Here is a 144,179-nt window from a genome sequence, read left to right as displayed (position 1 = left end):
TTTCTTTCTATCTCTCTCTGACTCTCTCCCCTCCCCTCTCTGTTTCTTTCTCTCTCTCTGTTTCTTTCTCCCTCTGTTTCTTTCTATCTCTCTCTCCTCCTCCCTCTCCCTCCCTCTGTTTCTTTCTATCTCTCTCTGACTCTCTCTCCTCCCCTCTCCCTCCCTCTGTTTCTTTCTATCTCTCTCTGACTCTCTCTCCTCCCTCTCCCTCCCTCTGTTTCTTTCTATCTCTCTCTGTCTCTCTCTCTCCCCTCTCCCTCCGTCTGTTTCTTTCTATCTCTCTCTGACTCTCTCTCCTCCCTCTCCCTCCGTCTGTTTCTTTCTATCTCTCTCTGTCTCTCTCTCCTCTCCCTCTCTCCCCCCTCCCTCTGTTTCTTTCTATCTTTCTGATCTCTCTCTGTCTCTCTCTCTCCCTCTCCCTCCCTCTGTTTCTTTCTATCTCTCTCTGACTCTCTCTCCTCCCCTCTCCCTCCCTCTGTTTCTTTCTATCTCTCTCTGACTCTCTCTCCCTCCCTCTGTTTCTTTCTCTATCTCTCTCCTCTCTCCCCTCCCTCTGTTTCTTTCTATCTCTCTCTGTCTCTCTCCTCCCCTCTCCCTCCGTCTGTTTCTTTCTATCTCTGTCTGTCTCTCTCTCCCCTCTCCCTCTGTTTCTTTCTATCTCTCTCTCTCTCTCTCCTCCCCTCTCCCTCCCTCTGTTTCTTTCTATCTCTCTCTGACTCTCTCTTCTCCCCTCTCCCTCCGTCTGTTTCTTTCTATCTCTCTCTGTTTCTCTCTCTCCTCCCCTCTCCCTCCCTATCTCTTTCTGACTCTCTCTCCTCCCTCTCCCTCCGTCTGTTTCTTTCTATCTCTCTCTGACTCTCTCTCCTCCCTTCTCCCTCCCTCTGTTTCTTTCTATCTCTCTCTGTCTGACTCTCTCTCCTCCCCTCTCCCTCCCTCTGTTTCTTTCTATCTCTCTCTGACTCTCTCTCCTCCCCTCTCCCTCCCTCTGTTTCTTTCGATCTCTCCCTGTCTCTCTCTCCTCCCCTCTCCCTCCCTCTGTTTCTTTCTATCTCTCTCTGTCTCTCTCTCTCCCTCCTCCCTCCCTCTCTTTCTTTCTATCTCTCTCTGACTCTCTCTCATCTCCCTCTCCCTCCCTCTGTTTCTTTCTATCTCTCTCTGACTCTCTCTCCCCCCTCTCCCTCCCTCTGTTTCTTTCTATCTCTCTCTGACTCTCTCCCCTCCCTCTGTTTCTTTCTATCTCTCTCTGACTCTCTCCCCTCCCTCTGTTTCTTTCTATCTCTCTCTGTCTCTCTCCTCCCCTCTCCCTCCCGTCTGTTTCTTTCTATCTCTCTCTGACTCTCTCTCCTCCCCTCTCCCTCCGTCTGTTTCTTTCTATCTCTCTCTGACTCTCTCTCTGTTTCTCCTCCTCCCTCCCTCCCCCTCTGTTTCTTTCTATCTCTCTCTGACTCTCTCTCTCCTCCCCTCTCCCTCCCTCTGTTTCTTTCTATCTCTCTCTGTCTCTCTCTCCCCTCTCCCTCCCTCTGTTTCTTTCTATCTCTCTCTGACTCTCTCTCCTCCCCTCTCCCTCCTCTGTTTCTTTCTATCTCTCCTGTCTCTCTCTCCTCCCTCTCCCTCCTCTGTTTCTTTCTATCTCTCTCTGTCTCTCTCCTCCCCTCTCCCTCCCTCTGTTTCTTTCTATCTCTCTCTGACTCTCTCTCCTCCCCTCTCCCTCCCTCTGTTTCTTTCTCTCTGTTTCTCTCTCTCTCTCCTCCTCTCCCTCCCTCTGTTTCTTTCTATCTCTCTCTGTCTCTCTCTCCTCCCCTCTCCCTCCCTCTGTTTCTTTCAATCTCTCTCTGACTCTCTCTCCTCCCCTCTCCCTCCCTCTGTTTCTTTCTATCTCTCTCTGACTCTCTCTCCTCCCCTCTCCCTCCCTCTGTTTCTTTCTATCTCTCTGACTCTCTCTCCCCTCCCCTCTCCCTCCGTCTGTTTCTTTCTATCTCTCTCTGACTCTCTCTCCTCCCCTCTCCCTGTCTGTTTCTTTCTATCTCTCTCTGACTCTCTCTCCTCCCCTCTCCCTCCCTCTGTTTCTTTCTATCTCTCTCTGTCTCTCTCTCCTCCCCTCTTCTCCCTCTGTTTTTCTTCTCTATCTCTCTCTCTCTCTCCTCCCTCTCCCTCCCTCTGTTTCTTTCTATCTCTCTCTGACTCTCTCTCCTCCCCTCTCCCTCCCTCTGTTTCTTTCTATCTCTCTCTCTCTCTCTCTCCTCCCCTCTCCCTCCCTCTGTTTCTTTCTATCTCTCTCTGTCTCTCTCCTCCCCTCTCCCTCCCTCTGTTTCTTTCTATCTCTCTCTGACTCTCTCTCCTCCCCTCTCCCTCCCTCTGTTTCTTTCTTCTCTCTCTCTCTCTCTGACTCTCTCTCCCTCTCCCTCTGTTTTTCTTTCTATCTCTCTCTGTCTCTCTCTCTCCTCCCTCCCTCTGTTTCTTTCAATCTCTCTCTGTCTTTCTCCTCCCCTCTCCCCTCCCTCTGTTTCTTTCTATCTCTCTCTGACTCTCTCTCCTCCCCTCTCCTCCCTCTGTTTCTTTTCTCTCTCTCTGACTCTCTCTCCTCCCTCTCCCTCCGTCTGTTTCTTTCTATCTCTCTCTCTCTCTCTCTCCCTCCCCCTCTGTCCCTTTCTATCTCTCTCTGACTCTCTCTCCTCCCTCTCCCTCCGTCTGTTCTTTCTATCTCTCTCTGACTCTCTCTCCTCCCCTCTCCCTCCCTCTGTTTCTTTCTATCTCTCTCTGTCTCTCTCCCCTCCCCTCTCCCTCCCTCTGTTTCTTTCTATCTCTCTCTGACTCTCTCTCCTCCCCTCTCCCTCCCTCTGTTTCTTTCGATCTCTCCCTGTCTCTCTCTCCTCCCCTCTCCCTCCCCCTGTTTCTTTCTATCTCTCTCTGTCTCTCTCCCCTCCCTTCTCCCTCCCTCTGTTTCTTTCTATCTCTCTCTGACTCTCTCTCCTCCCCTCTCCCTCCCTCTGTTTCTTTCTATCTCTCTCTGACTCTCTCTCCTCCCCTCTCCCTCCCTCTGTTTCTTTCTATCTCTCTCTGACTCTCTCTCCCCTCCTTCCTATTCTCTCTCTCTGATCTCTCTCTCTCCCCTCCTCCCTCTGTTTCTTTCTATCTCTCTCTGTCTCTCTCCTCCCCTCTCCCTGTTTCTGTTTCTTTCTATCTCTCTCTCCTCTCTCCCTCTCCTTCTGTTTCTTTCTATCTCTCTCTGACTCTCTCCCCTCCCTCTGTTTCTTTCTATCTCTCTCTGTCTCTCTCCTCCCCTCTCCCACCGTCTGTTTCTTTCTATCTCTCTCTGACTCTCTCTCCTCCCCTCTCCCTCCGTCTGTTTCTTTCTATCTCTCTCTGACTCTCTCTCCTCCCCTCTCCCTCCCTCTGTTTCTTTCTATCTCTCTCCTGTCTCTCTCTCCTCCCCTCTCCCTCCCTCTGTTTCTTTCTATCTCTCTCTGTCTCTCTCCCCCTCCCTCTCCCTCCCTCTGTTTCTTTCTATCTCTCTCTGACTCTCTCTCCTCCCCTCTCCCTCCCTCTGTTTCTTTCTATCTCTCCCTGTCTCTCTCTCCTCCCCTCTCCCTCCCTCTGTTTCTTTCTATCTCTCTCTGTCTCTCTCCTCCCCTCTCCCTCCCTCTGTTTCTTTCTATCTCTCTCTGACTCTCTCTCCTCCCCTCTCCCTCCCTCTGTTTCTTTCTATCTCTCTCCTGTCTCTCTCTCCTCCCCTCTCCCTCCCTCTGTTTCTTTCTATCTCTCTCTGTCTCTCTCTCCTCCCCTCTCCCTCCCTCTGTTTCTTTCTATCTCTCTCTGACTCTCTCTCCTCCCCTCTCCCTCCCTCTGTTTCTTTCTCTCTCCCTGTCTCTCTCTCCTCCCCTCTCCCTCCGTCTGTTTCTTTCTATCTCTCTCTGTCTCTCTCTCCTCCCCTCTCCCTCCCTCTGTTTCTTTCAATCTCTCTCTGTCTCTCTCTCCCCTCTCCCTCCCTCTGTTTCTTTCTATCTCCCTCTCTGACTCTCTCTCTCCCCTCTCCCTCCCTCTGTTTCTCTCTCTCTGACTCTCTCTCCTCCCCTCTCCCTCCGTCTGTTTCTTTCTATCTCTCTCTGTCTCTCTCTCCTCCCCTCTCCCTCCCTATCTCTCTCTGACTCTCTCTCCTCCCCTCTCCCTCCGTCTGTTGCTTTCTATCTCTCTCTGACTCTCTCTCCTCCCTTCTCCCTCCCTCTGTTTCTTTCTATCTCTCTCTCTCTCTCTCCCTCCCTCTCCCTCCCTCTGTTTCTTTCTATCTCTCTCTGACTCTCTCTCCTCCCCTCTCCCTCCCTCTGTTTCTTTCTATCTCTCCTGTCTCTCTCTCCTCCCTCTCCCTCCCCCTGTTTCTTTCTATCTCTCTCTGACTCTCTCCCTCCCCCTCTCCCTCCCTCTGTTTCTTTCTATCTCTCTCTGACTCTCTCCTCCCCTCTCCCTCCTCTGTTTCTTTCTATCTCTCTCTGACTCTCTCTCCTCCCCTCTCCCTCCCTCTGTTTCTTTCTATCTCTCTCTGACTCTCTCCCCTCCTTCTGTTTCTTTCTATCTCTCTCTCCTCTCTCCCTCCCTCTGTTTCTTTCTATCTCTCTCTGTCTCTCTCCTCCCCTCTCCCTCCCCTCTGTTTCTTTCTATCTCTCTCTGACTCTCTCTCCTCCCCTCTCCCTCCGTCTGTTTCTTTCTATCTCTCTCTGACTCTCTCTCCTCCCCTCTCCCTCCCTCTGTTTCTTTCTATCTCTCCCTGTCTCTCTCTCCTCCCCTCTCCCTCCCTCTGTTTCTTTCTATCTCTCTCTGTCTCTCTCCTCCCCTCTCCCTCCCTCTGTTTCTTTCTATCTCTCTCTGACTCTCTCTCCTCCCCTCTCCCTCCCTCTGTTTCTTTCTATCTCCCTCTCTCTCTCTCTATCTCCCTCTCCCTCCCTCTCCCTCCTCTGTTTCTTTCTATCTCTCTCTGTCTCTCTCCTCCCCTCTCCCTCCCTCTGTTTCTTTCTATCTCTCTCTGACTCTCTCTCCTCCCTCTCCCTCCCTCTGTTTCTTTCTCTCTCTCTGTCTCTCTCCTCCCCTCTCCCTCCGTCTGTTTCTTTCTATCTCTCTCTGTCTCTCTCCCTCCCCTCTCCCTCCGTCTGTTTCTTTCTATCTCTCTCTGTCTCTCTCCCCTCCCCTCTCCCTCCCTCTTTTTCTTTCTATCTCTCTCTGACTCTCTCTCCTCCCCTCTCCCTCCCTCTGTTTCTTTCTATCTCTCCTGACTCTCTCTCCTCCCCTCTCCCTCCATCTGTTTCTTTCTATCTCTCTCTGACTCTCTCTCTCATCCCCTCTCCCTCCCTCTGTTTCTTTCTATCTCTCTCTCTCTCTCTCCTCCCCTCTTCCCCCCTCTGTTTCTTTCTATCTCTCTCTGACTCTCTCTCCTCCCCTCTCCCTCCGTCTGTTTCTTTCTATCTCTCTCTGTCTCTCTCTCCTCCCCTCTCCCTCCCTCTGTTTCTTTCTATCTCTCTCTGACTCTCTCTCCTCCCCTCTCCCTCCGTCTGTTTCTTTCTATCTCTCTCTTTCTCTCTCCCCTCCCCTCTCCCTCCCTCTGTTTCTTTCTATCTCTCTCTGACTCTCTCTCCTCCCCTCTCCCTCCCTCTGTTTCTTTCGATCTCTCCCTGTCTCTCTCTCCTCCCCTCTCCCTCCCCCTGTTTCTTTCTATCTCTCTCTGACTCTCTCTCCTCCCCTCTCCCTCCCTCTGTTTCTTTCGATCTCTCCCTGTCTCTCTCTCCTCCCCTCTCCCTCCCCCTGTTTCTTTCTATCTCTCTCTGTCTCTCTCCCCTCCCTTCTCCCTCCCTCTGTTTCTCTCTATCTCTCTCTGACTCTCTCCCCTCCCCTCTCCCTCCCTCTGTTTATTTCTATCTCTCTCTGACTCTCTCTCCTCCCCTCTCCCTCCGTCTGTTTCTTTCTATCTCTCTCTGACTCGCTCTCCTCCCCTCTCCCTCCCTGTTTCTTTCTATCTCTCTCCTCCCCTCTCCCTCCCTCTGTTTCTTTCTATCTCTCTCTGACTCTCTCTACTCCCCTCTCCCTCCGTCTGTTTCTTTCTATCTCTCTCTGACTCTCCTCCCCTCCCCCCTCTGTTTCTTTCTATCTCTCTCTGACTCTCTCTCATCCCCTCTCCCTCCCTCTGTTTCTTTCTATCTCTCTCTGACTCTCTCCCCTCCCTCTGTTTCTTTCTATCTCTCTCTGACTCTCTCCCCTCCCTCTGTTTCTTTCTATCTCTCTCTGTCTCTCTCCTCCCCTCTCCCTCCGTCTGTTTCTTTCTATCTCTCTCTGAATCGCTCTCCTCCCCTCTCCCTCCCTGTTTCTTTCTATCTCTCTCCTCCCCTCTCCCTCCCTCTGTTTCTTTCTATCTCTCTCTGACTCTCTCTACTCCCCTCTCCCTCCGTCTGTTTCTTTCTATCTCTCTCTGACTCTCCTCCCCTCCCCCCTCTGTTTCTTTCTATCTCTCTCTGACTCTCTCTCATCCCCTCTCCCTCCCTCTGTTTCTTTCTATCTCTCTCTGACTCTCTCCCCTCCCTCTGTTTCTTTCTATCTCTCTCTGACTCTCTCCCCTCCCTCTGTTTCTTTCTATCTCTCTCTGACTCTCTCTACTCCCCTCTCCCTCCGTCTGTTTCTTTCTATCTCTCTCTGACTCTCCTCCCCTCCCCCCTCTGTTTCTTTCTATCTCTCTCTGACTCTCTCTCATCCCCTCTCCCTCCCTCTGTTTCTTTCTATCTCTCTCCTCCCCTCTCCCTCCCTCTGTTTCTTTCTTTCTATCTCTCTCTGACTCTCTCTCCTCCCCTCTCCCTCCCTCTGTTTCTTTCTTTCTATCTCTCTCTGACTCTCTCCCCTCCCTTCTCCCTCCCTCTGTTTCTTTCTATCTCTCTCTGACTCTCTCCCATCCCTTCTCCCTCACTCTGTTTCTTTCTATCTCTCTGACTCTCTCTCCTCCCCTCTCCCTCCCTCTGTTTCTTTCTATCTCTCCCTGACTCTCTCTCCTCCCCTCTCCCTCCGTCTGTTGCTTTCTATCTCTCTCTGACTCTCTCTCCTCCCCTCTCCCTCCCTCTGTTTCTTTCTATCTCTCTCTCTCTCTCCTCCCCTCTCCCCCCCTCTGTTTCTTTCTATCTCTCTCTGACTCTCTCTCCTCCCCTCTCCCTCCGTCTGTTTCTTTCTATCTCTCTCTGTCTCTCTCTCCTCCCTCTCCCTCTCTCTGTTTCTTTCTATCTCTCTCTGACTCTCTCTCCTCCCCTCTCCCTCCGTCTGTTCTCTTTCTATCTCTCTCTCTCTCCTCCCCTCTCCCCCTCTGTTTCTTTCTATCTCTCTCTGACTCTCTCTCCTCCCCTCTCCCTCCGTCTGTTTCTTTCTATCTCTCTCTGTCTCTCTCTCCTCCCCTCCCTCTCTTTCTATCTCTCTCTGACTCTCTCTCCTCCCTTCTCCCTCCCTCTGTTTCTTTCTATCTCTCTCTGTCTCTCTCTCCTCCCTCTCCCTCCCTCTGTTTCTTTCTATCTCTCTCTGACTCTCTCTCCTCCCCTCTCCCTCCCTCTGTTTCTTTCGATCTCTCCCTGTCTCTCTCTCCCCTCTCCCTCCCCTGTTTCTTTCTATCTCTCTCTGTCTCTCTCCCTCCCTTCTCCCTCCCTCTGTTTCTTTCTATCTCTCTCTGACTCTCTCTGTCCTCTCCCCTCTCCCTCCCTCTGTTTCTTTCTATCTCTCTCTGACTCTCTCTCCTCCCTCTCCCCCCTCTGTTTCTTTCTATCTCTCTCTGACTCCCTCTCCCTCCCTCTGTTTCTTTCTATCTCTCTGTCTCTCTCCTCCCCTCTCCCTCCCCGTTTCTGTTTCTTTCTATCTCTCTCTGACTCTCTCTCCTCCCCTCTCCCTCCTCTGACTCTCTCTCCTCCCCTCTCCCTCCGTCTGTTTCTTTCTATCTCTCTCTGACTCTCTCTCCTCCCTCTCCCTCCGTCTGTTCTTTCTATCTCTCTCTGACTCTCTCTCCTCCCTTCTCCCTCCCTCTGTTTCTTTCTATCTCTCTCTGTCTCTCTCCCCTCCCTCTCCCTCCCTCTGTTTCTTTCTATCTCTCTCTGACTCTCTCTCCTCCCCTCTCCCTCCCTCTGTTTCTTTCTATCTCTCCCTGTCTCTCTCTCTCTCCCCCTCCCTCCCCCCTGTTTCTTTCTATCTCTCTCTGACTCTCTCTCCTCCCCTCTCCCTCCCTCTGTTTCTTTCTATCTCTCTCTGACTCTCTCTCCTCCCCTCTCCCTCCCTCTGTTTCTTTCTATCTCTCTCTGACTCTCTCCCCTCCTTCTGTTTCTTTCTATCTCTCTCTGACTCTCTCCCCTCCCTCTGTTTCTTTCTATCTCTCTCTGTCTCTCTCCTCCCCTCTCCCTCCGTCTGTTTCTTTCTATCTCTCTCTGTCTCTCTCTCCTCCCCTCTCCCTCCGTCTGTTTCTTTCTATCTCTCTCTGACTCTCTCTCCTCCCCTCTCCCTCCCTCTGTTTCTTTCGATCTCTCCCTGTCTCTCTCTCCTCCCCTCTCCCTCCCCCTGTTTCTTTCTATCTCTCTCTGACTCTCTCTCCTCCCCTCTCCCTCCCTCTGTTTCTTTCGATCTCTCTCTGACTCTCTCTCCTCCCCTCTCCCTCCCTCTGTTTCTTTCTATCTCTCTCTGACTCTCTCCCCTCCTTCTGTTTCTTTCTATCTCTCTCTGACTCTCTCCCCTCCCTCTGTTTCTTTCTATCTCTCTCTGTCTCTCTCTCCCCTCTCCCTCCGTCTGTTTCTTTCTATCTCTCTCTGACTCTCTCTCCTCCCTCTCTCCCTCCGTCTGTTTCTTTCTATCTCTCTCTGACTCTCTCTCCTCCCCTCTCCCTCTCCTATCTGTTTCTTTCTATCTCTCCTCTGTCTCTCTCTCCTCCCCTCTCCCTCCCTCTGTTTCTTTCTATCTCTCTCTGTCTCTCTCCTCCCCTCTCCCTCCCTCTGTTTCTTTCTATCTCTCTCTGACTCTCTCTCCTCCCCTCTCCCTCCCTCTGTTTCTTTCTATCTCTCCCTGTCTCTCTCTCCTCCCCTCTCCCTCCCTCTGTTTCTTTCTATCTCTCTCTGTCTCTCTCCTCCCCTCTCCCTCCCTCTGTTTCTTTCTATCTCTCTCTGACTCTCTCTCCTCCCCTCTCCCTCCCTCTGTTTCTTTCTCTCTCCCTGTCTCTCTCTCCTCCCCTCTCCCTCCGTCTGTTTCTTTCTATCTCTCTCTGTCTCTCTCCTCCCCCTCCCCCTCTCCCTCCTCTGTTTCTTTCTATCTCTCCTCTGTCTCTCTCTCCTCCTCTCTCCCTCCCTCTTTTTCTTTCTATCTCTCTCTGACTCTCTCTCCTCCCCTCTCCCTCCCTCTGTTTCTTTCTATCTCTCCCTGACTCTCTCTCATCCCCTCTCCCTCCCTCTGTTTCTTTCTATCTCTCTCTCTCTCTCCTCCCCTCTTCCCCCTCTGTTTCTTTCTATCTCTCTCTGACTCTCTCTCCTCCCCTCTCCCTCCGTCTGTTTCTTTCTATCTCTCTCTGTCTCTCTCTCCTCCCCTCTCCCTCCCTCTGTTTCTTTCTATCTCTCTCTGACTCTCTCTCCTCCCCTCTCCCTCCGTCTGTTGCTTTCTATCTCTCTCTGACTCTCTCTCCTCCCTTCTCCCTCCCTCTGTTTCTTTCTATCTCTCTCTTTCTCTCTCCCCTCCCCTCTCCCTCCCTCTGTTTCTTTCTATCTCTCTCTGACTCTCTCTCCTCCCCTCTCCCTCCCTCTGTTTCTTTCGATCTCTCCCTGTCTCTCTCTCCTCCCCTCTCCCTCCCCCTGTTTCTTTCTATCTCTCTCTGACTCTCTCTCCTCCCCTCTCCCTCCCTCTGTTTCTTTCGATCTCTCCCTGTCTCTCTCTCCTCCCCTCTCCCTCCCCCTGTTTCTTTCTATCTCTCTCTGTCTCTCCCTCTCCCTCCCTTCTCTATCCTCCCTCTGTTTCTCTCTCTATCTCTCTCTGACTCTCTCCCCTTCCCTCTCCCTCCCTCTGTTTATTTCTATCTCTCTCTGACTCTCTCTCCTCCCCTCTCCCTCCGTCTGTTTCTTTCTATCTCTCTCTGACTCGCTCTCCTCCCCTCTCCCTCCCTGTTTCTTTCTATCTCTCTCCTCCCCTCTCCCTCCCTCTGTTTCTTTCTATCTCTCTCTGACTCTCTCTATCTCTCCCCTCTCCCCTCCGTCTGTTTCTTTCTATCTCTCTCACTCTCCTCCCCTCCCCCTCTGTTTCTTTCTATCTCTCTCTGACTCTCTCTCATCCCCTCTCCCTCCCTCTGTTTCTTTCTATCTCTCTCTGACTCTCTCCCCTCCCTCTGTTTCTTTCTATCTCTCTCTGACTCTCTCCCCTCCCTCTGTTTCTTTCTATCTCTCTCTGTCTCTCTCCTCCCCTCTCCCCCCTCTGTTTCTTTCTATCTCTCTCTGACTCTCTCTCCTCCCCTCTCCCTCCCTCTGTTTCTTTTATCTCTGTCTTCTCCTCCCCTCTCCCCTCCGTCTGTTTCTTTCTACTCTCTCTCTCCCTCTCCCTCTCTCTGACTCTGCTCTCCTCCCCTCTCCCTCCCTGTTTCTTTCTATCTCTCTCCCCTCTCCCTCCCTCTGTTTCTTTCTATCTCTCTCTGACTCTCTCTCCTCCCCTCTCCCTCCGTCTGTTTCTTTCTATCTCTCTCTGACTCTCTCCCCCCTCTGTTTCTTTCTATCTCTCTCTCTCTCCCTCCCCTCCCTCCTCTGTTTCTTTCTCTCTCTCTCCCCTCTCCCTCCCTCTGTTTCTTTCTATCTCTCTCTGACTCTCTCCCCTCCCTCTGTTTCTTTCTATCTCTCTCCTCTCTCCCCTCCCTCTGTTTCTTTCTATCTCTCTCTGACTCTCTCCTCCCCTCTCCCTCCGTCTGTTTCTTTCTATCTCTCTCTGACTCTCTCCCCCTCCCCCTCTGTTTCTTTCTATCTCTCTCTGACTCTCTCTCCTCCCCTCTCCCTCCTCTGTTTCTTTCTATCTCTCTCCTCCCCTCTCTCCTCTGTTTCTTTCTTTCTATCTCTCTCTGACTCTCTCTCTCTCTCCCTCCCTCTGTTTCTTTCTTTCTATCTCTCTCTGACTCTCTCCCCTCCCTTCTCCCTCCCTCTGTTTCTTTCTATCTCTCTCTGACTCTCTCCCATCCCTTCTCCCTCACTCTGTTTCTTTCTATCTCTCTCTGACTCTCTCTCCTCCCCTCTCCCTCCCTCTGTTTCTTTCTATCTCTCCCTGACTCTCTCTCCTCCCTCTCTCCTCTCCGTCTGTTGCTTTCTATCTCTCTCTGATCTCTCTCTCCTCCCCTCTCCCTCCCTCTGTTTCTTTCTATCTCTCTCTGACTCTCTCTCCTCCCCTCTCCCTCCCTCTGTTTCTTTCTATCTCTCTCTGACTCCCCTCTCCCTCTCTCTCCTCCCCTCTCCCTCCGTCTGTTTCTTTCTATCTCTCTCTGTCTCTCTCTCCTCCCTCTCCCTCCCTCTGTTTCTTTCTATCTCTCCTCTGTCTCTCTCTCCTCCCCTCTCCCTCCTCTGTTTCTTTCTATCTCTCTCTGACTCTCTCTCCTCCCCTCTCCCTCCCTCTGTTTCTTTCGATCTCTCCCTGTCTCTCTCTCCTCCCCTCTCCCTCCCCCTTTCTATTTCTTTCTATCTCTCTCTCTCTCTCTCCTCCCTCTCCCTCCCTCTGTTTCTTTCTATCTCTCTCTGACTCTCTCTCCCTCCCCTCTCCCTCCCTCTGTTTCTTTCTATCTCTCTCTGACTCCTCTCTCTCCTCTATCCTCTCCTCTCTCTCCTCTGTTTCTTTCTATCTCTCTCTGACTCTCTCTCCTCCCCTCTCCCTCCCTCTGTTTCTTTCTATCTCTCTCCTCTCCCCTCTCCCTCCCTCTGTTTCTTTCTATCTCTCTCTGACTCTCTCTCCCCTCTCCCTCCGTCTGTTTCTTTCTATCTCTCTCTGACTCTCCTCTCCCCTCTCCCCTCTGTTTCTTTCTATCTCTCTCTGACTCTCTCTCATCCCCTCTCCCTCCCTCTGTTTCTTTCTATCTCTCTCTCTCTCCCCCTCCCTCTGTTTCTTTCTATCTCTCTCTGACTCCTCCCTCCCTCTGTTTCTTTCTATCTCTCTCTCTCTCTCCTCCCCTCTCCCTCTGTTTCTTTCTATCTCTCTCTGTCTCTCTCCTCCCCTCTCCCCCCTCTGTTTCTTTCTATCTCTCTCTGACTCTCTCTCCTCCCCTCTCCCTCCCTCTGTTTCTTTCTATCTCTCTCTGTCTCTCTCTCCTCCCTCTCTGTTTCTTTCTATCTCTCCTCCTCTCCTCCCCTCTCCCTCCCTCTGTTTCTTTCTATCTCTCTCTGACTCTCTCTCCTCCCCTCTCCCTCCCTCTGTTTCTTTATCTCTCTCTGACTCTCTCTCCCTCTGTTTCTTTCTATCTCTCTCTGACTCTCTCCCCTCCCTCTGTTTCTTTCTATCTCTCTCTGTCTCTCTCCTCCCCTCTCCCCCGTCTGTTTCTTTCTATCTCTCTCTGACTCTCTCTCCTCCCCTCCCTCTCCCTCTCTGTTTCTTTCTATCTCTCTCTGACTCTCTCTCCTCCCCTCTCCCTCCCTCTGTTTCTTTCTATCTCTCTCTGTCTCTCTCTCCCCTCCCCTCTCCCTCCCTCTGTTTCTTTCTATCTCTCTCTGTCTCTCTCCTCCCCTCTCCCTCCCTCTGTTTCTTTCTATCTCTCTCTGACTCTCTCTCCTCCCCTCTCCCTCCCTCTGTTTCTTTCTATCTCTCCCTGTCTCTCTCTCTCTCCCTCTCCCTCCCTCTGTTTCTTTCTATCTCTCTCTGTCTCTCTCCTCCCCTCTCCCTCCCTCTGTTTCTTTCTATCTCTCTCTGACTCTCTCTCCTCCCCTCTCCCTCCCTCTGTTTCTTTCTATCTCTCTCTGTCTCTCTCTCCTCCCCTCTCCCTCCCTCTGTTTCTTTCTATCTCTCTCTGTCTCTCTCTCCTCTCCCTCTCCCTCCGTCTGTTTCTTTCTATCTCTCTCTGTCTCTCTCTCCTCCCCTCTCCCTCCCTCTGTTTCTTTCTATCTCTCTCTGACTCTCTCTCCTCCCCTCTCCCTCCCTCTGTTTCTTTCTATCTCTCTCTGACTCTCTCTCTCTCCCCTCTCTTTCTATCTCCCTCTGTTTCTTTCCTATCTGTTTCTTTCTATCTCTCTCTCTCTCCTCCCCTCTCCCTCCCTCTGTTTCTTTCTATCTCTCTCCTCTCTCTCTCCTCCCCTCTCCTCTCCGTCTGTTTCTTTCTATCTCTCTCTGACTCTCTCTCCTCCCCTCCCTCTGTTTCTTTCTCTCTCCCTCTCCCTCCCTCTGTTTCTTTCTATCTCTCTCTGACTCTCTCTCCTCCCTCTCCCTCCGTCTGTTTCTTTCTATCTCTCTCTGACTCTCTCTCCTCCCTTCTCCCTCCCTCTGTTTCTTTCTATCTCTCTCTCTCTCCCCTCCCCTCTCCCTCCCTCTGTTTCTTTCTATCTCTCTCTGACTCTCTCTCCTCCCCTCTCCCTCCCTCTGTTTCTTTCTATCTCTCCCTGTCTCTCTCTCCTCCTCCCCTCTCCCTCCCTCTGTTTCTTTCTATCTCTCTCTGACTCTCTCTCCTCCCCTCTCCCTCCCTCTGTTTCTTTCTATCTCTCCTGTCTCTCTCTCCTCCCCTCTCCCTCCCCCTGTTTCTTTCTATCTCTCTCTGTCTCTCTCTCCTCCCTTCTCCCTCCCTCTGTTTCTTTCTATCTCTCTCTGACTCTCTCTCTCCTCCCCTCTCCCTCCCTCTGTTTCTTTCTATCTCTCTCTGACTCTCTCTCCTCCCCTCTCCCTCCTCTGTTTCTTTCTATCTCTCTCTCTCCCTCTCTCTCTCCCCTCTCCCTCTGTTTCTTTCTATCTCTCTCTGTCTCTCTCTCCTCCCTCCCTCCGTCTGTTTCTTTCTATCTCTCTCTGTCTCTCTCCTCCCCTCTCCCTCCGTCTGTTTCTTTCTATCTCTCTCTGTCTCTCTCTCCTCCCCTCTCCCCCCTCTGTTTCTTTCTATCTCTCTCTGACTCTCTCTCCTCCCCTCTCCCTCCCTCTGTTTCTTTCTTTATCTCTCTCTGACTCTCTCTCTCCTCCCTCTCTCTCCTCCCTCCTCCCTCTGTTTCTTTCTATCTCTCTCTGTCTCTCTCCTCCCCCTCTCCCTCCCTCTGTTTCTTTCTATCTCTCTCTGACTCTCTCTCCTCCCCTCTCCCTCTCTGTTTCTTTCTATCTCTCTCTGTCTCTCTCTCTCCCTCCTCCTTTCCTCTCTCCCTCTGTTTCTTTCTATCTCTCTCTGTCTCTCTCTCCTCCCCTCTCCCTCCCTCTGTTTCTTTCTATCTCTCTCTGACTCTCTCTCCTCCCCCTCTCCCTCCTGTCTATCTCTTTCTTTCTATCTCTCTCTGTTTCTTTCTCTCTCTCTGTCTCCTCCCCCTCCTCTGTTTCTTTCTATCTCTCTCTGACTCTCTCTCTCCCCTCTCCCTCCCTCTGTTTCTTTCTATCTCTCTCTGACTCTCTCCCCTCCCTCTGTTTCTTTCTATCTCTCTCCCTCTGTTTCTTTCTATCTCTCTCTCCCTCCCTCTGTTTCTTTCTATCTCTCTCTGTCTCTCTCCCTCCCCTCTCCCTCCGTCTGTTTCTTTCTATCTTTCTGACTCTCTCCTCTCTCCCTCCCTCTGTTTCTTTCTATCTCTCTCTCTCTCTCCTCCCCTCTCCCTCCCTCTGTTTCTTTCTATCTCTCTCTGACTCTCTCTCCCTCTCCCTCCCTCTGTTTCTTTCTATCTCTCCCTGTCTCTCTCTCCTCTCTCCCTCCCTCTGTTTCTTTCTATCTCTCCTCTCTCCTCCCCTCTCCCTCTCTGTTTCTTTCTATCTCTCTCTGACTCTCTCCTCCTCCTCTCTCTCCTCCCTCTGTTTCTTTCTATCTCTCTCTGACTCTCTCCCTCCCCTCTCCCTCCCTCTGTTTCTTTCTATCTCTCTCTCTGTCTCTCTCCTCCCCTCTCCCTCCTCTGTTTCTTTCTATCTCTCTCTGACTCTCTCTCCCCCTCTCCCTCCCTCTGTTTCTTTCTATCTCTCTCTGACTCTCTCTCCTCCCCTCTCCCTCCCTCTGTTTCTTTCTATCTCTCTCTCTCTCTCTCCTCCCCTCCTCCCTCTGTTTCTTTCTATCTCTCTCTGACTCTCTCTCCTCCCCTCTCCCTCCCTCTGTTTCTTTCTATCTCTCTCTGTCTCTCTCTCCTCCCCTCTCCCTCCCTCTGTTTCTTTCTATCTCTCCTGTCTCTCTCTCCTCCCCTCTCCCTCCCCCCTGTTTCTTTCTATCTCTCTCTGACTCTCTCTCCTCCCCTCCCTCCCCTCTGTTTCTTTCTATCTCTCTCTGTTTCTTTCTATCTCTCTCTTCTCTCCTCCCCTCTCCCTCCCTCTGTTTCTTTCTATCTCTCTCTGTCTCTCTCCCTCCCTCTCCCTCCCTCTGTTTCTTTCTATCTCTCTCTGACTCTCTCTCCCCTCCCCTCTCCCTCCCTCTGTTTCTTTCTATCTCTCTCTGACTCTCTCTCCTCCCCTCTCCCTCCTCTGTTTCTTTCTATCTCTCTCTGACTCTCTCCTCCCCTCTCCCTCCCTCTGTTTCTTTCTATCTCTCTCTCTCCTCCCCTCTCCCTCCCTCTGTTTCTTTCTATCTCTCTCTGACTCTCTCTCCTCCCTCTCCCTCCCTCTGTTTCTTTCTATCTCTCTGTCTCTCTCTCCTCCCCTCTCCCTCCCTCTGTTTCTTTCTATCTCTCTCTGACTCTCTCTCCTCCCCTCTCCCTCCCTCTGTTTCTTTCTATCTCTCTCTGTCTCTCTCTCTCCCTCTGTTTCTTTCTCTCTCTCTGACTCTCTCCTCCCTCCCTCCCTCTGTTTCTTTCTATCTCTCTCTGACTCTCTCTCTCCTCCCCTCTCCCTCCCTGTCTGTTTCTTTCTATCTCTCTCTGTTTCTTTCTATCTCTCTCTCTCTCTCCTCCCCTCTCCCTCCGTCTGTTTCTTTCTATCTCTCTCTGACTCTCTTTCTCCTCCCCTCTCCCTCCCTCTGTTTCTTTCTATCTCTCTCTGACTCTCTCTCCTCCCCTCTCCCTCCGTCTGTTTCTTTCTATCTCTCTCTGACTCTGTCATCTCCTCCCCTCTCCCTCCTCTGTTTCTTTCTATCTCTCTCTGTCTCTCTCTCCCCCCTCCCTCCCTCTGTTTCTTTCTATCTCTCTCTGACTCTCTCTCTCCCCTCTCCCTCCCTCTGTTTCTTTCTATCTCTCTCTCTCTCTCTCCTCCCTCTCCCTCCTCTGTTTCTTTCTATCTCTCTCTGACTCTCTCTCCCCTCTCCCTCCCTCTGTTTCTTTCTATCTCTCTCTGACTCTCCTCCCTCTCCCTCTGTTTCTTTCTATCTCTCTCTCTCTCCCTCTCCCTCCCTGTTTCTGTTTCTTTCTATCTCTCTCTGTCTCTCTCCTCCCCTCTCCCTCCGTCTGTTTCTTTCTATCTCTCTCTGACTCTCTCTCCTCCCCTCTCCCTCCCTCTGTTTCTTTCTATCTCTCTCTGACTCTCTCTCCTCCCCTCTCCCTCCGTCTGTTTCTTTCTATCTCTCTCTGACTCTCTCTCTCCCTCCCTGTTTCTTTCTATCTCTCTCCCTCTCTCCCTCCCTCTGTTTCTTTCTATCTCTCTCTGACTCTCTCTCCTCCCCTCTCCCTCCCTCTGTTTCTTTCTATCTCTCTCTGTCTCTCTCTCCTCCCCTCTCCCTCCCTCTGTTTCTTTCTATCTCTCTCTGACTCTCTCTCCTCCCCTCTCCCTCCCTCTGTTTCTTTCTATCTCTCTCTGTTTCTTTCTATCTCTCTCCTCCTCCCCTCTCCCTCCTCTGTTTCTTTCTATCTCTCTCTGACTCTCTCCTCCCTCTCCCCCTCTGTTTCTTTCTATCTCTCTCTGACTCTCTCTCCTCCCCTCTCCCTCCTGTTTCTGTTTCTTTCTATCTCTCTCTGTCTCTCTCTCTCCCCTCCTCCCTCCCTCTGTTTCTTTCTATCTCTCTCTGACTCTCTCTCCTCCCCTCTCCCTCCCTCTGTTTCTTTCTATCTCTCTCTCTCTCCTCTCCTCTCCCCCCTCTGTTTCTTTCTATCTCTCTCTGTCTCTCTCTCCTCCCCTCTCCCTCCCTCTGTTTCTTTCTATCTCTCTCTGACTCTCTCTCCTCCCTCTCCCTCCCTCTGTTTCTTTCTATCTCTCTCCCTCTCTCCCCTCCCTCTGTTTCTTTCTATCTCTCTCTGTCTCTCTCTCCCCCTCTCCTCCTCTGTTTCTTTCTATCTCTCTCTGTCTCTCTCCCCTCCCTCTCCCTCCCTCTGTTTCTTTCTATCTCTCTCTGACTCTCTCTCCTCCCCTCTCCCTCCCTCTGTTTCTTTCTATCTCTCTCTGACTCTCTCTCCTCCCCTCTCCCTCCCTCTGTTTCTTTCTATCTCTCTCTGACTCTCTCTCCTCCCCTCTCCCTCCCTCTGTTTCTTTCTATCTCTCTCTCTCCCTCTCCCTCCTCTGTTTCTTTCTATCTCTCTCTGACTCTCTCTCCTCTCCCTCCCTCTGTTTCTCTATCTCTCCTCTGTTTCTTTCTATCTCTCTCTCTTTCTATCTTTCTCTCTCTCTCCCTCCCTCTCCCTCCCTCTGTTTCTTTCTATCTCTCTCTCTCTCTCTCCTCCCCTCTCCCTCCCTCTGTTTCTTTCTATCTCTCTCTGACTCTCTCCCCTCCCCTCTCCCTCCCTCTGTTTCTTTCTATCTCTCTCTGTCTCTCTCTCCTCCCCTCTCCCTCCCTCTGTTTCTTTCTATCTCTCCTCTGATCTCTCTCTCTCCTCCCCTCTCCCTCCCTCTGTTTCTTTCTATCTCTCTCTGACTCTCTCTCCTCCCCTCTCCCTCCCTCTGTTTCTTTCTATCTCTCTCTGTCTCTCTCCTCCCCTCTCCCTCCCTCTGTTTCTTTCTATCTCTCTCTCTGTTTCTTTCTCTCTCTCTCTCTCTCTCTCCCCCCTCCCTCCCTCTGTTTCTTTCTATCTCTCTCTGACTCTCTCTCCTCCCCTCTCCCTTCTGTTTCTTTCTATCTCTCTCTCTCTCTCCCCCCCTCTCCCTCCCTCTGTTTCTTTCTATCTCTCTCTGACTCTCTCTCCTCCCTCTCCCTCCCTCTGTTTCTTTCTATCTCTCTCTGACTCTCTCTCCTCCCCTCTCCCTCCCTCTGTTTCTTTCTATCTCTCTCTGACTCTCTCCTCCCCTCTCCCTCCTCTGTTTCTTTTCTATCTCTCTCTCTCTCTCCCTCCCCTCTCCCTCCCTCTGTTTCTTTCTATCTCTCTCTGTCTCTCTCTCCTCCCCTCTCCCTCCTCTGTTTCTTTCTATCTCTCTCTGTTTCTCTCTCTCTCTCTCTCTCCTCTCTCCCTCCCTCTGTTTCTTTCTATCTCTCTCTGACTCGCTCTCCTCCCCTCTCCCTCCCTGTTTCTTTCTATCTCTCTCTCTCTCCCCCTCTCCCTCCCTCTGTTTCTTTCTATCTCTCTCTGTCTCTCTCTCCTCCCCTCTCCTCCCTCTGTTTCTTTCTATCTCTCTCTGACTCTCTCTCCTCCCCTCTCCCTCCCTCTGTTTCTTTCTATCTCTCTCTGTCTCTCTCTCCTCCCCTCTCCCTCCCTCTGTTTCTTTCTATCTCTCTCTGTCTCTCTCTCCTCCCCTCTCCCCCCTCTGTTTCTTTCTATCTCTCTCTGTCTCTCTCCTCCCCTCTCCCTCCTCTGTTTCTTTCTATCTCTCTCTGTCTCTCTCTCCTCCCCTCTCCCTCCCTCTGTTTCTTTCTATCTCTCTCTGTCTCTCTCTCCTCCTCCCTCTCCCTCCCTCTGTTTCTTTCTATCTCTCTCTGACTCTCTCTCTCCCCTCTGTTTCTCTATCTCTCTGTTTCTTTCTCCCTCCCTCTGTTTCTTTCTATCTCTCTCTCTCTCTCCTCCCCTCTCCCTCCCTCTGTTTCTTTCTATCTCTCTCTGACTCTCTCTCCTCCCCTCTCCCTCCCCCTCTGTTTCTTTCTATCTCTCTCTGACTCTCTCTCCTCCCCTCTCCCTCCCTCTGTTTCTTTCTATCTCTCTCTGTCTCTCTCTCCTCCCCTCTCCCTCCCTCTGTTTCTTTCTATCTCTCTCTCTCTCTCCTCCCTCTCCCTCCCTCTGTTTCTTTCTATCTCTCTCTGTCTCTCTCTCTCCCCTCTCTCCCCTCCTCTGTTTCTTTCTATCTCTCTCTGTCTCTCTCTCCTCCCCTCTCCCTCCCTCTGTTTCTTTCTATCTCTCTCTGACTCTCTCTCCTCCCTCTCCCTCCCTCCTTTCTATCCTCTCCCTCTGTTTCTTCTGTTTCTTTCTGCTATCTCTCTCTGACTCTCTCTCCCTCCCCTCTCCCTCCCTCTGTTTCTTTCTATCTCTCTCTGTCTCTCTCTCCTCCCCCTCCCTCTCCCTCTGTTTCTTTCTATCTCTCTCTGACTCTCTCTCTCCTCCCCTCTCCCTCCTCTGTTTCTTTCTATCTCTCTCTGACTCTCTCTCCTCCCCTCTCCCTCCCTCTGTTTCTTTCTATCTCTCTCTGACTCTCTCTCCTCCCTCTCTCCCTCCCTCTGTTTCTTTCTATCTCTCTCTGTCTCTCTCTCCTCCCCTCTCCCTCCCTCTGTTTCTTTCTATCTCTCTCTGACTCTCTCTCCTCCCCTCTCCCTCCCTCTGTTTCTTTCTATCTCTCTCTCTCTCTCCCTCTCTCTCCTCTCCTCTCCCTCCCTCTGTCTTTCTTTCTATCTCTCTCTGTCTCTCTCTCCTCCCCTCTCCCTCCCTCTGTTTCTTTCTATCTCTCTCTGTCTCTCTCTCCTCCCCTCTCCCTCCCTCTGTTTCTTTCTATCTCTCTCTGTCTCTCTCTCCTCCCTCTCCCTCCCTCTGTTTCTTTCTATCTCTCTCTGACTCTCTCTCTCCCCTCTCCCTCCCTCTGTTTCTTTCTATCTCTCTCTGACTCTCTCTCCTCCCCTCTCCCTCCCTCTGTTTCTTTCTATCTCTCTCTGTCTCTCTCTCCTCCCCTCTCCCTCCCTCTGTTTCTTTCTATCTCTCTCTGACTCTCTCTCCTCCCCTCTCCCTCCCTCTGTTTCTTTCTATCTCTCTCTGTCTCTCTCCTCCCCTCTCCCTCCCTCTGTTTCTTTCTATCTCTCTCTGACTCTCTCTCCTCCCCTCTCCCTCCCTCTGTTTCTTTCTATCTCTCTCTGACTCTCTCTCTCCCCCTCTCCCTCCCTCTGTTTCTTTCTATCTCTCTCTGACTCTCTCTCTCTCCCCTCTCCCTCCCTCTGTTTCTTTCTATCTCTCTCTGACTCTCTCTCCTCCCCTCTCCCTCCCTCTGTTTCTTTCTATCTCTCTCTGTCTCTCTCCTCCCTCTCCCTCCTCTGTTTCTTTCTATCTCTCTCTGACTCTCTCTCCTCTGTTTCCCTCTCCCTCTCTGTTTCTTTCTATCTCTCTCTGACTCTCTCCCTCCTCCTCCTTTCTCCTCCTGTCTGTTTCTTTCTATCTCTCTCTCTCTCTCTCCCCTCTCCTCCCTGTTTCTTTCTATCTCTCTCTGACTCTCTCTCCTCCCCTCTCCCCTCCTCTGTTTCTTTCTATCTCTCTCTGACTCTCTCCCTCCCTCCCTCTGTTTCTTTCTATCTCTCTCTCTCTCTCTCCTCTCCCTCTTCCGTCTGTTTCTTTCTATCTCTCGCTGTCTCTCTTCTCCCCTCTCCCTCCCTCTGTATCTTTCTATCTCTCTCTGTCTCTCTCCTCCCTTCTCCCTCCCTTTGTTTCTTTCTATCTCTCTCTGTCTCTCTCCTCCCCTCTCCCACCGTCTGTTTCTTTCTATCTCTCTCTGACTCGCTCTCCTCCCCTCTCCCTCCCTGTTTCTTTCTATCTCTCTCTCTCTCTCCTCCCCTCTCCCTCCGTCTGTTTCTTTCTATCTCTCTCTGTCTCTCTCCTCCCCTCTCCCTCCGTCTGTTTCTTTCTATCTCTCTCTGACTCTCTCCCCTCCCTCTGTTTCTTTCTATCTCTCTCTCTCTCTCTCCTCCCCTCTCCCTCCGTCTGTTTCTTTCTATCTCTCGCTGTCTCTCTTCTCCCCTCTCCCTCCCTCTGTATCTTTCTATCTCTCTCTCTCTCTCCTCCCCTCTCCCTCCCTCTGTTTCTTTCTATCTCTCTCTGTCTCTCTCCTCCCCTCTCCCACCGTCTGTTTCTTTCTATCTCTCTCTGACTCGCTCTCCTCCCCTCTCCCTCCCTGTTTCTTTCTATCTCTCTGTCTCTCTCCTCCCTTCTCCCTCCCTCTGTTTCTTTCTATCTCTCTCTGTCTCTCTCCCCTCCCCTCTCCCTCCCTCTGTTTCTTTCTATCTCTCTCTGACTCTCTCCCCTCCCTTCTCCCTCCCTTTGTTTCTTTCTATCTCTCTCTGTCTCTCTCTCCTCCCCTCTCCCTCCGTCTGTTTCTTTCTATCTCTGTCTGTCTCTCTCCCCTCCCCTCTCCCTCCCTCTGTTTCTTTCTATCTCTCTCTGACTCTCTCTCCTCCCCTCTCCCTCCCTCTGTTTCTTTCTATCTCTCTCTGACTCTCTCTCTCTCCCCCCTCTCCCTCCCTCTGTTTCTTTCTATCTCTCTCTGTCTCTCTCCCTCCCCTCTCCCTCCCTCTGTTTCTTTCTATCTCTCTCTGACTCTCTCTCCTCCCCTCTCCCTCCCTCTGTTTCTTTCTATCTCTCTCTGACTCTCTCTCTCCCTCCCCCTCTCCCTCCCTCTTTCTTTCTCTCTCCCTGACTCTCTCTCCTCCCTTCTCCCTCCCTCTGTTTCTTTCTATCTCTCTCTGACTCTCTCTCCTCCCCTCTCCCTCCCTCTGTTTCTTTCTATCTCTCTCTCTCTCTCCTCCCCTCTCCCTCCGTCTGTTTCTTTCTATCTCTCTCTGACTCTCTCCCCTCCCTCTGTTTCTTTCTATCTCTCTCTCTCTCTCTCCTCCCCTCTCCCTCCGTCTGTTTCTTTCTATCTCTCGCTGTCTCTCTTCTCCCCTCTCCCTCCCTCTGTATCTTTCTATCTCTCTCTGTCTCTCTCCTCCCTTCTCCCTCCCTTTGTTTCTTTCTATCTCTCTCTGTCTCTCTCCTCCCCTCTCCCACCGTCTGTTTCTTTCTATCTCTCTCTGACTCGCTCTCCTCCCCTCTCCCTCCCTGTTTCTTTCTATCTCTCTCTCTCTCTCCTCCCCTCTCCCTCCGTCTGTTTCTTTCTATCTCTCTCTGTCTCTCTCCTCCCCTCTCCCTCCGTCTGTTTCTTTCTATCTCTCTCTGACTCTCTCCCCTCCCTCTGTTTCTTTCTATCTCTCTCTCTCTCTCTCCTCCCCTCTCCCTCCGTCTGTTTCTTTCTATCTCTCGCTGTCTCTCTTCTCCCCTCTCCCTCCCTCTGTATCTTTCTATCTCTCTCTCTCTCTCTCCTCCCCTCTCCCTCCCTCTGTTTCTTTCTATCTCTCTCTGTCTCTCTCCTCCCCTCTCCCTCCATCTGTTTCTTTCTATCTCTCTCTGTCTCTCTCCCCTCCCCTCTCCCTCCCTCTGTTTCTTTCTATCTCTCTCTGACTCTCTCTTCTCCCCTCTCCCTCCGTCTGTTTCTTTCTTTCTATCTCTCTCTGACTCTCTCTCCTCCCTCTCCCTCCCTCTGTTTCTTTCTATCTCTCCCTGTCTCTCTCTCCTCCCCTCTCCCTCCCTCTGTTTCTTTCTATCTCTCTCTGTCTCTCTCTCTCCCCTCTCCCTCCCTCTGTTTCTTTCTATCTCTCTCTGACTCTCTCTCCTCCCCTCTCCCTCCCTCTGTTTCTTTCTATCTCTCCCTGTCTCTCTCTCCTCCGCTCTCCCTCCCTCTGTTTCTTTCTATCTCTCTATGACTCTCTCTCCTCCCCTCTCCCTCCGTCTGTTTCTTTCTATCTCTCTCTGTCTCTCTCCTCCCCTCTCCCTCCGTCTGTTTCTTTCTATCTCTCTCTGACTCTCTCCCCTCCCTCTGTTTCTTTCTATCTCTCTCTCTCTCTCTCCTCCCTCTCCCTCCGTCTGTTTCTTTCTATCTCTCGCTGTCTCTCTTCTCCCCTCTCCCTCCCTCTGTATCTTTCTATCTCTCTCTGTCTCTCTCCTCCCTTCTCCCTCCCTTTGTTTCTTTCTATCTCTCTCTGTCTCTCTCCTCCCCTCTCCCACCCTCTGTTTCTTTCTATCTCTCTCTGACTCGCTCTCCTCCCCTCTCCCTCCCTGTTTCTTTCTATCTCTCTCTCTCTCTCTCCTCCCTCTCCCTCCGTCTGTTTCTTTCTATCTCTCTCTGTCTCTCTCCTCCCTCTCCCTCCGTCTGTTTCTTTCTATCTCTCTCTGACTCTCTCCCCTCCCTCTGTTTCTTTCTATCTCTCTCTCTCTCTCTCCTCCCTCTCCCTCCGTCTGTTTCTTTCTATCTCTCGCTGTCTCTCTTCTCCCCTCTCCCTCCTCTGTATCTTTCTATCTCTCTCTCTCTCTCTCCTCCCCTCTCCCTCCCTCTGTTTCTTTCTATCTCTCTCTGTCTCTCTCCTCCCCTCTCCCTCCATCTGTTTCTTTCTATCTCTCTCTGTCTCTCTCCCCTCCCCTCTCCCTCCCTCTGTTTCTTTCTATCTCTCTCTGACTCTCTCTTCTCCCTCTGTTTCTTTCCCTCCGTCCTTTCTTTCTTTCTATCTCTCTCTGACTCTCTCTCCTCCCTCTCCCTCCCTCTGTTTCTTTCTATCTCTCCCTGTCTCTCTCTCCTCCCCTCTCCCTCCCTCTGTTTCTTTCTATCTCTCTCTGTCTCTCTCCTCCCCTCTCCCTCCCTCTGTTTCTTTCTATCTCTCTCTGACTCTCTCTCCTCCCCTCTCCCTCCCTCTGTTTCTTTCTATCTCTCCCTGTCTCTCTCTCCTCCGCTCTCCCTCCCTCTGTTTCTTTCTATCTCTCTATGACTCTCTCTCCTCCCCTCTCCCTCCGTCTGTTTCTTTCTATCTCTCTCTGTCTCTCTCCTCCCCTCTCCCTCCGTCTGTTTCTTTCTATCTCTCTCTGACTCTCTCCCCTCCCTCTGTTTCTTTCTATCTCTCTCTCTCTCTCTCCTCCCCTCTCCCTCCGTCTGTTTCTTTCTATCTCTCGCTGTCTCTCTTCTCCCCTCTCCCTCCCTCTGTATCTTTCTATCTCTCTCTGTCTCTCTCCTCCCTTCTCCCTCCCTCTGTTTCTTTCTATCTCTCTCTGACTCTCTCTCCTCCCCTCTCCCTCCCTCTGTTTCTTTCTATCTCTCCCTGTCTCTCTCTCCTCCCCTCTCCCTCCCTCTGTTTCTTTCTATCTCTATCTGACTCTCTCTCCTCCCCTCTCCCTCCCTCTGTTTCTTTCTATCTCTCTCTGTCTCTCTCCCCTCCCCTCTCCCTCCCTCTGTTTCTTTCTATCTCTCTCTGTCTCTCTCCCTCCCTCTGTTTCTTTCTATCTCTCTCTCTCTCCTCCCCTCTCCCTCCGTCTGTTTCTTTCTATCTCTCTCTGTCTCTCTCTCTCCTCCCCTCTCCCTCCGTCTGTTTCTTTCTATCTCTGTCTGTCTCTCTCCCCTCCCCTCTCCCTCCCTCTGTTTCTTTCTATCTCTCTCTGACTCTCTCTCCTCCCCTCTCCCTCCCTCTGTTTCTTTCTATCTCTCTCTGACTCTCTCTCCTCCCCTCTCCCTCCCTCTGTTTCTTTCTATCTCTCTCTGACTCTCTCTCCTCCCCTCTCCCTCCCTCTGTTTCTTTCTATCTCTCCCTGACTCTCTCCCCTCCCTTCTCCCTCCCTCTGTTTCTTTCTATCTCTCTCTGACTCTCTCTCCTCCCCTCTCCCTCCCTCTGTTTCTTTCTATCTCTCCCTGTCTCTCTCCCCTCCCCTCCCCTCCCCTCCCCTCTCCCTCCCTCTGTTTCTTTATATCTTTCTCTGACTCTCTCCCCTCCCTTCTCCCTCCCTCTGTTTCTTTCTATCTCTCTCTGACTCTCTCTCCTCCCCTCTCCCTCCCTCTGTTTCTTTCTCTCTCCCTGACTCTCTCTCCTCCCTTCTCCCTCCCTCTGTTTCTTTATATCTTTCTCTGACTCTCTCCCCTCCCTTCTCCCTCCCTTTGTTTCTTTCTATCTCTCCCTGACTCTCTCTCCTCCCCTCTCCCTCCCTCTGTTTCTTTCTATCTCTCCCCCTGTTTCTTTCTATTTCTCCTGCCCCTCTCCCTCCCTCTGTTTCTTTCTATTTCTCCTCCCTCTCCCTCCCTCCCTCTGTTTCTTTTTATTTTTAGCTCTCTCTGTCTCTCTCCCTCCCCCTCCCTCCTCTTTCTTTCTTTCTATCTCTCTCTGTCTCTCCTCCCTCCCTTTCTCTCTCATTCTCATGCTGTGCCTCCCTACAGACACTTGGTCTTGTTCAGCTAGTTAGAGAGGACACTTTACACCACGCACTTGCATAAGAATGGGCTTTCAGTTTGAAATTTGAATGAATGTTTCTTATCTCCAACGTCACTCCCGGTCAAGTGAATGAATTCTCTAGTTAACTAGTTCTGCTGATGGTAGCAGCGCAGTGTGTATGATCAGAAGTGAGATACCATGTCCAGCATATCTACCACTCTGTCTCCAGCAGCTTTTCCTAGATCAGTGTTAAGGTGCTGCTTCAGTTTATCATACACACTCTGTCTATCCCACATTGTGCTGTGCTGCATCACAACAAGCCGGTAGAAACTGGACTGAGCCATGAGATGAAAGCCTTCTAGCTTTTATCCGAGATAAAAGTTTATTCTCTCGGCTGCTTGTGTGTTTCTGAGGATGTTTGTGTTGTGTGTTGTTGTCTGACTCAAGCAGACAGGAAGGTGGCCGCGCTGCAGTTTGATCAGCTCTTTGGTGCTTCTGAGAGAAATCTTTTACCTCCAGCTCACATCTCCAAATGCGTCTTGTGAGATTGCAATCATCCGACTGATGACGAGATAACAAAGGATGAGGAGACAACAAAACCCTGCCAGGTTTTACTCAACTGAGGGGTGAAATGGAGAAAAAGAGCTTTTTCCTAAATGTGTTATTTCTCCTATATATACTGTAGACCTGTTCCTGTGTCAGTGTGTCCTGGTACTGTCACCCCGTCTGAATGCATAACAGGCCTACATTGCCTGGTCTTCCCCCCTGAAATGAACATATAGCTGTTTGAATTAGTGTACTTACTGATGGTGATATTCCTTTGTGACGATGTAACAATCAGAACACCACTATGTGCGACTTGATCTGCAATAGATGCTGGAGGCGGACACTGGACCATGCCTGGGGGTGCTGTCTCTGTGTCTACAGGCTAACCCTGATCTATGCTCTCCTGTCCCCACAGCTCCATCTCTTTGTCTCTCTCTCACTCCCTCTCTTGCTCTGCCACAAAAAAAGTCAATTGGATATCCAATAGCAGCAAGGCACACTCGATTAATATTTAACTGCAATAGCGGTGGCGCTTGTGATGAATAGCACGGTGGCACCTGGGCCTGAACCCCAGCACAGACCCACAATGCATCACTCCACCCAGCCCAAGTAGGGAAAACATATAATCTTTTTCAGTCTCAAGGGATGTAAATGTGTTTTCTTTCAATCAAATTAGTTTTGAGATCATGTTCCTGGAGAGTAGTTGTCCAGGAGTAGCTCTCCAGGAGTAGCTGTTTAGGAGTAGCTCTCCAGGAGTAGCTGTTTAGGAGTAGCTGTCCAGGAGTAGCTGTCCAGGAGTAGCTGTCCAGGAGTAGCTGTCCAGGAGTAGCTGTTTAGGAGTAGCTCTCCAGGAGTAGCTGTCCAGGAGTAGCTGTCCAGGAGTAGCTGTCCAGGAGTAGCTGTCCAGGAGTAGCTGTTTAGGAGTAGCTCTCCAGGAGTAGCTGTCTAGGAGTAGCTGTCCAGGAGTAGCTGTCCAGGAGTAGCTGTCCAGGAGTAGTTGTCCAGGAGTAGCTCTCCAGGAGTAGCTGTCCAGGAGTAGCTGTCCAGGAGTAGCTGTTTAGGAGTAGCTCTCCAGGAGTAGCTGTTTAGGAGTAGCTGTCCAGGAGTAGCTGTCCAGGAGTAGTTGTCCAGGAGTAGCTGTTTAGGAGTAGCTCTCCAGGAGTAGCTGTTTAGGAGTAGCTGTCCAGCTGTCCAGGAGTAGCTGTCCAGGAGTAGCTGTAGCCAGGAGTAGCTGTCCAGGAGTAGCTGTTTAGGAGTAGCTCTCCAGGAGTAGCTGTCCAGGAGTAGCTGTCCAGGAGTAGCTGTCCAGGAGTAGCTGTTTAGGAGTAGCTCTCCAGGAGTAGCTGTCAGGAGTAGCTAGGAGTAGCTGTCCAGGAGTAGCTGTCAGGAGTAGCTGTCCAGGAGTAGCTGTCCAGGAGTAGTTGTCCAGGAGTAGCTCTAGCCAGGAGTAGCTGTCCAGGAGTAGCTGTTTAGGAGTAGCTCTCCAGGAGTAGCTGTTTAGGAGTAGCTGTCCAGGAGTAGCTGTCCAGGAGTAGTTGTCCAGGAGTAGCTGTTTAGGAGTAGCTCTCCAGGAGTAGCTGTCCAGGAGTAGCTGTTTAGGAGTAGCTGTTTAGGAGTAGCTCTCCAGGAGTAGCTGTCTAGGAGTAGATGTCCAGGAGTAGCTGTCCAGGAGTAGCTGTCCAGGAGTAGCTGTCCAGGAGTAGTTGTCCAGGAGTAGCAGGAGTAGCTCTCCAGGAGTAGCTGTCCAGGAGTAGCTGTCCAGGAGTAGCTGTTTAGGAGTAGCTCTCCAGGAGTAGCTGTTTAGGAGTAGCTGTCCAGGAGTAGCTGTCCAGGAGTAGTTGTCCAGGAGTAGCTGTTTAGGAGTAGCTCTCCAGGAGTAGCTGTCCAGGAGTAGCTGTTTAGGAGTAGCTGTTTAGGAGTAGCTCTCCAGGAGTAGCTGTCTAGGAGTAGATGTCCAGGAGTAGCTGTCCAGGAGTAGCTGTTTAGGAGTAGCTCTCCAGGAGTAGCTCTCCAGGAGTAGCTGTTTAGGAGTAGCTGTCCAGGAGTAGCTGTCCAGGAGTAGCTGTTTAGGAGTAGCTCTCCAGGAGTAGCTGTTTAGGAGTAGCTGTCCAGGAGTAGCTGTCCAGGAGTAGTTGTCCAGGAGTAGCTGTTTAGGAGTAGCTCTCCAGGAGTAGCTGTCCAGGAGTAGCTGTTTAGGAGTAGCTGTTTAGGAGTAGCTCTCCAGGAGTAGCTGTCCAGGAGTAGCTGTTTAGGAGTAGCTCTCCAGGAGTAGCTGTCCAGGAGTAGCTGTCCAGGAGTAGCTCTCCAGGAGTAGCTGTCCAGGAGTAGCTGTCCAGGAGCTAGCTGTTTAGGAGTAGCTCTCCAGGAGTAGCTGTCTAGGAGTAGCCATCCAGGAGTAGCCATCCAGGAGTAGCTCTCCAGGAGTAGCTGTCCGGGAGTAGCTGTTTAGGAGTAGCTCTCCAGGAGTAGCTGTCCAGGAGTAGCTGTCCAGGAGTAGCTGTTTAGGAGTAGCTCTCCAGGAGTAGCTGTTTAGGAGTAGCTGTCCAGGAGTAGCTGTCCAGGAGTAGCTGTCCAGGAGTAGCTGTCCAGGAGTAGCTGTTTAGGAGTAGCTCTCCAGGAGTAGCTGTCCAGGAGTAGCTGTCCAGGAGTAGCTGTCCAGGAGTAGCTGTTTAGGAGTAGCTCTCCAGGAGTAGCTGTCTAGGAGTAGCTGTCCAGGAGTAGCTGTCCAGGAGTAGCTGTCCAGGAGCTGTCCAGGAGCTCTCCAGGAGTAGCTCTCCAGGAGTAGCTGTCCAGGAGTAGCTGTCCAGGAGTAGCTGTTTAGGAGTAGCTCTCCAGGAGTAGCTGTTTAGGAGTAGCTGTCCAGGAGTAGCTGTCCAGGAGTAGTTGTCCAGGAGTAGCTGTTTAGGAGTAGCTCTCCAGGAGTAGCTGTCCAGGAGTAGCTGTTTAGGAGTAGCTGTTTAGGAGTAGCTCTCCAGGAGTAGCTGTCTAGGAGTAGATGTCCAGGAGTAGCTGTCCAGGAGTAGCTGTCCAGGAGTAGCTGTCCAGGAGTAGTTTTCCAGGAGTAGCTCTCCAGGAGTAGCTGTCCAGGAGTAGCTGTCCAGGAGTAGCTGTTTAGGAGTAGCTGTCCAGGAGTAGCTGTCCAGGAGTAGTTGTCCCGGAGTAGCTCTCCAGGAGTAGCTGTCCAGGAGTAGCTGTTTAGGAGTAGCTGTCCAGGAGTAGCTCTCCAGGAGTAGCTGTCCAGGAGTAGCTGTCCAGGAGTAGCTCTCCAGGAGTAGCTGTCCAGGAGTAGCTGTCCAGGAGTAGCTGTTTAGGAGTAGCTCTCCAGGAGTAGCTGTCTAGGAGTAGCCATCCAGGAGTAGCCATCCAGGAGTAGCTCTCCAGGAGTAGCTGTCCGGGAGTAGCTGTTTAGGAGTAGCTCTCCAGGAGTAGCTGTCCAGGAGTAGCTGTCCATGAGTAGCTGTCCAGGAGTAGCTGTCCAGGAGTAGCTCTCCAGGAGTACCTGTCCAGGAGTAGCTGTCTAGGAGTAGCCATCCAGGAGTAGCTGTAGCCAGGAGTAGCTCTCCGGAGTAGCTGTCCGGAAGTAGCTGTCCAGGAGTAGCTGTCCAGGAGTAGCTGTCCAGGAATAGCTGTCCAGGAGTAGTTGTCCAGGAGTAGCTCTCCGGAAGTAGCTGTCCAGGAGTAGCTGTCCAGGAGTAGCTGTCCGGAAGTAGCTGTCCATGAGTAGCTGTCCAGGAGTAGCTGTCCGGAAGTAGCTGTCCAGGAGTAGCTGTCCAGAAGTAGCTGTCCAGAAGTAGCTGTCCAGGAGTAGCTGTCCAGAAGTAGCTGTCCGGAAGTAGCTGTCCAGGAGTAGCTGTCCGGAAGTAGCTGTCCAGGAGTAGCTGTCCGGAAGTAGCTGTCCAGGAGTAGCTGTCCGGAAGAGGCTGTCCAGGAGTAGCTGCCCGGAAGTAGCTGTCCATGAGTAGCTGTCCAGGAGTAGCTGTCCAGGAATAGCTGTCCAGGAGTAGCTGTCCAGGAGTAGCTGTCCAGGAGTAGCTGTCTAGGAGTAGCTGTCCAGGAGTAGCTCTCCAGGAGTAGCTGTCCAGGAGCAGGTTTTCACTCCAACCCTCATCTAGCGCACCTGATTCTAATAATTAGCTGGTTGATAAACTGATCAGGTTAGTTACAACTGGGGTTTGAGTGAAAACTGACAGGAGGGTAGCTCTCCAACCCTGCAGGAGGGTAGCTCTCCAACCCTGCAGGAGGGTAGCTCTCCAGGAACAGGGTTGGAGGGCCCTGCTCTATGGTATACCTAACCTCTATGGTTATACTATTGATCAGCTCTCTAAACACATTCCTGAACCGTTTATGTGGACACATTTGTGTGTCCCGTCCTCCATTTCCCCCTGACCCATACAGTACAGGGTCTGAGAAGCTTCATCCAGAGGGGCTTTGTTGCCTTGAGGTCTCACTAGTAGAAGGTCAAGTGTGGAGAAAGCGTTTCCCGTTGTACTGTCTTTTCCCTCTGTGTAAACCTGTGTGTGTTTCCATCGACACTGGCCTGTCTGATACTAGCAATCCCTGACACAGGTGTCTCTCTCCAATTAACTCCTTGTCGACAGTCGACAGCACCAATCTAATTTAGCCTGCCAGCTCTTTGGCTTCTTCATCCCTGGTTTCCACCGCTCTTCCTCTGCGGAGAAGGGGAAGGTGTGATGCTTGGCATGTCACAGTCAGCTGTAAGACAGTTCCGTTTCATTTCTCAGCTGCACCACGTACAGCAGGAGAACGCTTTTCACACACACACACACACACACACACACACACACACACACACACACACACACACACACACACACACACACACACACACACACACACACACACACACACACACACACACACACACACTACTGTTCAAAAGTTTGGAGTCACATAGAAATGTCCTTGTTTTTGAAAGAAAAGCAATTTTTGTTAATTGCAAAAGGGTTCTCATGATCAATTAGCTTTTTAAAATGATAAACTTGGATTAGCTAACACAACGTGCCATTGGAACACAGGAGTGATGGTTGCTGATAATGGGCCTCTGTACGCCTATGTAAATATTCCATAAACAATCTGCCGTTTCCAGCTACAACAGTCATTTACATCATTAACAATGTCTAGACTGTATTTCTGATCAATTTGATGTTATTTTGGTGGACAAAAATGTTTGCTTTTCAAGGACATTTCTAAGTGACCCCAAACCTTTGAACGATAGTGTACACACACTCATAGTTCAGCTCGGAGCATGGTGATAATTAGACACCAGGAAGAGAGATTATGTTATTATTCTACAGATTATAATCATTTTAGCGACGCTGAAAGTCTTTGCCCCCTGAGTGAGTGAGAAGGGCATTTTATGCATGGTTACACTCTAATGAGGCCGTAGGAGAGTGAGAGCTAGTCGGCCCGCTGTTTATTCAAACAATTAACCGTCACAGCAAGACACAGATAAAAGATGAATTGGACTTTTTCCTGTGCTACTTTGACTGTGCTTACATGGTTTGCTGTAAAGATGACACCATTCGTTTTGGAAGAGGGCTACATTTTAGAACTTAAACATGGCTGTTGTTTTCTCCGGGGTCTCTGCGGTTTCGCGGCTCGCCGTGAATGTCAATGAGGTGGAATTAATGAGGTTGTCCGAAAGAATGTCACAATTTATTTTGCCATGATGTAATAACTTAATAATGATTTAGGGTCACACCCTGTAACCTAGGTCTAATCTGAACAGCACCATACATTTACAGTAGCACTAGGGCTATCCTTTCACATGGCCATGTTCAACAGATGGGGCTGCCCTTATTCCACAGATGAATGTGTTTTGACACAACTCTTACCTCCCAGTAGGGGTAACATAGCTATTATATCTCTTCAAATCAATGTTCCCTGAATGCTGAACACATTGGATTATTAGAGGGTGGGATGGTATATGTTAATGTATAAAACTATGACATTTGATTGGCCACCCTCTTCTGTAGGAGTTTATTAAGCTCACTCACTGAGACTTAAGATCGGGGATAAACTGAACCACTCCCGTTTCCTCTTAATGAATGGATTTAAGACCTGCAGCTAATCTTGACACGCCCACGTATCATTTTATGGGTTAATAATGACAGCACTAGCCTGGTTAACCCTGTCTGGTGAACACAGCATTCAGTCTGGTTTGACCAGCCTATGACAACACTGCATTTGCACTTAATCTCCAACAAACACAACATCCAGTATGTTGGTTCACCTTTCATGTGTTCACAAAGAAGCAGCTATCTAGGGTGGATCTGTAATACCAGGCCTTTCCTCATTCAACAGCTGTGTTTCTCAATCTGTGCAGCTTTTCAGTGTTTGGCTGGGCAATAAAGCTGTTTATTGTAGGTTTATGGTGTCTTTGTTCACAGCCGTCCAGTGTGGCAGGCAATGTGCATTAAGGTGTAATAATATTGCTTCCCTGGAGGGGTGGTACGGCGAGATAAAAGGATTTATCGGACTTCATACACTTGTAATCCCTTTTCAGTCCCGTCTGTCGCTGACTGGGATTTCGTCCCCAACACCCTGCCCCTGCCCTGCCCTGCCCCGCCCCGCCCAGCCCAAAACCCATCTCTGTTATCACTGCATTAAACGGGGTCCCACGCAGGGGTCCCGACCCGTCCTTCAGAAGCCAGGGTTAGAAGGCACAGGTTCAGACAGTAATAGATAGCAGCAGACCTCTGGTGGCTCCAGCTCTGCACAGCCTGCTGCTGATATATGCCCATTTGTGTTTTTTAACCCTGATCGCCAGGCTAAATCATTGGAGGATTAGTGTTTTATTAACCCTGATCGCCAGGCTAAATCATTGGAGGATTAGTGTTTATTAACCCTGATCGCCAGGCTAAATCATTGGAAGATCAAATCAAATCAAATCCAATTTTATTTGTCACATACACATGGTTAGCAGATGTTAATGCGAGTGTAGCGAAATGCTTGTGCTTCTAGTTCCGACAATGCAGTGATAACCAACAAGTAATCTAACTAACAATTCCAAAACTACTGTCTTATACACAGTGTAAGGGGATAAGGAATATGTACATAAGGATATATGAATGAGTGATGGTACAGAGCAGCATACAGTAGATGGTATCGAGTACAGTATATACATATGAGATGAGTATGTAGACAAAGTAAACAAAGTGGCATAGTTAAAGTGGCTAGTGACATAAGAATGCAGTCGATGATCTAGAGTACAGTATATACATATGCATATGAGATGAATAGTGTAGGGTAAGTAACATTATATAAGGTAGCATTGTTTAAAGTGGCTAGTGATATATTTACATCATTTCCCATCAATTCCCATTATTAAAGTGGCTGGAGTTGGGTCAGTGTCAATGACAGTGTGTTGGCAGCAGCCACTCAATGTTAGTGATTGCTGTTTAACAGTCTGATGGCCTTGAGATAGAAGCTGTTTTTCAGTCTCTCGGTCCCAGCTTTGATGCACCTGTACTGACCTCGCCTTCTGGATGATAGCGGGGTGAACAGGCAGTGGTTCGGGTGGTTGATGTCCTTGATGATCTTTATGGCCTTCCTGTAACATCGGGTGGTGTAGGTGTCCTGGAGGGCAGGTAGTTTGCCCCGGTGATGCGTTGTGCAGACCTCACTACCCTCTGGAGAGCCTTACGGTTGAGGGCGGAGCAGTTGCCGTACCAGGCGGTGATACAGCCCGCCAGGATGCTCTCGATTGTGCATCTGTAGAAGTTTGTGAGTGCTTTTGGTGACAAGCCGAATTTCTTCAGCCTCCTGAGGTTGAAGAGGCGCTGCTGCGCCTTCTTCACGACGCTGTCAGTGTGAGTGGACCAATTCAGTTTGTCTGTGATGTGTATGCCGAGGAACTTAAAACTTGCTACCCTCTCCACTACTGATCCATCGATGTGGATAGGGGGTGTTCCCTCTGCTGTTTCCTGAAGTCCACAATCATCTCCTTAGTTTTGTTGACGTTGAGTGTGAGGTTATTTTCCTGACACCACACTCCGAGGGCCCTCACCTCCTCCCTGTAGGCCGTCTCGTCGTTGTTGGTAATCAAGCCTACCACTGTTGTGTCGTCCGCAAACTTGATGATTGAGTTGGAGGCGTGCATGGCCACGCAGTCGTGGGTGAACAGGGAGTACAGGAGAGGGCTCAGAACGCACCCTTGTGGGGCCCCGTGTTGAGGATCAGCGGGGAGGAGATGTTGTTGCCTACCCTCACCACCTGGGGGCGGCCCGTCAGGAAGTCCAGTACCCAGTTGCACAGGGCGGGGTCGAGACCCAGGGTCTCGAGCTTGATGACGAGCTTGGAGGGTACTATGGTATTGAATGCCGAGCTGTAGTCGATGAACAGCATTCTCACATAGGTATTCCTCTTGTCCAGGTGGGTTAGGGCAGTGTGCAGTGTGGTTGAGATTGCATCGTCTGTGGACCTATTTGGGCGGTAAGCAAATTGGAGTGGGTCTAGGGTGTCAGGTAGGGTGGAGGTGATATGGTCCGTGACTAGTCTCTCAAAGCACTTCATGATGACGGAAGTGAGTGCTACGGGCGGTAGTCGTTTAGCTCAGTTACCTTAGCTTTCTTGGGAACAGGAACAATGGTGGCCCTCTTGAAGCATGTGGGAACAGCAGACTGGTATAGGGATTGATTGAATATGTCCGTAAACACACCGGCCAGCTGGTCTGCGCATGCTCTGAGGCGCGGCTGGGGATGCCGTCTGGGCCTGCAGCCTTGCGAGGGTTAACACGTTTAAATGTCTTACTCACCTCGGCTGCAGTGAAGGAGAGACCGCATGTTTTCGTTGCAGGCAGTGTCAGTGGCACTGTATTGTCCTCAAAGCGGGCAAAAAAGTGATTTAGTCTGCCTGGGAGCAAGACATCCTGGTCCGTGACTGGGCTGGGTTTCTTCTTGTAGTCCGTGATTGACTGTAGACCCTGCCACATGCCTCTTGTGTCTGAGCCATTGAATTGAGATTCCACTTTGTCTCTGTACTGACGCTTAGCTTGTTTAATAGCCTTGCGGAGGGAATAGCTGCATTGTTTATATTCGGACATATTACCAGACACCTTGCCCTGATTAAAAGCAGTGGTTCGCGCTTTCAGTTTCACGCGAATGCTGCCATCAATCCACGGTTTCTGGTTTGGGAATGTTTTTATCGTTGCTATGGGAACGACATCTTCGACGCACGTTCTAATGAACTCGCACACCGAATCAGCGTATTCGTCAATATTTCCATCTGACGCAATACGAAACATGTCCCAGTCCACGTGATGGAAGCAGTCTTGGAGTGTGGAGTCAGCTTGGTCTGACCAGCGTTGGACAGACCTCAGCGTGGGAGCCTCTTGTTTTAGTTTCTGCCTGTAGGCAGGGATCAGCAAAATGGAGTCGTGGTCAGCTTTTCCGAAAGGGGGGCGGGGCAGGGCCTTATATGCGTCGCGGAAGTTAGAGTAACAATGATCCAAGGTTTTACCACCCCTGGTTGCGCAATCGATATGCTGGTAAAATTTAGGGAGTCTTGTTTTCAGATTAGCTTTGTTAAAATCCCCAGCTACAATGAATGCAGCCTCCGGATAAATGGTTTCCAGTTTGCAAAGAGTTAAATAAAGTTCGTTCAGAGCCATCGATGTGTCTGCTTGGGGGGGGATATATACGGCTGTGATTATAATCGAGGAGAATTCCCTGGAAGTGTTTTATTAACCCTGATCGCCAGGCTAAATCATTGGAGGATTAGTGTTTATTAACCCTGATCGCCAGGCTAAATCATTGGAGAATTAGTGTTTTATTAACCCTGATCGCCAGGCTAAATCATTGGAGGATTAGTGTTTATTAACCCTGATCGCCAGGCTAAATCATTGGAAGATTAGTGTTTTATTAACCCTGATCGCCAGGCTAAATCATTGGAGGATTAGTGTTTATTAACCCTTATCGCCAGGCTAAATCATTGGAGAATTAGTGTTTTATTAACCCTGATCGCCAGGCTAAATCATTGGAGGATTAGTGTTTATTAACCCTGATCGCCAGGCTAAATCATTGGAGAATTTGTGTTTTATTAACCCTGCTAAATCATTGGAGGATTAGTGTTTATTAACCCTGATCGCCAGGCTAAATCATTGGAGGATTAGTGTTTATTAACCCTGATCGCCAGGCTAAATCATTGGAGAATTAGTGTTTTATTAACCCTGATCGCCAGGCTAAATCATTGGAGGATTAGTGTTTTATTAACCCTGATCGCCAGGCTAAATCATTGGAGAATTAGTGTTTTATTAACCCTGATCGCCAGGCTAAATCATTGGAGGATTAGTGTTTTATTAACCCTGATCGCCAGGCTAAATCATTGGAGGATTAGTGTTTATTAACCCTGATCGCCAGGCTAAATCATTGGAGAATTAGTGTTTTATTAACCCTGATCGCCAGGCTAAATCATTGGAGAATTAGTGTTTTATTAACCCTGATCGCCAGGCTAAATCATTGGAGGATTAGTGTTTATTAACCCTGATCGCCAGGCTAAATCATTGGAGAATTAGTGTTTTATTAACCCTGATCGCCAGGCTAAATCATTGGAGAATTAGTGTTTTATTAACCCTGATCGCCAGGCTAAATCATTGGAGAATTAGTGTTTTATTAACCCTGATCGCCAGGCTAAATCATTGGAGGATTAGTGTTTATTAACCCTGATCGCCAGGCTAAATCATTGGAGAATTAGTGTTTTATTAACCCTGATCGCCAGGCTAAATCATTGGAGGATTAGTGTTTTATTAACCCTGATCGCCAGGCTAAATCATTGGAGGATTAGTGTTTTATTAACCCTGATCGCCAGGCTAAATCATTGGAGGATTAGTGTTTTATTAACCCTGATCGCCAGGCTAAATCATTGGAGAATTTGTGTTTTATTAACCCTGATCGCCAGGCTAAATCATTGGAGGATTAGTGTTTTATTAACCCTGATCGCCAGGCTAAATCATTGGAGGATTAGTGTTTATTAACCCTGATCGCCAGGCTAAATCATTGGAGAATTAGTGTTTTATTAACCCTGATCGCCAGGCTAAATCATTGGAGAATTAGTGTTTTATTAACCCTGATCGCCAGGCTAAATCATTGGAGGATTAGTGTTTATTAACCCTGATCGCCAGGCTAAATCATTGGAGAATTAGTGTTTTATTAACCCTGATCGCCAGGCTAAATCATTGGAGGATTAGTGTTTTATTAACCCTGATCGCCAGGCTAAATCATTGGAGGATTAGTGTTTTATTAACCCTGATCGCCAGGCTAAATCATTGGAGGATTAGTGTTTTATTAACCCTGATCGCCAGGCTAAATCATTGGAGGATTAGTGTTTTATTAACCCTGATCGCCAGGCTAAATCATTGGAGGATTAGTGTTTTATTAACCCTGATCGCCAGGCTAAATCATTGGAGGATTAGTGTTTTATTAACCCTGATCGCCAGGCTAAATCATTGGAGGATTAGTGTTTATTAACCCTGATCGCCAGGCTAAATCATTGGAGAATTAGTGTTTTATTAACCCTGATCGCCAGGCTAAATCATTGGAGAATTAGTGTTTTATTAACCCTGATCGCCAGGCTAAATCATTGGAGAATTAGTGTTTTATTAACCCTGATTGCCAGGCTAAATCATTGGAGGATTTGTCAGGCTACAGCAGGAGTACGGGGATGAGACAGGCAATAAGACTGCCAATGAGAGAGTTCTGTAACAGCTGGGGAAAATGTCAACTTTGATAAAACACATTTTCTTTGATCTCGTAAAAGATTCCTGAAAAGCAGGAAGTGTTAAACCCCCTGCTGTGCCAAGCCCAGGGTAACTCCTTCATATGTATGTGTTTGTATTTATGCTTGTTGTTAAACCCCCTGCTGTGCCAAGCCCAGGGTAACTCCTCTACAATTTCTAACCTCCTTGGCGGCAACTTCATATGTAATGTGTTTGCATTTATGCTTAGTCAGAAATATGAATAGTGGCACCAAGAATCCTCCATCTTGAGTAAACATTTGCCAACTTCAGTGCTTCTGCTGCTGAGCGAAGGCCCGACCCATGTGACTACGAGGCCTACTATGCTCTTTAACAGCATCCCTTTTGATTTAAACTAAACTTTACAGACATGGTTGGCCATGGAAGAAGTGGTCAGAAAGAGATTTTCTGGACCTGAATGCCAAAACATTCAGATAGAGGTGGTGAAAGTTGACCCATTTTGCGTACCCCACCTTACCATGAGACGTATTTGACTTCTTCACTGGAAAAGATAAACAGTTGAGTTTGATATCAGTGAAACGCCTACATTGTCTTGGAATAGTTCAACTGCCTGCCCTTTCCAATAGCAGGAATTAGGATAATTGAGATTGTAACGTGACGATTAGCATTTGCAAACGCTGCATATGAATTGGGTTTATTTGCATGACCAATGGGAGACGCTGGGAAGTATGATGACGTTTGCGCTTTATGTGAAGAAGAGGAGGATCAAATTTGATTGGCCCAACAGATTGTCTCTTTATAGTACTTTTAATTTGTCTATTTATTACTTGGTGTGTCGTCAATGTGAGGATGTTGTGAAACATAATTACATTTGCCAAAAAATCGAAACCGTTTTTGCTTTGTCATTATGGGGTATTTTGTGTAGACTGATGAGGGGGAAAAAACTATGTAATCTATTTTAGAATAAGGCTGTAACTTAGCAAAATATGGAAAAAGTCAAGGGATCTGAATACTTTCAAATGCACTGTATCTAGGCAGAGGTCTATTTCCACAGACTTAAATGAACTGTACGATCTATCTCTTTCATTGTTCTGTTCTTATAGCTTCAGTGTCCAATGGGGAGACATGCAGCATTACTATAGGAAATAAAGGTCCTTCGTGACACTCTTTGGCTTCATTGGCAGGTTTGAATCATCCAGATAATTTCAGGATCATCCATGTACACCTAGCTGCATCCTGGGCTCTGAGCTACAGACATGCTTACTGTGCAACTATCCCATGAACTATCCCAGCTAATCCCATGATGTCATGCTAGTCACACACACACACACACACACACACACACACACACACACACACACACACACACGCACACACGCACACGCACACGCACACGCACACACACACACTACAATGGATCAATAAACTAGAAGAGAACCCAAAAGAGCAGACATCTGACTTAAAATACACCCACCTTACTGCGAATAGTGCTAAGTGATAAAGCGATGTGATGTAACCACTATTATGCAAGGACCAACGAGAGCTCAGCGTTCATCCATGGTTAACCTCTCCATATGTCTTAGTTCTCCTCTTACAGTCCATGTGCACTTGTGAACATGGCCAAAACCCAGTATCTCTGCAAGGAGGCATATGCTCAGCCGTGCTCTCCAGTTGATTTCTATGCTCAAGGTGGGAATAGAAATGTAAGCTCAGTTCATTATTGTGTCAGTCACCCAATATGTGATTTCAACACATGACTTTTACCTTTCACTACAAGAGATGGATGAACATTGATGATAAAGCCACAGTTCAGTCTGATGTACAGTATGTTGAGTCTGGTGCTACCATGGACTTCAATTCTGTTAAACTCTGTTTCTGACACAAATCAGAAATGTTAGTAGTGACATGATTGTGATAAAATAGGCCCCTTTTGCAGTCTCATAGCAGACACAGATAATCCCTCCACTGTATGGGCGGCAGGTAGCCTAGCGGTTAAGAGTGTTGGGCCAGTAAACGAAAGGTTCCTGGTTTGAATCCCTGAGTCGATTAGGTGAAAAATGTGCCTGTGCCCTTGAACAATCCTAATTGTTCCTGTAAATCACTCTGGATAATAGCGTCTGCTAAATGACTCAAATGTAAAATGTATATAACAACCCTCTGTCAGTGGCTCTCATAGTGTTCAGAGGCATGGAAGGTGTCCTCTCTCTCATCTTGGTTCTCCTCCTCACAGTTTCCTCAGAATCCAGTGTCTCTCAGCAGGAGGTAAAGGTGGTCTCAATCTCAGCAGCCAGAGAGCTGGAGGCCAATGGAGAGCTACTCCACATCTACCTGCTGGTCACATGCCCACTGGAGCTTCTCTCCCAGCACATAACCACACTTACAGCTATCTCATGACTGGAATGGAGCAGGGACTTAGACTGGGGACATAACACATGATGGGTATTGGGTCCATTTCAATTCAATCACTTTTTGTCAGCACCCCTTTTGATTTGAACAAAACCTTCCATACTTGCCCATTGTAGAAGTGCTCAGTGCCATTTTAGTACATTACCAGCCAAAACATGACACCCACTCTGTATTCAAGAGCATGTTGTGTCTCAACCGATGGCAGGCACAACACAAAAACCTCAGATGATGTGAAATAGGCTCTAAGCTACAACATATGGGAATATGAAAAAAATAGTTTACACTTTTTAAAAAATCAATCTTGAATTGACATATACAGTATGTCTCATGGTATGGTGGGGTATGCAAAATGGGTCAACTTTGACCACCTCTATCTCCTGAATGTTTTGGCATTCAGCTCCAGAATGTTCCTTTCTGACCACTTCTTCCATGGGCTGTCAAAAGGGATGCTGTCAAAAGTGATTGAATGTATATGGATTTACCCTATGTACACCATAAGAAACAAAAAACAACATTAAGGTATGGTTTATTTTTCACAATGTGTAACAGTAAAAACAAATAGTTCAGCTATTCATATAAATTCAGCTGTGCAATTTGACTAATGCCAGTTTTAATACCACTACTGCTACTACTGATCATCTTAACTGATATTCCTGGTTTACTGTCTCAACCACGATGCCCCCATGATCTGCAGTACAGTGTACCACAAAAGCTGTAAACTGAAAGAGCTGCCTGAGTCCATGCCAGATTCAGCACCATGGACAGCAACACAACACTCAGGACAGTGTACCAGACAAGCTGAAAGAGCTGCCTGAATCCATGCCAAATTCAGCACCATGGACAGCGACACCACACTCAGCCTTTTTGGTGACTCCAGTCTATCTCTCTCTCCTACACTACCAGTGGTGGAGACGGGAAGTGTTCCGAGGCACTGGTCCAGAGCCAGCTTTGTTTATCAAGCTAATGAAGCCTGTGAATAGGCCATGGAAAACAAAGGCAGGTCCTGGATCAGATATTGGGGGTAATCTATCCTCTGCCTCTAGTCATGAGCAGTTGACACCACTGCATGCCACTACTGTTCGGACACCACCATTGCATGAACACCAGACTTGGGTTCAAATTCATGTGTATTTGATTATTTAAATACACACAACTCAGTACAATGTGAAATCATAAAGAAATACCTTTAATGTCCCTTTAAGGTCTGTGGGAAACCCTGGAGCCATACTTTATGAACATAATAGGCTTCTTTAATGATCTCTCACCACTAGCAATTGAATACCCATAAAACACAAAGCAGCCGGACTGTGTTAAAACATTTATAACTTGCTCTGTGAGAATGCTTGTTTTACAAAGCAAAATTATACTTGGTTCATCAACCTCTCCTAAACGACTTTAATATTTGATAAGCTGGAACATTGTGTTACTGTTACTGCTCACTATAGCCCCCATTGAGTTCAGGTTAGCGATGACCTGTGTGTGGCTGCAACGTAGCTACATAAGAGAGTGGATTTCATTGCATTTTCAAAGCTAGTCTGTTTGAGCAATTGTTGAAGCCTGCGTTTGACTTCTTTTTGTGAAGTGTTTTGGATTGCTCTGGACATTATATGATTTAATTGTATAGATGGAACTCACAGAAATAAAATGGTACCTGATAACCAGTAAAGCAAATACTGTTAGATGCTCGCTTGACAGCTCTATGGATTCATCAAGTTGACTGTCAGCAAATATAAGTCAAAGTAGCTTAAAACAGAGAACATAAAGATATATAGAAAAGGTAAGGCCAGTCCAGGGGAGTTTGCATTCGTAGCGATATTTGTTTCCTATTTGGCCATATAGATGTTTCTAGCCATTGGTAAACAGGCCCTGTTATAAATTCAGACTCTCAATTTGGTTTGTATATTTTCAATCACAAGATTGCTCAACAAAATTCAGAGGGAAAAATGATTTACAAGTGCAAGATGAAGTATGACCTTGTCTCTGGGTGACATTTTCAAATGAATGAAGTTGACATTGCATTCAGTTTCATTGCAAACATACACTCACTATTTGAGAAAAGGAGACTGGAAAACTACTGATATTGCTCTGCGTCCATATTGTAGTGAAGGACACCTTGTTAGATGATTTTATATTCTGTTAGGGGGCTTCATTCATAACACATTAATAAACATAACAAATCAGCTCATAGCTAATTAATACATATTTAAAGACTACTAATGTACACAGATTGCAGTATAGTATTGGTATGCTCTAGCAATATGGTTTTCAGTTAATCTTATGATCAAATTAAACGGGTATTTTGAAAGACACAATCGACCTACTGCAGGCTACTGGTCCCACATTCTTTCCAGATGCCAGTCAGTGTTTACCCGCGCCATAGAGCAGAAAGATAGAGGCATTCAAGAGGGTAATGCTGCTCGAGAGCACTGTAGGCCTATAGTGCTTACTAGACATCCTTATAAGGTAGCCTAAGGCTATTTACCAATTGCTAAATACAACCCTGTGTGTTTAATCATATGACGAGATAAAGTATTGAAGAATCTCAAATCATAGACTCACAGTCACAGTTTGCATGACAATGTTTTTAACATCCATGAAGGTATGACATTTTTGGAACCCCTCGTTTTTTTAGGAGAGTAGAGAAAAGTTTTGCGCATAATTTACCTCCTCATCGACATTACCATGTCTGTCCGGTCTAACATCTGTCAGTGGCAGACTGGCACTTCTACCTGTAGGAAGGTCGTCAGGGGTGTCTTAAAAAAATTAAAAGCGTTTACTGCGTGTCCAATAAATGCTCCACAGAGCCTAATATCTCGGGGAAAATGTTGTAGGTTTAAAGAGCAACAACTAAAGATATGGTCAACGTTGCAGTCGTCTGGGGAGATGTAAACATAATTGGAAGCACAGGCTCGATTACTACACAATTTATTCCAGAAACGTGGCAGAAACCATCTCTGTGAAAGGGCGAGAACACCGGGAAGTGGAGGGAATATTTTTTTTGTGAATGCATCGATCCGATTGTAAAACTGTGATGTAGGCTAACTGGACTGATACAAATACATGTTAAATGACATAACATTAGGCTGTGACAATATGATGACTGTATTTTTAAAAGGGATATTTATATATGTAATGTTAACACAATATGGATTCCATATCATACAGACATGTTGCAAATTCCTGACACTTCCAAATGTAATTTAGCATTAGAATGCACAGCATTAGGCTGGCCATTACGGCATGAGGCTATTCTACTTTTAAATACAACTTGTGTCAAATGTTTCACCCAAGAAAAAAATAAATCAATTATATCACAAATTCCATGTATCGTGACCATATTCTGGTGAGCAGAGAATTGAACAACTGCAACTTTAAGATACAGCACACCTCCCCTCCGCCAGCTGAAACAATGGTCTTTACCGACTCTTCTTCTCGCATCAGGAATTTGTAACGTGCCATATTATTACCAATGGGTATATCTGGAGAACCAAATGTCACCACGGAACAGGGCAATTTCAAGTTTTTGAAAATGCCAGCGGTTTATGCAGCCGCACCTTTCATCGAAGATTTCTTGTCGCTGCGTTTTGCCATTGAAGCTTGATCCTAGGACTGGATTGGCCGCTAATGGTCCCAGCTGTGCGATTTCGTTAGCTCGCAGAGACTGCAGTTGTCGTATCCATTGAAGGAGCCTACATACAGTAGCCTAAAGGAAAAAAACGTAAGTATGGAAACTGTTGTCGGCGAATAGAATGTTATTGATTGTTTTACCATTTGCCTGTCGAGATTAGGATTGCACCCCACGACCTGCTGTTTTGCACAGAGAGCGCGCTCAAGGTGATTTAGAAATAGGCAACCTCTCATCCTCAACTTCCTTAATGATGTGTAAGATGCTGGAGTAGCCTAGTAAATATGAACGGACGTGCCCATAGCCTACATATGCGATAGCATGTAACCAATGCCTATAGTATAGTGGAGAGCTACAGAAAATCCGGACACTGTCAGAGTGTAGCGAGAGATAGTTAAAGGGGGCGGGATGGAGAAGCATGCATGATGTAATGCACTTAAAAATGGCCAAGGATTCTCCACAATTATCATTAAAGAGCATGGAAAACAATGTTACTGTGCAAAAATGAGATTAGCTGACTTTTCCGGCGCATGTCATGTGTTTCTGAGGAATAGAACACTGGGCTGTCATGAGTAGAATATGTGCCCCTCCTCTACATTAGCAGTGAATACTATTCACATCTGAGGAATGAGTGAAGATTGAGCATTCAGGCTCCTTCTGCTACACACTATATATATACATACATACATACATACATACATACATACATACATACATACATACATACATACATATATACATACATACATACATAGATGGATGGATGAATACCTAATTAAATCACATATATGCGTTTGACTCAGTAATTATAACACATTAACATCTCATTCAATTATGTTATATCATGATGCTCTTTGTCACTGCGATGTTAATGTAGAAAATGACAGGTGAAACCACATGTACAAGCCATACCATTATTACAGATGCTCTGCTCATGTTCTCTGATGCTCCTTTGGGTGCACATCCTATTGGATCCATGTGCACGTCTAACGTAGACCAGTGATATAGCAATATAATCATTTCACCTTAATGAGTATACAACTGAGTTGATTTCCCTCTGATGTACCTCCTTCATGCCAATACACTGTGCTTAATATGTCTGGTGAGAGAACAGCGCTTATTGCTACATGGGATCATGCAGAGGGCTATCTGTAGTAGCAGGCAGAGAGAGAGAGAGAGAGAGCGGCCTTTATGCCTATAAAATCATGATTTAATGGCATTTTTTATTGCCCAATTTACATGATTGCCAGACACCAAAGTAAAGGTAGCATAAAATGCCCGGTTTTGCCATTGAAATAGTGTCAGACTGACCCTGGTGACCGGCAGTAAATCAGATCTGGCCTTTATTGTCTTTTTGGCCCAGTTCTATCCGTGTTCTTATTCATCGCAATCCATTGATTGTTTGCATAACCCCGCTGTAGGGGGTTGGGGTATAGGTGAGGCCGTGCTCAGGCAACGCTGGTTTGCACACACACACACACACACACACACACACACACACACACACACACACACACACACACACACACGTAAACCCTCCTCTGCCCACTCCCTCCTGCTCCTTAATGACAGCGTGCTGGGTGAAACTCGACACTCAATCCGCCCCTTCTCATCCCCACCCCGCCCCAGTCGGCAGCCCATTCACTAGTTGTGAGAGTCAGTGGGGCGGGGGGAGACGTGAGGCTTTACTCAATGAATCAGCCACTCACAGGTCCTTTGCCCTACATTTGTATCTACGTTGGGTTATATTACACCCACAGTGTAGTGAGCTCAGTGGCTTGGTCAGATGAAATTGATTTAATGTCAGGAAACCAGGCACTCCTTGCCTTGTGAATTTCTGACTCATTAAACATATGGAGAGGTCCTAGACTTGCAGTGGATTGAGTATTGTTTAAATGTAAGGGATCTTCCATCATCAACCATGCTAATGTTCTGTGAACCTGCTTCTCAAGAGACTAGGGTTCTGTTGCAGTGATTGCGTTGGAAGGGGTTGAATAGCTGTCTTTTTGTCGGCCAACAGTATTGTTGTCTGAAGTGTATTTGCGGGTATAGGCTGTCATATGAATGGGAATTCTCTGTCTCCTCCCATTCACAAAACTGCTGTGTCATCTGTTTCCACCTGTCCAAGTGCTATGGGTGCCAAAGTGAGAATGAGTGAGTGTGAGTTAATAGTTTTTCCGATACACTTAAGATCACCAAAGCATTCCACTGCTGCACATTGGGCCTAGGCACATGCCAATAAATCAAACATGGACATTATTTAAAAGTAGATTTGCCTTTAGTCTGCACCAATGTACCCTCTAAGCTGCGCACACTTCCTCCAGGACTGCTGCGCAGAAGAAATGCCTGACCGTGGAGAGACACAAGAGATTGAACTTCACTGAGTTTGCCCCAGTTTGGACTATATACATCACATTTTTTTCTGTGGTCAAATCAACATTATAAACTGGGGGGTTCGTGCCCTGAATGCTGATTGGCTGACAGCCCTGGTAAATAAGACCGTATAGCACTGCTCTAATTACTTGGTAGCCAGTTTATAATAGTGATAAGGCACCTCGGCGGCGCACAATTGGCCCCATTTGGCCGGGTACGCGGTCATTGTCAATAAGAATTTTTCTTAACTGACTTGCCTAGTTAATAAATAAAGGTACAAATAAACAACAAAAAATATATATATATCGGCACATTTTTCAATGCAACAATCTAAAACAAATCAAAGTTTGCAAGATTGAGTCTGTGATTTTGTTGTAGGCAGAGCCAGAGCGCAACAGAGCATAATGTCTTTCAATCTCCCGCGAGTCAATGCGCTTTCAGATCAGTTCAGATCAGCGCGCGGAGCCGCGCCTGTGCACATTTGTTGATATTCTTTGCTAGTTAGCGAGTTATTATCCCAGTTATAGATAAGTATAGGTCAGCAATGGCGAGTTACTGCTTCCTACAAAAGCACAAAACGTGTAGGCTACATTTCAAGCTGTCTTTGAAAAGTTTAGGTCTTAATTAAAGGGGCAGTGTTGTATTTTGAGACAGGCTTGAATATGCAAATAAGCCAATAGGCAGAGGGAAGCCTACATTTTCTAATTCTCTGTATGGTAATAATAATTCATTTTTTATTTTGTCAAGTGGTTTCTTGCATCATACAATACAATACAATTTACAGGTAGCTATTTGGCCCATGGTGTTAGAGACCAAGTAAAAAACAAAATAATAATTCCAATACCATGATGTAAACACGTTTTTAAAAGTCCCATGTAATGTAGGGCTGCATTGAACACCACATATAGCCTTACTGTAGGCTATATAATAGAAATCCAAAGCTATTTCCATGTGAAAATGTTGTGGGATTCACTCCATTGGTTTTGTTGGTAGGCCTACATGATGCTCAAATAGTCACAATAGCCTATTGGCTAATGTCTAAAACTGTATGGATACAGCATCAGTGTTCACTGTAAACACGCGCTGGAAGTTGCACAACATTCTCACAACGTTGAAGTTCCCCTTCACAATACCTCAAATATTCTCAGTAGCCAAAACATTGGAGGGAGCATTGTACAAAATGTCACAAAAATACATAAAACACTATACAGAGGAAAGGTGTCACATCCTGATCAGTTTCACCTGTCCTTTTTATTGTCTCCACCCCCTCCCGGTGTTGCTTGTTATCCCTGATGTATATAACCCTGTGTTTCCTGGCTCGCTGTGCCAGTTTGTCTTGTATGTTCCAAGTCAACCAGCGTGTTTTCCCTGTGCTCCTGCCTTTTTCGATTCTCTTTTACTAGTCCTCCCGGTTTTGACCCTTGCCTGTTTTCTGGACTCTGTACTCGCCTGCCTGACCATTCTGCCTGCCCTGACCTCAAGCCTGCCAGCCACACTGTACCTCCTGGACTCTGAACTCGTTTTGACCTTTTGCCTGTCCACGGCCATTCTCTTACCTACCCCTTTTGGATACAATAAATATCAAAGACTCAAACCATCTGCCTTCTGTGTCTGCATCTGGGTCTCGCCTTGTGCCCTTATAAAAGGTACAAGCTCATCAAATACACAACAACCTTTCTGATGCATTTGTCACTTCAAACCAGACTTCCTTCAGATTGAAATACTGTCAAAAGTACAGTCAGACTGATTTGTAATAGACTGTCATCGCCTCAGTTAAAAAAGTTAACATTGGCCTTTGATTTATACATCTCTTCTACATGGTGGGGTCGCGAATGTTTGGATATCAATATGCGGTCGCATCAAACTGGGAACCCCTGGTCGAGTGCATGTTGTGCTGATGTACAACAGCTCTCCACCTTTTTGTCAAGTGGCGAAGAATGGAAGCAATTGATCTGGACTCCGCTAATATTTCACACCTTAGAAATGTGTTGCAGTTTTGTAGGTGTGGCGTTTAATGTGACTCATCAACATGTGGTTTTAAGCATGCCCTCTATAACGTAGTTACGGAGGACTGGTGGTTCATAGGAAATGACTGACATAGTCAAATTATTGACATATTTTAAAAAAACGTGTCATAACCTGTTAATAAGGTATCTACCTGTATGTTATTTTTGACGAGTGTCAGAACCAAATCATTCAAATTAGAGCATTGTAATATTACTGATAAGTGTCTCTGATGTGATTTCACCCTGATGTGTAGGCTTCGTTTGATTTCTTTCATCCCTCTCTACACATGTTTCCATGTTCCTGTTGTATCACTCTGGACCAGGCCCTTGTGCTGCTGTTGTGTAGCTCCTTATCTAATATCTACACAGTGAATTGTTCCCATTAATTAGATTAAGTCAAGACATTCAGGAAGTTAGAGGGAACTTGCTGATTTGTGGAGTGGTTAGTGCAGGACCATTGGGTCGAACATTTGTCAGCGCCTCGGTCCCAGTTCCAATGTGGATGTTTAGCCACCTGCTGCGCTGTAATATTTCTCATGACTTTTCAGTTGTGAAGATTTTCTATGTGCTTTCTGACCTCCATAGTCAGTAAATATTCAATTAAATATCTAAGAACATTTCTCAGATACATAATGGCAATTAATATACAGTACAGTGATACTCCCAAGGACGGTTCCAATCTTACTCCTCCATAAAGAGAATGTAGAATCCTACAGTTGTTGATACAGTATAATCTCATGAGGAGCTATGTGTTATGGCTGCTGCCAACACAAGGTTTCAGGGAGGCTTTGACTATTGGGTGTGAGGCGCCCATAGAGATAGATAGAGGACTCATTTTTATATCTGGAGGCATTATGGCGTCTGTGACAGCATGGGCTGCGACGTTGAGGCTACAACCCATAAGAATCCCCACCCAGTTGGCTACTTTGATCTCTTTAAAATGGTGGAATCCCTCAGTGGCGCTGCCCATGCTTAAACTGACTTTCGCTCACTAGAGGCCTCTATCATTCACTGATTGGGAAGGGAAAAGGCCCTCCAATCCCTCTGAATAATTCATTAATTGGCATATGGCACAGGGAGCAAGACCCATTGATCCTGCCAGTGCACGTTCCTCCCACCTCCCCGCCGCCTCTGTGGTGCAGAATGTGTTCTATTGAGCGTCTCATCCCCTCTCTCTGATTTGATATCATTCCATTTCATCCTTGTCCTTGCGTTTTAGTGGTTTTATGGGGTAGTTAGAATTGGGCGCCGAAGCGGTCGCGCTGGTCTTATTTTCTTTGTTATACTTTCTATCAGCTTAACCTGCCTCGTTTTCTGTACTGCATTTATAGACTCCACATCCATTTGTTCTGGTTTGTCTCGTTATTGCGTGTGGTTATTCTGACATAAAGGTCAAAATAAAGGATTTAATGGGCTATAGAGTTGTTTTTATTGACAACATATTGATAACAGCCTAATAACTGGCCCATGATAGTGTAATATACAGTAAATGGTCAGACTAGGTTGTAGGCCTCTGATTGTATCACTATGCTACACACAGCAGTACACACATTTCTGTCTGTTTCGTGTGATTATGCCCCAGAGACGTTGACATGAAAGCTAATGAGCTGTTAGCTCTGTCCTGGGTGTATTTTAAACCACTGCATCACGTTCACACTACGGTGCAAGGCAATAAGAAGCAGTCCTCCACACAAACTGCCTGAGACACTTAACAATGTTCACTGTGTGTTCTATGTTAGTTTAAGAAGCCATGGGGGAGTTCATAAGCCAACACACACTAACTCAAACCTCTTTCCCTGCCCCCCTGCCCGCCCGCCTGCCTCCCTGCCCCCATGCTTGCCTGCTCCCCTGCCCGCCCGCCTGCCTCCCTGCCCCCTGCTTACCTGCTCCCCTCCCCGCCCGCCTGCCTCCCTGCCCCCATGCTTGCCTGCTCCCCTGCCCGCCCGCCTGCCTCCCTGCCCCCTGCTTACCTGCTCCCCCCCCGCCCGCCTGCCTCCCTGCCCCCATGCTTGCCTGCTCCCCTGCCCGCCCGCCTGCCTCCCTGCCCCCATGCTTGCCTGCCTCCCTGCCCCCATGCTTGCCTGCTCCCCTGCCCGCCCGCCTGCCACTGTACTTGGTAAAATTCACAGCTTATATAAGCGTGCTATTGCGTAGCGACAATATGCAGTGGCACCCTGGCATTATGGGAGAAATTCAGTTTTCCAAGGAGCCAACCGAAATCTGCTTTAACATAGTTAGAGAAATGGGAAAATCCATTGGTGGAATTTTTGTGTTTTCTTTGAGGTTGAGATGGGGACCTGTTTCTGTGTTGCTGAGACACTAAGACTGAATGAGCTGTAATCAAGTCTAATTGGTGTCATTAAATTACGAGTTATTATTGTGTGGTAACGGTGTGCGACACTCATGATTGCTACAATTGTTTCTTCTCTTCCTGTTTAAAGACATGAACCCCATCTGTAGTTAGGTCCTCCGCTGTACACAACCCGTGTTTGGAACAGTAGATATTTACTATACAGCTGGACCGCATGATCATCACAGACACCAGCTCTCTAGTCTAGTCTGGTCTCTCAGGTTTAAATGGTAACGGATGGTGTCTGAACGGGAGGCGGTGGGAGGCTGGCTGTGTGCCGGGGCCTGCGCTGAGACCCCAGACTCCTGCCAGGAGAGGCTGCTGGGAGACAGACTTGCCATTATATTGGCGACCCATTGATGGCGAGGGGACTGACCATGGGTCTGTCTATTGGTCTGTGTCTCTGTGACTTCACATTTGTAGTGTCTGTGGTTCACGTCTCTGGTGAAGTGATGGAATGTTGGACAAGAGGACAGTGTGAATGCGTGTTTTAGATATGTAGGGTTGTTCCATGCGTGCATTAATGTGGTGAGTAATGGGGATGGTTAAAGAGCTGCGTTGTCATAGGTCAACATCTGCTTCTGTGAGGTTGTGGACACAGCTGGCAAGGTACAGACTGGTGGAGTTGGAAGGCAAAGATCAGCCAAAACCTCCTAGGAATGATATAGCTTCAGATATTCACAATAGTATAGATCTGCTGCATTATGCAACCAGACACAGGCTGGCCCATGAAATAGTATGAGTGTTAAAACTAGGGCAGAACGAACGGCCAGCCTCCCAAGACGTCGACACAGCCTTGAAACACTGGAGAGATGTGGAGCCATGCTCCAAGTGTGTGTGTGTCTCTCTCTCTCTCACACACACACACACACACACACACACACACACACACACACACACACACACACACACACACACACACACACACATGTCCTTGCCAGGAGAATCTCCCTGCACTAAGCAGGAGGTCACTGAGGACCAGAGCTCTCTAAGCCGCCTGGCCCCCTACAGTGGAGACACTCTCCTCTGTCATCCCTCACGTCATGTCCCTGGTGTCTTTGAGTCTGATGGAAGGTGACACCAATCAAGGGTTTGTAAACACAGGAAACACAGGGTTCATGCTGCCTCTAGATGAGATGGCGGCTTACGGTGCTGCAGCTCTGAAAGTGTAGGACTACATCATCTCTATTTCTGGTCGAGATCTTTGTATTTTTTATGACTGAAACACAGAATGAATCACCTAATCATCACGTAAAACATCAGTTTTATGTACAGGTTTATGGCTTGATCATTAGACTGTTGTAAGATCCAAGAGGTTTTGCTGTAACAACATCGCAATAAAACTCCCTTAACCTTGCCCTACCTCACATAGAACAACCACTGAGCATCACCCTCTGACCTGGCTAACCTTTGACCCCCTTTCCCCCACCCAGGGCGTGATGATGTGCGAGGTGATGCCCACCATCAGCGAGGACACGGCTCAGCGGGGCTCCCAGAGCAGTACCTCGGACCCAGACTCCCACTTTGAGCAGCTGATGGTCAACATGCTGGATGAGAGAGACCGCCTGTTGGACACGCTGAGGGAGACCCAGGAGAGCCTGGGGATGTCCCAGCAGCACCTGGAGGACGTTATCTACGACCGGGACTCACTGCAGCGCCAGCTCAGCTCCGCCCTGCCACAGGTAACATACCTCTTCCTTCTTAATGTATGTTAAGCATACAGTAACATGAAGGTCCTTCATGCCTATTGGAGATGACAGTGGTTGTGTGTACAATGCCCATACTGTATGGTCCAATTCTATTCTGAGGTAAAACGCATAGAAATTGATAGAACACAACTGTGCATATTTTCTTAGCTCCGCTCTGCCACAGGAATTATACCGCATAGGAGCCAATTCCTTCCATGTGTGTTGAGCACTATGTTCTGGACCATGTGATACAGCTAGGTTACAACTAGGAGTGTGGGAGTGTGTGTGTGTGGGGGGGGGTCCATCAAGGCCACTTCAGAGAAGAGAAAGGTTGTATATTCATTGCACATACCATACAGTATAGTCCAATTTCTATATTTAAGCAATAAAGCCTGGGGAGGGTGTGGTACATGGCCAATATGGGCTGTTCTTATGCACGATGCAAAGCAGAGTGCCTGGATACAACCCTTAGCCGTGGTATATTGGTCATATACCACAAACCCCCAAGCTGCTTTATTGCTATTATAAACTGGTTACCAATGTAATTAGAGCAGTAAATATACATGTTTTGTCATACCTGTGGTATACGGTCTGATATACCACGGCTGTCAACCAATCAGCATTCAGGACTCGAACCACCCAGTTAATAATGTAATTAAGAACATAGGTGAAATCAAAAAGACCATCACCAATAAAAACATTTTTTTGTTATTTATCTTCCTTTCATGATGTCAAAATAAAGACCCATCAACATTTCACAAAGTGAGCAGGTTGCATGTTCTCTGTTTGGTTGAAGATTAAGATAAAGAACAAATGTCAAACCCTTTGGTTGTGATATTTATATATAATCTTTTGCAATACTCATCTCATTGAAGGTGAGCTGCTACACAAAATGAGTTTCAAGGGCAGCAGTTAGCCTAGCTGCTAAGAGCGTTGGGCCAGTAACTGAAAGGCCGCTGGTTCGAATCCCCGAGCCGACTAGGTGAAAAATCTGTCTTTGCCCTTGAGCAAGGCACTTAACCCTAATTGCTCCTGTAAGTCGCTCTGGATAAGAGCGTCTGCTAAAGAACTGTAATGTAAATGCATTCATCCATAGTCATCCCATGGCGATAAAAACAACACTTGGAATACAGTGAGAAGCAGTGAAATGGAATGGAATTGCGCTGACATTTTGGGTCTAGTGTGTTCATTGGTTGTTCGTTTCCCAGCGATATGAGCAAATAATGGCTTGCTTAATAATTCCTATTAAAGTAAAGATTATCTCGCTGGCAGAAAGTGTGTCAGTAATTGTAGTCACAAGTTCCCCCTGCTTCTCTTGAGGCTTCACTGGAAGAAAAGAGGACTTTGTTCACAGGCGGTGCTGGCCGATACCGACTGTAAATACACATGGTTTTAGAGACAAACAAAGCACACAGACTGTACTGGCTGTGATTTGATCACACAGGCAAACACTAACTTAAAAGGGGTTGTCGGGTCTTATAATACCATAATAATGTGTCTGAAATCACATAATACTACTTTTTTTATGATCTGCTCTTGCCTCTTGCTCTGCTCTTGGAACGTTTTAAATGCATTTTATTAGAATTGATATAAGGGTTACAGACCCGGCCATAGGGTTACAGACCCGGCCATAGGGTTACAGGCCCGGCCGTAGGGTTACAGGCCCGGCCGTAGGGTTACAGGCCCGGCCGTAGGGTTACAGGCCCGGCCGTAGGGTCACAGGCCCGGCCGTAGGGTCACAGACATGGCCGTAGGGTTACAGACATGGCCGTAGGTTTACAGACCAGGTCATAGGGTTACAGACATGGCCGTAGGGTTACAGACATGGCTGTAGGGTTACAGACCAGTTCATAGGGTTACAGACCAGGCCATAGGGTTACAGACCAGTTCATAGGGTTACAGACCAGGTCATAGGGTTACAGACCAGTTCATAGGGTTACAGACCAGTTCATAGGGTTACAGACCAGTTCATAGGGTTACAGACCAGTTCATAGGGTTACAGTCCACTTCATAGGGTTACAGACCAGGTCATAGGGTTACAGGCCAGGCCATAGGGTTACAGACCAGTTCATAGGGTTACAGACCAGTTCATAGGGTTACAGACCAGGTCATAGGGTTACAGACATGGCCGTAGGGTTACAGACCAGTTCATAGGGTTACAGACATGGCCGTAGGGTTACAGACATGGTCATAGGGTTACAGACATGGCCGTAGGGTTACAGACATGGTCATGGGGTTACAGACATGGTCTAGGGTAACAGACATGGTCTAGGGTTACAGACATGGTCATAGGGTTACAGACATTGCAGACCAGTTCATAGGGTTACAGACCAGTTCATAGGGTTACAGACCAGTTCATAGGGTTACAGACATGGCCATAGGGTTACAGACATGGCCGTAGGGTTACAGACCAGTTCATAGGGTTACAGACATGGCCGTAGGGTTACAGACATGGTCATAGGGTTACAGACATTGCCGTAGGGTTACAGACCAGTTCATAGGGTTACAGACCAGTTCATAGGGTTACAGACATGGCCATAGGGTTACAGACATGGCCGTAGGGTTACAGACATGGCCGTAGGGTTACAGACATGGTCGTAGGGTTACAGACATGGCCGTAGGGTTACAGACATGGTCGTAGGGTTACAGACATTGCCGTAGGGTTACAGACCAGTTCATAGGGTTACAGACCAGTTCATAGGGTTACAGACATGGCCGCAGGGTTACAGACATGGTCATAGGGTTACAGACATTGCCGTAGGGTTACAGACCAGTTCATAGGGTTACAGACATACAGACCAGTACAGACATAGGGTTACAGACATGGCCATAGGGTTACAGACATGACATGGCCGTAGGGCCGTAGGGTTACAGACATAGGGTTACAGACATGGTCATAGGGTTACAGACATGGTCGTAGGGTTACAGACATAGGGTTACAGACCGTAGGGTTACAGACATGGTCATAGGGTTACAGACATTGCCGTAGGGTTACAGACCAGTTCATAGGGTTACAGACCAGTTCATAGGGTTACAGACATACAGCCATGGTAGGGTTACAGACATGGCCGTAGGGTTACAGACATGGCCGTAGGGTTACAGACATGGTCGTAGGGTTACAGACATGGCCATGGGGTTACAGACATGGTCATGGGGTTACAGACATGGTCTAGGGTTACAGACATGGCCGTAGGGTTACAGACATGGCCGTAGGGTTACAGACATGGCCGTAGGGTTACAGACCGTAGGGTTACAGACACATGTTACAGCCGTACAGGGTTACAGACATGGCCGTAGGGTTACAGACCAGTTCATAGGGTTACAGACATGGCCGTAGGGTTACAGACCAGTTCATAGGGTTACAGACATGGCCGTAGGGTTACAGACATGGTCATAGGGTTACAGACATGGTCATAGGGTTACAGACATGGTCATAGGGTTACAGACATGGCCGTAGGGTTACAGACCAGTTCATAGGGTTACAGACATGGCCGTAGGGTTACAGACATGGCCGTAGGGTTACAGACCAGTTCATAGGGATACAGACATGGCCGTAGGGTTACAGACATGGTCATAGGGTTACAGACATGGCCGTAGGGTTACAGACCAGTTCATAGGGTTACAGACATGGCCGTAGGGTTACAGACATGGTCATAGGGTTACAGACATGGCCGTAGGGTTACAGACCAGTTCATAGGGTTACAGACCAGTTCATAGGGTTACAGACATGGCCATAGGGTTACAGACATGGCCGTAGGGTTACAGACATGGTCGTAGGGTTACAGACATGGTCGTAGGGTTACAGACATGGCCGTAGGGTTACAGACATGGCCGTAGGGTTACAGACCAGTTCATAGGGTTACAGACATGGCCGTAGGGTTACAGACATGGCCGTAGGGTTACAGACATGGTCATAGGGTTACAGACATGGTCATAGGGTTACAGACATGGTCATAGGGTTACAGACATGGCCGTAGGGTTACAGACATGGCCGTAGGGTTACAGAACAGTTCATAGGGTTACAGACATGGCCGTAGGGTTACAGACATGGTCATAGGGTTACAGACATGGCTGTAGGGTTACAGACCAGTTCATAGGGTTACAGACATGGTCATAGGGTTACAGACATGGCCGTAGGGTTACAGACCAGTTCATAGGGTTACAGACATGGCCGTAGGGTTACAGACATGGTCATAGGGTTACAGAAATGGCCGTAGAGTTACAGACCAGTTCATAGGGTTACAGACATGGCCGTAGGGTTACAGACATGGCCGTAGGGTTACAGACATGGCCATAGGGTTACAGACATGGCCGTAGGATTACAGACCAGGTCATAGGGTTACAGACCAGTTCATAGGGTTACAGACCAGTTCATAGGGTTACAGACCAGTTCATAGGGTTACAGACCAGTTCATAGGGTTACAGACCAGGTCATAGGGTTACAGACCATTTCATAGGGTTACAGACCAGTTCATAGGGTTACAGACCAGGTCATAGGGTTACAGACCAGTTCATAGGGTTACAGACCAGTTCATAGGGTTACAGACCAGTTCATAGGGTTACAGACCAGTTCATAGGGTTACAGACCAGTTCATAGGGTTACAGACCAGTTCATAGGGTTACAGACCAGGTCGTAGGGTTACAGACCAGGTCGTAGGGTTACAGACATGGCCGTAGAGTTACAGACCAGTTCATAGGGTTACAGACATGGCCATAGGGTTACAGACATGGCCGTAGGGTTACAGACATGGCCGTAGGGTTACAGACATGGCCGTGGGGTTACAGACATGGCCGTAGGGTTACAGACATGGCCGTAGGGTTAAAGACATGGCCGTAGGGTTACAGACATGGCCGTGGGGTTACAGACATGACCGTAGGGTTACAGACATGGTCATGGGGTTACAGACATGGTCTAGGGTAACAGACATGGTCTAGGGTTACAGACATGGCCGTAGGGTTACAGACATGGTCATAGGGTTACAGACATGGTCATAGGGTTACAGACTTGGTCATAGGGTTACAGACATGGCCGTAGGGTTACAGACCAGTTCATAGGGTTACAGACATGGCCGTAGGGTTACAGACATGGCCGTAGGGTTACAGACCAGTTCATAGGGTTACAGACATGGCCGTAGGGTTACAGACATGGTCATAGGGTTACAGACATGGCCGTAGGGTTACAGACCAGTTCATAGGGTTACAGACATGGTCATAGGGTTACAGACATGGCCGTAGGGTTACAGACCAGTTCATAGGGTTACAGACATGGCCGTAGGGTTACAGACATGGTCATAGGGTTACAGACATGGCCGTAGGGTTACAGACCAGTTCATATGGTTACAGACATGGCCATAGGGTTACAGACATGGCCATAGGGTTACAGACATGGCCGTAGGGTTACAGACATGGCCGTAGGGTTACAGACATGGTCGTAGGGTTACAGACATGGTCATGGGGTTACAGACATGGTCTAGGGTTACAGACATGGCCGTAGGGTTACAGACATGGCCGTAGGGTTACAGACATGGCCGTAGGGTTACAGACATGGCCGTAGGGTTACAGACATGGCCGTAGGGTTACAGACATGGCCGTAGGGTTACAGACCAGTTCATAGGGTTACAGACATGGCCGTAGGGTTACAGACATGGTCATAGGGTTACAGACATGGTCATAGGGTTACAGACATGGTCATAGGGTTACAGACATGGCCGTAGGGTTACAGACCAGTTCATAGGGTTACAGACATGGCCGTAGGGTTACAGACATGGTCATAGGGTTACAGACATGGCCGTAGGGTTACAGACCAGTTCATAGGGTTACAGACATGGCCATAGGGTTACAGACATGGCCGTAGGGTTACAGACCAGTTCATAGGGTTACAGACATGGTCATAGGGTTACAGACATGGCCGTAGGGTTACAGACCAGTTCATAGGGTTACAGACATGGCCGTAGGGTTACAGACATGGCCGTAGGGTTACAGACATGGCCGTAGGGTTACAGACATGGCCGTAGGGTTACAGACATGGCCGTAGGGTTACAGACCAGTTCATAGGGTTACAGACATGGCCTTAGGGTTACAGACATGGTTGTAGGGTTACAGACATGGTCATAGGGTTACAGACATGGTCATAGGGTTACAGACATGGCCGTAGGGTTACAGACCAGTTCATAGGGTTACAGACATGGCCGTAGGGTTACAGACATGGTCATAGGGTTACAGACATGGCCGTAGGGTTACAGACCAGTTCATAGGGTTACAGACATGGCCATAGGGTTACAGACATGGCCGTAGGGTTACAGACCAGTTCATAGGGTTACAGACATGGTCATAGGGTTACAGACATGGCCGTAGGGTTACAGACCAGTTCATAGGGTTACAGACATGGCCGTAGGGTTACAGACCAGTTCATAGGGTTACAGACATGCCGTAGGGTTACAGACATTGCCGTAGGGTTACAGACATGGCCGTAGGGTTACAGACATGGCCGTAGGGTTACAGACATGGCCGTAGGGTTACAGACATGGCCGTAGGGTTACAGACATGGCCGTAGGGTTACAGACATGGCCGTAGGATTACAGACCAGGTCATAGGGTTACAGACCAGTTCATAGGGTTACAGACCAGTTCATAGGGTTACAGACCAGGTCATAGGGTTACAGACCAGTTCATAGGGTTACAGACCAGGTCATAGGGTTACAGACCAGTTCATAGGGTTACAGACCAGTTCATAGGGTTACAGACCAGGTCATAGGGTTACAGACCAGTTCATAGGGTTACAGACCAGTTCATAGGGTTACAGACCAGGTCATAGGGTTACAGACCAGTTCATAGCGTTACAGACCAGTTCATAGGGTTACAGACCAGTTCATAGGGTTACAGACCAGTTCAGACCAGTTCATAGGGTTACAGACCAGTTCATAGGGTTACAGACCAGTTCATAGGGTTACAGACCAGTTCATAGGGTTACAGACCAGGTCGTAGGGTTACAGACATGGCCGTAGGGTTACAGACCAGTTCATATGGTTACAGACATGGCCATAGGGTTACAGACATGGCCGTAGGGTTACAGACATGGCCGTAGGGTTACAGACATGGCCGTAGTGTTACAGACATGGCCGTAGGGTTACAGACATGGCCGTAGGGTTACAGACATGGCCGTAGGGTTACAGACCAGTTCATAGGGTTACAGACATGGCCATAGGGTTACAGACATGGCCGTAGGGTTACAGACATGGCCGTAGGGTTACAGACATGGCCGTAGGGTTACAGACATGGCCGTAGTGTTACAGACATGGCCGTAGGGTTACAGACATGGCCGTAGGGTTACAGACATGGCCGTAGGGTTACAGACATGGCCGTAGGATTACAGACATGGCAGTAGGGTTACAGACATGGCCGTAGGGTTACAGACATGGCCGTAGGGTTACAGACATGGCCGTAGGGTTACAGACATGGCCGTAGGGTTACAGACATGGTCGTAGGGTTACAGACATGGTCGTAGGGTTACAGACATGGCCGTAGGGTTACAGACCAGTTCATAGGGTTACAGACATGGCCGTAGGGTTACAGACATGGCCGTAGGGTTACAGACATGGCCGTAGGGTTACAGACATGGCCGTAGGGTTACAGACATGGCCGTAGGGTTACAGACATGGCCGTAGGGTTACAGACATGGTCGTAGGGTTACAGACATGGTCGTAGGGTTACAGACATGGCCGTAGGGTTACAGACATGGCCGTAGGGTTACAGACCAGTTCATAGGGTTACAGACATGGCCGTAGGGTTACAGACATGGCCGTAGGGTTACAGACCAGTTCATAGGGTTACAGACATGGCCGTAGTGTTACAGACATGGCCGTAGGGTTACAGACATGGCTGTAGGGTTACAGACCAGTTCATAGGGTTACAGACATGGCCGTAGGGTTACAGACATGGCTGTAGGGTTACAGACCAGTTCATAGGGTTACAGACATGGCCGTAGGGTTACAGACATGGCCGTAGGGTTACAGACCAATTCATAGGGTTACAGACATGGCCGTAGGGTTACAGACATGGCCGTAGGGTTACAGACCAGTTCATAGGGTTACAGACCAGGTCATAGGGTTACAGACCAGTTCATAGGGTTACAGACCAGTTCATAGGGTTACAGACCAGGTCATAGGGTTACAGACCAGTTCATAGGGTTACAGACCAGTTCATAGGGTTACAGACCAGGTCATAGGGTTACAGACCAGTTCATAGCGTTACAGACCAGTTCATAGAGTTACAGACCAGTTCATAGGGTTACAGACCAGTTCATAGGGTTACAGACCAGTTCGTAGGGTTACAGACCAGTTCGTAGGGTTACAGACCAGTTCGTAGGGTTACAGACCAGGTCGTAGGGTTACAGACCAGGTCGTAGGGTTACAGACATGGCCGTAGGGTTACAGACCAGTTCATAGGGTTACAGACATGGCCATAGGGTTACAGACATGGCCGTAGGGTTACAGACATGGCCGTAGGGTTACAGACATGGCCGTAGTGTTACAGACATGGCCGTAGGGTTACAGACATGGCCGTAGGGTTACAGACATGGCCGTAGGGTTACAGACATGGCCGTAGGGTTACAGACATGGCCGTAGGGTTACAGACATGGCAGTAGGGTTACAGACATGGCCGTAGGGTTACAGACATGGCCGTAGGGTTACAGACATGGCCGTAGGGTTACAGACATGGCCGTAGGGTTACAGACATGGTCGTAGGGTTACAGACATGGTCGTAGGGTTACAGACATGGCCGTAGGGTTACAGACATGGCCGTAGGGTTACAGACCAGTTCATAGGGTTACAGACCAGTTCATAGGGTTACAGACATGGCCGTAGGGTTACAGACATGGCCGTAGGGTTACAGACATGGCCTTAGGGTTACAGACATGGCCGTAGGGTTACAGACATGGCCGTAGGGTTACAGACATGGCCGTAGGGTTACAGACATGGCCGTAGGGTTACAGACATGGTCGTAGGGTTACAGACATGGCCGTAGGGTTACAGACATGGCCGTAGGGTTACAGACCAGTTCATAGGGTTACAGACCAGTTCATAGGGTTACAGACCAGTTCATAGGGTTACAGACATGGCCGTAGGGTTACAGACCAGTTCATAGGGTTACAGACATGGCCGTAGGGTTACAGACATGGCCGTAGGGTTACAGACCAGTTCATAGGGTTACAGACATGGCCGTAGGGTTACAGACATGGCCGTAGGGTTACAGACATGGCTGTAGGGTTACAGACCAGTTCATAGGGTTACAGACATGGCCGTAGGGTTACAGACATGGCTGTAGGGTTACAGACCAGTTCATAGGGTTACAGACATGGCCATAGGGTTACAGACATGGCCGTAGGGTTACAGACCAGTTCATAGGGTTACAGACATGGCCGTAGGGTTACAGACATGGCCGTAGGGTTACAGACATGGCCGTAGGGTTACAGACATGGCTGTAGGGTTACAGACCAGTTCATAGGGTTACAGACATGGCCGTAGGGTTACAGACATGGCTGTAGGGTTACAGACCAGTTCATAGGGTTACAGACATGGCCGTAGGGTTACAGACATGGCTGTAGGGTTACAGACCAGTTCATAGGGTTACAGACATGGCCGTAGGGTTACAGACATGGCCGTAGGGTTACAGACCAGTTCATAGGGTTACAGACCAGTTCATAGGGTTACAGACCAGTTCGTAGGGTTACAGACCAGTTCGTAGGGTTACAGACCAGGTCGTAGGGTTACAGACCAGGTCGTAGGGTTACAGACATGGCCGTAGGGTTACAGACCAGTTCATAGGGTTACAGACATGGCCATAGGGTTACAGACATGGCCGTAGGGTTACAGACATGGCCGTAGGGTTATAGACATGGCCGTAGGGTTACAGACATGGCCGTAGGGTTACAGACCAGTTCATAGGGTTACAGACATGGCCGTAGGGTTACAGACATGGCCGTAGGGTTACAGACCAGTTCATAGGGTTACAGACCAGGTCATAGGGTTACAGACCAGTTCATAGGGTTACAGACCAGTTCATAGGGTTACAGACCAGGTCATAGGGTTACAGACCAGTTCATAGGGTTACAGACCAGTTCATAGGGTTACAGACCAGGTCATAGGGTTACAGACCAGTTCATAGCGTTACAGACCAGTTCATAGGGTTACAGACCAGTTCATAGGGTTACAGACCAGTTCATAGGGTTACAGAGTAGGGTTACAGACCAGTTCGTAGGGTTACAGACCAGTTCATAGGGTAGGGTTACAGACCAGTTCATAGGGTTACAGACCAGTTCTGTAGGGTTACAGACCAGGTCGTAGGGTTACAGACCAGGTCGTAGGGTTACAGACATGGCCGTAGGGTTACAGACCAGTTCATAGGGTTACAGACATGGCCATAGGGTTACAGACATGGCCGTAGGGTTACAGACATGGCCGTAGGGTTACAGACATGGCCGTAGGGTTACAGACATGGCCGTAGGGTTACAGACATGGCCGTAGGGTTACAGACAGTTCCGTAGGGTTACAGACATGGCCGTAGGGTTACAGACATGGCCGTAGGGTTACAGACATGGCAGTAGGGTTACAGACATGGCCGTAGGGTTACAGACATGGCCGTAGGGTTACAGACATGGCCGTAGGGTTACAGACATGGCCGTAGGGTTACAGACATGGCCGTAGGGTTACAGACATGGTCGTAGGGTTACAGACATGGTAGGGTTACAGACATGGCCGTAGGGTTACAGACCACATGTTACAGACCAGTAGGGTTACAGACAGTTCATAGGGTTACAGACATGGCCATAGGGTTACAGACATGGCCGTAGGGTTACAGACATGGTCGTAGGGTTACAGACATGGTTCGTAGGGTTACAGACATGGCCGTAGGGTTACAGACCAGGGTTTAGGGTTACAGACCAGTTCATAGGGTTACAGACATGGCCGTAGGGTTACAGACATGGCCGTAGGGTTACAGACATGGCCGTAGGGTTACAGACATGGCCGTAGGGTTACAGACATGGCCGTAGGGTTACAGACATGGTCGTAGGGTTACAGACATGGACATCGTAGGGTTACAGACATGGCCGTAGGGTTACAGACATGGCCGTAGGGTTACAGACCAGTTCATAGGGTTACAGACCAGTTCATAGGGTTACAGACCAGTTCGTAGGGTTACAGACATGGCCGTAGGGTTACAGACCAGGGTTCATAGGGTTACAGACATGGCCGTAGGGTTACAGACATGGCCGTAGGGTTACAGACCAGTTCATAGGGTTACAGACATGGCCGTAGGGTTACAGACATGGCCGTAGGGTTACAGACATGGCTGTAGGGTTACAGACAGTTCAGTTCATAGGGTTACAGACACATGGCCGTAGGGTTACAGACATGGCTGTAGGGTTACAGACCAGTTCATAGGGTAGGGTTACAGACATGGCCATAGGGTTACAGACATGGCCGTAGGGTTACAGACCAGTTCATAGGGTTACAGACATGGCCGTAGGGTTACAGACATGGCCGTAGGGTTACAGACCAGTTCATAGGGTTACAGACCAGGTTCATAGGGTTACAGACCAGTTCATAGGGTTACAGACCAGTTCATAGGGTTACAGACCAGGTCATAGGGTTACAGACCAGTTCATAGGGTTACAGACCAGTTCATAGGGTTACAGACCAGGTCATAGGGTTACAGACCAGTTCATAGGGTTACAGACCAGTTCATAGAGTTACAGACCAGTTCATAGGGTTACAGACCAGTTCATAGGGTTACAGACCAGTTCGTAGGGTTACAGACCAGTTCGTAGGGTTACAGACCAGTTCATAGGGTTACAGACCAGGTCGTAGGGTTACAGACCAGGTCATAGGGTTACAGACCAGTTCATAGGGTTACAGACATGGCCATAGGGTTACAGACATGGTCGTAGGGTTACAGACATGGCAGACCAGGGTTACAGACCAGGGTTACAGACATGTTACAGACCAGTTCGTAGGGTTACAGACATGGCAGACCAGTTAGGGTTACAGACATGGCCGTAGGGTTACAGACATGGCCGTAGGGTTACAGACATGGCCGTAGGGTTACAGACATGGCCGTAGGGTTACAGACATGGCAGTAGGGTTACAGACATGTTCGTAGGGTTACAGACATGGCCGTAGGGTTACAGACATGGCCGTAGGGTTACAGACATGGCCGTAGGGTTACAGACATGGCCGTAGGGTTACAGACATGGCCGTAGGGTTACAGACATGGCCGTAGGGTTACAGACATGGCCGTAGGGTTACAGACATGGTCGTAGGGTTACAGACATGGTCGTAGGGTTACAGACATGGCCGTAGGGTTACAGACATGGCCGTAGGGTTACAGACATAGGGTTACAGACCAGTTCGTAGGGTTACAGACATGGCCGTAGGGTTACAGACATGGCCGTAGGGTTACAGACCAGTTCATAGGGTTACAGACATGGCCGTAGGGTTACAGACATGGCCGTAGGGTTACAGACAGTTCATAGGGTTACAGACATGGCCGTAGGGTTACAGACATGGCCGTAGGGTTACAGACCGTAGGGTTACAGACATGGTCGTAGGGTTACAGACATGGGGCCGTAGGGTTACAGACCAGTTCATAGGGTTACAGACCAGTTCATAGGGTTACAGACCAGTTCATAGGGTTACAGACATGGCCGTAGGGTTACAGACCAGTTCATAGGGTTACAGACATGGCCGTAGGGTTACAGACATGGCCGTAGGGTTACAGACCAGTTCATAGGGTTACAGACATGGCCGTAGGGTTACAGACATGGCCGTAGGGTTACAGACATGGCTGTAGGGTTACAGACCAGTTCATAGGGTTACAGACATGGCCGTAGGGTTACAGACATGGCTGTAGGGTTACAGACCAGTTCATAGGGTTACAGACATGGCCGTAGGGTTACAGACATGGCCGTAGGGTTACAGACCAATTCATAGGGTTACAGACATGGCCGTAGGGTTACAGACATGGCCGTAGGGTTACAGACCAGTTCATAGGGTTACAGACCAGGTCATAGGGTTACAGACCAGTTCATAGGGTTACAGACCAGTTCATAGGGTTACAGACCAGGTCATAGGGTTACAGACCAGTTCATAGGGTTACAGACCAGTTCATAGGGTTACAGACCAGGTCATAGGGTTACAGACCAGTTCATAGCGTTACAGACCAGTTCATAGGGTTACAGACCAGTTCCAGGGTTACAGACCAGTTCATAGGGTTACAGACCAGTTCGTAGGGTTACAGACCAGTTCGTAGGGTTACAGACCAGTTCGTAGGGTTACAGACCAGGTCGTAGGGTTACAGACCAGGTCGTAGGGTTACAGACCAGTTCATAGGTTTACAGACATGGCCATAGGGTTACAGACATGGCCGTAGGGTTACAGACATGGCCGTAGGGTTACAGACATGGCCGTAGTGTTACAGACATGGCCGTAGGGTTACAGACATGGCCGTAGGGTTACAGACATGGCCGTAGGGTTACAGACATGGCCGTAGGGTTACAGACATGGCCGTAGGGTTACAGACATGGCAGTAGGGTTACAGACATGGCCGTAGGGTTACAGACATGGCCGTAGGGTTACAGACATAGGGTTACAGACATGGCCGTAGGGTTACAGACATGGCCGTAGGGTTACAGACATGGTCGTAGGGTTACAGACATGGCCGTAGGGTTACAGACATGGCCGTAGGGTTACAGACCAGTTCATAGGGTTACAGACCAGTTCATAGGGTTACAGACATGGCCGTAGGGTTACAGACATGGCCGTAGGGTTACAGACATGGCCTTAGGGTTACAGACATAGGGTTACAGACATGGCCAGGGTTACAGACATGGCCGTAGGGTTACAGACATGGCCGTAGGGTTACAGACATGGTCGTAGGGTTACAGACATGGCCGTAGGGTTACAGACATGGCCGTAGGGTTACAGACCAGTTCATAGGGTTACAGACCAGTTCATAGGGTTACAGACCAGTTCATAGGGTTACAGACATGGCCGTAGGGTTACAGACCAGTTCATAGGGTTACAGACATGGCCGTAGGGTTACAGACATGGCCGTAGGGTTACAGACCAGTTCATAGGGTTACAGACATGGCCGTAGGGTTACAGACATGGCCGTAGGGTTACAGACATGGCTGTAGGGTTACAGACCAGTTCATAGGGTTACAGACATGGCCGTAGGGTTACAGACATGGCTGTAGGGTTACAGACCAGTTCATAGGGTTACAGACATGGCCATAGGGTTACAGACATGGCCGTAGGGTTACAGACCAGTTCATAGGGTTACAGACATGGCCGTAGGGTTACAGACATGGCCGTAGGGTTACAGACATTAGGGTTACAGACATGGCTGTAGGGTTACAGACCAGTTCATAGGGTTACAGACATGGCCGTAGGGTTACAGACATGGCTGTAGGGTTACAGACCAGTTCATAGGGTTACAGACATGGCCGTAGGGTTACAGACATGGCTGTAGGGTTACAGACCAGTTCATAGGGTTACAGACATGGCCGTAGGGTTACAGACATGGCCGTAGGGTTACAGACCAGTTCATAGGGTTACAGACCAGTTCATAGGGTTACAGACCAGTTCGTAGGGTTACAGACCAGTTCGTAGGGTTACAGACCAGGTCGTAGGGTTACAGACCAGGTCGTAGGGTTACAGACATGGCCGTAGGGTTACAGACCAGTTCATAGGGTTACAGACATGGCCATAGGGTTACAGACATGGCCGTAGGGTTACAGACATGGCCGTAGGGTTATAGACATGGCCGTAGGGTTACAGACATGGCCGTAGGGTTACAGACCAGTTCATAGGGTTACAGACATGGCCGTAGGGTTACAGACATGGCCGTAGGGTTACAGACCAGTTCATAGGGTTACAGACCAGGTCATAGGGTTACAGACCAGTTCATAGGGTTACAGACCAGTTCATAGGGTTACAGACCAGGTCATAGGGTTACAGACCAGTTCATAGGGTTACAGACCAGTTCATAGGGTTACAGACCAGGTCATAGGGTTACAGACCAGTTCATAGCGTTACAGACCAGTTCATAGGGTTACAGACCAGTTCATAGGGTTACAGACCAGTTCATAGGGTTACAGACCAGTTCATAGGGTTACAGACCAGTTCGTAGGGTTACAGACCAGTTCGTAGGGTTACAGACCAGGTCGTAGGGTTACAGACATGGCCGTAGGGTTACAGACATGGCCGTAGGGTTACAGACATGGCTGTAGGGTTACAGACCAGTTCATAGGGTTACAGACATGGCCGTAGGGTTACAGACATGGCTGTAGGGTTACAGACCAGTTCATAGGGTTACAGACATGGCCGTAGGGTTACAGACATGGCTGTAGGGTTACAGACCAGTTCATAGGGTTACAGACATGGCCGTAGGGTTACAGACATGGCCGTAGGGTTACAGACCAGTTCATAGGGTTACAGACCAGTTCATAGGGTTACAGACCAGTTCGTAGGGTTACAGACCAGTTCGTAGGGTTACAGACCAGGTCGTAGGGTTACAGACCAGGTCGTAGGGTTACAGACATGGCCGTAGGGTTACAGACCAGTTCATAGGGTTACAGACATGGCCATAGGGTTACAGACATGGCCGTAGGGTTACAGACATGGCCGTAGGGTTATAGACATGGCCGTAGGGTTACAGACATGGCCGTAGGGTTACAGACCAGTTCATAGGGTTACAGACATGGCCGTAGGGTTACAGACATGGCCGTAGGGTTACAGACCAGTTCATAGGGTTACAGACCAGGTCATAGGGTTACAGACCAGTTCATAGGGTTACAGACCAGTTCATAGGGTTACAGACCAGGTCATAGGGTTACAGACCAGTTCATAGGGTTACAGACCAGTTCATAGGGTTACAGACCAGGTCATAGGGTTACAGACCAGTTCATAGCGTTACAGACCAGTTCATAGGGTTACAGACCAGTTCATAGGGTTACAGACCAGTTCATAGGGTTACAGACCAGTTCATAGGGTTACAGACCAGTTCGTAGGGTTACAGACCAGTTCGTAGGGTTACAGACCAGGTCGTAGGGTTACAGACCAGGTCGTAGGGTTACAGACATGGCCGTAGGGTTACAGACCAGTTCATAGGGTTACAGACATGGCCATAGGGTTACAGACATGGCCGTAGGGTTACAGACATGGCCGTAGGGTTACAGACATGGCCGTAGTGTTACAGACATGGCCGTAGGGTTACAGACATGGCCGTAGGGTTACAGACATGGCCGTAGGGTTACAGACATGGCCGTAGGGTTACAGACATGGCCGTAGGGTTACAGACATGGCAGTAGGGTTACAGACATGGCCGTAGGGTTACAGACATGGCCGTAGGGTTACAGACATGGCCGTAGGGTTACAGACATGGCCGTAGGGTTACAGACATGGCCGTAGGGGTTACAGACATGGTACGTAGGGTTACAGACATGGCCGTAGGGTTACAGACATGGACCGTAGGGTTACAGACCAGTTCATAGGGTTACAGACCAGTTCATAGGGTTACAGACATGGCCGTAGGGTTACAGACATGGCCGTAGGGTTACAGACATGGCCGTAGGGTTACAGACATGGCCGTAGGGTTACAGACATGGCCGTAGGGTTACAGACATGGCCGTAGGGTTACAGACATGGCCGTAGGGTTACAGACATGTTCGTAGGGTTACAGACATGGTCGTAGGGTTACAGACATGGCCGTAGGGTTACAGACATGGCCGTAGGGTTACAGACCAGTTCATAGGGTTACAGACCAGTTCATAGGGTTACAGACCAGTTCATAGGGTTACAGACATGGCCGTAGGGTTACAGACCAGTTCATAGGGTTACAGACATGGCCGTAGGGTTACAGACATGGCCGTAGGGTTACAGACCAGTTCATAGGGTTACAGACATGTTCGTAGGGTTACAGACATGGCCGTAGGGTTACAGACATGGCTGTAGGGTTACAGACCAGTTCATAGGGTTACAGACATGGCCGTAGGGTTACAGACATGGCTGTAGGGTTACAGACCAGTTCATAGGGTTACAGACATGGCCATAGGGTTACAGACATGGCCGTAGGGTTACAGACCAGTTCATAGGGTTACAGACATGGCCGTAGGGTTACAGACATGGCCGTAGGGTTACAGACATGGCCGTAGGGTTACAGACATGGCTGTAGGGTTACAGACCAGTTCATAGGGTTACAGACATGGCCGTAGGGTTACAGACATGGCTGTAGGGTTACAGACCAGTTCATAGGGTTACAGACATGGCCGTAGGGTTACAGACATGGCTGTAGGGTTACAGACCAGTTCATAGGGTTACAGACATGGCCGTAGGGTTACAGACATGGCCGTAGGGTTACAGACCAGTTCATAGGGTTACAGACATGGCCGTAGGGTTACAGACATGGCCGTAGGGTTATAGACATGGCCGTAGGGTTACAGACATGGCCGTAGGGTTACAGACATGGCCGTAGGGTTACAGACATGGCCGTAGGGTTACAGACATGGCCGTAGGGTTACAGACATGGCTGTAGGGTTACAGACCAGTTCATAGTGTTACAGACATGGCCGTAGGGTTACAGACATGGCCGTAGGGTTACAGACCAGTTCATAGGGTTACAGACCAGTACATAGGGTTACAGACATGGCCGTAGGGTTACAGACATGGCCGTAGGGTTACAGACATGGCCGTAGGGTTACAGACCAGTTCATAGGGTTACAGACATGGCCGTAGGGTTACAGACATGGCCGTAGGGTTACAGACATGGCCGTAGGGTTACAGACATGGCCGTAGGGTTACAGACATGGCCGTAGGGTTACAGACCAGTTCATAGGGTTACAGACCAGTTCATAGGGTTACAGACATGGCCGTAGGGTTACAGACATGGCCGTAGGGTTACAGACCAGTTCATAGGGTTACAGACCAGGCCATAGGGTTACAGACCAGGTCATAGGGTTACAGACCAGGCCATAGGGTTACAGACCAGGCCATAGGGTTACAGACCAGGCCATAGGGTTACAGACCAGGTCATAGGGTTACAGACCAGGCCATAGGGTTACAGACATGGCCGTAGGGTTACAGACATGGCCGTAGGGTTACAGACCAGTTCATAGGGTTACAGACCAGGCCATAGGGTTACAGACCAGGTCATAGGGTTACAGACCAGGCCATAGGGTTACAGACATGGCCGTAGGGTTACAGACATGGCCGTAGGGTTACAGACCAGTTCATAGGGTTACAGACCAGGCCATAGGGTTACAGACCAGGCCATAGGGTTACAGACCAGGTCATAGGGTTACAGACCAGGCCATAGGGTTACAGACCAGGTCATAGGGTTACACAGTAGATGTATGTTCAGTATATCCCCTGTGAGTCTGTGGCTTCTTTGTTCCATCTTTAGCCTCAGTGACTGTATCTGTTATGATTCATACGTTCATGTGACCGTGTTTGAACTCAGGGTTATTTGGATTCTTGCTCCAACTGTATATTTTGCCTTAGGGAGTCTCTCACCCTCTTCAGCTGCTATTATAACACCGGCATACTGTACAGTAGAGAGGCTGGCTGGAGGAAGGAAACAGAGTGACACTGGACCAAAACACACATCTCTGAAAGACTGAGGTTTTGTCGTGCTCTGTTTGGAAACACCGTTCAGTTGTCAGTATGCATCGCCCTGATTGATGAGAAGGAAAGTCGGGTAAATATTAAAATAGCCACAGCGCTCCACAGGACACGTTTTTATAGCTGCAACCTCTACTTCAAACTCCAACTCACATATTGAAATCCATCGTCAGAGTGCTTACATCTGGCAGTGGTCGTAGCATTGAGAGCATCTTTCCCGTCATGTCAGTCAATTTATGCCGCTTCATTCCCGGATGAAAACGTCTGGGGACGGAAAATTAAATGGTGACAAAATGAAATAGCTCTGCCATTATCCCACGTTTTCTGACAGACGTTTCCTCTGCTAGTAAAAACACCTCAGATAATGATGTACGGCTTGTCACTGTCTGACAGCGATGTTGACGTACTAGTCTGTGGCGCTCCTAGGCACCATATTAAATGAGATGTCACCAGGCAATCTGGACCCCTCCCCTGATGTTACCCCCATCATGGCACAAATGCTGCTATTAATTAATGTGGTGGCAGCATTTTTATAAGCCTGTACGATATCAATATCACACTAATGCTTTATGAGGCCGTTTGTTGGACCTCTGTAATTGTGGGGAGGTACTTACCCAGGAGAAAAGGTGTCTCCTGTCTCCCATTTTAATGGATGACATGTACATATTCCTTGTACAGAGAGAGCGAGCCTGTTGGACAAGGAACGGGATAACAGATTTTTATAAAACAGTGTACAAAACATTAAGAACACCTGCTTTTCCCATGAATGACCAGCTGTATCCAGGTGAAAGCTAAATCCACTTCAATCAGTGTAGATGAAGGGGAGCAGACAGGTTAAAGAATGAATTTTTAAGCCTTGAGACAATTGAGAAATGGATTGTGTATATCTGCCTTGGGTAAATGGGCAAAAGACAAAAGATTGAAGTGCCTTTTGAACTGGGTATGGTAGTAGGTGCCAGGCACACCGGTTTGTGTCAAGAACTGCAACGTTGGGGATTTTCACGCTCAACAGTTTCCCATGTGTATCATTAATGGTCCACCATTCAAAGGACCTCCAGCCAACCTGACACAACTGTGGCCCAGCACCCCTGTGGAACGCTTTCGACAGCTTGTAGAGTCCATGCCCCGATGAATTGAGGCTGTTCTGAGGGCAAAGGGGGTGCAACTCAATATTAGGAATGTGTCCTTAATGTTTTGTCCACTCAATGTATATCTGTAGTAGACTGTCATATGTTGCATCATTTTGACAGTGCTTGGTTATGTTTGTAGTATTTTTCAAAGCACTTTGAACCATAGATTTTTTCAGTACTACAAGGCAGTGCAGGGAATTAAGTAAGCTGGTAGACATAATTATTAGGGTAGATCTTAAAGAGGACGAGAGATAGCTGCCGAGTGAGTTTGTGTTTGTTTGTGTAGAGAGGGTGGTGAGATGAGGAGAGATGTAGAGACTTTCTTCAGAAATGGAAGTAGCCTCATTCAGTAGCTTGTGGTGGAGCCACACCGGTATCTCTCTCTCTACTAACAGAGAGGTCTGTAGCAGCAGGCTTCAGCTAGGCCCCTCCCAACCCTCCTCCCTATAGTCCCACTTTCTCTCTCTCTCCTTCTCTCTCTCTTTCTCTCTTTCTCTCTCTCCATTTTTCTGTCAGGGTCACGGCTCCTCTGTTCCCTGTCACATCACGTCTGGCTGATCGGAGTGACATCCTCTGTCCCCCTCCACGCCTCGAGGTCATATCCTATCCGCGTTGTGCATAACAATGCAACAACATCCCTCTTTCCATCCATCCCTCCGTCCGTTGTGTTGTGGTCCAGAACAGAGGTGTGTGGGGGGGCATGGAGCGGTGGCGGGCAGTGGGCAGCCATTAGCTCCCTTTGTGTCGGCAGCTCATGCCCGCTTGGAACCCATGCAAAGCAGCGCCAGCTGGCAAGAAGACACTGACTTTAACGGCATGGTTAAGCCGCCGCTGCCTTTGTACTGCAGCACGTGGTGGGCACGTTCACCCGAGACTGTGGTGACTAGTGAGAGAGGGAGAGGGCCTTTGGACGGCCGCTCAGCTGGTAGCACAACAAACCCAGCTGGCAGTGGGCTCAGGTCCTGCTGGAGCCTCTCTCTCTGTGGTGTCTCTGTCATGGCCGTCCAAACAACATGGACTGAATGGCTGCCCAGAGCAGAGACGGCCGTGGCTCTCATTTTCTGACTCTGACAGCACTCTTGCACCTGTAGGAATCCCACCTTACTCAGTATGCAAATATGAGCTTCGGGTCATTGGTTAGTTGGCTTAGACTGCAAAAACAGACTATAGATAGTCCTCTGCTGTGCTCCTTATTAAAAACAGTATTTCAACTCCCGATGCAAAAGCACATCTTCTTTTATTCATTCATCCCTGTGATTTTTTTTCTAAATCTCTGCTACAAGTGGACCTCTGCTCTCTTCACCAGCTGAAGGAGTCCCCACAACAACACCTTACTCGTGGGTCAGTGAGTGAGTGAGTAAGTGAGTAGGAGAGAGAGAGGGAGGGAGGGCACACGCACACAGACAGCCACAGGGCCTGCAGCATGGTGTTGGCACCATGTGACCTGCCTGTGTGTACTCTCCCCCTGAAACAGGCTTCCTCATCAGCTGTGTTACTGTACTGTAGTCAGAGAGCCTCCCACTCCCTACGCTGTTTATTTACCAAAACATGACCGCCTCGTCTTAAGGCTGCTCCGGCTGTTCATTCCTACTGGTCCACTGGGCTACTGGTCCACTGGGCTACTGGGCCACTGGGCAGCTCAGCTCAGCTGAAGATGGCTTTTAAAGAATTGATTGGGCCACTACTTGACACCAACAAACCCCCCATAATATCGGTCACTCTGCCCTCCCTAAATCGTGGGATTGAACGCAGACTTCTAGGCCTCCAGAATTGGCAACGAGACTATTGAGTCTCTGAGGGTGTAACATTTATTGACAATTTTTAAAATGTATTTATTTTTATATATATTTTTTAAAATTAATTATTTATTACAAATAACACAAGGAAGGGGTAACGTTAAAGTATTAGAACATGAAGAACAAACAATACAGCATCAAGACACTATCAAACATGTATCAGCCAGAGATCCATCCTTATGTGTGAGGGTGTGTGTGTATGATAGTGATATAAAATATGTCATAGTTTCCTTTTTCATGATCACAATCTTGTGAAACCGAAACCCTCCAAGATCCCCCCACAGTCCCCCCCCCCGGAAGAAAATAGAAAAATTCCATTCCCCAGCTCCAAGAACCCCCCCAATGCACCAACATCCAAGAGAATGAACTAAAGAGAAGAAAGGAAAAGACAGAAAACAGCAAACAACAAAGCAAATAAATAAAACACAATAATACATTTAAAACAAAGGACGTCAAGGACAACTGGAATCATTACAGCAATGCCAACTGTATATGGTTGTGTGCATTTCTGGCATTATTACATGTATGTGTGTGTTCTTGTATGTGTTTCATTGAATGAGAGTGTGTGTATATGCATGTGTACAAACACCTGCACGGCATCGGCCTCAGGCAAACCGGCATTAACTGTAAAAACACTTAGTGTCATTCAAATGTACTTTAATGTTTTATTTGGACTTTTTCCCCCTTTATCTTTTGACCATCATTATCTCTCTCACACAGCAACTCCACTCTCACTTGTCTCCAATACCACATCCCAACCCTCAGCTTCCCTCAGCCCATCCCATCATTCTCTCTCTCACACACAGCAACTCCACTCCCACTTGTCTCCAATTCCACATCCCAACCCTCAGCTTCCCTCAGCCCATCCCATCTATCTCTGCTGGTCACCCTCAGCTTCCTTCCACCCATCCCATCTATCTCTGCGGGCCACCCTCAGCTTCCCTCAGCCCATCCCATCTATCTCTGCTGGCCACCCTCAGCTTCCCTCAGCCCATCCCATCTATCTCTGCTGGTCACCCTCAGCTTCCCTCAGCCCATCCCATCTATCTCTGCTGGTCACCCTCAGCTTCCCTCAGCCCATCCCATCTATCTCTGCTGGTCACCCTCAGCTTCCCTCAGCCCATCCCATCTATCTCTGCTGGTCACCCTCAGCTTCCCTCAGCCCATCCCATCTATCTCTGCTGGTCACCCTCAGCTTCCCTCAGCCCATCCCATCTATCTCTGCTGGTCACCCTCAGCTTCCCTCAGCCCATCCCATCTATCTCTGCTGGCCACCCACTTTGTGTTTCTACGCAACACATATCTTTCAACTGTGCTAACTGATGTTTCACATGATCATGTAAGAGACCTTGCATTACTCTAGAGACGGCTTCACTACAGTACAATTGTATTTCGTACAATATGTTATTATTCCCCAATGCCCCTAATCTGATATCTTCCCCTTGCTTGTTGTAAACATATATAAACTTGTAGACAAATACATAAAAAAGACAGACAAACAATAAACACATTCAATTATAAAACAGTTCTCGACAATAGAGAGAGAGAGGGAGAGAAGAGAAAAGAGAGAACATGAGAGAAGAGAGCGAGTTCAGGTGTGTGTGTATGTATAAGTCCGTATGTGTAAGCAAGCATGTAGTTGAGTACGTGTGTGTTCATATCCACTTCATAATTTTCAGATATTTTAAACAGTTCCCATACCTTCTTTTTTTCGTAACCTGAAGTCCCTGTAGAATTTAGTACAGCCACGGTGTTATGGAGCTGTCTCGGAATAGCTGTCCATCTATAAAGAGTTTGTCCACAATGATAAAGGCATGCCTACCATCCATCCTTTGTTGTCTTTGTACCGGATACAGTCTCTTACAACGTTCGTTTATCTCCTTTGGAAATTGGTCATTGAGACCGAATTTGGTCCCTTTAAGCTCCCTTCTTCTGCTTTTGATCAGCTCCTTTTGTTGGTAGTGTTCAAATTTTGCGATGATCGGTCGGGGACCGTTTATTGACCATTTTGATACCTTCTGGAAACAAAGCTAATTTTATAAGGGGGATGGGATCCACCCAAATCATTTGGGTTTGTGGATCCTTTCACAGCATTATAAGGCTGCATTGAGACAACGACTTATCAATGACCCAAGGCCAGCTCATTTAATCCCTACAATTGTGTCAATGAGTTGTCATAATGCTTCAGCAAATGAACATTATCCCAGGGGCGCTGGAAGACACAATGTAAGTAACCTAATTTATGTCCTTCTTACTGCCCTGAATGCTTCTGCTGATCCTACAGCTATTGTATGCAGTAATCATGTGCCCGTGAACCAGTTATACTGTTAGCATGGAGGCGGTGTGCGCTGGCAGGAAGTCCACTGTGTGCATCTCACCCTGCACTAACATAAATAACCTGAGCATGTCTACTCCTGCTAAGCTTCCCAATAAGCGATAAAAACAATAAAGCTTCACAGAAAAGTGCTAAAATAGCCCACGTTAACATATGTAGCTTAAGATACAAGGTTCATGAAATCAATAATTTGCTAGTAACAGATGGCATTCATATTCTGACTATCTCTGAAAGTCACTTAGATAATACCTTTGATGACACAGTGGTAGCAATACATTGTTATAAGATCTACAGAATAGACAGATATGCCAAAGGTTGAGGTCTGGCTGTTTTATATTCAGAACCACATTCCTGTAAAGCTTAGAGAGGATCTCATGTTAAATACTGTGGAAGTAATATGGCTACAGGTTCATCTGCCTCACCTAAAGCCCATTCTGGCGGGAAGCTGCTACAGACCACCAAGTGCTAACAGTCAGTATCTGGATAACATTTGTCAAATGCTTGATCATGTATGTGATACCTTACGGAACAGCGGGGACTGTGAAGAGACACAAACATAGGTGCAGACACATGCATACAAATACACGATAGCATACACACTACACACACGTACACATGGATTTTATGTTGTAGATGTGTGGTAGTAGAGTAGTGGCCTAAAGGGCACACACTTAGTGTGTTGTGAAATCTGTTGTGAATGTATTGTAATGTTTTAAAAATGGTATAACAGCTTAATTTTGTTGGACCCCAGGAAGAGTAGCTGCTGGCAGCAGCTAATGGGGATCCATAATAAATACAAATACACTACCACTCCCATAGGCTCAGGCAGGTCCAATCCCAATCGGACCCCTAGGCCCTATCCCCCTACACATAGTAAATCTGAAAGGATTGGATCAGTATAAACAATATGGTAATAGCTCTATAATGTTGCCCCCCCTCCCCATAAACAGAGGGCACCCTTCTGTTTATGGTTGATGTACAGACGTGTAAATCCTAGTTATCAGACACTCTCCCCTCCCCTCCCCCCAGCCCAGACTCCAATCCCAGCTCTCCTCTCCTTTCCCCACCCTGCCAGACAGTAATGAGATAACCAGTCTATTGATCACTCACGCACATGTTAGTATTGTCACGCCTGCTCACGCTCTTCCCCCCCCGGCGCCAGGCTGAACTGCATTACACACTCCAGCCACCATCATTTACCCTCACATGCCTTCCCTCATCACGCGCATCAGCGATATTGGACTCAATCACCTGTTTATTTCCTCCCCTATATTTGTCAGTTCCCCAGCTCTGTTCCCTGCTGCTGTATTGATTGTAATTTGTCTGTGTTAACGTGTGCTGACGCTGTTCCTGTCTCGTTCCATGTCCATTCCATATTAAATGTTTGACTCCCCGTACCTGCGTCGCCTCTCCAGCGTCATCCCATGACAAGAATGAAGGTCTAAGACTGCACTTGATTACTGTATAGGCACCCCTCACCATGCCCATTCATGTCTGTCTGACTGGCTGCAGTTCAAATAATACCAGACAACTTCTCAATAAAAAGTCCTGAGAATCAACTTGGGAATGATTTTTATAGTAACTGTGGAGCATTGGCTTGTAATGATTATAGTTATTATGGTCCCATTGAATTGATCTGAAGGGGTAAGCATTAAATATGACACCTCTGTATTTTGGCTTGATAACTCTCGTTAGTGACAGTGTCATTAGTGAGGCGAACCAAGTCAATGATACCCCCCCCCCCGTCCATAAATTATACATGGTACAGCCATCCGTCAACACTCTGGCCACAAGGTAAATAGCCGATAGATAGGTCCAGCCAATAACACTAAACAACCATGTGTAGTCATGGACTGAACCATTGCATTCCTTTCTGAAGGGGTGTCTGGGTTGTAGGAGTGAGCGAGAGGGAGTCAGTGGAAGCCTCACAAGGGGCAGAGTGTGGAAGGAAGGGAACATGACTAAGCTGATGAGGACGATGAGAGGCGAATCCCCTCTGCTCCTCCTCTCCCTCTCTTTCGTTCTCTCTCTCTGGATGCGGTGTGCTACTGCTGTTGCACAGCGACCCTCTCCCTCTAGGCTGAGGCAGGCAGCACAACGCAAACAGTCAGTCAGCTGGTCTGGTCCGCCAGAGCAGCACATGTTTTGCCGTTATTACTGTTATTGTTTGTGCCCCAGTGCACTCCGCCACAGGGTAGATCAACACACACACACAGAGAGAGAGAGAGACCTACCTACACTGGTACCTACGCTGTCTTTCACAGTGAAAGAGCCTTTAAGGCTCGGGTACTATGATCTAAATACCATGTCTGTTTTTGAGTCCTGTATTTTTGTATATTGCAGTAGGATTCCTCTGGTCTTGGAAATAATGAGAATGTTGTTTGGGTAGGTTTATAAGCAGGTCTCGGCATATAAACTGGTGCCAGGTGATCAGTCACCTTGGCAGTTATTAGGCTGTTTATGTCCTCACAGAGCCCTTGTATCCTTCTAGTGATCTTCATATGTCCTTGATATCCTTACTTTACAAGACAGACAATCGCAGTGGAGTCCATGTTTTTTCCAGGCCCACAAGTGGTGATTTGCAAGCTAAAGCGTCTTTCTATCTCCCCCTCTCTCACATCCTCTTTTACAACAGTAGCAGTGTTAGCTAGCTAAGTTGGATGGAGAGGCTTGAATAACCCCCACAATCCTCTCTGGTCACTGTTTCATTCAACACGTCGTTATTATTTACCGGTATATTATTAATATTAGGCCTGATGACCCAAGCTGGGTCTAAGGCAGTGGTTCTTAACCTTGTTGGAGGTACTGAACCCCACCAGTTTCATATGCGCATTCACCGAACCCTTAATTGGAAAAATAAATTATGATTTTTTCAAATTCAAAACATAGGTATATATTTTACTGGTGCACAAAATGAACCGTGCGTCAACATCACTGTGTTCAAAGAACAAAATCATCAAAACATGATTTTCACACAAAAACAAAAACATAATAATGAATATTTACTGCAAATCAGTGTGACTTCTGCTGTTGCCTTTCAGAGACCAGTTCAGAAATGCGCGGCTTCACCTTGGAAAGTGCCACTCTCATGTCATTTTCACAACAAAGTCTGTTCCTTTTCTTCGTTTTTATGTCCAGCATCCTCAAAGGATTGCTCGCAAAGATATGTTGTAACAAACGGTATGAAAATCTCAAGAGCTTTCTTAGCAATAACAGGGTACGTTACCATTTGAGGACACCAAAATGTTGAAAGCGTTGTTGTTCTGAAGAGTTGCTGTTGAACCTGGCTCTGCTGAATTTCAATGATTTCATCGAGGTATTCATCATTGACATCTGTTGTCTCAACACTAAACGTGAACGGCTGTCTCACCCATGCTGGATATGACTCTCTTGTAGGGAAGTATCCGTCGAGAGACTTTGGAAGCTCATCTAAGTGTGTGACAATTGCTTGCTTCAGTTCCGCAGGTACAGAAATGTCTCCGATTCCAGATACATCTTCGATCTTACTTACACAGTCGTCCAGCAGGGGAAAGTTTGCGAAGTTATCGTTCTCTGTTCGTCGTTTCCATAACGGTAGCTTTTTTTGAAAAGCCTTCAGGTTTTCCTCCGCTTCGATGATGTTGACTCCACCGCCCTGCATCTTTTGATTGAGATGATTGAGAGCTGTGAAGATATCAGCCATGTACGCTAAAATGAGAATGAACTAATTTTTGTAGCAATCTGCATTACAATGTTGGTGCTTTTGCAAAAACAGGGCTAATTCCACACGCACGGCAAAAACACGATTCAGCACCTGTCCCCGGGACACCACCGAACTTCCAAACTAACAAGGAACAACAGGACTTGCAACCTTCCGGTTACTAGAATCAAAATGGCGGACGGAAGACAGGGTGGTGCGGCAGGTGCCGCTTCTCATTCAAATGCTGTAATTTTATCTAAACCATCAGGTGTACGCCGATCCCAGCTAAGTAACTCATGCAAAGAGTTAAAGCGCAATTATGTGTTTTATCTCCAGTACTCTGCCATGATTGTCAGTTATGTAGCTGCTCTACTGATAATCTCAGTGCGTCCTTGCTGGGATGACACAATCAGTCTACTACCGGAGAATATCAACACCAAACACATTGGTTCACCGTTCCACGGGAGCGGACAGTACACAGCATACCATAATGTTCTGAATAATGGCCAAGTCTACCTCGCTCCTTATTCTACTGAACCACTTAGGCGTAACAAACACAAGTCCAACATTTATCGGAAACTGTTAAACTACCTGTTCACTACCCTCCTGCTCTCCGGGGATGTACAACTCAATCCTGGGCTGTAATGCTCCGGGTGTCGTGGGTGTGGAGTCAAATGCAGGAGACAGAGTTCAATGCTGTGCGACTTTTAATAGCACCAACGCACCACAGGGTGCTCACAAAAAGTTACGTCCCCAACCACAGGGAATCAAAAAGTACAATAGAAAAAATCACGACTCATGACATGAACAGGTGCTACCACTAAACATACAAGGAGGGGGAGGAAAAACAATCAGTGGCAGCTAATAGGCCGGTGACGACGACCGCCGAGCGCCACCCGCCCGGGAAGGGGAAACACCCTCGGTCGGACTCGTGACAGTACCCCCCTGACGCGCGGCTCCCGCCGCGCGCCGACACCGGCCTCGAGGTCGCCCCGGAGGACGAGGTGCAGGGCGATCCGGATGGAGGCGATGGAAATCCCTCAACATGGATGGATCCAAGATGTCCCCCACCGGTACCCAGCACCTCTCCTCCGGACCGTACCCCTCCCAGTCCACGAGGTACTGCAGGCCCCTCACCCGGCGTCTTGAGTCCAGAATGGCCGGGATCGTGTACACCGGGGACCCCTCGATGTTCAGAGGGGGGGGAGGGACCTCCGGTACCTCACTGTCCTGCAGGGGACCAGCTACCACCGGCCTAAGGAGAGACACATGAAACGAGGGGTTAATACGATAATAGGAAGGGAGTTGTAATCAATAACACACCTCGTTTATTCTCCTCAGGACTTTAAAGGGCCCTACACACTGCGGACCCAGCTTCCGGCAGGGCAAGCGGAGAGGTCGAAGGTACGTGCCGCTTGGTGTTCGGGACAAACTGATTCGGTGGGCTCACGTCCTACCCTCCTCGGGTCGAGAGCCAGACCCTGTCCCCCGGTACAAACACGGGGGCCTCACTGCGGTGGCGGTCAGCACTCCTCTTCTGCCGTCCACTCGCTTGTCGTAGAGATTCCTGGACGGCCCTCCAGGTCTCCTTGGAGCGCTGTACCCATTCCTCCACCGCAGGAGCCTCGGTCTGGCTCGGATGCCATGGTGCCAGGACCGGCTGGTACCCCAACACACACTGAAAAGGGGACACGTTAGTAGAGGAGTGGCATAGTGAGTTCTGAGCCATTTCAGCCCAGGGAATGTATCGTGCCCACTCCCCTGGCCGATCCTGGCAATATGACCGCAGAAACCTACCCACCTCCTGGTTCATTCTCTCCACCTGCCCATTACTCTCGGGGTGATAACCGGAGGTCAGGCTGACAGAGACCCCCAAGCGTTCCATGAACGCTCTCCATACCCGAGACGTGAATTGGGGGCCCCGATCAGAAACGATGTCCTCCGGCACCCCGTAGTGCCGAAAGACATGGGTGAATAATGCCTCCGCAGTCTGTAGGGCTGTAGGGATACCGGGCAACGGGAGGAGACGGCAGGACTTAGAGAACCGATCCACAATCACTAGAACCGTGGTGTTCCCCTGAGACGGCGGAAGATCGGTCAGGAAATCTATGGACAGATGTGACCATGGCCGCTGTGGAACGGGGAGGGGTTGTAGCTTCCCTCTAGGAAGGTGCCTAGGAGCCTTACTCTGAGCGCACACTGAACAGGAGGAGACATAACCCTTAACGTCCTTAGCCAACGTAGGCCACCAATACCTCCCCTGAAGGCTCCCCACTGTCCTCGTCACCCCAGGGTGACCCGAGGAGGGTAGGACGTGAGCCCACCGAATCAGTTTGTCCCGAACACCAAGCGGCACGTACCTTCGCCCCGCTGGACACTGAGGAGGCGCGGGTTCAGCCCGTAACGCCCGCTCGATGTCCGAGTCCACCTCCCATACCACTGGGGCTACCAGCTTTGAGGCGGGAAGGATGCGAGTAGGTTCGGTGGACCCATCCTCCGTGTCGTAAAGGCGGGACAGTGCGTCAGCCTTCACGTTCTGGGAGCCCGGTCTATAAGACAAAGTAAACCTGAACCGGGTGAAGAATATGGCCCACCTTGCCTGACGTGGGTTAAGTCTCCTAGCTGCCCGAATATCCTCCAGATTCTGGTGGTCGGTCCAGATGAGAAAAGGGTGCTTAGCCCCCTCAAGCCAGTGTCTCCACACCTTCAGAGCTCTAACCACCGCTAGCAACTCCCGGTCACCCACATCATAGTTACGCTCCGCTGGGCTGAGCTTCCTTGAGAAGAAAGCGCAGGGGCGGAGTTTTGGTGGCGTACCCGAGCGCTGTGATAGCACGGCACCCCTCGGTGTAGCCCCTCCCAACTCCATTGGAATGGGAGCGGAGGGGCTGGGTGGTGGAACGCACAGGACCCTCTCTGAACGCCCGCGGGCAGCCAGCAGATTATCCAGTCGAATGGACATGTCAATCAGCTGATCCAGTGACAGAGTGGTGTCCCGACACGCTAACTCCCGGCAGACGTCCTCTCGGAGACTACACCTGTAGTGGTCCATAAGGGCCCTGTCGTTCCACCCAGATCCGGCTGCCAAGGTCCGGAACTCCAGCGCGTAATCCTGGGCGCTCCTCCTCTCCTGCCTGAGATGAAATAGTCGTTCTCCCACCGCTTGGCCGTCTAGAGGGTGATCAAACACGGCACGGAAGCGGCAGGAAAACTCTGTGTAGTGCTCCCGCGCTGAGTCTGGGCCATTCCAGACTGCGTTCGCCCACTCCAGAGCACGACCCGTGAGGCAGGAGATGAGGACACTCACCCTCTCTGCTCCTGAGGGAGTGGGTCTGATGGTGGCCAGGTATAGCTCCAGCTGAAGCAGAAACCCCTGGCAACCCGCCGCCGCTCCATCATAAGCCCTCGGTAGCGTCAGACGGAGGGTGCTGGAGTCGGGAGATGGAGAGTCCGGAATCGTGGGTGCCGAAGGTGGAGAGAGGAGACCACTCCTCTCCCATTTGTCCATTCTCTCCATCACTTGATCCATCGCGGATCCGATCCGATGGAGGACGGTGGTGTGGTGGAGAACCCGTTCCTCCATCGATGGGAGAGGGTTGGCTGCTGCTCCTGCTGACTCCATTCAATCTGATATAGGTGCGGGATTCTGTAATGCTCTGGGTGTCGTGGGTGTGGAGTCAAATGCAGGAGACAGAGTTCAATGCTGTGCGACTTTTAATAGCACCAACGCACCACAGGGTGCTCACGAAAAGTTACGTTCCCAACCACAGGGAATCAAAAAGTACAATAGAAAAAATCACGACTCGGCACTAACACGTACCTCTATAACAGAGCCGAAGGTTACATAGAAATAATCCCGCACAACAACCAGGCGGGCCGGCTGTCTAATAAAGACAAACTAATTAAACATGAACAGGTGCTACCACTAAACATACAAGGAGGGGGAGGAAAAACAATCAGTGGCAGCTAATAGGCTGGTGACGACGACCGCCGAGCGCCACCCGCCCGGGAAGGGGAAACACCCTCGGTCGGACTCGTGACATGGGCCCAATATCACCGAGCCAGTGATACGCACCGGAGTGGAGAGTGGTGGATGGCCTCGTCCACTGGTCGTCGCCACTGTGGAGGTGGGTGAGTGCTATTGTCCTATGGTTTCTCTCGACTCACCCGGCTCCAGGATAGATTTAGACTCTTCAAACATACCAGAGTCGCTATATGCGATCCCTGACTCTGCTTCTGGTACGCAAGCTATTTTAATTAGTTCCCCGCATCCAGTGCAGGCGGGAGGGATTGTTAATTGCGCACCGAACTGCCCCTAATCAAAACGAAACAAAACGGCCTAAACCCAGCCGTCAGAAAACACCGAAAATGTAACTTTTTTCAATGTGTCAATCACTCTCGAGTCATCTGGGACCCACGAGCTAAGCCCAAGGGACTACTAGGGGGGCACTTGAACATTCGTAGTGTCATTCCAAAAAGTGATCAAATTCAACATCTACTCACAGACTCCAACCTTGACTTTCTCTACCTCTCAGAGACATGGCTCCATAGACACTCTCCATGTGCTGCTTTGGTTGTGCCTGGCTACAATGTTTTCAGGAGAGACAGGATTGAAGGAAGAGGAGGGAGGGGGTGTGATGATTTACATTAAAGAACATATCCGATGTAAACAAATTGAGTGGTCATGTGATAATGAACTAGAATGTATCGGCCTGAACGTTACACTGTCTCCCCAAATGTCTTTTACCCTCATTGGAATGTATAGGCCACCTTCCACCAAAAGTGTGTTTTTTATCAGTTTAATACCATGCTTAGGGAATGTGATTTTGGGAAAGAGGTCATCTTAATGGGAGATTTTAACATTAATTATGAAGACAAGTGTTGTAGGAAAACCCTCAAACGGATCACTAATACCTTTGACCTTACACAGCTAGTTAAAGGGCCAACCAGGGTGACTTGTTGCTCTAAAACACAGATTGATTTGGTGTTCAGTAATAAACCAGAGAGAGTGACTAAATCATTCAATATGGTTACTGGGCTGTCTGATCATAATCTGACACTTATAGCCAGAAAGCTGTCTTTAGAGCAGGTTTAACCTCTCTACTGTTAGAAAGCCGGATCAACTCAGAATACCTAAGAGTGAATTAAACTATTTTGAAAAAGCAATTAAGGGAATAAACTGGAATGATCTCTTGTCCTATACAGACGTGGAAGCTGATAGTCAGGTTTTTCTATCCACAATCCAGACTACAATAAATGGCTTCCTAAAGAAAATCAAATCCAAACCTGGCCAAAAGAGCACTCTTCCTTGGCTAAATGGAGAAATCTGGAAATTGATGAAAGAACGAGATTATGCTCTAAAAACAGCCCTAAAATCTAATTTAGAGCATGACAGACGTAGGTTTACCATGTTGAGAAATAAGGTGATGAAAGAAATCAGACAGGCCAAGGCAAACTTTTTTATTAACATAATTGATGAAGCAAAGGGAAATTCTAAATTGATATGGGAGAATCTAAAAAAGTTAACAGGGAAAGACCATAGCAACACTGCAAAAAGACTAGAAATCATGGTGAATAACAATCTAACACAGGATGCAGTCGAAATAGCAACAGCCTTCAATTCCTACTTTATTGACTCTGTCAGGGTACTGACACAGAACCCCTCCACTGGTTTCTTGGGCTCAGTGCTAGTGAATGACACTCAACCTGTCTTCATCATAAGGGAGGTTTCTGAGTCAAAGGTGAACAAAGTGATTAGCTCACTAAAGAACTCTAAAGCCAAAGATGTGTTTGGGATGGACTCTACCTTTCTTAAAAACTACAAAGAGTCACTCATTAGCCCCATTAGTAAGGTCACCAACACATCTATTGGTCTCGGTGTGTTTCCAAGGGTATGGAAGTCGGCCATAATAACGGCCATCTTTAAATCAGGCGACCCTGCTGACGTGAGTAACTACAGGCCCATTAGTATACTACCTGTGGTGTCAAAGGTTGTTGAAAAGTGTGTAGCAGAACAACTGATTGCCCACCTCAACAACAGCCCCTTCACATTACACTCCATGCAGTTTGGCTTCAGAGCGAAACACTCCACAGAAACGGCCAACTGCTTTCTTCTGGAAAATGTGAAGTCCAAGATGGACAAAGGGGGGTGCTGTTGGGGCTGTGTTTCTGGACCTAAGGAAGGCTTTTGATACTGTTAACCATGAGATTCTCATCACAAAATTGTCCAAGTTCAACTTTTCCCCTGATGCCTTGAGATGGATGAAATCATACCTTGAAGGCAGAACTCAGTGTGTCAGAGTGAGCAATGAGCTGTCGCCCACTCGTAGCTATGATGTGGGCGTGCCCCAAGGGTCAATACTGGGGCCACTCCTGTTCAGCCTGTACATTAATGATCTGCCTTCTGTCTGTACTGGGTCTGAAGTTCAAATGTATGCAGATGATACAGTGATATATGTGCATGCAAAGAGCAAACAACAAGCTGCACAAGAACTCACTACTGTAATGGTCCAGGTTACAAAGTGGCTCAGTGACTCATGTTTGCATCTCAATGTGAAAAAAACTGTTTGCATGTTCTTCACAAAGAGGGCAACAGATGCTACTGAGCCAGATGTCTATGTGTCAGGGGAGAAGCTCCAGGTGGTATCCGATTTTAAGTACCTTGGCATCATACTTGATTCCAACCTCTCTTTTAAAAAGCATGTGAAAAAGGTAATTCAAATAACCAAATTCAACCTAGCTAATTTCCGATTTATACGAAATTGTTTGACTACAGAGGTAGCAAAACTGTACTTCAAATCTATGATACTCCCCCACTTAACATACTGCTTGACTAGTTGGGCCCAAGCTTGCTGTACAACATTAAAACCTATTCAGTCTGTCTACAAACAGGCTCTCAAAGTGCTTGATAGGAAGCCCAATAGCCATCATCATTGTCACATCCTTAGAAAGCATGAGCTCTTGAGTTGGGAAAATCTTGTGCAATACACCAACACATGTCTTGTATTCAAGATCCTTAATGGCCTGGCTCCCCCTCCACTCAATATTTTTGTTAAACAGAAAACCCAGACATATGGCAGCAGATCCACAAGGTCTGCCATGAGAGGTGACTGTATAGTTCCCCTAAGGAAAAGCACCTTTAGTAAATCTGCATTCTCTGTGAGAGCTTCCCATGTCTGGAATACACTGCCATCAGACACACATAACTGCACCACATATCACACTTTCACAAAATGCTTGAAGACATGGCTAAAGGTCAATCAGATTTGTGAACATGGTCCCTAGCTGTGTGTTGCCGCTTTCCATGTTGTCTGTTGTCTGTAGCTTGTGAGGTGTGGAAACACTTTGTTGCTTTTATGAATTTTGTCTTGCTGCTTTTTGTTCTATGTTGCTCTGTCTGTATGCTACGTCTTGCTTGTCCTATGTTGCTCTGTCTGTATGCTATGTCTTGCTTGTCCTATGTTGCTATGTCTTGCTTGTTCTATGTTGCTATTGTCTATATTGTAATTGTTTTTAATAACCTGCCCAGGGACTGCGGTTGAAAATTAGCCGACTGGCTAAAACCGGCACTTTTACTGAAACGTTGATTAATGTGCACTGTCCCTGTAAAAATAAAATAAACTCAACTCAACGTTAGAATGGTACAGAAGTACCTCGAATTCAGAGCCCATTTCTTTACACAGCTCACTGAAGATGCGGTGCCTCAGAGCACTAGTTGGCACATAGTTCACACATTCCACTACAATATTTAATACTTCTGACAGTTTTGGAGGCAAGGTTTTTGTTGCCAACGCATGCCTGTGCTGAATACAATGCGTAACAATGATGTGTGGTGCATCGGCTTTCACTAGCGCACCAAAACCAGACTTTCTTCCCAGCATGACTGGAGCTCCGTCTGAACAAACTGCAGAAACCATATCCCATGAAAGATTGTTGTCTTTGAAGAAGTCATCCACAAGTTTCTTCACATCGGCTGCCTTAGTTGTTGTTGTAAGAGGCTTACAAAATAAAAATTCTTCCTTTATCACGTCGTCTTTCACATAGCGCACGAATACAGCAAGCTGGCTTAGATTGGAAACGTCTGTGGTCTCATCGAGTTGAAGGCTGAATTTTGCCGGGCTTGAAATCAGATCTGCAACTACTTGAGCCAAGATGTCTTTGCTCATGTCCTCTATTCTGTCGCTGATGGTGTCATTTGAAAGAGGAATTTGGGATAACTTATCTTCAGCCTCTTTTCCCAGCATGATATTCGCCATTTTCAACACAGCTGGTTTTATGAGTGTTTCACCAATGGTGTGTGGTTTGCGATCAGGTAAGCAACTTCGTACGATGCTGTGAGGATCAGTTTGTTGATGGGTACAAAGCCGAGAACAGGCAGAGTAGCTTTTACATCGAATCTGTCTCTCTTCACCTTGAATTCAGCGAGCGTTGTGTTATTGTATTTTCCATCTCCATGCAGCTTAAGGAAGTGTTCTTAGTTTTGCCGGTGCTAGACTAGAATTACTCAACTTGGCATTGCAAATGATGCAGTTAGGACACTGACTCCCATCACGTTCCGTTATACATGTGAATCCATATTGTACATATTCGTCCGACCACTTTCTTTTTTTGCTCGACATAGTAAGTATGAAGGGATTCAAATATTAAGAAAGAAATCACAAGACATACCATCACGACAGTCACAAGTAGACTACTGGGCACACCAAATTCCCTGCAGCACAGATAGGCCAAGCGTTGTAGGGTGATCACCTGCAGCAAATGATGGCCAAGCAGGGCGTGTCATCACGAATCATATGAGTCGGATGTGTGTCTTGACCTCCGCCGAACCCCTGAGACTGACTCACCGAACCCCTGGGGTTCGATCGAACCCAGGTTAAGAACCACTGGTCTAAGGTGTGCAGTGATGGAGAATGGATGGGCTTTAGCTAGAGCTCATTGAGTTTCATTGAGTCTCTCCAGGTACATGCTGCCAGTTCCACTTTATTCCGTTAGGTTCACAAGGCAGAGCCCTCTAAGCCTGGAGGCTCCATGGCGCTGTGGAACCAGTTATGACTCCGGTATGGACTGCCTTGGTGTGCTACTGACTGCAGGTTGGTGTCGGGCTCAGCAGAGGGAACCGTTTTCCTGGGCTTCAGCCAACTTCCACTACGGATGGGTACGGTTACCCCTCAAGGGGATTGTGGGTATGGAGTAGTGGGGGAGCCTGTGGGGCACACATCGGTGAGCATTTCTGCATGTCCTGTTTGTTGCTGCAATGGCCTGGCAAATCTGACCCAATCAGCATCAGCAGATATCTGTTTAGCACCAGAGCTGAGGAAAGGACTGAAGATATTACAACGTAGTACTCTGCAATACTGGGTCAAATCAAACGTGATAGAAGGGTATTAATACACATGTAATTCCTGTGAGATTGGTGGAGTGCCCAATTCTGATAGTGCTATTTTTTTAACCACATGTTCATTTTCACTGTGGGTTTTCAAGATGACGCTAAGAGTAAACACGATAAGATGGATAACATGAGAGGAAGAAAAGTTGACATGATGAGTAGCACAAGATGAAGAGGCCTCAGTGCGTGGAGGCTGGCCTCATGCAGAGCTCTTTGATGTCATCTCTCCCAGCATTGTGTTCTGTTCTGGAGGTGTCTGTCTAGGTGTAATATTGCTGTGACTCACACACCCACACACGCCTCCCCTTGAGGTTAGAAACACCGCTCCAGTCTCACTATAACACAGCCACAAAACTCTGCCTCTCTGTCTTCACCCCAGTCAATTGCAGAGCAGTGCTGTCGAGAGGCCTCAAGTGAGGAGAGTGAAATGAGGTTACAACCAATACTTAGTGTTGCACCTCAAATGGCATCCTTCACAGAGGGCCACTGCGTATTTTTTATTTTGACTCTCGTATAGAAAAAATTCAATCTCAGATGACAGCCTCAGCGTATATGCTACCCACAAACACGCAGTTCTGCATGTATTACTGTTTACTATTATCATTAGTTACCACATATATTAGATTGTACGTACAGTACCAGTCAAACGTTTGGACACACCTACTCATTCCAGGGTTTTTCTTTATTTGGACTATTTTCTACATTGTAGAATAATAGTGAAGACATCAAAACTATGAAATAACACATGGAATCCTGTAGTAACCAAATAAGTGTTAAACAAATCCAAATATATTTTATATTTGAGATTCTTCAAAGTATCCACCCTTTGCCTTGATGACAGCTTTGCACAATCTTGGCATTCACTCAACCAGCTTCATGGGGTCACCTGGAATGTATTTCAATTAACAGGTGTGCCTTGCTAATTTGTGGAATTTCTTTCATTCATTTGAGCCAATCAATTGTGACAAGGTAGGGGTGGTATACAGAAGATAGCCTTTTTTGGTAAAAGACCAAGTCCATATAATGACAGGAACAGCTCAAATAAGTAAAGAGAAATGACAGTCTATCATTACTTTAAGACATGAAGGTCAGTAGTCGTAGTCTGGCTTTTTTATGGCGGTTTTGGAGCAGTGGCTTCTTCCCTGCTGAGCGGCCTTTCAGGTTATTTCGATATAGGACTTGTTTTACTGTGGATATAGATACTTTTGTACCTGTTTCCTCCAGCATCTTCACAAGGTCCTTTGCTGTTGTTCTGGGATTGATTTGCACTTTCCGCACCAAAGTACGTTCATCTCTAGGAGACAGAACGCGTCTCCTTCCTGAGCGGTATGATGGCTGCATGATGGCTGCGTGGTTCCATGGTGTTTCTACTTGCGTACTATTGTTTGTACAGATGAACGTGGTACTTTCAGGCATTTGGAAATTGTTCCCAAGGATGAACCAGACTTGTGGAGGTCTACCATTTTTTTTCTGAGGTCTTGGCTGATTTCTTTAGATTTTCCCATGATGTCAAGCAAAGAGCCACTGAGTTTAAAGGTAGGCCTTGAAATACATCCACAGGTACACCTCCAATTAACTCAAATTATGTCAATTAGCCTATCAGAAGCTTCTAAAGCCATCACATAATTTTCTGGAATCTTCCAAGCTGTTTAAAGGCACAGTCAATTTAGTGTATGTAAACTTCTGACCCACTGGAATTACGATACAGTGAAATAATCTGTCTGTAAACAGTTTTTGGAAAAATTACTTGTGTCATGCACAAAGTAGATGTCCTAACCGATGTTCCAAAACTATGGCTTGTTAACAAGACATTTGTGGAGTGGTTGAAGAACGAGTTTTGATGACTCCAACCTAAGTGTATGTGTGTGTGTGTGTGTGTGTGTGTGTGTGTGTGTGTGTGTGTGTGTGTGTGAATGATATCCTCTCTTACACTCCATAATCAGAGGAGTATACGCTGGGAACTAGAATTAAGAGATACATAATTAAAATACCAACGCCAAATTAAAGCAACAAAATGAGCATCTGATAATTCATGATTTTATGAGCGTTATTTCATTGGAATAAAACTTGAACCCTCCATGTCAAGTGGGAACAGTGTGTGTGCTCTGAATAGCAGTGAATTACCAGATGAATGAGAGGAAGAAGGCCTGGTATTTTAGAACATACAGCTGGTCCCCCATTAATGGATACCGTTCAGCTTCCGAATGCTCCACTTGAGTGCCAGAAATAGACCATGATGTCATAGCCACTCTGCACTGGATAAGATGCTTGTTCAAGGACGGCTGAGAAATCCACATGCATCCACAAAGCAGGGGTGTCCTAGCTAACTTCCATAACTGCAGCCGCAACCGTTTCTGCTACTGGGCGGATCTCAACAAAGATGGCTTTCTATGGTACAAGCTTTGGCCAAACAGCAGGGCTTTTTATATATAGGTTTTTATAGCATAGAAAAGTATTCTATACTATCGCCGCACCCCTTCAGCCTCTATACTAAATACTCTACATTCATATCACATGAATGCGAAACGTAGTGGGAAATGTGGAGCGTTTTCATACGTGTTTTTCATTTCTCCTTCCCTATTACCTCATCTGGATAGAACTGATTTACGGTACAACATTGTCTCCTTTGCTCGTGACTCATTCAATCATCAGAGCATCTATCCTCGTGTTGTAAGGGACCTTGAGGACTCAGAGGGGTGGTAATGCTGTGGTTGATGGAGAGAAACCCTCCTCTCTCTACAGGGGTCCACAATACGACCCACTGATGTGACTAAGGTGTGCCCTCCCCTGGGCTTATCAGAGCACGGCATATTATAATGTCACTCCTAATAACAGTGGTGAAAACAGGAACTGTTGTGAGTAGTTTGGGAGGTCTTACGAGGGGATTGGGGTGTAAATGACTAGGTTACGTTAGTAAGGCTCCTGCCACGCTACATTTTATGCATCGTTCTGCTTTTAGTCAAGGTGATGGTGAACATTACCTTGAATTCTTTACTTCAATTGTGCTAATGATAATTCAAGGTCAGAATTGCAAATTCAAAACAACCCAATTACCCAGTGAACAAAGAGTGTTTTGAGTTAACAGCCCAGGGTGGAAGTATGGAACCAACAACATTCTCTATTTATTCAGGCTATTGGACTGGTTGTTGTAGTCAGAATGGATCAGGATCTTCTAGCAGTGTAACTGGCTGCCAGTTAGAGCCAACGTCCTGGCGCTAGCCTGGTTATGTTATTTGTGATAATTACAGCCTGGCTGCCTTTAAAGACGGCCAGCCCACCCACCGCTCCCCCAGCTGCTTGTTTTGTTCCCAGAGTTGAGTGCAGTCATCTGGTGCCAGAACCCTGACCGCTGCTGCAGCCTCCAGCTGCTGCACCACCCTGGGAGGGAAGTCTTTCTGCAGGTAGTCCACAGGGCAGATCAGATGGTGTCCCAGACCCGCTTTATAAAGATTCACTAGTTCCTACCCTTTCAGTTCAGGGCACGTAACCTTAGCAAAGTGACCTGGCAGGTGCTTGATTTGGTGTGACGAGCCTGAGGTAACCAGGATCCAGATATCCAGATATGACATGGAGGAGGAGGTTAAGGATAGATGAGGAGATTTGGGTATCAAACACGTCCTCAAGTGTAGCAGAAGGATGCCATCCAGTTTGAAAGTGTACTACATGACCAAAAGTATGGGGATACCTGCTCGCCGAACATCTTATTCCAAAATAATTGGCATTAATAAGGAGTTGGTCTCCCCTTTGCTGCTATAACAGCCTCCACTCTTCTGGGAAGGCTTTCCACTAGATGTTGTAACATTGCTGCTATAACAGCCTCCACTCTTCTGGGAAGGCTTTCCACTAGATGTTAAAACATTGCTGCTATAACAGCCTCCACTCTTCTGGGAAGGCTTTCCACTAGATGTTGTAACATTGCTGCTTTAACAGCCTCCGCTCTTCTGGGAAGGCTTTCCACTAGATGTTGTAACATTGCTGCTATAACAGCCTCCACTCCTCTGGGAAGGCTTTTCACTAGATGTTGTAACATTGCTGCTTTAACAGCCTCCACTCTTCTGGGAAGGCTTTCCACTAGATGTTGTAACATTGCTGCTTTAACAGCCTCCACTCTTCTGGGAAGGCTTTCCACTAGATGTTGTAACATTGCTGCTTTAACAGCCTCCACTCTTCTGGGAAGGCTTTCCACTAGATGTTGTAACATTGCTGCTATAACAGCCTCCACTCTTCTGGGAAGGCTTTCCACTAGATGTTGTAACATTGCTGCTATAACAGCCTCCACTCTTCTGGGAAGGCTTTTCACTAGATGTTGTAACATTGCTGCGGGGACTTTCTTCTATTCAGCCACAAGAGCATTAGTGGGGTCTGGCATGGATGTTGGGTGATTAAGCCTGGCTCACACTCGGCGTTCCAATTCATTCCAAAGGTGTTCGATGGGGTTGAGGTCAGGGCTCTGTGTAGGCCAGTCAAGTTCTTCCACACCGATCTCGACAAACCATTTCTGTATGGACCTTGCATTTTGCACAGGGGCATTGTCATGCTGGAACAGGAAAGGGTCTTTCCCAAACTGTTGCCACAAAGTTGGAAACACGTAATCATCTGGAATGTCATTGTATGCTCTAGCGTTAAGATGTCCCTTCACTGGAACTAAGGGGCCTAGCCAAAACCATGAAAAACATTGGGGCAGGTAGCGTTCTCCTGGCATTCGCCAAACCCAGATTTGTCCGTTGGACTGCCAGATTGTGAAGCGTGATTCATCTCTCCAGAGACTGGCTTTCCACTGCTCCAGAGTGCAAAGGCAGCGAGCTTTACATCACTTTACACCGACGCTTGGCATTGCGCATGGTGATCTTAGGCTTGTGTGTCGCTGCTATGCCATGGAAACCCATTTCATGAAGCTCCCAGCGAACACTTCTTGTGCTGACGTTGCTTCCAGAGGCTGTTTGGAACTCTGTAGTGAGTGTTGCAACCGAGAACAGACAATTATGACCTGTTACGCGTTTGAGCACTCGGCAGTCCTGTCCTGTGAGCTTGTGTGGCCTACCACTTCATGGCTGACCATTGTTCACATTGTTCACACTTCACAATAACAGCACTTACAGTTGACCGGGGCAGCTCTAGCAGGGAAGAAATTGGATGCACTGTCTTGTTGGAAAGGTGGCATCCTATGACGGTGCCACGTTGAAAGTCACTGAGCTCTTCGGTAAAGGCCATTCTACTGCAAATGTTTGTCTATGGAGATTGCATGGCGGTGTGCTCGTTTTCATACACGGCAACGGGTGTGGCTGAAATAGCCAAATCCACTCATCACTGTCAATTTAGTTCATTTTCATCTTCCCAGAACCTTCTCTTTACATTTATAAAAAATATGTCAGTCACATAGATCGCTTTCATGAGGCACAAATGGGAGAAGATGTTGTGAATCAGAAAAGGAAAATGCACATTATTATTGGGCAGGTGCAGGTTATACCTACTCAGTTTCTAAAGGTTTTCTCCTGTTTGGTGAATTGAATGCAACCCTGATGTCCTCTGAACTCCATCATCAAATAACCCACCAGTGAAATGATCAATTGGGGGAACTGTATTTTAATATAAGGTAGGCTGTCATTGGTAAACATGAGCATACATTCGACAAAGTTCCGTTCCTTCAACGTGTCGCTGTGAGTCATTTGATGACCGTAGTTTCAGTGTTTCATTTCAGCGTAATCCTCTTCTATGCAGCAATATGTTTCATTTGCTCTCAACAAAGGCCCGTTTTACCCAGCCAGCATGTGATAGCCTGTGAATATGAAGTGTTCCCCTGCCGGGGGATGTGAGAACCACAGGTTTCATGCTTTGTCTGCCAATGATTGGTGGCCTGTGGGCCCAGAGTAATGTTGAGTCGTCTGTGTTTTCTTCCTGCGTGTTTCCTATGCCATGCCAAATGCACACAGAATATAGATTAGACAGGTACACTCAATTTGAATCTGTGGTGTTTGTGCTCCGCCCCGCCACTGAAAAGCTTAATGCAGCTAATTACCATCTTGATTGGACAATGGCAGTGTCTGTACATCACAGCCTCTGATGGCTTTATGTAATGTCATGTAATGTGGGATGGGATAACATGCCCCCCTGGAGTGTGAACTAGAATCAGTGTCCCTGGATGTTAGACATGGTTCTTATCCTCCGTTGCCTTGTTCCTTTTATTTGACATTACACACGCATTGCACATGGACAGGTGTCATCAGCGGTCGGAGGATTGGTTTGTAGTGCTGAGCTATGGATTTGTTCTGCCACAAAGTCAATCAATATTAGTTCTAGCGCTGTTGTTCACGAATAAGCCTTCTCTTGAAATATGGGGCCCTGCGAGGAGTTTTCAAAACCACCTTTCTGTGAAGGATCTTACATGTATCAGAGCTATATATCGCTGGGGGTTTATTTCAGCGTCTGCCTCCAAGGATAGCATTGTTTCCATCAAACCAACAGTGTGACCGAGCTAACAACAGACTGAATCAGTGGGAGTCTCTCAGACAGATGCCGCCTGTCAATCCGGTCCTATTGTTCCCTATGTTCTGAACAGACGTGTCGTAAGTAGTTAACCACCATCCGCCTGATTTATGGAAACACTGTGCTTTGTCTCTTTATGAAGCTGACAGCACTAAAAAGGCCCCCAGAGAAGATCTCTCCCTCTCATCAACTTCTAAATATAGAGAATTCAAGACAGTAAGATATACTATGAGCCCTCGATATAGAGGTACTGTGTGTTCATCACGGTTTCTAGATTTGATCACAAAGCGCTGCCTATAAGAGCTGTTGTTTACTTGACTGAACGCTATTGATTCTAGCAACTCTAATGTGTTCTTATTTAAAGGTCACCAGAAAGCAGTGGGATGGAGATCCGGTGTTGGAGGCAGCCATGTTGGGAGATTGGAAGCACAATATGCAACGTGTGTGTGTGCTGTGTGTGTTTGAAAGGTAAATGCGAGCAGTGTTTAGGCCGAGCAGTGTTTAGGCCGAGCAGTGTTTAGACCGAGCAGTGTTTAGGCCGAGCAGTGTTTAGGCCGAGCAGTGTTTAGGCCGAGCAGTGTTTAGGCCGAGCAGTGTTTAGGCCGAGCAGTGTTTAGGCCGAGCAGTGTTTAGACCGAGCAGTGTTTAGGCCGAGCAGTGTTTAGACCGAGCAGTGTTTAGACCGAGCAGTGTTTAGGCCGAGCAGTGTTTAGGCCGAGCAGTGTTTAGGCCGAGCAGTGTTTAGGCCGAGCAGTGTTTAGGCCTATGGCTAATTAAATAATGATGATGATGATGATGCTTCATTAGAAAGGAGGACTGTTTGTTCTGGAGTCATTTCTTGAGAAAATGTTATTACGTGTATTTTCAACTGAACAGGAAAAACTACTTTTAAACTGCTTTTACTCTAGTTTGGAGTTGAGGATTAACTTGGAAATATTTTAATTTCTTCAGACGAATTTCAATGATCGTTGTGTTTATTGGATAACATCTATCGGTCAAACTAGACTTTAGTGTTGAGGTGGTTCCAAAAGGGGTCCAAAAGGGTTACTCGGCTGTCCCCATAGGAGACCTTTGGTAAAACATTTTGGGTTCCAGGTAGAACCCTTTTGGGTTCCAGGTAGAACCCTTTGTGAAAATAGTTCTACATGGAACCCAAAAGGGTTGTACCTGGAACCTTTTACGTTCTAGATAGCACCTCTTATAGTGTAGTTCTCACCCCTTGTTTGTCCTCCATCTCTCTTTCATGCTGTTACTGTCTATTACTGTGATAGGAGAGGTTCAACATGTGTGTTTTGTAGTGGACTGACTCCTCTTATCCACACTGTTTCATCTCTGAGATGTAAATCAACACTTCAACTAGACAATGGCACAGCAAAGGACAGGATAATTGGCACACAATTACCTCTACTCCTTTGTGAGGTTTTCAAGAACTGAGATACTTTGCAGGTTTGGAAAGCCGGAAACGTACGCACATGAGGTAACTGATGGAGCAAATCATCTCTGCTAGGAGACGTGGTGCGGATGTTGTAAGGTCGTTTTAACATCATCGTGGTAAAGTCCGGACAATGGTGGGTGTTCATCCTCTATAAAAGCCTACTAATTGCCAATTTGTCACTGAGCATGATGCCTTGTTATGACACAGAGCCAATGCTGTGATCGTTGACTTTAATTGGCCCAATTATGTGACTGTGTTAATTGATAATTTTCGTCAGTTTTGGGGGAAGAGGAGAGGAGTGGGGGGGAGAGGAGAGGAGAGATATACACACACACACACACACACACACACACACACACACACACACACACGTTCTCTTCTCTCTTATTCACTTCCCATCCATGCATAGTGTTATTGCCATCCATCCTTTAGCTATTGTCTTTTGGTGGAAGGATGGGTGCTTGTGTCTGGGTCTGTGTGACTTTAGGCAATGGCTGCCTGCCCAGCTGTTCACCAAACCTCATCACATCCCTGTGTAACAGCTATATATCCTTTACGTCTTGATATATCTGATATGTAATTATGTCTGATATGTAATTATGTCTATCTAATTGATAGTGTGGGATTTGATGATGACATTAGTTCACTGTTGTTGGGACATTGAGCAGGATCCATTCACTTCCAGTATCTGTCAAGGCAGAGGTAAATTGACACGCGCTCCCGTTTGTCTCCTGTGCGGCCCTGGCCGAGGCTCTGTTTTGTAAATGGGTCGCTGGACATTCAGTGAGTTGACACTCAATAACTCAGCCGCCATTTACCCTGAACTAACGGATCCCTGTGCCACCTTCCTGCACTAATGGAGTCATCCAATGTGATCACGGGAAGAGGCTGAATCATATTTTACTCACACAGCCACCTCTCACACAGACATGCATACACACACATGCGCATAGACACACGCACACACACACACACACACACACACACACACTGAACATGCTTGAACAGATAAACAGCGGGCGGTCCATCCATCCAATTCCACTCCTACCTGTATATTATGCAATGCCTTATTTTAGGAAACACAAACTGTTTTTCTGACAGCATCATTATCTGTTCGTCTGTTATTCAGAGTGCATCATTATCTGTTCGTCTGTTATTCAGAGTGCATCATTATCTGTTCGTCTGTTATTCAGAGTGCATCATTATCTGTTCGTCTGTTATTTGCAAATGTCCCCAAAAATAAATCTCTAGTGTGGAGGATTCTAGTTTTTGGAGTGAAGCGGACAGCACCCTTTCAGCACCCAGCTAGACAATGTGACACACAGCTGTGTGACTGACAGGTCCAGATCTGTTCTGTTGAAGTAGGTCACAGCCAACTTCCCCTCTAGTGTAGACCGTGCATCCATCTAGAGAGAGAGGGAAGGACAGAGACCGAGGGAGGGACAGAGAGATGAGAGGGTTAGAGAGACGGAGGGAAATAGATAGGTTAGAGAGAGTGAGGGGTAGAGAGAGGGAGGGAAAGAGATAAATGGAGAGAGAGAGTGAAGTACCAGCCTTTGGTTTCTGCCTCCCTGACTTTGCCAGTGGTCCACAGGCTGAGGAGAGTCAGAGCTGGGGGGAGGGAGAGGGCTGGGGTTGAGGGGCAGAAGTGTCCTCTGGCTCATCACAGAACTCACCAAGTGAAGAGAGAGGACTCAGAAGTCTGACTACAGAACCAGGGACTGTTAGCAGTCAGACTAGACAGGGGCAGTGAAGCTAAGAAGTCAAGTCTACAATAAACAGCATCTTCCTCTCATTTATTTGGCATCATATCAGCTTCGGCTTTGGAATGTGTAAATGTGAGCCAACCCAAATATGTTATAGACTTATTTGGATGTACAAACGTGACGCTCTACTGCTATTTTGACCCATACCGCTGAAGAGAGACATGTATTATATATTATTGTTACATTCTGCGTGAGCTCCAAAATAGCTCCCACTCATCATTTGCTTAAAATAAACTGTCTGTGTCTGTTTTTGATCAAAGCATGAGATGAACTACAGTTATACAGTAGAAACCTAAAGTGATTTAAATAGAGCTCATTTCTCTGGGTCTGTCCCAAATGGTACCCTATTCACTACTCCTAATAGTGCACTACCCTATGGGCCCTGGTCAAAAGTAGTGCACTATAAAGGGAATAGGGTGCCATTTAGGACTCAAACTCGATCTTACCATCAGTCATACTGTGCCTGGGTGACAAATAGCCTAAAATAGCAAGTATGAACAATGGCTACACCCCATTTAAATCCAGTAGACAAACATGGACGACCACTAATGATCCTGTCACTGAACGCCTTCTCGTTGTTTACCAGATGAATTAAGCTGCTTTAACAGACTGATGAGGAGCTGTATGTTACAGCATGATCTCTGCTCACACTGAACTACTGTAATCATGTGACCTCCAGCCTTTGGTCAAACAGAGAGGGAGGGGACTGGGGAGAGAGGGGTTTGGGAGAGGGGAGGGAAGATTACCTGACCACTGTGACTGACCTAAACTTAAGGAACATTTTGACTATGTACAGACTCAGTGAGCATAACCTTGCTATTGAGAAAGGCTGCCGTAGGCAGACATAGCTCTCAAGAGAAGACCGGCTATGTGCACACTGCCCACAAAATGAGGTGGAAACTGAGCTGCACTTCCTAACCTCCTGCCAAATGTATGACCATATTAGAGACACATATTTCCCTCAGATTACACAGATCAACAAATAATTAAAAAACAAACCACATTTTGATAAACTTCCAAATCTATTGGGTGAAATACCACAGTGTGCCGTCACAGCAGCAAGATTTGTGACCTGTTGCCACAAGAAAAGGAAAACCACTGAAGAACAAACACCATTGTAAATACAACCCATATTTATGTTGATTTATTTTCCCTTTTGTTACTTGAACTATTTGCACATAATATGACATTTCTAATGTCTTTATAATTTTGAAACTTTTGGGAGTGTAACGTTTATTGTTCATTTGTATTGTATATTTCACTTTTGTTTATTATCTACTTCACTTGCTTTGGCAATATTTTACCCAATAAATCCCTTGAATTAAAATTGAATTGAGAGGGGATGGAGGGAGAGAGATTTTACTGAGTTATAGTTCATATAAGGAAGTCAGTCAATTGAAATAAATGAATAATACTCTACTCTATGGATTACACATGTCCGGGCAGGTGTGCAGCCATGGATGGGCCTAGGAGGGCATAGGCCCACCCACTTGGGGGCCTACCCACTGGGGAGCCGGGCCCAGCCAATCAGAATTAATTTTACCCCATCCATAAAAGAGCTTTATTACAGACAGAAATACTCCTCAGCTGTCTGGGTGACTGGTCTCAGACGATCCCGCAGGTGAAGAAGCCGGATGTGGAGGTCCTGGGCTGGCGTAGTTAAACGTGGTCTGCGGTCGTGAGGCCGGTTGGACGTACAGCCAAATTCTCTAAAACGATCTTGGAGACGCCTTATCGTAGAGAAATGAACATTCATTTGCTCTGGTGGACAGTCGAGCAATTGCATGCTCCCTCAAAACAGACATCTGTCGCATTGTGTTGTGTGACAAAATGGCACAATTTAGAGTGACCTTTAATTGTCCCCAGCACAAGATTCACCTGTGTAATGATCATGCTTATTGATATGCCACACCTGTCATGGATTATCTTGGCAAAGGAGAAATGCTCATTAACAGGGATGTAAACACATTTCTGCACAACATTTGAGAGAAATAAGCTTTTTGTGCATATGGAACATTTCTGGGATCTTTTATTTCAGCTCATGAAACTTGGGACCAACACTTTACATGTTGCTTTTATATTGTTGTTCAGTATATACAGGTGAAGTCGGAAGTTTACATACACTTAGGTTGGAGTCATTAAAACTCGTTTTTCAACCACTCCACACATTTCTTGTTAACAAACTATAGCTTTGGCAAGTCGGTTAGAACATCTACTTTGTGCATGACACAAGTCATTTTTCCAACAATGGTTTACAGACAGATTATGTCACTCACCTGTATCACAATTCCAGTGGGTCAGAAGTTTACATACACTAAGTTGACTGTGCCTTTAAACAGCTTGGAAAATTCCATAACGTTATGTCATGGCTTTAGAAGCTTCTGATAGGCTAATTGACACCATTTGAGTCAATTGGAGGTGTACCTGTAGATGTATTTCAAGGCCTACATTCAAACTCTTTGCTTGACATCAGGGGAAAACTAAAAAAAATCAGACAAGACCTCAGGAAAAAAATTGCAGACCTCCACAAGTCTGGTTCATCCTTGGGAGCAATTTCCAAACGCCTGATGGTACCACGTTCATCTGTACAAACAATAGTACTCAAGTATAAACACCATGGGACCACGCAGCCATCATACCGCTCAGGAAGGAGACGTGTTCTGTCACCTGGATAGGAATGTACTTTTGTGCGAAAAGTGCAAATCAATCCCAGAACAACAGCAAAGGACCTTGTGAAGATGTTGGAGGAAACAGGTACAAAAGTATCAATATCCCCAGTAAAACAAGTCCTATATCGACATAACCTGAAAGGCCGCTCAGCAAGGAAGAAGCCAATGCTCCAAAACCGCCATAAAAATGCAAGACTACAGTTTGCAACTGTACATGTGGACAAATATCGTACTTTTTGGAGAAATGTCCTCTGTTCTGATGAAACAAAAATAGAACTGTTCGGCCATAATGACCATCGTTATGTTTGGAGGAAAAAGGTGGAGGCTTATAAGCCGGAGAACACCATTCCAACCGTGAAGCACAGGGGTGGCAGCATCATGTTGTGGGGGTGCTTTGCTGCAGAAGGGACTGGTGCACTTCACAAAATAGATGGCATCATGAGGATGGAAAATTATGTAGATATATTGAAGCAACATCTCAAGACATCAGTCAGGAAGTTAAAGCTTGGTCGCAAATGGGTCGTCCAAATGAACAATGACCCCAAGCATACTTCCAAAGTTGTGACAAAATGGCATAAGGACAACAAAGTTAAGGTATTGGAGTGGCCATCACAAAGCCCTGACCTCAATCCTATAGAAAATGTGTGGGCAGAACTGTAAAAGCGTGTGCGAGCAAGGAGGCCTACTAACCTGACTCATTTACACCAGCCAAAATTCACCCAACTTATTATGGGAAGCGTGTGGAAGGCTACCCGTAACGTTTGACCCAAGATAAACAATTTAAAGACTGCTACCAAATACTAATTGAGTAAACTTCTGACCCACTGGGAATGTGATCCCTAAGACAGGGAATTTCTACTAGGATTAAATATCAGGAATTGTGAAAAACTGAGTTTAAATGTATTTGGCTAAGGTATTTGTACACTTGTGACTTCAACGGTGCATTATAAAAACCTACAGCCAGTGTTCTCCTAGCCCAGTTCCTCTAACATGTCTTCACTGATTCTCTCACACTGCTATTCACACCAAAATGATGGGAGCTTTTACAGGGTCAAGCTGAGCCACTTCAGGGGATAAGGTATATAAAGTATCTATACATACTTCGTGCTTCTTGTTTTCTAAGAGCAAAATATAGAATTGTGTGTGTGGCGTTCCTCCTCCTCTTTGATTGGATGAGCACTATACTGACGCAGCATTGACTCATAACTCAAGTGAGGAAGAGGCTGAGGTTTGAAGCTTCATTCAGAAGGAGCGTGCTGTTTCAGTGTCTCACGAGTTTAAAAGCGTGAAGCCGTTAAGAGTTTTAGTGTGAGGTGGCGTTAATACACATACATTAGCTTATTTTTAGGCCTCTGATGTCATCAGTTACAAATTAGACACAGCTTGGCAGGTCCTGTCCCCCTCTGTAAGACCTAATACAGTGAGTTCACTTTTAAATGGTGAATACATTACCTCCATAATTTACAGCATTAAAACCAAGGAGATATATGGTTTGCCAGTGAATATCTGAAATGTACACCCCCCCCTGTCTCTTTCTGTGTAGTACTGTGTGAGTAGTCTCCTCCACTCTAAAGCTAGTGACAGGCCTTAGCTCTCATAACATACCTGATCTCCACACTCACCAAGTCAACCCTCTGTGTCCCCTGTGACTTCATAGGGGCCTCTAACAGTGGGGCAGAGGTACCCATATGGCAGGATGGTAGTATGGGGTGAAGACGGGGACTGGGATTAGGGTCGAGAGAGCAGGTTACAGATGTAGGATCTTAATTTGATCACCCTGTACTGGATAACTAACCTGCAATGCAGGGAATGTAAAACTTGTAGTGTGTTTGAGGTTTCTAAAGGCTTCTTTTTACATTTCAGACTTGATTTTCCCTTACAAAAAATGTATCAACCCCTACAAAAATGTCCTTTATAATCCACATAATAATTCACCTTTCCTGTTGCTGCAGGATTATTTTCCTGCTGTAGAAAACTGGCTCAAAGGAAGATCCTACATCTGTAGCACGGTGATGGGGATAGAGTGAGAGGTTGAGAACTGGACATGGGTAACAAAGACATGGTGTAAGAGAACAGTTTGGGGTAACTGGGGACAGAGTGACTGAAGCTGATGTTACTTCAAACTGGAGTGATGTGATCTCTAATTACTCTGTGGCCATTAGGTTCTTCTCTATTAATGACACAACACTGACATCGATTTTACTTCGGGCTCAAATGTTAAGCACTTCGGACTGATGTTATAATGAAATATCAGTGAACGTTGTGAAAAATGGATCTTCCTTCCGTTGGAAGGGGAACATTGATAGGCGTGTAGAAAATGTATGAAAAGTATTTGGTTATTGATGTTCTTAAGAAGTGGTGACTTCTACTTATTCCTGTCTCTCTCTCCTCCTTCCCCAACTAAAGCTCTATTGCCTACTTGGTATGTGAATGTCAAGCTGTTGAAATCTACAGTAGAATGTAATGGCTCTTTCTACGGCTGTCCGGTCCTTTACTACACTGCTCCCAGAGGGGAGAGCATGTTCAGTCCAGCTGCATTGCTGGATAAGATAGGAGCCAGCCAGTCAGCCGGAGTGGTGGTTTCTTCCTCTTTTTTTCAGCTTCAGGTTGACTTCATCGGTTCTCACTGCCGTTTGAACAGCGGTACAGGAGCTCTGACACCTCCTCTGGCTATGTTTAAGATTCAGCGTTAGACCAGAGAAGATCTGCCGCCCGCAGCAACGTTCAATACTACACATCCCAAGACAGGTTCTGCTCTGTGGGTTTCCATCCCTCTCATGTTCCCCGTCTTGTGAATCCAAGCTACCGTGGTCCAGAGGGGACAATCGTCCTCCGTTTTCTCTTAATGTCCTTTTCTCACGGGGCTGTGTTCTCCTAGTACAGACACCAGCTCCACTCCTCCTAAATACTTTCAAGGTATGATTTTAGCAGGGACCGGGGATAGAGGGGGAGGACAGAGATGGCTTGTGGGTAATTGCGGGCAGACAACTGAGCGAGAGTGGGTGTCCTTGACCTTCAAAGGCTGTGACACTCACATTGTGGCAGGCAGGAGAGTGGATTTGTCAACACGTCCCCAGTCCCCACTTCCCAGTCCCCACGGATCCCTCACTCATACAACCAACTGGTCTATGTTACATACAATCTGTCATAATGATCATTTTCCTAATCATGATCTAAGTTATGCTTTTCTTGTTTAATCAAATCTACCACCATCACTACCACCACCACCACCACTACCACACCACTACCACCACCACACCACTACCACTACCACTACCACCACCATTACCACCATCACTACCACTACCACCACCATCACTTCCACTACCATCACTACCACTACCACCACCATCACTTCCACTACCATCGCTACCACCACTACCACCACCATCATCATCATCACCACTACCACCATCACTACCACTACCACTACCATCGCTACCACCACTACCACCACCATCATCATCACCACTACCACCACCACCACTACCACCACCATCATCATCACTACCACCACCACTACCACTACCACCACCACTACCATCACTACCACCACCACCACCACCACTACTACCACTACCACCACCACCATCATCATCACCACTACCACCACCATCATCATCACCACTACCACTACCATCACCATCATTACCACTACTACCACCACCATCACTACCACCACTACCACCACCAACACTATTATCACTATCACGACTACCACCACCATCATCACCACTACCATCACTACCACCACCATCATCACCACTACCATCACTACCACCACCATCACTACCACCACCATCATCACTACCACCACCATAATCACTACTACCACCACCATCACTACCACCACTATCATCACCACTACCACCACTACCAACACCATCATCATCATCACTACTACCACCACCATCATCACCACTACCATCACTACCACCATCACCACTACTACCACCACCACCACCATCATCATCACCACCACCATCACCACTACCCACCATCACCACTACCACCACCACCATCATCATCATCATCACCACTACCACCACCACCATCATCATCACCACTATCACTACTACCACCATCATCATCACCACCATTACCACCACTACCACCACCATCATCACCACTACCATCACTACCACCACCATCATCACCACTACCATCACTACCACCACCATCACTACCACCACCATCATCACTACCACCACCATAATCACTACTACCACCACCATCACTACCACCACTATCATCACCACTACCACCACTACCAACACCATCATCATCACTACTACCACCACCATCATCACCACTACCATCACTACCACCATCACCACTACTACCACCACCACCACCATCATCATCACCACTACCACCACCACCATCATCATCACCACTACCACCACCACCACCATCATCATCACCACTATCACCACCACCACCACCATCATCATCACCACTATCACTACTACCACCATCATCATCACCATCATTACCACCACTACCACCACCATCATCACCACTACCACTACTACCACCACTATCATCACCACTACATCACTACCACCACCACCACTACCACCACCATCATCATCACCACTACTACCACCACCATCATCAGCACTACCACCACCACTACCATCACCACTACCATCACTACCACAACCACCACTGCCACTACCACCACCACCATCACCACTACTACCACCACCATCACTACATCACCACGATGAGACTTGTGACTTTGTAAAGTGTTCTACTGAACGCTGCCTGCTGCTATATGCTATGAGACGTGTGTGTGTGCACGCCTGCATGTGTGCAGTATGAGGTAAGACTACAGCAGTTTCTAGAGAGAGCGAGCAAGTCACCATGGACAAAAATATCTCCTTATCAGGGAAAGAATACAAAAAAAGATGGATACCAAGTTGAATATGAGCTGAATTCGGGGCCAAATTGTGACCTGCAAATTACATAATGCCTGTTTCCCAGCTTCTCTTCCCCCTTATTCTCTATTCCTTAAACCCTGTCCTCACTCTACCCTAAATGTCATATTATGTCTATATACAGTGTAATGATGTGAAAATAGTTCAAAGGGAAAATAAATCAACATAAATATAGGTTGTAATTACAATGGTCTCTCTCATTCCCCCCCCCCCCCACACCCCACACCCACACAGTCTCTCTGTGATTGGTTGATCATCACCCTGGCACCACAGTCTCCCTGGAGCTGGATGCCAAGGAGTGATGTCATCTCAGTATAGGAGCCAGGCCAGCACGTCTCTCCTCAACAAAGACAAACAGTACTGTACTGGCTTTGTCTCATTTAGACATTGGCTGATTGGGCTTACGAGTCATCTCTGTGTGTGTGTGTGTGTGTGTGTGTGTGTGTGTGTACCCTCGTAATGCTCTAATCTAGCATCTCCCTGTGTGTGTGTGCCCTCTTAATGCTCTAATCTAGCATCTCCCTGTGTGTGTGTTTGTTCTGTGGTAGTGTGAACTCAAGCAGTCAAGGAAATGAACGCATCCAGTCCATCAACATCCAAACGTGATTTAATACTATCCATGTCCGCTTTCTCCCTGAGACTAAGTGGTTACCATGACGCTATATAGGATGCGTTGTGTCTACTAAATAGATGATGATCTGAGATCGTAATGAACTTCTGTGCGTAGTAGTTTATGCATGAACACCACATACAACTCTGTAGACACACAGTGGCTCTGAATCATTCATATGAACTTCACATCCTAAATGGCCAGAAGCCAGGCCGGGTTTATGCTCATACAGGCTATTGATATTTAAATGTCAAACGTGTCAGTGTACAGAGGCACACGGGGGCTATCGTTAAGAGACATCAGCCAGAGAGAGCGGAGCCGTTGTGGGGCCAGCAGGAGCCGCCTTTCTCCTAACGGTCCTCTCCGTCAGCAGCACAGGCACCGACGAAGGAACGACGCCCTCCTGACTGCCTTGACGGCTCTGAGGGATGTGGGACTGTGCGTCTGTGTGTGATGAGTACGATGGCCTGTCCCTGTGTAGACAGTCACGCGAGAGAGATGGACCAAAAGGTCTTGAGGGAGGAGAGTCATGCATGTTCAGCCTCTGTGTCTGCCACCGTGATCAGACAGGGTGACAGGCTGGCGGCTCACAGTGGAAACATCAGGGTTACTAAAGAGTCATCCTACTTCTTACACCTGATTTTACTTCTTACACCTGATTCACTGCATACACATGGTCATATGTGTGGATATGCACTCATGCATGCACGTTCAAACCGCACACACACAAACATGACGTCAACACACTCACACACACCTGAACCCTCCATGAGGATGATTACATCATTATCACACCTGCGATAGAGACAGGGATGAGTAAAATCCTCTGAGCACTTGCTCAAACTCAACACTGTGTTTGTCTCCCTCCCGTGGCCATCTGTGGAACTTTCTAGGCTCTCATGGTTATCTCTCCCCTCCTTCCCCATCCCCCTCTGTCCATGAGAGAGAGAGACCGAAAAAAGACAGACAGAGAGAGAGAGACAGATACAGAGAAGGAGTGATTGAGAGAGGCTTGCGTGACAACCAGCAGTCCCTAAAGCCACACAGCGACTTTGTCTGAGAGGTCAAATCAGCTCACATTCCCTCACGCCAGCTGATTCCGTACTCTCCATCCCTTCCCTTCTGTACTGGGTGGACACTCTGTTCCGTGTTCCTGTCCACCAACCCAACCAGCAGTCACTAACACAGTCTCTCAGGGCAAAAAGAGAAGGCGTTTTGAAACCAGAGTGCATCTTTAACCTCCGTTAACCCAGAACTGAAGTCTTGCGTAATTGGTCAGATGCCGATTGAGTTCTAGGTCCATACATGTTAAGACAAGAGATGAAGAGATGCTAGAACGAGGAGTTCCATCCTCTCTCATTCCAAGTTACGGGCAAGTGTCCAAATCTCTCCCCTCTTCCCAAGTTGGAACGATGTTAACACCTGCCAAATCTTTGATTTGACCAAATAACCAGTGAGGAAAACCCCCAGCATCAGAACTATTGCTGCTCGTTATCAGTCGCTGCTCCTAGTATAAAGACAGATTTATAGTACCATTTATGTTTACGTAGTCTGTCCACCAGAGATTCATATTTAGTCAGGTTCAGCTGGTAAAGCTTCCCCATGACGATGAGTCATGAGGACAGAGCAGAACGCTGAGACCGTCTCTCTCTCTCTGTGATGTCACCGAGCTGACAGGACTTTTCCAGAGGCATTCTGGGAGGCCGCCGGGGCCGCTGACTACCAACAATATCCAGCCTCTGTCAGAGACACGTCTCCGGTGATGTCAGAGACGTTCAGAGCGTTGAAACATCTTCATAAGATTCATCCCATCTCAAAGAAAACAAAATGCAGAGAAATAGAGAAAATGGGAGAAAAATATGTAAAGTGAGCGAGAGATGCATCTTTCAATTATAGCCAGAGGATTGGCTGTGTCTCTGTAGCTCGTGTTGATATGTGGTTTGATGTTCACATTTGCTGGCGGCTCTGTGTTGTGCGCATCTAGCGTGTGTGGCTGCGTCCGTGTGTGTGTCTGTGTACTTGTCTTTGTGAATGTGTGTGTTGCCTAATGGACTTGAGCTCATCCAGAGGAAAATGTGTGTGTGTGCGTTAACGAGCAAGTCTGTTTACCCAGCATGCATCTCTCAGCTCTATCATACTGCTCTCATTACTGTATGTGTTGTCATACAAAAGAGGTGAACAGAACATACAAGCCTGTTAGAGCTGGCATGCACAGCCGTGTTATATGTTGATGTTGTGTCGAGAAAAAGAGGTTCACAGAACATACAAGCCTGTTAGAGCTGGCATGCACAGCCATATATGTTGACATGTAACACAACAAGAATCCTTCATGTGTGGTTTTAGTAAAGACATGGCATCTATAGACATGGCATCTATAGACATGGCATCTACAGACATGGCATCTACAGACATGGCATCTACAGACATGGTATCTACAGACATGGTATCTACAGTGCCCTCTGCAATTATTGGGACACTGCTATCACCCAATATAGGGAGGGCAGTGACCATCTTGTATCACTTTGACACGTTCTGACACACCTACTCAGGTCTGACTCACTGAGTTTAAAGACATTTGGACACCTTTCCTACACATTTGTAAGCAGGCCGTTTACACCGTGTCTGAAGCCGTGTATGTTGTTGTGTGTAGAAGCTGTATGGGACGTTCCTCATGGTGTTGTGTGTAGAAGCTGTATGGGACGTTCCTCATGTTGTTGTGTGTAGAAGCTGTATGGGACGTTCCTCATGTTGTTGTGTGTAGAAGCTGTATGGGATGTTCCTCATGTTGTTGTGTGTAGAAGCTGTATGGGACGTTCCTCATGTTGTTGTGTGTAGAAGCTGTATGGGACGTTCCTCATGTTGTTGTGTGTAGAAGCTGTATGGGACGTTCCTCATGTTGTTGTGTGTAGAAGCTGTATGGGACGTTCCTCATGTTGTTGTGTGTAGAAGCTGTATGGGACGTTCCTTATGTTGTTGTGTGTAGAAGCTGTATGGGACGTTCCTCATGTTGTTGTTGTGTGTGTAGAAGCTGTATGGGACGTTCCTCGTGTTGTTGTGTGTAGAAGCTGTATGGGATGTTCCTCATGTTGTTGTTGTGTGTGTAGAAGCTGTATGGGACGTTCCTCGTTGTTGTTGTGTGTAGAAGCTGTATGGGACGTTCCTCATGTTGTTGTTGTGTGTCTAAAAGCTGTATGGGACGTTCCTCATGGTGTTGTGTGTAGAAGCTGTATGGGACGTTCCTCGTTGTTGTTGTGTGTAGAAGCTGTATGGGACGTTCCTCATGTTGTTGTTGTGTGTCTAAAAGCTGTATGGGACGTTCCTCATGGTGTTGTGTGTAGAAGCTGTATGGGACGTTCCTCATGTTGTTGTTGTGTGTCTAAAAGCTGTATGGGACGTTCCTCATGGTGTTGTGTGTAGAAGCTGTATGGGACGTTCCTCATGTTGTTGTTGTGTGTCTAAAAGCTGTATGGGACGTTCCTCATGGTGTTGTGTGTAGAAGCTGTATGGGACGTTCCTCATGTTGTTGTGTGTAGAAGCTGTATGGGACGTTCCTCGTGGTGTTGTGTGTAGAAGCTGTATGGGACGTTCCTCATGTTGTTGTTGTGTGTCTAAAAGCTGTATGGGACGTTCCTCATGGTGTTGTGTGTAGAAGCTGTATGGGACGTTCCTCGTTGTTGTTGTGTGTAGAAGCTGTATGGGACGTTCCTCATGTTGTTGTTGTGTGTCTAAAAGCTGTATGGGACGTTCCTCATGGTGTTGTGTGTAGAAGCTGTATGGGACGTTCCTCATGTTGTTGTTGTGTGTCTAAAAGCTGTATGGGACGTTCCTCATGGTGTTGTGTGTAGAAGCTGTATGGGACGTTCCTCATGTTGTTGTTGTGTGTCTAAAAGCTGTATGGGACGTTCCTCATGGTGTTGTGTGTAGAAGCTGTATGGGACGTTCCTCATGTTGTTGTGTGTAGAAGCTGTATGGGACGTTCCTCGTGGTGTTGTGTGTAGAAGCTGTATGGGACATTCCTCATGTTGTTGTTGTGTGTCTAAAAGCTGTATGGGATGTTCCTCATGGTGTTGTGTGTAGAAGCTGTATGGGACGTTCCTCATGGTGTTGTTGTGTGTCTAAAAGCTGTATGGGACGTTCCTCATGGTGTTGTGTGTAGAAGCTGTATGGGACGTTCCTCGTTGTTGTTGTGTGTAGAAGCTGTATGGGACGTTCCTCATGTTGTTGTTGTGTGTCTAAAAGCTGTATGGGACGTTCCTCATGGTGTTGTGTGTAGAAGCTGTATGGGACGTTCCTCATGGTGTTGTGTGTAGAAGCTGTATGGGACGTTCCTCATGGTGTTGTGTGTAGAAGCTGTATGGGACGTTCCTCATGGTGTTGTGTGTAGAAGCTGTATGGGACGTTCCTCATGTTGTTGTGTGTAGAAGCTGTATGGGACGTTCCTCATGTTGTTGTGTGTAGAAGCTGTATGGGATGTTCCTCATGTTGTTGTGTGTAGAAGCTGTATGGGACGTTCCTCATGTTGTTGTGTGTAGAAGCTGTATGGGACGTTCCTCATGTTGTTGTGTGTAGAAGCTGTATGGGACGTTCCTCATGTTGTTGTGTGTAGAAGCTGTATGGGACGTTCCTCATGTTGTTGTGTGTAGAAGCTGTATGGGACGTTCCTTATGTTGTTGTGTGTAGAAGCTGTATGGGACGTTCCTCATGTTGTTGTTGTGTGTGTAGAAGCTGTTTGGGACGTTCCTCATGTTGTTGTGTGTAGAAGCTGTATGGGATGTTCCTCATGTTGTTGTTGTGTGTGTAGAAGCTGTATGGGACGTTCCTCGTTGTTGTTGTGTGTAGAAGCTGTATGGGACGTTCCTCATGTTGTTGTTGTGTGTCTAAAAGCTGTATGGGACGTTCCTCATGGTGTTGTGTGTAGAAGCTGTATGGGACGTTCCTCGTTGTTGTTGTGTGTAGAAGCTGTATGGGACGTTCCTCATGTTGTTGTTGTGTGTCTAAAAGCTGTATGGGACGTTCCTCATGGTGTTGTGTGTAGAAGCTGTATGGGACGTTCCTCATGTTGTTGTTGTGTGTCTAAAAGCTGTATGGGACGTTCCTCATAGTGTTGTGTGTAGAAGCTGTATGGGACGTTCCTCATGTTGTTGTTGTGTGTCTAAAAGCTGTATGGGACGTTCCTCATGGTGTTGTGTGTAGAAGCTGTATGGGACGTTCCTCATGTTGTTGTGTGTAGAAGCTGTATGGGACGTTCCTCGTGTTGTTGTTGTGTGTAGAAGCTGTATGGGACGTTCCTCATGTTGTTGTTGTGTGTCTAAAAGCTGTATGGGATGTTCCTCATGGTGTTGTGTGTAGAAGCTGTATGGGACGTTCCTCATGGTGTTGTTGTGTGTCTAAAAGCTGTATGGGACGTTCCTCATGGTGTTGTGTGTAGAAGCTGTATGGGACGTTCCTCGTTGTTGTTGTGTGTAGAAGCTGTATGGGACGTTCCTCATGTTGTTGTTGTGTGTCTAAAAGCTGTATGGGACGTTCCTCATGGTGTTGTGTGTAGAAGCTGTATGGGACGTTCCTCGTTGTTGTTGTGTGTAGAAGCTGTATGGGACGTTCCTCATGTTGTTGTTGTGTGTCTAAAAGCTGTATGGGACGTTCCTCATGGTGTTGTGTGTAGAAGCTGTATGGGACGTTCCTCATGGTGTTGTGTGTAGAAGCTGTATGGGACGTTCCTCATGTTGTTGTTGTGTGTCTAAAAGCTGTATGGGACGTTCCTCATGGTGTTGTGTGTAGAAGCTGTATGGGACGTTCCTCATGTTGTTGTTGTGTGTCTAAAAGCTGTATGGGACGTTCCTCATGGTGTTGTGTGTAGAAGCTGTATGGGACGTTCCTCGTGTTGTTGTGTGTAGAAGCTGTATGGGACGTTCCTCATGTTGTTGTTGTGTCTAAAAGCTGTATGGGACGTTCCTCATGGTGTTGTGTGTAGAAGCTGTATGGGACGTTCCTCATGGTGTTGTGTGTAGAAGCTGTATGGGACGTTCCTCATGTTGTTGTGTGTAGAAGCTGTATGGGACGTTCCTCATGTTGTTGTGTGTAGAAGCTGTATGGGACGTTCCTCGTGTTGTTGTGTGTAGAAGCTGTATGGGACGTTCCTCATGTTGTTGTGTGTAGAAGCTGTATGGGACGGTCCTCGTGTTGTTGTGTGTAGAAGCTGTATGGGACGTTCCTCATGTTGTTGTGTGTAGAAGCTGTATGGGACGTTCCTCATGTTGTTGTGTGTAGAAGCTGTATGGGACGTTCCTCGTGTTGTTGTGTGTAGAAGCTGTATGGGACGTTCCTCATGTTGTTGTGTGTAGAAGCTGTATGGGACGTTCCTCATGGTGTTGTGTGTAGAAGCTGTATGGGACGTTCCTCGTGTTGTTGTGTGTAGAAGCTGTATGGGACGTTCCTCATGTTGTTGTGTGTAGAAGCTGTATGGGACGTTCCTCGTGTTGTTGTGTGTAGAAGCTGTATGGGACGTTCCTCGTGTTGTTGTGTGTAGAACCTGTATGGGACGTTCCTCGTGTTGTTGTGTGTAGAAGCTGTATGGGACGTTCCTCATGGTGTTGTGTGTAGAAGCTGTATGGGACGTTCCTCATGTTGTTGTTGTGTGTCTAAAAGCTGTATGGGACGTTCCTCATGGTGTTGTGTGTAGAAGCTGTATGGGACGTTCCTCATGGTGTTGTGTGTAGAAGCTATATGGGACGTTCCTCATGGTGTTGTGTGTAGAAGCTGTATGGGACGTTCCTCATGTTGTTGTGTGTAGAAGCTGTATGGGACGTTCCTCATGTTGTTGTGTGTAGAAGCTGTATGGGACGTTCCTCGTGTTGTTGTGTGTAGAAGCTGTATGGGACGTTCCTCGTGTTGTTGTGTGTAGAAGCTGTATGGGACGTTCCTCGTGTTGTTGTGTGTAGAAGCTGTATGGGATGTTCCTCATGTTGTTGTGTGTAGAAGCTGTATGGGACGTTCCTCATGTTGTTGTGTGTAGAAGCTGTATGGGACGTTCCTCGTGTTGTTGTGTGTAGAAGCTGTATGGGACGTTCCTCATGTTGTTGTGTGTAGAAGCTGTATGGGACGTTCCTCGTGTTGTTGTGTGTAGAAGCTGTATGGGACATTCCTCGTGTTGTTGTGTGTAGAAGCTGTATGGGACGTTCCTCGTGTTGTTGTGTGTAGAAGCTGTATGGGACGTTCCTCATGTTGTTGTGTGTAGAAGCTGTATGGGACGTTCCTCATGGTGTTGTGTGTAGAAGCTGTATGGGACGTTCCTCATGTTGTTGTTGTGTGTCTAAAAGCTGTATGGGACGTTCCTCATGTTGTTGTGTGTAGAAGCTGTATGGGACGTTCCTCATGTTGTTGTCTGTAGAAGCTGTATGGGACGTTCCTCATGTTGTTGTGTGTAGAAGCTGTATGGGACGTTCCTCGTGTTGTTGTGTGTAGAAGCTGTATGGGACGTTCCTCATGTTGTTGTGTGTAGAAGCTGTATGGGACGTTCCTCATGGTGTTGTGTGTAGAAGCTGTATGGGACGTTCCTCGTGTTGTTGTGTGTAGAAGCTGTATGGGACGTTCCTCATGTTGTTGTGTGTAGAAGCTGTATGGGACGTTCCTCGTGTTGTTGTGTGTAGAAGCTGTATGGGACGTTCCTCGTGTTGTTGTGTGTAGAAGCTGTATGGGACGTTCCTCGTGTTGTTGTGTGTAGAAGCTGTATGGGACGTTCCTCATGGTGTTGTGTGTAGAAGCTGTATGGGACGTTCCTCATGTTGTTGTTGTGTGTCTAAAAGCTGTATGGGACGTTCCTCATGTTGTTGTGTGTAGAAGCTGTATGGGACGTTCCTCGTGTTATTGTGTGTAGAAGCTGTATGGGACGTTCCTCGTGTTGTTGTGTGTAGAAGCTGTATGGGACGTTCCTCATGTTGTTGTGTGTAGAAGCTGTATGGGACGTTCCTCATGTTGTTGTCTGTAGAAGCTGTATGGGACGTTCCTCATGTTGTTGTGTGTAGAAGCTGTATGGGACGTTCCTCATGTTGTTGTCTGTAGAAGCTGTATGGGACGTTCCTCATGGTGTTGTGTGTAGAAGCTGTATGGGACGTTCCTCATGTTGTTGTGTGTAGAAGCTGTATGGGACGTTCCTCATGTTGTTGTGTGTAGAAGCTGTATGGGACGTTCCTCATGTTGTTGTGTGTAGAAGCTGTATGGGACGTTCCTCATGTTGTTTGTAAAGTACATGTTCTAGTATTTTTTTGTCTCTCTTCTTACTTCCTTCGTTTGCTGTCTTCCTCTCCAAATGGACTGGTCATCTCTCTCTATGTGAGCAGGTTAACAACTCTTTCTCTGTTGATGATTAATGGGAGACTCTGATACAGCAGAAAATCATACTGTACATTCAGATAACGGCTATGCTTTGGCCTACTGTATGTGACCGAAGAGCTATGTCTGGTATAGACAGACACCAAACAGAACATGTACTTATTGTAATCCACAACACACAATCTATTGTTCCTTGTACTACTTGTTCAAAGAGATGTGAGTACCTGCGTACAACCATTGCGACCTGAGAGCAGAGTGAATGACTCTCTTAGAAGCGGCTACCTCGCTTACTCCATCTTTGTCTCCCTGTCTGAGCTGTGGTCAGTCAGCCCCAGTGGTTTATGGGCCTTACAGCTCAAGCGGCTCCGTGGCGCTCTGTCTCTGATGCCTGGCCAATAGGAGCCCCGTGGAGACACTTCAATTTGGGAAACTGAGTGTAGCGGGTACTGCATCTCATTACTGCAATAGCTCAGTGAGAAAGGTAGAGATAGGTTAGAGGTAGGTTAGAGATAGAGGTAGAGAGTTAAGCTAGAGAGAGGCTAGAGACAGAGGCAGCAAGAGGTAGAGGGAGATGTATAGAGAGAGGCAGAACGAGAGGCTAGAGCGATGCTAGAGGGAGGTAGAGTGTCTAGAGGTAGAGAGTCTAGACGTAGAGTCTAGACGTAGAGAGTCTAGAGGTAGAGTCTAGAGGTAGAGAGTCTAGAGGTAGAGAGTCTAGAGGTAGAGAGTCTAGAGGTAGAGAGTCTAGACGTAGAGAGTCTACAACCCAAGATCCACAGACCTGCATGGAGCAGGAGCCTCCGTTCCCCTCTCCCTATAGGTTGTAGTGCCTCCTCCGTTCCCCTCTCCCTATAGGTTGTAGTGCCTCCTCCGTTCCCCTCTACCTACAGGTTGTAGTGCCTCCTCCGTTCCCCTCTACCTACAGGTTGTAGTGCCTCCTCCGTTCCCCTCTACCTATAGGTTGTAGTGCCTCCTCCGTTCCCACCTACCTACAGGTTGTAGTGCCTCCTCCGTTCCCCTCTACTTACAGGTTGTAGTGCCTCCTCCGTTCCCCTCTACCTATAGGTTGTAGTGCCTCCTCCGTTCCCCTCTACCTACAGGTTGTAGTGCCTCCTCCGTTCCCCTCTACCTACAGGTTGTAGTGCCTCCTCCGTTCCCCTTTACCTACAGGTTGTAGTGCCTCCTCCGTTCCCCTCTACCTACAGGTTGTAGTGCCTCCTCCGTTCCCCTCTACCTACAGGTTGTAGTGCCTCCTCCGTTCCCCTCTACCTACAGGTTGAAGTGCCTCCTCCGTTCCCCTCTACCTACAGGTTGTAGTGCCTCCTCCGTTCCCCTCTACCTACAGGTTGTAGTGCCTCCTCCGTTCCCCTCTACCTACAGGTTGTAGTGCCTCCTCCGTTCCCCTCTACCTACAGGTTGTAGTGCCTCCTCCGTTCCCCTCTACCTACAGGTTGTAGTGCCTCCTCCGTTCTCTCCTACAGGTTGTAGTGCCTCCTCCGTTCCCCTCTACCTACAGGTTGAAGTGCCTCCTCCGTTCCCTCTACCTACAGGTTGTAGTGCCTCCTCCGTTCCCCTCTACCTACAGGTTGTAGTGCCTCCTCCGTTCCCCTCTACCTACAGGTTGTAGTGCCTCCTCCGTTCCCTCTACCTACAGGTTGTAGTGCAAAGAGATGTGAGTGTCTCCTCCGTTCCCCTCTACCTACAGGTTGTAGTGCCTCCTCCGTTCCCCTCTACCTACAGGTTGTAGTGCCTCCTCCGTTCCCCTCTACCTACAGGTTGTAGTGCCTCCTCCGTTCCCCTCTACCTACAGGTTGTAGTGCCTCCTCCGTTCCCCTTACCTACAGGTTGTAGTGCCTCCTCCGTTCCCCTCTAGCCTGAGAAACAGGTTGTAGTGCCTCCTCCGTTCCCCTCTACCTACAGGTTGTAGTGCCTCCTCCGTTCCCCTCTACCTATAGGTTGTAGTGCCTCCTCCGTTCCCACCTACCTACAGGTTGTAGTGCCTCCTCCGTTCCCCTCTACTTACAGGTTGTAGTGCCTCCTCCGTTCCCTCTACCTATGGGTTGTAGTGCCTCCTCCGTTCCCCTCTACCTACAGGTTGTAGTGCCTCCTCCGTTCCCCTCTACCTACAGGTTGTAGTGCCTCCTCCGTTCCCCTCTACCTACAGGTTGTAGTGCCTCCTCCGTTCCCTCTACCTACAGGTTGTAGTGCCTCCTCCGTTCCCCTCTACCTACAGGTTGTAGTGCCTCCTCCGTTCCCCTCTACCTACAGGTTGAAGTGCCTCCTCCGTTCCCCTCTACCTACAGGTTGTAGTGCCTCCTCCGTTCCCCTCTACCTACAGGTTGTAGTGCCTCCTCCGTTCCCCTCTACCTACAGGTTGTAGTGCCTCCTCCGTTCCCCTCTACCTACAGGTTGTAGTGCCTCCTCCGTTCCCCTCTACCTACAGGTTGTAGTGCCTCCTCCGTTCCCCTCTACCTACAGGTTGTAGTGCCTCCTCCGTTCCCCTCTACCTACAGGTTGTAGTGCCTCCTCCGTTCCCCTCTACCTACAGGTTGAAGTGCCTCCTCCGTTCCCCTCTACCTACAGGTTGTAGTGCCTCCTCCGTTCCCCTCTACCTACAGGTTGTAGTGCCTCCTCCGTTCCCCTCTACCTACAGGTTGTAGTGCCTCCTCCGTTCCCCTCTACCTACAGGTTGTAGTGCCTCCTCCGTTCCCCTCTACCTACAGGTTGTAGTGCCTCCTCCGTTCCCCTCTACCTACAGGTTGTAGTGCCTCCTCCGTTCCCCTCTACCTACAGGTTGTAGTGCCTCCTCCGTTCCCCTCTACCTACAGGTTGTAGTGCCTCCTCCGTTCCCCTTTACCTACAGGTTGTAGTGCCTCCTCCGTTCCCCTCTACCTACAGGTTGTAGTGCCTCCTCCGTTCCCCTCTACCTACAGGTTGAAGTGCCTCCTCCGTTCCCCTCTACCTACAGGTTGTAGTGCCTCCTCCGTTCCCCTCTACCTACAGGTTGTAGTGCCTCCTCCGTTCCCCTCTACCTACAGGTTGTAGTGCCTCCTCCGTTCCCCTCTACCTACAGGTTGTAGTGCCTCCTGCCTCCTCCGTTCCCCTCTACCTACAGGTTGTAGTGCCTCCTCCGTTCCCCTCTACCTACAGGTTGTAGTGCCTCCTCCGTTCCCCTCTACCTACAGGTTGTAGTGCCTCCTCCGTTCCCTCTACCTACAGGTTGAAGTGCCTCCTCCGTTCCCCTCTACCTACAGGTTGTAGTGCCTCCTCCGTTCCCCTCTACCTACAGGTTGTAGTGCCTCCTCCGTTCCCCTCTACCTACAGGTTGTAGTGCCTCCTCCGTTCCCCTCTACCTACAGGTTGTAGTGCCTCCTCCGTTCCCCTCTACCTACAGGTTGTAGTGCCTCCTCCGTTCCCCTCTACCTACAGGTTGTAGTGCCTCCTCCGTTCCCCTCTACCTATAGGTTGTGGTGCCTCCTCCGTTCCCCTCTACCTACAGGTTGTGGTGCCTCCTCCGGTCCCCTCTACCTACAGGTTGTAGTGCCTCCTCCGTTCCCCTCTACCTACAGGTTGTAGTGCCTCCTCCGGTCCCCTCTACCTACAGGTTGTAGTGCCTCCTCCGTTCCCCTCTACCTACAGGCTGAAGTCAATCAATCAAATGTATTTATAAAGCCCTTTTTACATCAGCTGATGTCACAAAGAGCTGTACAGAAACCCAGCCTAAAACCCAAACAGCAAGCAATGCAGATATAGAAGCATGGTGGCTTGGAAAAACTCCCTAGAAAGGCAGGAACCTAGGAAGAAACCTAGAGAGGAACCAGGCTCTGAGGGGTGGCCAGTCCTCTTCTGGCAGTGCCAGTTGGAGATTATAATAGAACATGGCCATGATCAGCTTTTCATCGCCAATCATTCAGAGTAAGAGACAGCAGGTGCGGTAGAGAGAGAGAGTCGAAAACAGCAGGTCCGGGACAAGGTAGCACGTCCGGTGAACAGGTCAGGGTTCCCTAGCCGCAGGCAGAAGAGTTGAAACTGGAGCAGTAGCACGACCAGGTGGACTGGGGACAACAAGGAGTCATCAGGCCAGGTAGTGGTCCCAGGACTCAGGTCCTCCGAGAAAAGAAAGAGAAGAGAGAGAGAGTGAATTAGAGGGAGCATACTTAAATTCACACAGGACACCGGATAAGACAGGAGAAATACTCCAGATATAACAGACTGACCCTAGCCTTCTGACACAAACTATTGCAGGATAATTACTGGAGGCTGAGACAGGAGTACATGCCTCCTCCGTTCCCCTCTACCTACGGGCTGTTGAAATTCACTACCCTGCTAGAGACTATGGTTACCAGAAGGATAATATGTATCGTGTTGCACAGGGCTACTCTGTTCCCACAGTGAGACATTCAATTCTGATCAGCTCCTTGTGACTTCAAGGCCTGGTCAGGGAGACTGGTGTGTTCTGATTGGTTGCTGTTGTGCAGACAAGACAGTCCCTGATAGATTCTGCAGGGTGGATCAGACTGTCACTATTCCCCAAGTCCTCCTTTACTGCAGCACAGGGCTGAATGGACTGGTGTGAAGTGTGTATTCTAGATTTTTTATATTTTTTTATATATTTTTTACCTTTATTTAACTAGGCAAGTCAGTTAAGAACAAATTCTTATTTTCAATGACGGCTTAGGAACAGTGGGTTAACTGCCTGTTCAGGGGCAGAACGACAGATTTGTACCTTGTCAGCTCGGGGGTTTGAACTTGCAACCTTCCGGTTACTAGTCCAACGCTCTAACCACTAGGCTACCCTGCAGGGAGGATGCTATCAGGATTGATTTTCTTGGGGTAAGGTTGTGATTTTGCTATTCCTTCTTGTGCCTGTTGAGAATGGGCTTGTATTGAAAACAGAGCCACTTGAGATGCAAAAATATGCGTGCATAGAGGCTGTATGGACGGAGGGTCTGTCTGTACTTTGAACAATAAAGCCTTGGAATAGAAAGGCTAAGCCCCGAGGGAGTCTGGGTAACTCTTCTCTTCCTGGAGAAGTCTCTCACTGCAGTCTCCTTCAATAGTTCATAGTGATCGTTTAGGGTTTTCATTGTTAGGTGATTCTGCCATCTACTGTTTGAATTGAGTAATACACATGGATGTGATTTCTATAATATATAATATTATTCCCAGGTAATACATGTCTAGTCTCAATGAGCATCTTACTTCAATGACTGTATGCTGTATTAAAGTATAGGTATCCCTTTATGCTGTATTAAAGTATAGGTTTCCTTTTCTGCTGTATTAAAGTATAGGTTTCCTTTTCTGCTGTATTAAAGTATAGGTATCCCTTTATGCTGTATTAAAGTATAGGTTTCCTTTTCTGCTGTATTAAAGTATAGGTATCCCTTTATGCTGTATTAAAGTATAGGTTTCCTTTTCTGCTGTATTAAAGTATAGGTTTCCTTTTCTGCTGTATTAAAGTATAGGTATCCCTTTATGCTGTATTAAAGTATAGGTTTCCTTTTCTGCTGTATTAAAGTATAGGTTTCCTTTTCTGCTGTATTAAAGTATAGGTATCCCTTTATGCTGTATTAAAGTATAGGTTTCCTTTTCTGCTGTATTAAAGTATAGGTATCCCTTTATGCTGTATTAAAGTATAGGTTTCCTTTTCTGCTGTATTAAAGTATAGGTATCCCTTTATGCTGTATTAAAGTATAGGTTTCCTTTTCTGCTGTATTAAAGTATAGGTATCCCTTTATGCTGTATTAAAGTATAGGTTTCCTTTTCTGCTGTATTAAAGTATAGGTATCCCTTTATGCTGTATTAAAGTATAGGTATCCCTTTATGCTGTATTAAAGTATAGGTATCCCTTTATGCTGTATTAAAGTATAGGTATCCCTTTATGCTGTATTAAAGTATAGGTATCCCTTTATGCTGTATTAAAGTATAGGTATCCCTTTATGCTGTATTAAAGTATAGGTTTCCTTTTCTGCTGTATTAAAGTATAGGTATCCCTTTATGCTGTATTAAAGTATAGGTATCCCTTTATGCTGTATTAAAGTATAGGTTTCCTTTTCTGCTGTATTAAAGTATAGGTTTCCTTTTCTGCTGTATTAAAGTATAGGTATCCCTTTATGCTGTATTAAAGTATAGGTATCCTTTTCTGCTGTATTAAAGTATAGGTATCCCTTTATGCTGTATTAAAGTATAGGTATCCCTTTATGCTGTATTAAAGTATAGGTATCCCTTTATGCTGTATTAAAGTATAGGTATCCCTTTATGCTGTATTAAAGTATAGGTATCCTTTTCTGCTGTATTAAAGTATAGGTATCCCTTTATGCTGTATTAAAGTATAGGTATCCCTTTATGCTGTATTAAAGTATAGGTATCCCTTTATGCTGTATTAAAGTATAGGTATCCCTTTATGCTGTATTAAAGTATAGGTATCCTTTTATGCTGTATTAAAGTATAGGTATCCTTTTATGCTGTATTAAAGTATAGGTATCCTTTTCTGCTGTATTAAATTGTAGGTTTCCTTTTATGCTGTATTAAATTGTAGGTTTCCTTTTATGCTGTATTAAATTGTAGGTTTCCTTTTATGCTGTATTAAATTGTAGGTTTCCTTTTATGCTGTATTAAATTGTAGGTTTCCTTTTATGCTGTATTAAATTGTAGGTTTCCTTTTATGCTGAATTAAATTGTAGGTTTCCTTTTATGCTGTATTAAATTGTAGGTTTCCTTTTATGCTGAATTAAATTGTAGGTTTCCTTTTATGCTGTATTAAATTGTAGGTTTCCTTTTATGCTGAATTAAATTGTAGGTTTCCTTTTATGCTGAATTAAAGTATAGGTAGCCTTTTCTGCTGTATTAAAGTATAAAAGTGAAAAGTGAATCAATTGAACTAGAGAAATGGATATTTGATGTAAGGATGAAGCACAAGCCCATTCTTACCTGGTAGCTAGAACATTGAGATGCTATGCCAGTGAGTGATGGTGATAAACACACATGTCCAGCAGAGGGTGCTGTTCCCTAAGAAACACATGCAGCCAGCGACTAACTGGGATTTCAGCCTACATTATGCAAGCTAATGTAATTAGCTCCCTGCTTCTCACTGTTAACACCACAGTCATGATATCACACTGCCATGCTACGGCGGTTTAAAGCCTTATCTCTTCTAGCTAGCTTATCTCTTCACCTTGATTCATTGGGAATCCATTGATCCCGAGAGACAACCCATCCACCACTGGAAGCCATGATAATTCCCCCCAGCCATTCCTCTTGATACCTCCAGGTTAGCCCTGTCAGTAGAATATGAATTGGCTTTCACTGCGGAGGGCAAATCAGGGCCATAAATCAACGGCCATTACTGTCAGTGCAGTGCTTCAGACTCCATAATGCTCTTTATCAGGCTAACGGACCATCCAGTGTCAAAGCATGATTTCCCTGTTCCATTCATCTCCACAGAGGAACTCAACACAGTATTTACAAACCACAGTAATGGCAGTCTCTGTTTCACCATGGGTTCACCATGGTGTTGTATGGTTACACTGTAGGCTACATGGAAATATGTCTGCCTTGCCCAGGGTGACTAATTGGAGGCCCAGGGTGACTAATTGGGGGCCCAGGGTGACTAATTGGGGGCCCAGGGTGACTAATTGGGGGCCCATGCAGTAGTGATGGATGTCACCGCTTGTTCAGTTGAGTTTGATTCCATTGGGCATAATGGGGCAATGAAATGGCTGTGATGTGGCTATATAGACCACTTTCTTTCAAGACATTGGGACATTGTGTCATAGCCTGAGCAGGTTGCCATCATCAGTGTGTGTGTGTGTGTGTGTGTGTGTGTGGCTGCTTGTGTGTGTGTGTGTGTGTGTGTGTGGCTGCATGTGTGTTTGTGCATGTGCCTGTGCATGCATGTGTGTGTTTCTGTCTGTGTGTTTTTCTGGCTTTCAGGTGGCCAATTAATGAGTGTGATCAAGTGGGTTGTCCATTGGCTCCCAGCCTCCCCCTGACAGCTCAGGAGACTTAGTGCTGTGAGTCCACATGGGGGAGAATGGATAGGCTGTATGGGGACACTGTTCTGTCTGTGAAACCGAGTGGGGACGTGTTTCATTCCCATCACTCAAGTTCAGACGTGATGACTTGTCTTTTAGGGAATTAGGCTGCCTGTCTGCCTGTCTGCCTGTCTGCCTGCCTGCCTGCCTGCCTGCCTGCCTGCCTGCTACTCCAATCTCTTAATGACTTTTCGGGGATGGGGACGGGGAAGTGAAAACACGTTTTTTGGCTGTTGATAAAACTGTTTGTTGCTTGTTGACTAACTGAGATGTTCAATAGTTTGTACTGTTTTCTTGCATCGATGGCTGGCTCTTAGCCATGATTTGTTCATATTAACTTTTTCCAAAACAAAGACATTTGCTACTCAGGCGTTCATCATAAATACAGCAACAGGTTTTACTTCAAGTTATGGAATAATTAGTTCACTTTTTGTTGTGTAATTGTATAGTTATGTGGTCTTTAACTGTGCTATGTCTCATCCAAATATCAGGAGCACCCAAAGTGTCAGCTGTGCCCCGTTTTAGGGCCCCCATCCGCCCCACCAACGCTGCTCTCTAACCAGCTTTCCTCTGCCCCTTATTTGATTTCTTAATGACTTTCTGGGGTAGAGCGAGAGGAAGAAGCAGCAGAAATCATATTTGTGTCCCAAAAGCAGGCTGTTGTATCCGGGAGCTGCAGCATTTGTCTCGGTGCTGGGGGCTGTAATTAGAAAGTCATGATATTGTTCCTCCTCCCCCATACATCCGGCCAGAAGACTGATGAGCTTGAACTTGCAAATAAAGTAAAAACAATCAGAGGAGAAGAAGAGACGCCCACAGACGCTTAACACCCGGGATGAAAAGACGTGTTAGTGCGCCAGGGAAGATTGATCACGTCAATTTCCTACTGTGTTTCTGCTGCTCAAGGTTAAGCCCAGATATCCACCTGGTTTCTGTTTCCCTAGAAGACCTAGAAGAATAACGCACCATTGGGTCGAACCCGTAACCAAAGAGTCGTAACCAAAGAGACAATCTTAATTAAAGTTACTTTGAATGTGATTTCTCCATCCTTGTTTATCAACATCAGTATAATGATGGCAATTCTGCTTAGCCCTGTACAAATCCTCCCAAACATCCTGTGTAGTGCGTCCCACTGGGAATGAATGAGCATCAGAGGGCATGAACAATTCTACAAGAGAGAGTGTGTGTTATTGTGATTATTGGTGCCTATTGTATTCAGTGGAGCCCTCAAGGTTCACCCCCCTTTTCCTGTAGTTGATACTACTGCCTTGTGCCCGTCTATCTTACCTCCGTTACTCCTCCTCACGCTGCTCACCACCCTGACAGGGACAGACAGGGGGAAACAGCTGCTCACCACCCTGACAGGGACAGACAGGGGGAAATAGCTGCTCACCACCCTGACAGGGACAGACAGGGGGAAATAGCTGCTCACCACCCTGACAGGGACAGACAGGGGGAAATAGCTGCTCACCACCCTGACAGGGACAGACAGGGGGAAATAGCTGCTCACCACCCTGACAGGGACAGACAGGGGGAAACAGCTGCTCACCACCCTGACAGGAACAGACAGGGGGAAATAGCTGCTCACCACCCTGACAGGGACAGACAGGGGGAAATAGCTGCTCACCACCCTGACAGGGACAGACAGGGGGAAATAGCTGCTCACCACCCTGACAGGGACAGACAGGGGGAAATAGCTGCTCATCTGCCCACTACAATGACTCCCTTCTATCCGTTAGCTCAGGCAGAGTAAGCCAGGGCTGTTAAACTGCTGGCCTCATGATGGAAGAGCACATTCACCTGGCGTGGGCTTGACTGGTTGGGTGGTGGGATGGTTTGTAAATATTACTATCACACCAATCTTATAAGACTGTCAATCCGTGCATCCATAGCTCTGTCTATGAATTTGAGCGTGGTTACATTTCGCCAGCCAATCCCTTCGCTTACCTAACAAAGTGAAAGGTTCAGGCTGTTGAAATGGCCAACTGTGGCAATGGCTTTGAGGCTGTGCTGGGGTGTTCGGTCCGATGCGGTATGGTTCAGGTCCCTGGAGATAGACTAAGTTACCATGTTGTCTCTCGTCTGTCCAGCCCTCGGGGCTGAATTTAAACAGTGGCCTTAGGCTTTAGAGTGTGTCGACTGTGCTGCCTTCACAGTGCAATGTTAAGGAGTCAATCCCCCAATCAAGCCTGTTCAAACCCTCAGAGAGCTAATCTAATGGTTGCCATGGTGATCCTAGTGGCTGTGGTTTAAGGGCCGTGGTCTGGGGTGTTGACCTCTTCATGGACTGGTGCCCAGTAGGATCTGTTACTCTATCACGAAACAGAGAGAACCTCCCAAAATGGACTGTACGTACCCACAGAGAATATAGCCGTACACCCGACAGTGTGGTAACTTGAAGAGATACAGGCCTACTGCCTCGCTATGTCTTATCTTGACGTTACTTTTTTCTTTCTTTCTTTCTTCTTGCTTGTCCTTTTTGCTTTCTCACGACACGGTGGGAGTCTACAGCACTGGGCCTTGAAACCCACATCAGGGCTTATTCAGGTTTCTGTTTCAGACGCTGGAACAATGCGCACGTGTGGCGTGAGCGTTGACCGTTGATTTTCCAGGGCGTACAGCGGTTGCTGTATATCGTCTGTGTGTCTCTAATCTAAACCCACGTAGATGCATGGCGAGCGCACACACATCATAGGCCATAGCATTCTGTAACCTCTAGTACTTACATTGGTTTGAACCCTTATTTTAGTGGCAGACTCCCCCACTTAGGTGCTAATCGTCCTGTATGTCTCACCACCCCTTGTGTGAAGTTGATGTTCACAGTACTGTACTTAACCGCTGGCTGGCCCCACTCACACATACACGTGATTGACCGTGCCGACTACCTTGATTGACATCCTATATGCCTACATCAGCTGCTTATGATGAAACTGCTGACTGGGGGAACAAAATGGTGACTGGAGAGGCCTGCTTCTTGTGTTTGAAATGCAATGTTATATGATTGAAACTCCCACCTGGAATTCTTCCCGGCGTTTCTCCTCGGATGGTTTTGATTTAGTTCCTGTTTGTCATTTCTCCCGTAACCTCCGCGTGTTGGCTGAACTCTCGGCGTAAATATTTTCTGGTGAGAAACTCAGTCAGCGGTATGTTCAACAACAAACGCCCCGCGTGTTACAAGTGCTGAATGTCAAACCGTTATTAAAGCACACCGGGCGTGTTTGTGGATGGTTGGGTTAGGCCACAATATAACCTATTGTCTAGCATAGCAGAGGACCTTCCTCCCACTCGCAATAAGTGTGTTTCTGGGGATGTGGTGCATTGCCTTCATTTTCATCACAAGGCTGCAAAGGGTGTGATTTTCCCCAGTTGCATAACATCCACTAGTCCTGATGTGTGTGTGTGTGTATTTGTGTGTACTTATCCCCACTTCCCCCCGTATGGAGCGGAGGTGTCTGGGTCAGAGAGAGGGGAGATGAGAGGGGGAGACATCAGGAGGCTTTTCCCTATGCTTCTCTTGTCTGTCAGGGATCAGGTATTGGGGTTGAGGACTAAGTTACCCAGAGGGAAACCCCCACCACTGCATGTCTCAGTAAAGGGTCTTTAAAACCCATCTCCTCCATCTCCTGTCTCCTCAACCCTCAGCTCTCTCTGGGGTGTTCCATTGAAACTTTTTAACTTAACCACAGTATGTGAACATAACATAGTCATATTCTTTGAAATCATACCACTATGTCTAAATGTCTGCCTTTCAACTGAGCTTCCAAGCAGAATCAGTCGTATCTTTGTTGTTCTAAAGTAAGAGGTATTTGGGAATTTCCCCATCAGCAATGCCTTTGTTCATCGTACTGCATATTAACAACTAACTAAGTGTATGTTCTTGAAAATATCCCCTTAGGCCTCTCGCTCAGTGCCAACTAGGAACACTTGTCTTGCACAACCTGCTTTGAAATAGTACAGTTTAAATGAAAACAGGATCCTTTTGATTGCATTCACCTTTGACCCAAAAGGCAACACACACACACACACACACACACACACACACACACACACACACACACACACACACACACACACACACACACACACACACACACAAGCCAAATGCTGAATTAATGGATTCATCAAAACCACCACATAAGACACAGCCAACCCTGAAAACAACCGTGCTGCTTTTTTTCTTGTCGGCATCAGGAGCTGGACCTCAAAGAACTCACACATGAAACATGTCTGCCGGTGAGGCTGAGGGTGAGGGTGAGGGTGAGATAAAGACAGGAAGGGAGATGGAGAGACCGGGAGGGAGGCAGAGTGGGTTTATCCTTCCACTATGTGTGCTGTAGCCGTGCCCTGCTTCCCTGGCCCTTTGGCATCAGTTCTAATCTGTCCCCCCGGGAGACTTTCAGCTCACCAGGGGAGGGAGGGAGGGATTGATGGGAACAAGAAAAATTAGGTGCATTTTCAAAACCACTTCTCAATCCATTGTCAAAGAAGTGGTTGTCCTCTGTTTCATTGAGCTGTATTGATGTGAGTAGACCACAGTCGTCTTAGTAGCAGGAGACTGAGACAGCTGCTGAGCTTTGGAGCTGTGGGTTCTATTTAAATGCCTGTCACATCGTCTGTCACAGCACAGCGGTGGCTTTACCCTTGAAAAGGTGCGTGGGAGCCCCTGCGTGCCACCCGTGTCACATCCCATCAGTACAATGAGGTCCCACCCAGCCACCAGGGCTCTGGTGATGTCACACCTGTGCAGCAGGGTGAGTGAGTGACAGGCCCCGGCTGTCTGTTAGGGCTGGCCACGTACGTACAGTGGCAAGAGAAAGTATGTGAACCCTTTGGAATTACCTGGATTTCTTCAGACATTTGTTATAAAATTTGATCTGATCTTGATCGAAGTCAAAACAATGGACAAACAGTGTGCTTAAACTAATGAAACACAACTTGTTGTATTTTTATTGTCTATATTGAATACATAATTTAAACATTCACAGTGTAGGTTGGAAAAAGTATGTGAACCCCTAGGCTAATGACTTCTCCATAAGCTAATTAGAGTCAGGAGTCATCTAACCTGGAGTCCAATCAATGAGACGAGATTGGAGGTGTTGCTTAGAGATGCCCTGCCCTATAAAAAACAATCACACAATGTGAGTTTGCTATTCACAAGAAGCATTGCCTGATATGAACTATGCCTCGAACAAAAGTGATCTCAGAAGATCTAAGATTACGAATTGTTGACTTGCATAAAGCTAGAAAGGGTTACAAAAGTATCTCTAAAAGCCTTGATGTTCATCAGTCCACAGTAAGACAAATTGTCTACAAATGGAGAAAGTTGCTACTGTTATCACTGGTAGCACTGTTGCTACTCTCCCTAGGAGTGGCTGTCCTGCAAAGATGACTGCAATAACACAGTGCAGAATGCTCAATGAGGTTAAGAAGAATCCTAGAGTGTCAGCTAAAGACTTACGGAAATCTCTGGAACATGCTAGCATCTCTGCTGACAAGTCCACAATACGTAAAACACTAAACAAGAAAGATGTTAACGGGAGGACACCACGGAAGAAACCCATTGCTGTCCAAAAAAAACATTGCTGCACGTTTGAATTTCGCAAAAGAGCAACTGGATGTTCCACAGCGCTACTGGCAAAAAAAATCTGTGGACAGATGAAACTAAAGTTGAGTTATTTGGAAGGAACACACAACACTACGTTTGGAGAAAAAAAGGCACATCACACAAACATCAAAACCTCATCCCAACTGTAAAGTATGGTGGACGGAGCGTCATGGTTTGGGACTGCTTTGCTGCCTCAGTGCCTGGGCAGCTTGCTATCATTGACAGAAAAATAAATTCCCAAGTTTATCAAGACATTTTGCAGCAGAATGTAAGGCTATCTGTCCGCCATTTGAAGCTCAACAGAAGTTGTGTGATGCAACAGGACAATGACCCAAAACACAGAAGTAAATCTTCGACAGAAGAAAATACGCCTTCTGGAGTGTCTCCGTCAGAGTCCTGAACTCAACCCGATTGCGATGCTGTGGCATGACCTCAGGAGAACGGTTCACACCAGACATTACAAAAATATTGCTGAACTGAAACAATTTTGTAAAGAGGAATGGTCCAAAATGCCACCTAACCGTGACGTTTCCCACCCTGCACTGTGAATGTTTACGTGGGGTGTTCAATAAAGACACGAAAAAGTATAATTGTTTGTGTGTTATTAGTTTAAGCAGACTGTGTTTGTCTATTGTTGTGACTTAGATGAAGTTCAGATCAAATTTTATGACCAAGTTATGTAGAAATCCAGGTAATTCCAAAGGGTTCACATACTTTTCCTTACCACTGTACCTGTGCTGACACCATCAATATTCCATTGCAGTTCTAGGTCAGGTCAGGTCACATGGTCAGGAAAAAGTCTGGCCCTAGCCAATAGCCATGACTTAAACATCTCCCACTCAGATAAGGCAGACATTTTGTTTTGGCCGACCGTCATGTAACTCATTGTTTGGGTGTCTGTCTTGGTTCATTTGGGGATAATTCTCATGACAGTGGAACTTTACAAAAACGCTGGGAGGGTTTTTGGAGACAGAGGAAGCATACGGTACAGTAATGGCTGTGAAAGGTATCTGTGGGCTAATTTGGCAGAAAAACAGTCTAACATGAAAGTGACTTGTTGTTGATCGTCCCAGCACAGCCAGTAGAGGATTTGACGTGCAGCGATAGAGTGGGGAACGGCCTAATTAGGCACTGACACGTCTGATTTGGGAGGGTGGCGGTGTGACAGTCGCCTGGAGGGGTCCTCTCAACACTGACAGGCCAATATGAAGGCTGCTTCACATTACACAGGAAGTTACACATTACACAGACAAGAGGAGCTAGCGGTAGGAGGGGGCTCTGCTAGATATAACATTAGTATGTATTATCAAGTCAATTTGCACTGCGAGTCCTGCTCCATCATGAAATATAAAGGAACTAGGCTTTCATAACGGCACTAGGCTTTCCTCACAGTGAAGCACCGAGGGAGCTTGTTCATGGCATATTTTGATCTGTTCCTTCTCTGTAATCTGTCTCTCTTCTCCTCTACACCCTGTGGATGGCTCTGTGCAGACTTAGTACTAGCTTAACTGACAGGCCTGGCCTTTGGGGAGCTGTTGTCGGTACTGTGCGACAGCCCAGCCTGACGTCTTGAAGCCGGGCTCTGTCTCCAGTCAGCTTGTTAAGGCTGCCTATGTTTCACACTGTGTGCTGGGTATGGTCCCAGTATGAATGGTAATGCCAGCATGTCTCTGTCTCTTTCCCGTGTGTCTCTATGCACGGTGACAGTAGAAATGCTAATGCTAGCATGTCTGTCTCTTTCCCCTGTGTGTCTCTATGCACTGTGACAGTAGAAATGCTAATGCTAACATGTCTGTCGCCCCAGAGAGATCTATCATGTGCTGCATATCAGGCGTGCAGCCGACCCGTCCCCATGACCTACTGACTGTTGGAGGTTTACCTCCTGCTCTGTATTGCGGGATCATCCAATCATGCCATTTGATTCCACACTGTGCCAAGTTCTGGTATATGCATGACATACTGTATGTTGGCGGTTGCTGATAGGTTGGAGGATCAAGGAGATTTCATTTGACTCACTGGGGGTGGCTTTGGAATGAGTGAGTGGTCACATATGTACGACCATTGAATAATGCAAGGGGAAAACTTGGCATGTTGTCCTGAATTACAATGATTTAATGTACATGTTTGATGAGGTTTTCCTCAAGATGTTGCAATCCGTGGAAAGATGCCTCCGCATCTAATGAATATGTATTTATGGACCAAGTCTCTTTTTGTTGCTGTAATACTGATTCACTACATGTTTATTTATGTCGTGAGGAGAGGTTGTAAAGAGTGTCTCCGATGTATTTTATGTAATAGGAGATCATCAGGATTTGATACTCTGTAGCACGGTGCAGTAGCTTCCTGCCTCTGCCTATGAGGATGACTTACAAAACTGAAGGAGAAGAAACAGTCGGAAATTGACAAGCCGTTGCGGTCATACAGCCGGCAAACATGCCTTTGAAGGTGAATTGCTTGTCTCACATAAGATTTGGATGATTAGAGTGGTTTGGCTGGAAGTAATGCTCCTTATAGCTCAGTAGATATCATCTTCCAACAACATCATCCTCTCCGACAGTTTGGGTTTCAAACGTGTATATTTCCGTCGCATGAGAGGGCAGATGAACTCCGACAGACTTACAGAATTGCTTGTGGTTTTTGCACAGAATAGTTTTCTGTCATTTCAATAATCCCCCTGGGGAGAGGGTGTAGGAGTGTTTATGTAACCACATAATTGGGGTACTCTGTTGCCGTTCAGCAGCTCCATATGCCATGGTTAAACCAGCGTGCTGCTGAAGTGCCACATTCAAATCAAATTTGATTTGGCACATACACATGGTTAGCAGATGTTAATGCGAGTGTAGCGAAATGCTTGTGCTTCTAGTTCCGACAATGCAGTAATATCCAACGAGTAATCTAACCTAACAATTTCACACCAATTACCTTATACACACAAGTGTAAAGGAATAAATAAGAATATGTACATAAAAGAAATACATGATTGAATGATGGTATAGAATGGCATAGTCAAGATGCAGTAGATGGTATAGAGTGCAGTATATACATATGAGATGAGTAATGTACAGTCACAATCTGAAATTGTGTTTTTAATATTCAAACTTATATTTCAGTCTTCACTTATTTACATTTAGTTCCTGATGTATTTATCCCCCCCCCCCCCCATCAATGCTTAATGGTAGTGTTCCATATTAGATGGATAGCCTTGGAAGTTCAGTGGAGTATACCCCAGTAGTTATATAACTGCTTTGTGTTGTAGCCTCTCCTTGCTGTACTGTGCCTCATTTTCAACACATTTGCATAAGCAAGTGGCTATTTGGTCAAAGAAGCTTGCAGCAAAATATGACTTCGCAAACATGTTTGCATGCTCACACACAGTCACGCACAGATGCACAAACACACAGGCAGAGAGAGAGACACACACACACACACACACCTTCATCTCAACACACAAACCCGCACACACCTACCACACGTCTCTCACTTGTTCATGCATATATATTGTGTTGCCACATTCTCATATGTGTTTGCGTATATCGGTGTTCTCTGCATGCCGAGTGTGATGGTTTCCATAGTGATTGTATCACTGGGGCCTCAGCTCAGGTGTGTCATGTCATCCATCTGGACAGCGTGGGGGCTGCGTTGAGATGATCTGGGTGCATTGCTTCCTGTTTGGGGTTTCAGGCTGGGTTTCTGTGCATCACTTTGTGACATCGGCTGATGTAAAAAAAGGGCTTCATAAATACATTGGATTGATTGATTGATAATAACTGGAATAATCACACACCAATCTCCGTCTCAAAATATCAATATTGTTGGTCGATAGCTTGTGTCGGTTATCAAATCCTGGAACAGTGGTTTGATAATACGGTCTGAAAGATAATGGTTGTCTTATCAATGGTGTCCAATGCCTCATTAATTATGGAACTATCTATTCATGTTAATTCTGTTTTTAGATTCCGAAAATATCAACGTGAATAGCCTAGTCCTCACTGTGAATGCTACACCGATCACGTGACAGGTAAGAATTTGTAAGTGTATTTTAGTAGATGATTCATTACAGAACATAGTGGAGGTGTTCTGAGGTATTCTGTAGTATCAGACCTGAAAGAGACCACATTCTATTTTCCTCTGTATTTCTTCCTCGGTTATCTCTATGTGAATAGGAGCTCATAAACCATAATGTGTATCATGTGTTCTACCTTCTTAGACTTTAATGAGGTATTCTTATGTGTCTCTAACAAGGCCTTCTCAAAGCAACGCTGCACAATTCCCGCTTAATGACATATTAGCTGTGCTCCGTGGTTAGAAAACACAGCTCTCTCCTTTAGTCTGATACACACACTACAATGCTACTATCTTGTCAGCTGGCCTCGAAGATTAGAGCATTGGGATGATCAAACACAAGCTGTCAACGCAAAATTGATTGGTTTGAGCTTTGATTGATGAAACAGCCTTGTGTGTGTATGTGTTGTTAGGGATTCCAACAGAGTGTGTGTGTGTGTGTGTGTGTGTATACGCTGCACACACACTCCGGTGTTCGTCTTAACGAGCAGGGCTGTTCTCTGGGCATGCTCTGCTTTAATGGAGCTGACTAGATGAAGGGTCTTCAGTATGTATTGACTTTTAATCAACACCACTTTTATTACTGCATATTTGCAGTATTTACAAAAGTAATACCATTTACTACATGACAATAGCCTGTGCTGCAGTTATCTCCTATTTTGATTCACAGTAAAACTGTTCTAAGGCAATCAAATGTAATCAAATGTGTGTGTCTGCGATCGTGTGTCAGATTTGCAGTGTTCCTATGAGGACTTAAACAATGCTGTTCTGAGCAGGCCAGCCAGACACACAGGGGATTGAGAGCTCAGCGCTCTGTCTCAACAGCCAATCAGCTCGCACGGGCATAAGCCAGGCCCACTGCACATCTGTATGATGATGGCATTGGCCACTGCATACAGGTCTGTTTGCATGACAGCTGATCAGCCAGGCTTAGTAACCCCAGGCTCCCATGATCCTTCTGCATGTCCTCACTCTTGCACAGCACAGCTCAGTCCAGTACAGCATAGCACAATACTGTACACAGTGCAGAGCACAGTGCTACTATCACAGTCACACTAGGAAACAATGCAAGACCTGCGAGCCAACTGTCCATCAAAACACCTTTCTTTCAGACAGGTGTGACTCAAACTGACAAAGCAGTTCAAGTCACACTAACTGGTATTTATCCCAGTGTAAGAGTGTGTAGCATGACAACAGTGACTGAGGAGAGACCGAGACCGACACAGACAGACGGACGGACGGACGGACGGACAGACAGACAGACACACATCTGGCTGGTTGTGTTTATGTGGTGGTGAGCGGCTCAGCATGCTTCAGGACACAGCCCAGACAGACAGACTCTCTCCTCCCCTATCGCCCCTGGGATCTATACTAAATGCTCAGGCACAGGCTCATTATCCAATCAGAGCTCTGGATACTAGGCCCCATCTGCCTTGTCTGTGCCCAGCTCTTTCCTGGCATCTCCCTGTGTAGGGGGTAGAGGACGTGGAGCATCAGTTCCACTTCCCAGCATTCAGGTCCCCATGGATGGAAACAAAAGGGGAGAGAGGAGAATTAGATAATGTTTAAAACTCTTGTCTTTTGCCTGTTTCCATTTCCATGACTTTAACTTGATGGCTGCAGCAGCTTCAGCAGGATGTCATCGTTTCTTATTAGAGCAGAGGCCCTGGGGAATCAGCCGGTGGCTAAGACGCGATCGTGTCTCCATTAAGGCTCATTTCCACAGGCATTTCACGGCTCTGAGGACCAGAGCCTTACCACACGCTCCCGTAATTACCAGAATCCTATTATTATTCGCCAAGTCTGAGCTGCCTACTGACACAGAATCTCATTTTGAAGAGGGTTATCATGCAATTAAGGTCAAGACCAAAAGGATATTTCTGGGCCCCGGCTTGCTGTGTAGCAAACTATGAATGATTTGAGGTTTGGAGTGCTCCCAGTGATGGGGTCAGAAACATAAATGATTGGCCTAACACTGTTGAACTGTAGTTCATAGGATCTAATGTAGCGCTAGTAGCACTAAAGAAAAAGCTGGAATATGAAGAGCATATGCTTTGATACCCTCAATGCCATATCCCTCTAGCATGGGTCTATGCTCAACTGAATCAAGGTCACCCACAGTCTGTTTTTCACCGTTATTTATCCAGAGCCAAATACATTAGCTGAGTTAGTCAAACAAGTACATCTGAATTTTAAGTGTTCTTTTAAGAGTAAATTGTTGCAATGCGTTACGCATAAATATTCACTGTTAATAAGCCTACCAAGACAATCTAATAGGATGTCCGCATTGGGTTTAAAGGGATACTTTGGGATTTTGGCTTGTGAGCTACCGCTAACTTCCTTCATACCGGACACAGAGAAATACAAATAGTATCCACGAGTCTGACTCTGGGAAAGCAGATAAAGGGCCTGATTGCCAAAATCACGTAGTATCCCTTTAAACAAGAAAGAAATAAGTCTTAAATGTTTTATTGAATAAAGTCCAGTAAATGGACTATTGGTACCTTGACCATAGAATTGGATTACATAATTCAACAATGGCAGTTTGTACTCGCCCAGAGAGAGGAGCCAGTCGATGGGAGGAAATTGGATGAGGCCACACCAGGCCATCCCCCTCATAGTAAGTCTATGCAACTAAATGTCCTCCACTTTATAAAATGGTAGATAAAAGCTTCTCTTGGTCAATGCCGCATTCATCTTAAATGAATGAAACGGTTCTCTTTTTATAGAGAACTCAGGGAGCAGGGGAGAAATCAATATGGAAGATATTGAAGATTTCTGGAAATGGATTTTGAGCAAGTGGTCTGATTGAGGGTTTGGAATTGGTTGAAGGCAGACCAAGTGTAATACTACATAGCTGCGGTTTTATAACCTTTGATTACACGTCCTCTAATGAAAAGAAGATGTGGAGGAAAGACCTTTCTATGTGTGACTACTCGGTTGGACCTTTACTCCCACATAACGTCCCTTGAACATCTTACTCTCCCCATCTCTCTCTTTATCTCTCTCTCCCCCTCCATTCCCACTCCCTCCCTCCCGCTCTCTCTCTCCATCCCTCTATCTCTCTCTCTCTCTCACCTGCTCTTTTTCCCTCCTTCTATTTCTCCTTCTGTAAGGATCTCTCTTAGGGAGAGCTGCAGAGCTGAAAGGTGCTGTGCTCTGTGCTGGAGGTGCTGTGCTATGTGCTCTGTGCTGGAGGTGCTGCTAGCTGGTCCCCAGTGAAGTCATTACTGCACACAGCTCCTGCCTGCCAAGATCCGCACACTCAGGCCTTACAATGAACGAGGGCGTTGCCTACAGTGCAATCAAATCAAAGTTTGTTGGTTGCCTACACAGATTTTCAGATGTTAGGATTTGTAAATGTATTTGGAATGCATACATTTGTATGGAAATAAATTATTTGGACAATTTTGTATATTTCAAGTATTTTTTTCAGGATGGGATATGGAAGCTGTATCCTACTGTACAGTACATGTAATACAGCTGTAATTTACGGTAGCCTAAACACTGTACACATTTAGTACACATCGAGAGCTGGTAATAAGTGAAATGACTGAGAGTACACACTATCTAGCACATCAATAGCCCACACATCTTGGACACTGATGCTCCTCACTTTTCTGGAGAGAAAACGAATACCTTAGGAATGCAATCATCTCTCACAGGAACATAGAGAAGGGGAGAGAGGTTCCTTCCCCTGTAAACGCACTCTGCGTGTTCTTTGGAGGCAATATGGTATTGGTTAGCCTCCCGCTGATGCTCAGAATAATTACTGGTGCAGGCAGTGGCGGATAGGAGGGAGGTGATTATCGTGGCAAACAGATGGACTGGTTCGTGGCACTGTCAGAATTGTGCTGTGCGACGAGTGCAAGGCAATCATGGACCCCGTTATATTACACCGAATTTTTCTCAGCCGGTCAATCGATAACACATCCTGCATTGTAGAGAGCAGCGTCCACTGCGCGTCTGAACGGTTGTGAAGAAACTGGAGAGAGAGAGGGGTCTCATCTTTCGATTGCGACCGTTGCGCGGCGCCTTGCCTGAACCCTCTTGGATGTGGGTGTGCGGTGCCAAGAGTGCTGCCACCACGAGACCTCGGTCGGGACAGGTTTGAAGTTATCCTTTGCAGCACCCAGATGTGTAGATATTCTGAATAGGCTACATCGGTTTTTAAAATCACTGACCACTTTTGGATTGCTTCGAAGGAAATATGATTTTCTCAGATATGAGCACCGGGACCAACTCCCCGAAGGTGCACCCGCCGAACGGGACAAGATACTACACATTCCAGGCAAGTTCCTTTACCATTCCTCCGAATGTTGACATGCCAGTGAATGCGACCATGTGATGGGCGTTGGTTCAATATGGGGTTTGATTGTCGATATTTACGTTTTTCTCGAAACGAATGTGATGTGTTTATTGCCTGACCATTGCTCTATTTAAAGGACATTCGCTATGTTTAGGCTAACTTGATCGCTTGGGCGCTTTTGGAGCACTGCTTGTCTTTTATAGTGCTAAAGGCATTGTTATGATTGTCAAATTAGCATATCACATGGTTTAAAGGTATTGGCATATTATTTGTTTCAAATTCGGTGTGTAATTAGGAACCAACCCTATGTGCGCATGAGCACGGTTTGCTCAACGTTATACTACCCATAATACGTTTTATTGTAAGTTGCTTTACATCGTTTTTACACTTGCCTTTGGGATGTATTTTATGCATTTAGGAAGTCAAAGTGGTGGAGTAGTATACTGGGTGAGCTTTATGGGGATTTGTAAAGTGTTAAGAGGTGAAAAGGCGGCACCCGCAGGCACGTGTGCGCGATCAAGCGACTGCAGTTAGAATTCCTCTGGGGATCTGCTTTACCACAGAGTCACTTAGACGGCGACCATAATATTAGGGCTCATCCCTGCTTCCTCCTCTCATCCCATGAGATGACATGGACAGAAAAGAGCAGGTCTGAACTATCCAATCAGACTCCAGTCCTACAGATTTACACGTGCATGCTTCCCACATACTCTGAGTAATGTCATGGGAAGATCGTCTACTGTGTTATTCCCTTCATTAAATAAATCATCTGAGAGTTGAGCTCTGGCGCACTATTGAAACCAGCGATAGTTCCATTTTGCTCCATGTATAATTGAATGAAATGATTAATATCCTCGCTTTATATGTAATATTTGCATAGTATTCTGATATACTCTCTCAGTTCTCGACTTTTAAAATAAGATATACCCTAGTATACTATCACAATGGAATAGAAAACTCTTCATATTGATTATTACAATAGGGAGTAAATTCACCGAGGAAGCCAATCCAGAAAAAGCCATATTACAACCTATGTGTTGTGATAGTTGCGTTGTTTGCCCTATAACCTGTTAGTTCATATGCCTTGACACCGTGATATATAGACCCCAGGTCGAGACAATAAGAATACACAGTGGCAGAATAAATTCAACCACACATTTGTTTCATTACAAAACCGGAGAGCAACATCTGTCAGGTGAAGTCCACAAAACATATTGCATGTAACAAACAATTGTATTATAAGAGTGTTAAAATAAATACATTATATTAGTTTTTGTGTAGTAATTGCCAAGTGCAACATGGACTCATGCTGGGAGCAACACTAGGGGTCCATGCTCCACTAGGGAAACTGGTTAGGATAGGGATTAGACTTTTTGGGGGTAAATGTATTTTGTTCATAGTTTTTTTGTTTTTGTGGTGGAGGTATTGGAGGACAACTGAAGGTATGACTTACCGTTAGTATGGATAAGTGTGTACAAATGATGGATAAGTGTGTACAAATGATGGATAAGTGTATAAAAATGATGGTAAGGACAAGGATCAGTATCTTAAAATGTTACCCATCATGGTGATCTGTGAATATTACCAGATGTAATTATAGTATTATAGCCAGATGTAATTATAATATAGTATTGCCAGATGTAATTCCAATGGTTTGGCTGATAATAAGAAAAGCTGATTGTTTTTTACATGGCTAAAGGAGAAGGATTACCATATTTATTGTCTTCAGGAAACTCATTCAATGTCTTACATTTACATTTACATTTAAGTCATTTAGCAGACGCTCTTATCCAGAGCGACTTCTGATGATGTGGTCTGGGAAAAAGAATGGGATGGTAAAATGTATTTCAGCATGGGTTAAGAAATTCAAATGGTGTTATGATCCTACTCAAAAATCATTTGGATCTTGAGGTACAATCAGTTAAAATAGATCCTCAACGAAGATGGATTGCCTTGAATATATTACTTGATGACAAATTGTTATGACTCATACACCGATATGGACCAAATAATGATAATTCAAACTTCTTTGAAAATATTTTCAATAATCTAATTAGTCACCAAAATTGAAATAACTCTATTATAATGATAGGGAACTACAACACAGTTTTAAGTACATCAACACACTGTAAAGGCTGTCATACTACCAACTATCACTCTTTGGCGCTCAAAGTGATTAGGAATATTATGGACATGTTGGAACTGGCCAATTTATGGAGGCTTAACCCTTGTGTACACTTCTGTGAGCAGGCCTTCCTAATCGACCTGGCCCGGGTATCCTGGAAGGACATTGACCTCATCCCGTCAGTTGAGGATGCCTGGTCATTCTTTAAAAGTAACTTCCTCTCCATTTTAGATAAGCATGCTCCGTTCAAAAAATGCAGAACTAAGAACAGATACAGCCCTTGGTTCACTCCAGGCCTGACTGCCCTCGACCAGCACAAAAACATCCTGTGGCGGACTGCAATAGCATCGAATAGTCCCCGTGATATGCAACTGTTCAGGGAAGTCAGGAACCAATACACGCAGTCAGTCAGGAAAGCTAAGGCCAGCTTCTTCAGGCAGAAGTTTGCATCCTGTAGCTCCAACTCCAAAAAGTTCTGGGACACTGTGAAGTCCATGGAGAACAAGAGCACCTCCTCCCAGCTGCCCACTGCACTGAGGCTAGGTAACACAGTCACCAACGATAAATCCATGATTATCGAAAACTTCAATAAGCATTTCTCAACGGCTGGCCATGCCTTCCGCCTGGCTACTCCAACCTCGGCCAACAGCTCCGCCCCCCCCCCCCGCAGCTCCTCGCCCAAGCCTCTCCAGGTTCTCCTTTACCCAAATCCAGATAGCAGATGTTCTGAAAGAGCTGCAAAACCTGGACCCGTACAAATCAGCTGGGCTTGACAATCTGGACCCTCTATTTCTGAAACTATCCGCCGCCATTGTCGCAACCCCTATTACCAGCCTGTTCAACCTCTCTTTCATATCGTCTGAGATCCCCAAGGATTGAAAGCTGCCGCAGTCATCCCCCTCTTCAAAGGGGAGACACCCTGGACCCAAACTGTTACAGACCTATATCCATCCTGCCCTGCCTATCTAAGGTCTTCGAAAGCCAAGTCAACAAACAGGTCACTGACCATCTCGAATCCCACCGTACCTTCTCCGCTGTGCAATCTGGTTTCCGAGCCGGTCACGGGTGTACCTCAGCCACACTCAAGGTACTAAACGATATCATAACCGCCATCGATAAAAGACAGTACTGTGCAGCCGTCTTCATCGACCTTGCCAAGGCCTTCGACTCTGTCAATCACCATATTCTTATCGGCAGACTCAGTAGCCTCGGTTTTTCGGATGACTGCCTGGCCTGGTTCACCAATTACTTTGCAGACAGAGTTCAGTGTGTCAAATCGGAGGGCATGCTGTCCGGTCCTCTGGCAGTCTCTATGGGGGTGCCACAGGGTTCAATTCTCGGGCCGACTCTTTTCTCTGTATATATCAATGATGTTGCTATTGCTGCGGGCGATTCCCTGATCCACCTCTACGCAGACGACACCATTCTATATACTTTCGGCCCGTCATTGGACACTGTGCTATCTAACCTCCAAACGAGCTTCAATGCCATACAACACTCCTTCCGTGGCCTCCAACTGCTCTTAAACGCTAGTAAAACCAAATGCATGCTTTTCAACCGATCGCTGCCTGCACCCGCATGCCCGACTAGCATCACCACCCTGGATGGTTCCGACCTTGAATATGTGGACATCTATAAGTACCTAGGTGTCTGGCTAGACTGCAAACTCTCCTTCCAGACTCATATCAAACATCTCCAATCGAAAATCAAATCAAGAGTCGGCTTTCTATTCCGCAACAAAGCCTCCTTCACTCACGCCGCCAAGCTTACCCTAGTAAAACTGACTATCCTACCGATCCTCAACTTCGGCGATGTCATCTACAAAATGGCTTCCAACACTCTACTCAGCAAACTGGATGCAGTCTATCACAGTGCCATCCGTTTTGTCACCAAAGCACCTTATACCACCCACCACTGCGACTTGTATGCTCTAGTCGGCTGGCCCTCGCTACATATTCGTCACCAGACCCACTGGCTCCAGGTCATCTACAAGTCCATGCTAGGTAAAGCTCCGCCTTATCTCAGTTCACTGGTCACGATGGCAACACCTATCCGTAGCACACGCTCCAGCAGGTGTATCTCACTGATCATCCCTAAAGCCAACACCTCATTTGGCCGCCTTTCGTTCCAGTACTCTGCTGCCTGTGACTGGAACGAATTGCAAAAATCGCTGAAGTTGGAGACTTTTATCTCCCTCACCAACTTCAAACATCAGCTAACCGATCGCTGCAGCTGTACATAGTCTATTGGTAAATAGCCCACCCATTTTCACCTACCTCATCCCCATACTGTTTTTATTTATTTACTTTTCTGCTCTTTTGCACACCAATATCTCTACCTGTACATGACCATCTGATCATTTATCACTCCAGTGTTAATCTGCAAAATTGTAATTATTCGCCTACCTCATGCCTTTTGCACACATTGTATATAGACTCCCCCTTTTTTTCTACTGTGTTATTGACTTGTTAATTGTTTACTCCATGTGTAACTCTGTGTTGTCTGTTCACACTGCTATGCTTTATCTTGGCCAGGTCGCAGTTGCAAATGAGAACTTGTTCTCAACTAGCCTACCTGGTTAAATAAAGGTGAAATAAAAAAATAAAAAATAAATAAAAAAAGTGTAGTCTTAACATTCTGTATACTCCCCTTGTCCTAAGGGTAAAAAATAATCCGTCTTCACTTAACCCCTAAAATAAAGCAGCTTAATTGAATTTTAAACCCCAAATATATTTTGCATGAAGAAACAACCTGTCATTCATCACAAACTTTGTGAATATCTGGGTTTTCCCTCTTCACAATGCAGAAAGGCTGCATTTAATCAGTGGACACCAATTGTTTTCTTTACTAAAGGTGAGGTTTATTTTTATTATTGTTATTGCTAAAGGTACTGTATACGTGTAAACATAAATTTATTAGCAAGAGATCGCCTAGGTAGCCTAAGAAAGTAGCAGAAATGTGCAAAGTCATTTTGAATGCATTTTATTCAATGGGAGACAATAACAGTCTTGAACTTTTTGGCAACATAGTGATATATTCTTATATACTGTAAAATGAGGAATTGAATTACAAATTCTAGTATTCTCCCATTTTTTTAACCATTGCCCCCACCCACAAGGTGTATAAACAACAACAATACATCAAAATAAGATAATAGATACAAAACAAAAAATGTGAAGAACATAAATCAATCAACTCTAATTCGCACCTGTAGGAGAGTATGCAAGTGTGTGTGCTTGGACGTTGCAGATGTATTTCTCACATGTGCAGCACATAGTATTTGGCCTTCTCTGGGTGGCAGAATTGGCATCTCCTCCTCTTGCCTGCCCAGCTGCAGCCTCAGGTGGTTCAGGACAAGATTCAGCCACCTGAACAGCTTTCACAAGCGCTGCAGAGGCTGCAGTGCGGGGGAGGTGCTCCCTTCTTTGAATGTTTGCGATTGCAAGTGCCTTTCCCAGCTGCTCCAGGAACACCCTCCTCTTGTTCCGCTTATCAGGCATCCAGGTAGGGTTGATCTTGTTCCATATCACGAAAGCATGAGGGCACATCAATGATGTTATGGAAGATGACCAGGGGCCAGCGGGCAGTCATCCTCCTGCAGCTGTAAGTTCCAATCACCTTGTCCAGATTGTCCACGCCTCCTTTGTTATGGTTGTAGTCCAGGATGATGGCTGCCTTCCTGTCCTCACAATCACTGATCTCAGTCATTTTGTGCAGTCTGCTCAGGAACATTCTTGTTCCTCTTTGGGAGGTAAGAAACTAGAGTGGTGGTGGAGGTGAAGGCAAACTTTGATGAGAAGGCCTCTCTCCCCCTTGTTGCGAGGAGTGCAGGGGGGAGCTCAGGCTTGTTCATTCTAACTGTGCCAACCATGGTGATCTTTCTCTTCAGAAGTTGCTGGCTGAGTTCAATCAGTAGCACACTTAACCCTTTCACACGTACCATCACACGGGTGTGATCATTGTAGAGTGGTCCCTGAAGCGTATGATCACACGGGTGTGATTGATTAGAATGCTTATTTAATGGCCAGTTTCGAATGATGCAACAATCAGCATTTGAGCTGGTCACACTTTTTTTCAGAAACTATTTACAAAAACACAGTCCTTACAAAGTTATGTCCAGAATGTGAGCAGTTAATTTTTGAATGCAATTTTCAGATATTCACAGAAGTATCTATAGCATAACACAATCATCCAAACTGGAAATATGTAGGCTACATTTGTCCTAGCGCTAACTGAGGAAAGATTGAAGCAACACAAGCGGTCATATTTGAATAACTCTCCGCTAACAAACTACAATATGAATTAGCTAATAGCAATTACTATTTATAAATAATCACATCACATGTGAGCTCACCATTGATCGAAATAATTGAGTAAAACACTTTCTATAAATCGAAAGTAATCCGACGTTTAGTTTCAGCGTGCCGCCATGCTTTTTTTCCTCACAGAAACTAAAGTTAATAAGAGAAGACAAGATGAGTTTGGTCTGTTTATAGTATGCATTTTGAAGGGGTGTGTCGTCTACCTTCGTTCACATCCCACCATTCACTTCCTGAAGTTCTCAAAAAAGGTGTGAACCCTTACTCACCTCATTTTGTTATAGCATCTTTGGTCCGACAGACAATTACGTGAAACCCAGAATGCATTGTATGTCAACAAACATGGCTCCACACACATAGCTGGAATTAGCTTAGCTCATCATAATCA

At 47.1% G+C, this 144,179-nt stretch overlaps 1 protein-coding gene across 1 annotated transcript; it reads left to right on the top strand.

Moving 5' to 3' along the window:
• Positions 1-43,462: 43,462 nt before the first annotated feature.
• On the top strand, positions 43,463-136,394 carry LOC115117890 (liprin-alpha-2-like). The gene is made up of 3 exons (XM_065008331.1): positions 43,463-43,779; positions 51,849-52,097; positions 136,155-136,394. Exons 2-3 carry the CDS (start codon positions 51,855-51,857, stop codon positions 136,164-136,166), a joined length of 255 nt encoding a protein of 84 aa, XP_064864403.1. The 5' UTR covers positions 43,463-43,779; positions 51,849-51,854; the 3' UTR covers positions 136,167-136,394.
• The last annotated feature ends 7,785 nt before the right edge of the window (positions 136,395-144,179 follow it).

Source organism: Oncorhynchus nerka, linkage group LG23 (genome assembly GCF_034236695.1).
Source record: "Oncorhynchus nerka isolate Pitt River linkage group LG23, Oner_Uvic_2.0, whole genome shotgun sequence".
NCBI lineage: Eukaryota > Metazoa > Chordata > Actinopteri > Salmoniformes > Salmonidae > Oncorhynchus > Oncorhynchus nerka.
This window is presented reverse-complemented; position numbering and strand designations above follow the sequence as displayed.

Bases quoted from the DNA above. Each gene is read 5' to 3' on its own strand.
- LOC115117890 (XM_065008331.1), top strand. From the start codon at position 51,855: ATGATGTGCGAGGTGATGCCCACCATCAGCGAGGACACGGCTCAGCGG.